Here is a 127160-nt window from a genome sequence, read left to right as displayed (position 1 = left end):
GGGCACTCTTGACGTGAAATCATACGTCATCCTCTCCACAGCCTTAGAAAAGTTACTGCTATTTTTCCCATGACTGAGATACAAAGAAGCAAGGTAATTTGTCCCAGGTTACCTACCTAGAGGCCTTCTCTGGTGGCTCAGCGGGTAAAGAATCTGCCTTTAGTGCATTAGACGCAGGAGACGCCAGTTCCATTCCTTGGTCAGGAAGATCCCCTGGAGAAGGAAATGGCAACCCACTGCAATATTCTTGCCTGGGAAATCCCTTGGACAGAGGAACCTGGGGTCCTTAAAGAGACATGACTAAGAGACTGGACACACACACCTGTGCTGGGTTTTGAAATGGAGAGATCTATTACAGGCACCCTTGATTTTTAAGAAGCAATGATGTCATTGGGGTTGGGGGGAGAAGTTAAGGGGGGGTTTTTTGCTTTCAAATTTTAAATTTGAGTCTAAATTTTAAAATCAGGAAATTTGGGGATTTCCTTGATGGTCCAGTAGTTAAGACTCTGCCTTCCAAAACAGTGGGCACAGCTCCATCCTTGGTTTGGAAACTAAGGCCTCACAGGCTGTGGGGTGCAGCCAAAAATTAAGAAAATAAATAAGTAAAATCAGGAAACTTTATAAAAATTCAGACTTTGGGCATGTGCTAGAAAGTTGGAAGAACTTGCAATTTTTGGATTATGGTGGGTTCTAGCAGCCATCATCTGGAATGGAATATGCGCTTCAATTTCCCACACTCCCACCATTCCTTTGTACCCCACCTCACTGACCATGAGGATATGGTAGACAGTTGAGTGTGTAGTCCTCAACTAGATAATCTCATGACGCCCAGTCACGTCCAACTCTTTGGGACCCAACCTGTAGGCTATAGCCCTCCAGGCTTTTCTGTCCACGGGGATTCTCCAGGCAAGAATTCAAGTGGGTCACCATGCCCTTCTCCAGGGGATCTTCCCAGCCCAGGGATTGAACCCAAGTCTCCCACATTGAGGGTGAATTATTTACCATCTAAGCCACCAGGGAAGCCCCATGACCTACTAGACAATCTAAAATTCATTGGCTATTTAAAAAATTATTCAAGATTTCTAAAAAATATTAATACTCTGAAACAAAGAATCCCACATAAATATTTACAGTAGTCATTGATCATGGTCTTGTTGCCTAGAATCCCAAACTCTCATAAAAGCCAAAATGGCCATACTCATGGTCTCCTCCCCGTACCAGCTTAGGTACTGTCACGCGACCTACTTTATCCATGTCTCTGAATCTGGAATCTGAGTCAAAGGACATTTTTGAAATAACACCAGGCTCTGTAAAGTGGCTTTTGGTGCCCATAAATAGCAGTGCCAGAGGTGAGAAGCGGGGCGGCCCAGTAGCAGTGTCGGTGGTGTCCTCCACAGGCTGTTTGGGCGGTGTTGCCTGTTCTCCTGCCAGCTACCCAGCGGCCCTGCCTGTGTGATGAGCCTGCGTTTCCAACCTTCCTGTCTCTTTGGTGTTCGATGTAATGGCCTTCCAAGACATTTCCCTTCTGCTTAAGTTAACCAGAGTTGGTTTCAGTTTTATCTACGAGAGCTCTGACACAGTGCCATTGGGTTGATCCAAACTCTGCTTCCCTTTCATTAACTGAATTATGAAAAGTAGGCACAGATACTTCTGTGGTGGTCTAGTGGTTAGGACTCCATGCTTTTCATGCAGGGGGCACAGATTTGATCCCTGGTTGGGGAAGTAAGATCCCTCACACTGCACAGTGGGGCCTAAAAAAATAATAATAAATAATGATAATGATAATAACAATAATAAGGTGGGCACAAGTATTTATACAACTTTTTAAAATTAATTAATTTTATTTTGGCTGTTCTGGGCTGTGTTGCTGCACAGGTTCTTCTCTGGTGGCAACTGGGGGCTACTCAGTTGCCATATTTGGGCTTTTCATTTCGGTGGCTTCTCTTGTTGCAGAGCATGGGCTCTAGAACACAGGCTCAAGAGCTGGGCTTAATTGCTTTGAGGATATGGGATCTTCTTGGACCAGGGATTGAATCCGTGTCTCCTGCATTGACAGGTGTATTCTTTACCACTAACCCATCAGGGATGCCCTACAACTTTTATCTTAGAGAATTTTAAAGTGTTCTGTAATTTTTCTTCCACTTGTAGAGATTCTATTTCAATATTAATCTCTTTAAAAGATAGGATTTTTCACCTTTATCCATTATATTAACAAAGATTGTGTATAAAAAAGTTGACCTCAATGCTAGTGAGGATGCAATAAAATGAGCCCCTTATCTGGTGGTGCAATTTGGATATTCTCCCAGGGATGGAATTTATCAGTGCGTTAATTTATTTAACAGAAGCTATAAAATACACACATCTCTTTGCCCAAAGTAATTCCACTTCCGGGAAGCAATTTATCCTAAGGAAATTGGAAATGAGTAAGATTTTTTTCCACTGAGATATTTATCACCAACTTTGGATTTTAAAGTTATGTTTATTATGAAACTGCTTACAATACAATGTTAAATAAATAAGAATGGTACAAAACTGCATATATATATATAATCTCAAGTAGGTAAAAACAGAGGGAAAACACATAAGATAATTTATTAAAATTACCCCCTAGAGATTAGTTATGGGCAATTTTAATTGCCTTCTTTACACATTGCTATAATTTAAATTTCCTGTAAAGGACATGATTTTGTCTTATTCAGGGAAAAGAAATAAAAATAAACAGTATTGTAATCAGAAAAATAATAATGTTTTATCTGTCACAGTGGGCTTCCCTGGTGGCTCAGTGGTAAAGAATCAACCTGCCAATGAAGGGGATAAGGGTTTGATTCCTGGATCAGGAAGATCCCCTGGGGAAGGAAGTGGCAACCCACTCCAGTATTCTTGCCTGGGAAATCCCATAGACAGAGGAGCCTGATGATCTACAGTCCATGGGGTCTCAAAAGAGTTGGACACAACTTAAGGACTAAAACAACAATAATTTATCACTGTGCCTCATTTGTAATAGTTACATAACAAATGTTTGAGAAAAATCTAAAGGTAGGAATAAAGAAGGGAGGGAGAAAGGAAGGTCATACTATTTCACAAAATGAATTAAGGGATAGTGTCTCCTCTGTCATTTGCTTAGTTGATGGTACATATAGAAACTGGAATGCAACTCTAAATTGCTTTATTAAGTAATGCTGCATTTGAGTATTTCCCAACTGTAATAAGTGGCAAAACAGTAATACCGTTCTCACTGGATGAGTAGTAGGGAGTTTTTTTTCTCGTGTTCCACAACATCAGCGATAAGTCTGTTCAGAGAAGTTGGATGAGCACAGGGTGTTGGTGTTTAAGACAAAGAGGCAACTTCTTGCCTCTGATTGGCCTTCGCCTGGCGGCTGGCCAGCCCTCCTTGGGGCACCCAAAAGTCCACAAGTTTGGAGTAGTCTTTGTTCTCCCCATCAGTCAACATCCTAATAGCATCGTATTTGCTGAAACTGACAACACTTGCACCTTGGAAATAAAGCTATGGGACAAACCTAGACAACATATTAAAAAAAAAAAAAGACACATCACTTTTCCCCCCAAAGGTCTGTATGGTCAAAGCTATGGTTTTTCCAGTAGTCATGTAAGGATGTGAGAACTGGACAGTAAAAAAACCTGGGCCCGAATTGATGCTTTCAAAGTGTGGTGCTGGAAAAGACTTTGGAGAGTCCCTTGGACAGCAAGGAGATCAAACCAATCAATCCTAAAGGAGATCAACCCTGAATATTCTTTGGAAGGACTGATGCTAAAGCTGAAGCGCCAATACTTTGGCCACCTGATGCAAATAGCTGACTCATTGGAAAAGACCTTGATGCTGGGAAAGATTGAAGGCAAGAGGAAAAAGAGGCAGCAGAGGATGAGATGGTTAGATAGCATCACTGACTCAATGGACATGAATTTGAGCAAACTCAGGGAGATAGTGAAGGACAGAGGAGCCTGGTGTGGTGCCATCCATGGGTTCTCAAAGGGTTGGACACAACTTAGAGTCTGAACAGCAACAAATAGTGCAAAGAGAAAGTGGGCAGGGTTGAGTTTAAATTGATTAAGAAATTGAAATTGCATTTGTGCATTCCCCAAATTGTTTGGTGTGTGCACATAAAATGGTGGTCCTTGGAATGCTTCTCTGGTGGCTCAGATGATAAAGAAACTGCCTGCAGTGCAAAAGACCTGGATTTGATTCCTGGGTGGGAAAGATTCCCTGGAGAAGAGAATGGCAATCCAGTCCGGTATGCTTGAGTGGAGAATTCCACAGATAGAGGAGTTCTGTGTCCGTGAAGAGTCGGTCATGACTGAGCAACTTTAACTTTCTTTACTGGGGGTCCTTCCTGAGACCAGATGAACTGGGATTCTTGTTCTTTGTTTCACAGATTTAAAATTTCCTGATTCTGGATTATCTTTAAAATCAAAGGGGAAAAGTGAATGAAAATGACCAACTCATTCTACTGGAAGAAAAACTCATCTCATAGATTGTGTGTTTAAAAGCATGTGCTTTAGAAATTATTATATTTTTTAGAACATTTGTTCTTAAAACTCTTGGGTTTGCAGTTGTTTATACCAATGGTTCTCAAAATATGGAAGTGACCCTTGAAATCTTTTCAGACAGTCAAAACTATCCAGTCTCTTCAGCAAGGTCAAAACTGTTTTCATGAAAACATAAATCCATGATTTGACATTTTTGTCCTCAATCTCTCATGAGTTTGTAGTAAAGTTTTCCAGAGCTGCATGGATGCTGTCTCCACAGCTAGAGTGCAGACACAGATGTAGAATCCAGTCATGTCCTATGAAGCCAGATGCTGAAAGAGATTTGTAATAATATAAAATAGGGCCAGTTTTCTTACTAATTTGCATTATGTTTGGTGAAAATACCATTATATTGTAATGAAAGTGAGTTGTTTGGTTTAACATGGGATCAGTTTATTATTTTTATTACATTGATAAATATTTTAAATGTGTCTATATTATTTTCTAGTGTAGTAAAAGGAGAAGGCAATGGCAACCCACTCCAGTACTCTTGCCTGGAAAATTCCATGGATGGAGGAGCCTGGCGGGCTTCAGTCCATGGGGTCACTAAGAGTCGGACAGGACTGAGCAACTTCACTTTCACTTTTTTACTTTCATGCTTTGGAGAAGGAAATGGCAACCCACTCCAGTGTTCTTGCTTGGAGAATCCCAGGGACGGGGGAGCCTGGTGGGCTGCTGTCTCTGGGATCGCACAGAGTCGGACACGACTGAAGCGACTTAGCAGCAGCAGCAGTATAGTAAAAAATGAATAGATGTAACTCACATAAATAAAAGCTCTCTAGAGTCCTCAATAATTTTGAAACTTGTTTTAAGACTATATAGATGTACACTTAAAACTAACACAACATTGTAAATCAACTATACTTCAATAAAAAAGAAATGAAAAAGAAGAAGATTGTATAGAGTCCAGAGACTGAAAAGTTTGCAAACCAATGATCTGTGACATCAAGGAGTTATTAATAATAAGGGGCTTGTTATTATCTGAATAGGGACTTCCCAGGTGGCTCAGTTCAGTTCAGTTCAGTCACTCAGTCATGTCCAACTCTTTGTGACCCCATGAATCACAGCACATCAAGCCTCCCTGTCCATCACCAACTCCCGGAGTTCACTCAAACTCACGTCCATTGAGTCGGTGATACCATCCAGCCATCTCATCCTCTGTCGTCCCCTTCTCCTCCTGCCCCCAATCCCTCCCAGCATCAGAGTCTTTTCCAATGAGTCAACTCTTCGCATGAGGTGGCCAAAGTATTGGGGTTTCAGCTTTAGCATCAGTCCTTCCAATGAACACCCAGGACTGGTCTCCTTTAGGATGGACTGGTTGGATTTCCTTGCAGTCCAAGGCACTCTCAAGAGTCTTCTCCAACACCACAGTTCAAAAGCATCAATTCTTCAGCGCTCACCTTTCTTCACAGTCCAACTCTCACATCCATACATGACCACTGGAAAATCCCAGGTGGCTCAGGGGTAAAGAATCTGCCTACTGATGCATGAGACACAGGAGACACAGATTCGATCCCTAGGTCAGGAAGATCCCCTGGATTAGGAAATAGCAAGCCACTCCAGTATACTTGCCTGGAAAATTGCATGGACAGAGGAGCCTGGCAGGCTACAGTCCATGGGGTCTCAAAGCCTTGGCAGGACTGAGAACACACACCACCACCCAAGCTCTGAATAACCTATTTTCCCTTCAAACCTCATTGAGGAAATATATCATAACTATGGCAACTAGCCTGTGTCAGTAAACGCAGGAAACAACTGCTTCAAAAATGGAAACTGCAGGCATGTTTGGCTTTTTCCACTCCTGGGATTTATTTTGGTGCTTTCTTCCTGTTAGTTACTTAGGCTTCAGAGAATTCTATGCCCATTATGTTCTCATATCCAGTATACTGGATACTCAATGAGGTTTCAGAATTCCTGGAAACTTGTCTTCTCCTACAAACTGCCCTAATTTTTCTGAGCCTAAATTTTTCTGCAGAACATGGGAATGATGGCCACATTACAAAGGTAGCTGTGAAGCTCTTAATATAGTTATGAAACTGATAAATATGAGAATATTTTGGAAACTACAATGAGCTTTACAGATAGAAGGCTTACTACAATTTAACATTTTGACATCCAGACATTTGATGAAAATGTAAATTCTCTCTTCAACTGGTATTATTTAATCCCTTGGATTTCTGTACATAATATGTTGATAAATGTGGATAAATAGTAGTAGTGTTTGGAGCAATAGACTTTTTTCTAAAGACCTTTGTTTGCAGGCTGACTTACATACAGACATAAAGGATGTGTTTGGAGGGACAGACAGGTAGAGGGAGAGCAGGAGAGAGGTGGTGTTAATAGAAGAGCACCTGACCCCCTACCCTTACTGTCACAATGTGTCCTGTGACAGTGGCATCTCCCCTGGGGCTGCTTCATGTAATAGAAATCCTTCTGTGGCAAGCTTTGACTATTATTTAACAGCTATTCATAGATTCAAGCAGAAAAGCACACAAGATAGCATTGTATTTGTTATTTAAATTTAAAATGTCTGGGCAATGCAAGAAGAATATCTTCTGTTTATAGAAAAATGTGCCCAACTGAAGTTTTCATTGGAGAGAATAAAAGCTTCCTAAAATACAACTCTTAATCTATTGCTGTGTGAGCAAAGACATGACCTTTTCCAAAGACAAATAGTAAAAATAGCAGATCTCTAAAGATACCTGTGCAACTGGGCTTAACCTTAGTCTCATAATGTAGATACATGCTAATGTCTTTGTCTGCTCAGGCTGCTGCAACAAAAGGCCATAGACAGGGTGGCTTAAACTACAGAATTTTTCTCATGTTTCTGAACACTGGCAAGTCCCTATTAAGGTGCTGGCCAACTGCGTTTCTGGTGAGAGCTCTCTTCCTGTCTTGTAGACACCAACCTTCTCTCTGTGTCCTCACATGGAGGCCCAGGGGAGAAACAGATCTCTCTCTCTTTTCATCTTATTATAAGGCCACAAATTCTTCAGGGTTAGGACTCTACCCTTCTGACTATTTAATCTTGAAAAGAAAGTGAAAGTGTTAGTTACTCAGTTCTGTCCAACTCTTTGAGACTCCATGGGCTGTAGCCTGCCAGCTTCCTCTGTCCATGGAATTCTCCAGGCAAGAATATTAGGGTGGGTAACCCAGGTCTCCTGCATTTACCATCTGAGCCATCAGGAAAGCCCTTATTTAACCTTCAGTTCAGTTCAGTTCAGTTCACTTGCTCAGTTGTGTCCGACTCTTTGTTGACCCCATGGACTGCAGCACACCAGGTCTCCCTGTCCATCACCAACTCCCGGGGTTTACCCAAACTCATGTCATTTAATCACTCCCTAAATGTCTTGGGACACTCCCTCATGTCCTTAATCACTCCCTAAAAGTCTTGTCTTTAAATATAGTCATATTGAGTCACATTTATGGGTACCCAATTCATCTCTAGCAACATATTTCCCATAGAAGTAGGTATTTGATACAAAATAGACCTTGAATGAAACCGCGTAGTTTCACACAAGTCTCCTAGGAACTACAGGATTCTTCTACCCCAGAGCACGAAATACTCGTGACTCTCACGTTATGCACTCACTTATTCAGTTACTCTGAATAAATGTCAGACTTTGTCATCATAGGTCACTCTGTCGTAATGCGTTATGTTTTTAGACTCAAATAGATACAAACACAGTCTGCCCTGCAAAAAGGAGGGCAGACTAATCGCTAAGAGGTTATATTTATTCCCTGTCTTTGACTTCGTCATTTTTTTTAAATCATAAAGATTTTGTTATCATTTTTTTTTGAGGTGGAAAATACAGTATATTTTCTTGAGCAAGCAGAATTTTCAAGTTTGAGAATCCGAAGTTACCACAGATATCATCTAGCCCAACTTCCTTGCTTCACAGAGGAGGAAACTGAGGTCTTGAAAGCAGCAATGACTTGTCAAGGTCACTGTAGACTGCACCACAAGTTTAGTCTTGAATCTGTTCCATTACGGTCAGGAAACATGGTTAGCTCACCACTAGCCAGTGTTAGATTTTACTTTTACTGATTGTACATTACTTTCCCAGGCATGATTTAATTGGTTGGTTCTCTTAAACCTGTGAAACTAAAAGGCTGTATGTGAGGCCAAAAGGTGAAGGATTGTGTTTCTAGAAAGGGTACACAGAAAGGAGTGGAGGTGAGAAGACTGAAAATCTGCAAAGCACACGAGAGTAAGGGTCAGAAATAAAGTGGAACTCAAGTCCCATATAGACGCAAGTGGATATCTTTTCTGCATGATGGAAGATAAATGAATTTGTGAAATTGGGTGTGAAGTGGCAAGATAGTCGAGGACAAAACATGGATGCCTTTAGTCGGACAAATTTTACATCAAAAGCGAGTTGGTTAAGGGACTTCCATGATGGTCCAGTGGCTAAGACTGTGCTTCCACTGCAAGGACTGGAGGTTTGATCCCTGACTGGGGAAACTGAGATCCTACATGCTGTGTGGTAGCATGACCAAAAAATATAAATAAATAAATTAAAAAATTAAAAACCAGTTGATTTATCTAAGCCTCAGTTTATTGATGGGTAAATATAGTAGAATTCTTAGGAAGACTAAATAAAACCATATTTAGCTTCTTCCTGTGTAAGGCAGGAAGGGATGGAAGGAGGTTTTAGAGTCTGGACTACAAAACAGTGGTGCTGTTGTTAACTTAAAGCAATAAAATAGCCATTTATTTATTTATTTATTACCACAGATGGATCTATTTGGGAACAGGAAAGGCGAGGAAGCTATACTTTTATAGAGGAGACTAGGACATTGGGAAAGCCTGTTGTAAAAATGAGTCCTTTGGAGGAAACTGGCAGGTCAAAGTCTAGTAGCTTTTCATTGGCTGAGTTGTGGCAGTCTCTCATTAGTGGAGCTGTTACTAGGTAAGAAGAAAATCTTCCTCCTGTTGGTGGTAGTGAAGTAGTCACTTCCTGCCAGAGGTGCAAGGTACATCTCTTTTTGTTGGAATCTGTATTGATGGCAAGTGGTAAATGTGTGAGGGCTCCCCCTGCTGGTCCCCAAATCTATTTTCATGAGTTTCCCTTTATTAATTTTCACACTGTTTTTGCTAGGAAAAAAAATCAAGCAATTATATAGGCTCTGTGAGATGGTGATGTGTTGGCAATGAATGCAGAGCTGCTGCTGCTGCTGCTGCTGCTGCTGCATCGCTTCAGTCGTGTCCGACTTTGTGCAACCCCATGGACTGCAGCCTACCAGGCTCCTCTGCCCATGGCATTTTCCAGGCAAGAGTACTGGAGTGGGTTGCCACTGGCTTCTCCAAACACAGAGCAGCCAAGTGGAAATGCCTAGCAATCCTGAGACCTTAAGGTATAGATTTGGATATTAGTTGCTGAATGGTGATCAGAAAATGAATGAAAGCCTAAAGGCTTAATGGGAAAGGCCTGCACATCATGGATGTCCATGTGTGCTAGGCTGAAGAAGGAAGAGGAGCCAGAAAAGGGCAATCTTAGAAGAGAGCCAGTTATAACTGAGTGTGGGAAATGTTGTAAAACTGCTGACTTTTCCTGGCCCATTTGCTTACATCCTCTCACTTGATCCACACAACTCAACAAAGTAGGTCATATCATCACCTTTATTTTCCTGGTGAGAAAATGGAGTGATACAGCCATGATGAAAGCTGGCATTCTGAACCGCAGGGAGCAGAAGATCTCATTAAGTAAGGGGAGGTGGACAGGGCCAAATGCGGCAGGGATGGCAAGAACAAAGTCTGAAGGAAGGCAATTGGATTTTCCCATTTACAAGTTACTGGTCGTAAAGAGTATGCTTTCAGAAGAGGGGTAGCATATCAACCAGGTTATAGGAAAGTGAAAAGAAAGTGTTGGGAAAGAAATGGGAAGGCAACTGTGCACCAGTTACCCCAAAGGAAGGCAAGGACTAGACTGGTAGTCAGGGAGTCCCCAGAGCCTAGCACTGATAGCTTCTTCGTCCAGTCAGGGAAGCAAAGGGAAAGACCAGGTATCAAAAGGCAGAAAGAAGACTGTGCAATATGAAAAGAAGTAATGAAGACAGCTTTATTACTTCTTGGGCTTCCCAGGTGGTGCTACTGGTAAAGGACCTGCCTGCCAGAAGACTCAAGAGATGTGGGTTTGATCCCTGAGTCAGGAAGATCCCCTGGAGGAGAGCAGCAACCCACTCTAGTATTCCTGCCTGGATAATCCCATGGACAGAAGAGCCTGGCGGGCTATAGTCCATGGGGTTGCAAAGAGTCAGACACGACTGAAGCAACTTAGCATGCATTCAGTGAAGACAGCAAGGTCTTAAAGGATGGGATCAATAATGCAGGGAGAGAGGAACTATCTTACCAAATAAAATAATTCAATGGAAATCTACCTCACGGTAATTACTGACCCCAGACTATTCAATTTTGAGTTAAGTTTTGAGTGTGAGACTTTTTACTCTTGGTTCAGCGTTTTCCTCTGAACTTGGATCATTAGAACCATGAACACAGGCCATATCTGCCAAAGGCAAGGTCATTTACGGCAATGATTAAGAGAGAAAGTGCTTTGGAGTCAGACATGGGTTTAAATCTTAGTACTGCCACTTTGCAGCTGTGTGACCTTTGAGCCAGTGGATTAACTTCTCTGAATGTTAGTTTACTCATCTATAAAATAGGGATAATAATTTACTTCAAAGGGAGTTTATAGCTACGCACTGAGCTATTATAGTAAGTACTTAGCACAGTGATCAGCACCCTGTGGGCACTCAAAAACTAGTCACCATTACAGTTCGTGGTGAAAAATGAGTCCCTGGTTAGCAGGTCAGTCAGATAGGCAGAGTCAGATGGAGAGACTTTTCTGAGCCATCCTGCAAGTTCTTTAGCCACAAAATAGGATCAAACCAGTCAATCCTAAAGGAAATCAACCCTGAACATTCCTCAGAAGGAATAATGCTGAAGTGGAAGCTCCAATACTTTGGCCACCTGATGCGAAGAGCCACCTCATTGGAAAAGACCCTGATGCTGGGGAAAATTGAGGGCGGAGCAGAAGGGGATGACAGAGGATGAGATGGTTGGATGGTATCATTGACTCAATGGACATGAGTTTGAGCAAACTCTAGGAGATAGTAAGGACAGAGAAGCCTGGTGTGTGGCAGTCCATGAGGTCACAAAGAGACATGACTAAGAAACCGAACAACAACAAAAGTGTGTTTATGGGGCAGGGGCAGGGGGTACAGTCTGTCTATGTACTTACGGGCTATTTAGTATGCAAATAGCCAAGCTTACTTTTCTGGAAAGTGACGTGTTCTACCTGGAAGCATTTGGATACTCTTTCAGCCTTGACAAAAGTGAAAGTGAAATTGCTCAGTTGTATTTGACTCTTTTCGACCCCTTAGACTGTAGCCTACCAGGCTCCTCTGTCCATGGAACTTTGCAGGCAAGAATACTGGAGTGGGTTGCCATTTCCTTCTCCAGGGGATCTTTCTTACCGAGAGATTGAACCCATGTCTCCCACATTGCAGACAGATGCTTTACCGTCTGAGTCACCAGGGAATCCCTATATCAAAGCTAAAAAGATATACTTGCAATGCAGGCTAGACTAAGGAGACAAATGCATCTGTCAGCAGATACTTAATTAAAATCTGATTTAACTTGATTAAGATCGATATTGACTTAGCCTAAGGAAGTTGTTCGGAGAAGGCGATGGCACCCCACTCCAGTACTCTTGCCTGAAAAATCCCATGGACGGAGGAGCCTGGTAGGCTGCAGTCCATGGGGTCGCTAAGAGTCGGACACGACTGAGCGACTTCACTTTCACTTTTCGCTTTCATGCATTGGAGAAGGAAATGGCAACCCACTCCAGTGTTCTTGCTTGGAGAATCCCAGGGACAGCGGAGCTTGGTGGGCTGCCGTCTATGGGGTCACACAGAGTCGGACACGACTGAAGTGACTTAGCAGCAGCAGCAGGGAAGCTGTCGCAATAGAAATAACTTACTCTAGCATTATGTCAGTGCCTAGAAAATGACTTGAATTCTGGGAAGCTCTTGGGTGATGGGGGATGGATTCATAAGTGATTTTAAGCTTCTTCATTTTTTGCAGTTTTTCTAATTGTATGGTTTTTCTATTTTTTCAATATTTCTGCAAAGAACACCTATTACTTTTATAATAATAAAACTTTTAAAAGTTATAGAAGAAACACATGTCTTTCACTAAACACCCCTTTATGAAAAGCCAGTTTGAAAGGGCATCTGGCCACTGTATTCAAGATGGTTTGGCAGGACTTCCCTGGGGTCCAGTGGTTAGGACTTGGTGATTCCACTGATGGGGCCAGGTTCAGTCCCTGGTTGGGGAATTAAGATCCTGCATGCTGTGTGAAGTAGCCAAAAAAAAAAAAAAAAAAAGGCATTTAAAATTAAGTAGTAAAGGAAAAGATGACTTCTAAGGCTCTTCTCACTCTATCAGTCCATCATTCTTTAAATTAATAGAGTTTTATGTGATATTTAATTAACTTGAAATGTTGTTCAGTTGCTCAGTCGTGTCCGACTCTTTGTGACCCCACGGACTGCAGCATGTCAGGCTTCCCGGTCCTTCACTGTCTCCCTGAGTTTGCTCAAATTCATGTCCCTTGAGTCGATGATGTGATCCAATCATCTCATCTTCTATTGCCCCTTTCTCTTGTCCTCAGCCTTTCCCAGCATCGGTGTCTTTTCCAATGAGTTGGCTTTATACATCAGGTGGCCAGTACTGGAGTCTCAGCTTCAGCATCAGTCCTTCCAATGAACATTCAGGTTGGTTTCCTTTAGGATGGACTGGTTTGACCTCCTTGCTATCCAAGGGACTCTCAAGAGTGTTCTCCAGCACCACAGTTTGAAAGCAGCAATTCTTTGGTGTCCAGCCTTCTTTATGGTCCAACTTTCACATCCGTACATGACTACTAGGAAAACCATAGCTTGAAATGTAGAGTTGGAGTTTAGTCAAAGTGGCTACTCTTAGAGGGAAGATGATACAATATACACAATCCATCTTAGAAAACTGTTAGAATGAAAAAGAAAATGAAAGTCGCTCAGTCATGTCCGACTCTTTGTGACCCCATAGACTATACAGTCCATGAAATTCTCCAGGCCAGAATACTGGAGTGGGTAGCCTTTCCCTTCTCCAGGGGATCTTCCCAACCCAGGTATTAAACCCAGGACTCCCGCATTGCAGGCGGATTCTTTACCAGCTGAGCCACAAGGGGTAGCTCCCATGGCTCCTAACAGAGATGTTTATGCCACTTGGCAAAAAATGCACCAGATGGCACTCTAAGCAGTAAATACATTTCTCTGTGTGTATGTGTGTGTGCTCAGTCATGTCTAACTCTTTGTGACCCCATGGACTGTAGCCTGCCTGGCTTTTCTGTCCATTGGATTTTCTAGGCAAGAATACTGGAGTGGATTGCCATTTTCTACTCCTGGGGATCTTGCCAACCCAGGGATCAAATCCGAGTCTCCTGCATTGTAGGTGGATTTTTCTACTCTCTTCTAACCGCACTGGATGATTTGGAGGGGTTGTTTTGCTTTTGTTTGTTTGCTTGTTTCATGGCTTGTTGATAGAAAGGCAAATCAAGGCACACCAGAATCTTTCCAAGAGAAGAAGAGATATGGTCAGATTCCAGTGTTTGTTTTCATGTATCTCAAATAAGATGGTTTCCTGTAGAGTCATGGATGACTCAGGGTTAGGATGAGGCAAGTTACAGGTGTCCAGAACCAGTATCATCATTGGGATTAACAAGGTGAGGGGCAAGGCTGCAGATGGGATGACTCCCCAAGAGAATGGTGAGTTGGTAAACATGGGGAAGCAGCACCAGGGCAGAGGGTCCTAGGAAATCATGCTTGTTAAGCCTACCGGCGATGGGCTCAGCCCATGGTAAGTGATAAATAAATAAGAGCTGTTATCTTTGATATCAAGGAATGGCTAGGTAGTCACTAAAAATGATATTAAAGCCTATTTTATAACATGGAAGGATGTTACTATGTACTGTTGAAGGGCAAACATAGGATGCAAAAAAATCATGCAAAAATATCTCATTTTTTCTCAAATAACTAAATAGTGTATACGTATTTATAGGAAGAAGATTGAAGGGTATATACCCAAAAAACACTTTATTATAAATTGAAACCAAACACACAAAATCCCATAACAGCTTGAGACTGCATTTCATAGGCTCATAGGACCATTTCACAGGACCTCATAAAGGAGTAGACATAAATCATCTTTTTTTTTTTTTTAAACCCTGAAAAGCACCAGGAATAAAATAAACTTGTAGGTCACAGTGTACAGTAGGCTGCATTCTTCATTCTGGGTCAGAGTAATAAACTCACACCCTGAAGTGTTTGTCTCATACTGTGAAACTGGGTTTACAGCGAAATTGAAAGACACTTACAATTTAAGTCATCCAGCAGATTCTTGAGTCAGTGTAGAAATAATGGAAAATTTGCAGAAGTAGGTAGCTGTATCTTGAAAGAGCCATCAGTGTAATAAGATTTGTTAGTAATATATTTACTTCCTAAGTTTTACTTCCTGTTTTTACCAAGAAATAAAAATAAACTCTTTTGTTTCTTGTTAAAGGGACTCTTGATAGTCCCTTGGACTGCAAGGAAATCAAACTAGTCAGTTTGGAAATCAACCTTGAATTGGAAGGACTGATGCTGAAGCTGAAGCTCCAATATTTTGGCCACCTGATGTGAAGAGCCAACTCATCAGAAAAGACCCTGATGCTGGGAGAGATTGAAGGTAGGAGGAGAAGGGGATGACAGAGGATGAGATGGTTGGATGGCATCATTGATTCAATGGACATGAGTTTGAGCAAGCTCCAGGAGATGGTGAAGGACAGGAGACCCTGGTGTGCCGCAGTCCATGGGATCCAGAGAGTCAGACATGACTGGGCGACTGAACAGCAACAAAAATAAACTTGCTTGTCTCTTAATAAATTTGAAAAAAATTAGGAAACAAAAATGTCACCATTGCAAAGACTATGGGGTTGCAAGCATGGTATTTACTCTTTTGTTTCCATTAAAGCATGTTATAATTAATTCTGCAAATACATGGTGAAGAATGACACAGAAGTAGAACACACCATGGAATTAATCGTTGCATAAGAGCTAAACAATTAAGTTCTCTATTTTAAATCCCCACTTGCAATGCTCAGATTTTTTAAAATTTTCAGGGCTGGCTGACCCCATTTCCTTCTCTATTATCATAAATTTCTCTATTTACTGGCAAATTCAAAAGTGATTTCAAATCTGACAAGATTTTTTAAGTCTTGACGTAAAGATCCAGTGTTAGTACAAAACAAGAAGTATAATTTCAATTTGACTTCTGAATCCTGGGCTTAATTTTAAGTGAATATTACAAAACAAGAGAGAATTACAGAAAGAAATGTCAGGGCTCATCGAATACATGAAAGTCAGAAACACATTCTGATTAGCAAAAGTCCTTATCTAATTAGATAGCAGTTCTTAACATTAAAAGGTGCTCAAATGAAAAACAAATGTCCTTGTATTATTTCGGAGAAGGCAATGGCAACCCACTCCAGTACTCTTAAGATATAACTATACAACCAAGGAATCTGTACAGGTTGTAGACAAGAAAAAAAGACTGTAACAAGGTATCTAAACTCTCTTATTTCTTACAGTAAAAACTATTGATTGATATGCTAATAATTCTCAAAATCTTTATCTCTACAACAGTTTACTCCAAAGTTCTAAAACCATGTAACAAACTTATATGAGTTAAACCTATGTCCCTTATTTACAATTTTGCAAAAACTGGAACAGATCATCTCTCCCTAACCTTTCCCTAGTCTTGCTCCTAGAGTTTGGAATTGCTGTGAAAGGTATCAAAATCTACCAAATTTCAAAACTGCATGTCACCCTTGATATGCTATTTCCTGTGTATCTCATATCGGACTAAGAATTCATGCTATATTTAGTGTCTAAACATCTCTAGATTATTATGTCAGTCAGGGGGCTCCAGTGAGGACAACCACACTAGTTACTTCAAAAAAAAGATTTAATATAAGGAATCAGTTAAGTGGGTATTGGAGGGTTGGAAAAGGAAAGAGGGATTCCTGAGCTAACTGAGAGAGTTCAGGGGCAGCCACTACCTCTTGGACTGGAGGAACAGAGAGCACAGGTTTGGATCATCAGAATTCAGGAACTTTCGGGAAGGACCCTGAAATTCTTGAGACCCAGGCACAAAGACGGGTCATTGTCTGGTTGTTGCTAATGCTGCAGGAGCTCAGCAGAGGAGCTGCATCAAGTTGGGAGAGAGAGAGCTGGTCCTGGGACCGCTGAAGGGTGTGATTAGGTTGGTTCAGGGAGTGTGGAAGGAAGCTGGACCAATGGCTATTCCTAGAATGAAACGCTGTCCTGGGCTTAACGCGGATAGGCTCAGCAAACATGGAGGCATGAGGGAGTCTCTTTCTCCCTCATTAGCCGTGTAGTCTCCCTTGAGATTTCCCTATTGGGAGAACCCAACAGGAAGCCAATGGAGAGAAAAGAAATAGTAGTTTACAGGGTTCCGATGTCAGCGTCACAGGCTAAAACAGAAAGCACTGTGTTTGGTGCCAGGAGATAGTAGCCATCAAATGACAAAAATAAAACCGTTCAATATAATGTCCTTTCGTTTAAGGGAAAGCAATCTGTGGATTGGAGGAGGAGAGTGGTTCAGAAGCAGTGGAGTACTCTGCCTGAGGGATGTTTGGGCAGGAGTGAATTTTATAGGTTGTTAGGAGCAGCGACACAGAAATAGGGCATGATGGGTTAGGAGTGTGGAGATTTCTTCATAAGGCTGGCAGGTCATTTACGGAATAAGGAAAATGTTTTGTCATTTGTCTTAAACTGATTACTCTGGGGTTCCCATCTGATCTTATTTGCTTATTCATTTATTTGGCCTCACTGAGTCTTAGTTGCAGCATGCAGGTTCTTTTTAGTTGTGGAATGCCAACTCTTAATTGGGGCATGTGGATTCTGGTTCCCTGACCAGGGATTGAACTCAGGATTCTTGCATTAGGAGCACCGAGTCCTAGCCACTGGACCATCAGGGAAGTCCCTTTGACCTTATGTAGAACAAAGATATGAAAACAGGTTCTTGATATTTGAGGACTGGCAGGCTGGAAATATTGTGTTTTGGGTCAATCAGAGCATTTATAAGGACACAAAGGTTAAGTAAGTTTTGGTCTGTTGACCTGGCTCCCTGCGGCCTTCAGAGTTCTTCCTTTTCTCTCCAATCCCACTACTGCTCTTCTGCTTTTGGAACCATAATGTCTCAGTTGACCTAATGCAACATCCTCCTCTCTGGTCTTGCTGCTTTCTCTCTTGGCTACTTCAAATCCAGTCTCCACACAGTGGCCAAAGTGATAGCTTTATTATATAAAGGAACTTCTGATCATGACATTCCTTTACTCAAGTGCCTCCTATGGGAGCCCTTAGACAATGTGATGAGTCAAGATCTCAGAGGAAAACTCTGAGGTTGTGTGGACCACACTCCCTAGGTATGCTCTACTGAACTCTCATGAGGATCAAGCCTTTGGGTTATACCTTGTAGGAACCTCTTTTTCCTCACAGACAGTAAGGTGCTGGGCAGCTGGAGTTGACACTATCTGTCCACAGCCAGAGGAAAAGGGGGCAACAGAGGATGAGATGGTTGGATGGCATCACTGACTCAGTGGACATGAGTGTGAGCAAACTCTGGGAGAGAGTGAAGGATGGCGAAGCCTGGCATCCTGCAGTCCACAAGGTCACAAAGAGTTGGACACAACTGAGAGACAGAACAGCAAAAGCCATATGAAATGGACACTTTTAATTTTAAGCCTGCCAGTGTCTGACTCAAACATTATTTCTTGATAGAAGACATTCATGTGTGAAAGTTGTTTCATGGAACTTTTTTTTCCCCCCTGTAATTATGGCTCAGTTTGCCAGAGCGTAAACTCTAAACAGGTTTAAAAAATTATGTTTCTCATATTTCAGTGGGCTTCCCTGGTGGCTCAGCTGGTAAAGAATCCACCTGCAATGTGGGAGACCTGGGTTCGAACCCTGGGTTGGGAAGATCCCCCGGAGTCAGGAAAGGCTACCCACTCCAGTGTTCTGGCCTGGAGAATTCCATGGACGGTATAGTCCATGGGGTCGCAAAGACACAACTGAGCGACTTTCACTTTCAGATCTCATTATGACCATGTTTCACCATGAGGGACACCAGAACAGGCTCCCCCTAACTATCCTTCTTTGGCAAATGAATTACTTTAGTGAACTAAAGTCCATTGAGAACCAGCAGATGCAGGAAAAGATTTAAAAGCAAGATACAAGTTTTCTTTTTGTGAAGAAAATTTGTATCTATAAAGGAAAGGGTGGAGCCCTGGAGCCCCCTGCGCTGGAAGCTGGGAGTCTTCAACACTGGACCTCCAGGAAAGTCTCTGTTGTTCTCTTATTAATCCATCTTTTCTTAACAGCCCCTTGGAATTCTGTGGTGGTCCACTGGTTAAGACTTCCCTAGTGTTAGGACTCGGTGCTTCCACTGCCGAGGGCATGGATTCAATCCCTAGGGAAGTAACTAAGATCCCATAAGCTGAGAGGCACAGCCAAAGGAAAAACAAGGAAACTTTCCAGTTGTTAAGAGCCCCCAGCAAGAACCTAGAAGGGTAGAAGGAAAAATAAATATTTTTTTTCTCCTCTACAGTGATACTCCATTCTCACACTACAATTGATCTAGTCCTCTATCTTCACCTTTAATTCTCCTGTTGGCCCAGAAGAGGGTTTCTCTACCTCAACACTATTTGGGGAGGATAATTCTTGGCTGGGAGAACTGTCCTGTGCCAGGATGCTTAGCAGCACCCCTAGCTTCTTGAGACAAGTGGCAAGCCCCACACACCTGCTTGTGGCAACCAAAAACGTCTCCAGATAACGCCAGATGTCTCATTTTGAGTTAAATAGCAATTTCAGTCAAATGACATTATTATTTAGTATAAACATGTTCCATGCAACATTTTAGAAATTGATCTAAAATTTACATTTAACTGAACATCCTGTATTTTTGTGTGCTAGATCTGGCTGTCTTACCTGGGGAAGAAAATCATCCCTGATCTAGAGTCTCTGGTTCAGAGATTAGTGTAAGTATTTCACCACTTGCAATGAATCAGCTGCTTTTTTTATTACTTTGCTTTTAGTGCCCGCATCACTGACTCAGTGAATATGAATTTGAGCAAACTCCAGGAGACAGTGGAGAACAGAGGAGCCTGGTGTGCTGTAGTCCATGGGGGAACAAAGTTGGACACACTTGTCCACTGAACAATACAACAATACCTACATTCAAACATTTCATTTTTCACGATTATGATAAGTATCATGCCTTTAGAAACAGATTATAGGGCAGGAAAAAGGATTTTCCCTCTACCCTTCTAGATTCTATGGCTGAGAACCCCCCTGTAATAAAGGCAGAGTAACAAGAGAAAATTGAGCAAGAGTTTACTAGCATGTATATCTCATGTATTGGGAGAGAACCAGAACTCTTGGAAATGGCCAAGTCACCACCTTAAATACCATCTTCAGGCAGAAGAAGATGTTGGGGGAGCGGCAGTTATGGGAGGTGATGAAGAAAGCACAGAAAACAAGGGTAATGGTGTTAGGCAGATTTAAGTCATTCCTTTCTCCACAGATAAATTTCTAGAGATTCAGAATCACCCTTTCTCTCTGGTGGGGTTTCCCAGATGGCTCAGTGGTCAAGAATCTGCCTGCAATACAGGAGACACGGTTTGATCCCTGGGTCAGGAATATCCCTTGGAGAAGGAAATCACTACCCATTCCAATATTCTTGCTTGGAGAATTCCATGGAGAGGAACCTGGTGGGCTACAGTCCATGGGGTCGCAGAGTCAGAGAGACTTAGCAACTGAGTAGGCACGTGCACATTTTCTTCCTGGTACAGTGAAGGAGACACTTCTACAAATGGAGACTTTCATTATAAATGTAAATCTTCCTCGCAAAAGGGTAAATTCTACTGTTTTCAGGTCACCAGTCCAGGTTTGATGAATGAGACAGGGTGCTCGGGGCTGGTGCACTGGGATGACCCAGAGGGATGGGATGGGGAGAAAGGTGGGAGGGGTTTCAGGATGGGGAACACATGTACACCCATGGCTGATTCATGTCAGTGTATGTCAAAAACCACTACAATATTGTAAAGTAATTAGCCTCCAATTAAAATAAATAAATTTGAAAAAGAGTAAATTCTACTGTTTTCAGAGATTCTCTTGTGAATTTGCACTTTTAATAATAATCAATTCAAAATAATCCTTATGTCAAAAAGGCCTATTTTAGGATGACATATTCTGCTACCATTTATCAGGAGGGACAAAAAAACTTCTCTACTCTTCTAGGTTCTTCTGGCTGGCATAAAAATTTAATTGACAAGAAACAGATTAACAGGAAAAGATCAGATTTAATTTTGTACACACTGGAACTGCACATACATGAGAGGTTCAGAGAAAGAAAAGTGAATGAGGTATATATGCCATCCTGAGCTAAGGAATGGAACAGGGGCCTGGGGCTTCAAAACACAGGAAATTCATTTGCAAGATAATAAGAGGACATGTTTGGTAATTTAATATTTGCCCTGCAGTGTTAAATATTAAATAGGTCATTTAGATAAAATTTATCTTCAGTAGCAAGGATTTTTTTGGGAAAAACTCCAAACTTAAGTTCTTCTGGGTAGTTAGTTCAGTTCAGTTTGATCCCTCAGTCGTGTGCGACTCTGCAACTCCATGGACTGCAGCACGCCAGGCCTCCTTGTCCATCACTCACTCCCAGAGTTTACTCAAACTCATGTCCATTGAGTCAGTGATATCATGCAACCATCTCATCCTCTGTCATCCCCTTCTCCTCCCACCTTCAATCTTTCCCAGCATCAGGATCTTTTCAAATGAGTCAGTTCTTCCCATCAGGCGGCCAAAATATTGGAGTTTCAGCTTCAGCATCAGTCCTTCCAATGAATATTCAGGACTAATTTCCTTTAGTATGGACTGGTTGGATCTCCTTGCAGTCCAAGGGACTCTCAAGAGTCTTCTCCAACACCACAGTTCAAAAGCATCAATTCTTCAGCGCTCAGCTTTCTTTATAGTCCAATTCTCACATCCATACGTGACTACTGTAAAAACCATAGCCTTGACTAGACGGACCTTTGTTGGCAAAGTAATGTCTCTGCTTTTTAATATGCTGTCTAGGTTGGTCATAACTTTTCTTCCAAGGAGCAAGTGTCTGAATTTTACTGCTGCAGTCATCATCTGCAATGATTTTGGAGCTCAAAAAAATAAACTTTCACTGTTTTCACTGTTTCCCCGTCTATTTGCCATGAAGTGATGGGACCAGATGCCGTGATCTTAGTTTTCTGAAAGTTGAGTTTTTTTTTTTTTTTTGAAAGTTGAGTTTTAAGCCAACTTTTTCACTCTCCTCTTTCACTTTCATCAAGAGGCTTTTAGTTCCTCTTTGCTTTCTGCCATAAGGGTGGTGTCCCCTGTATATCTGAGGTTATTGATATTTCTCCCGACAATCTTGATTCCCAATTTGTGCTTCATCCAGTTCAGCATTTCTCATGATGTACTCTGAATATAAGTTAAATAAGCAGGGTGACAATATACAGTCTTGACGTACTCCTTTCCCGATTTGGAACCAGTCTGCTGTTCCATGTCTAGTTTTAACTGTTGCTTCTTGACTTGCATACAGATTTCTCAGGAGGCAGGTCAGCTGGTCTGGTATGCCCATCTCTTGAAGAATTTTCCACAGTTTGTTGAGATTCACACAGTCAAAGGCTTTGGCATAGTCAATAAAGCAGAAATAGATGTTTTTCTGGAACTCTCTTGTTTTTTGATGATCCAACAGATGTTGGCAATTTGATCTCTGGTTCCTCTGCTTTTTCTAAATCCAGCTTGAACATCTGGAAGTTCACAGTTCACGTACTGTTGATACCTGGCTTGGAGAACTTTGAGCATTACTTTACTAGTGTGTGAGATGAGTGCAATTGTGTGGTAGTTTGAGCATTCTTTGGCATTGTCTTTCTTTGGGTTTGGAATGAAAACTGACCTTTTCCAGTCCTGTGGCCACTGCTGAGCTTTCCAAATTTGCTGGCATATTGAGTGCAGCACTTTCACAGCATCATCTTTTAGGATTTGAAACAGCTCCACTAGAATTCCATCACTTCCACTAGCTTTGTTCATAGTGATGTTTCCTAAGTCCCACTTGACTTCACATTCCAGGATGTCTGGCTCTAGGTGAGTGATCACACCATTGTGATTATCTGGGTCATGAAGATCTTTTTTGTATAGTTTTTTCTGTGTATTCTTGCCACCTCTTCTTAATATCTTCTTGCTTCTGTTAGGTCCATACCATTTCCGTCCTTTATTGTGCTCATCTTTGCATGAAAAATTCCCTTGGTATCTCTAATTTTTTTGAAGAGATCTCTAGTCTTTCCCATTCTGTTATTTTCTTCTATTTTTTTGCACTGATAAGAAAGGCTTTCTTATCTCTCCTTGCTATTCTTTGGAACTCTGCATTCAAATGGGTATATCTTTCCTTTTCTCCTTTGTCTTTTGCTTCTCTTCTTTTCAGTGCTATGTGTAAGGCCTCCTCAGACAACCATTTTGCCTTTTTGCATTTCTTTTTCTTTGGGATGGTCTTGATCCCTGCCTCCTGTACAATGTCATGAACCTCTGTCCATAGTTCCTCAGACACTCTATAAGATCTAATCCCTTGAATATATTTCTCACCCACTGTATAATCATAAAGGGATTTGATTTAGGTCATAGCTGAATGGTCTAGTGGTTTTCCTACTTTCTTCAATTTAAGTCTGAATTTGGCAATAAGGAGTTCATGATCTGAGACACAGTCAGCTCTGGGTCTTGTTTTTGCTGGCTGCATAGAGCTTCTCCATCTTTGGCTGCAAAGAATAAAATCAATCTGGGTAATTAAGGGAGGGGCAATGGATTCTCTTGAACCCACTGGGTCTCTGTTGCCTTTAGTTCAAAGTAATCTTCATGTTAACATGGAACATTTGGGGAAACTTGTTTCAAACTCCTACATCTTCAAGATGCAGTCAAGAAAGAGATACAGATTCCAGTTAGAGGAGTTGTGGTCCTGATAGGAAATTAAAGAAGACTTCTCAGTTCAGTATGATGCTAAAGCTGAAACTCCAGTACTTTGGCCACCTCATGCGAAGAGTTGACTCATTGGAAAAGACTCTGATGCTGGGAGGGATTGGGGGCAGGAGGAGAAGGGGATGACAGAGGATGAGATGGCTGGATGGCATCGCTGACTCGATGGACGTGAGTCTGAGTGAACTCCGGGAGTTGGTGATGGACAGCGAGGCCTGGAGTGCTGCGATTCATGGGGTCACAAAGAGTCGGACACGACTGAGCGACTGATCTGATCTGATCTGATCTCAGTTCAGTTAGGGTGCACAGAGCTTGGAGAAGCCAGCAGCAACTTAGTGTGGAGGTAGTGAAAGTGAAGAGTTCTGTTAGTTAGAAGAGGTTACAATGGAAGCTAAAAAGGGTTACAGAAGATTTACACAAGAGAGTGAAAATAGCATTAATGTTTAGGTCAGTGGGAAAGACACTAAATGTCTTAAGAATAAAGAAATGCAAAACCAAACTAAGCCAAAGAGGAAGTCAGCTGCAATCTTAGTGGATATTGCAGACTTCCGTCTCCAAGTCTCCAACAGAAGTGTTAGCCAATTCTTAAAACTATTGGGGGGTTGGCTCCAAAGCCAAGGCATAGTAGTGTATAATTCTCATTATAACAACAATAAGACTAGCCCACTGCATCCATCAGTGGAGTAGAAAGAATTTCCCTGGGGAGGAAAAGAAATTCAAGAGCTCAGGTTGAATCCTAGCTCCTTAATCTTGACCAGAAAGAACCTCAATTGATCAAAGTCCCATCCGTTTGCTTGGGATGACTGAACTCTTTTCTCATGAGTGTGTGTTTTAATTCTGGGAACATTTAGCACTTTGCTGTGATTGTGTTAAGTTCAGAGAAAATGTGTGAATATTTTGTAATATATTTGGTATAATACCAAATATAACAACTTCCCTGGTGGCTCAGCTGGTAAGGAATCCGCCTGAAACGCGGGAGACCTATGTTTGATCCCTGGGTTGGGAGGATCCCCTGGAGTAGGGAACTAACCGCTACCCACTCCAATGTTTTTGCCTGGAGAATTCCACGGACCGAGGAGGCTCTGAACTGGCAGGCTACATACAGTTCATGGGGTCACAAAGAGTTGGACGTGACTGAGCAACTTGTACTTTCACTTGGTATATAAAATGTCTGGTTTTCCTAGATGGCACTGCTGCAGCTGCTGCTGCTGCTAAGTCACTTCAGTCGTGTCCGGCTCTTTGGGACCAGACGGTAGCCCACCAAGCTCCGCCGTACCTGGGATTCTCCAAGCAAGAACACTGAAGTGGGTTGCCATTTCCTTCTCCAATGGCGCTAGTGGTAAAGAATCCACCTGCCGATGTAGGAGGAGTAAGAGAACTCCATGGGTTTGCTCTCTGGGTCGGGAAGATGCCCTGGAGAAGGAAATGGTAACCTGCTCCAATATTCTTGCCTGGAAAATTCCACTGATGGAGGAGCCTGGCAAACTACAGTCCATGGGTCTGCAGAGAGTCAGCCATGACTGAGTAACTGACTATTCACACACACACACACACACACACACACACAATGTCAACAGTGCTTAAGAAATTTGGCATGTTAGCCTATTTGACCACGTGGCCTGGTGATTCCATGAAAAATGTATTGTTGCTGTTCAGTTGTTCAGTTGTGTCTGACTGTGACTGCACACCAGGTTTCCCTCTCTTTCATCGTCTCTCAGAGCTTTGCTCAAACTCATGTTCATTGAGTCTGTATTGCCATCCAACCATCTCATCCTCTATCGTCCCCTTCTCCTCCTGCCTTCAGTCTTTCCCAGCATCAGGGTCTTTTCCAATGAGTTGGCCCTTGTCATCAGGTGGCCAAAGTTTTGGAACTTCAACTTTAACATCAGTCCTTGCAATAAATATTCAAGGTTGGTTTACTTTAGGATTGATTGGTTTGATCTCCTTGCAGTCCAAGGGAGTCTCAAGGGTCTTCTCCAATACCATAGCTCAAAAGCATCAGATGTATAATACAGATGTTAGACTCATTATTTTTAAATGGAATATTATAAATCAATTTGACTAAATTTGAAAAAAGAATGTTTAAGATAATTTAATATTTGTTTTATTAGAGTGAGTTTAGTTTATTAGATTTACAAGGTTGTTTAGCTGTGAAAGTATTACTTGTTATGCTCAGAATTACAGTACTTATAAAGGAAAATCAAATATGGTAGTACTATAAGTATAATTTAAACCTTTCAAGGTAATTGAATTGACTAGAATGTAAATGGGACTAATTTTTCCAAAATTCAGTTTCTTTTTGAGTTGCTCAAACTTTACTCAGAGATGCCCTTGAAAGTCATTATGAGTATATTTATGTATATAAAATAATATAGCTCACAAATTGGCTTTATTATTTTATATTAAAACATCAAGGAATATTAAATGAACTTATCTGTGAATAAAGATAGCAATAATCCATTAGTTTTAAAGTTGATTTTTCACAAAGACATATATGGTTCTAACAAGTGAGTTTGTTTGCACTTAGCCTTTCTTAATAGCCACTGTAAACCAGATTTCAATAGGAAATGTCCCAAACACAGTACCCCATTTTGAGCCCTGAGTCCTTCCTGCCCCTGTGAGAACTTTCCTTCCCTCTTCAGCTCTGCTTCCTTCTTTTCACATGTCACCATTGGCAGAGTAGGTATGACTCAGAAACCGGTTCCTCGGGGTTGTAACATTAGATGACGCAGGACTTGGGTCATTCATTACATGGTAAACCAATGCCCTTGTTTCACTGGGCTGGGCTCTCTGGAAGGTGTGCTGCTGCCTGGGCTGCTGGAAGAACACTCACCGGCGTGGGAAGAAACGACCTGCCACTGACCAACCTGGGCTTCTAGAGACCTTTCTCTGGACTGGGAAGGACTTGGATATTAACTGGAAATACCTCAAGAAGATTCAAGAAGCTGTAGAGGTGAAGTAAACCCGTGAAGGACCAGTATGGGAATCCTATACTCTGAGGTACGTAAGTTCTCTGGAAATGAGATTTCCAGGGTGTTAAAACTGGCTCCTGCTTTTCAAATGGAACTTCCTATCCCTGTTAATATGTCTCCTTTTCTTCTGTCTAACTTTCTGTAAGAGCTTTAAGTCGAAACAAGGTCCTGTGTGCTAGTCTTTTTGACATGTTTAATATTTTAAAGGCAATATTATTTTGCAGCTCTAAAACTTTAGCTAGACAGAGCCATAGTGTGAACAAGTCATGATGTCCAGATGTTTATAGGGGTAATTTAGATTCATAAAATGAAGTTTATGAAGATGGAGTTAATGGAGTTGTTGTTTTCTGATGTTAAATATCCAGGGGATAAGTAAAACTTGTCCTCAGCTGAATTTTCTAAACAGACAAAAGATAGCCTGGTTCTTTTATGGAACCATTTATATAATACAGAGTAACACCTTTCTTCTTGCTATTTGAAAGGAAATTCAAATATTAGCAATTACTAATAAAGCCTGTACCTATATAGAAGGAAATTCAAATATTAGCATTACTAATAAAGCCTGTACCTATATAGAAGACAGATAAAAACAGAATGCATTTCGATATTTTTCTTTTCATATCTGATGGATACAGAAATACTTTTTCCTATATTGAGAGTAACCAGTTAAAATCAAATAGATTTTTACTAATGTTTTAAAGAACAAGAGAATGATGTTTAAACAAGAGTCCACGAAAGCAAATGATGTTATTATTCACGGTTTGCTCCCTCTCCTCTCTGACACAAATAGCCTGTCTGTCTGCATTTCATTGCAGACGCTCAGTAGAACCTCTTTGGGTCATTCGTCTATTACTAAAAGCCGTTTCTCAGTGTTGGCAGTTTTGTCTAATGCCAGTTGTGGGTGTGTGTTTCTGTAGTCAACTTGTTCTTTAATTAGTTTATATTTCTAAGTATGTCTTGACCAGCAACTTTAAGCTGGTGAAAAACTCTCATAGATGAAAGTGTCAACACGTATAATATTCTAAAATGCTACTCTGGCTTTTCTTAAACCCTAGATTGCCTAAGTGCCGGGGAGAGGAACTTGTTGAAAATGCAGTTTTAAGGGCCCCCCACCCCAGAGAGTCTATTTCACTCAGTTTAGGGTAGGGTCCAGAAACCTGCTTTGTAGAGGAGCCTCTCAAGTGATCCTGATGTAGGTGATCAGCTTACCACCTCTTGGGAGAGAAACCCTGCTTTAGGCTAGTGCTTTTCAAATTTTAATGTGCATACAGGTCACTCAAACATCTTGTGCAAATATAGATTATTATTCTGTAGGTCTGGCTGGGCCTAAGATAATGCTGCTGGGCCAGGACCACAGCTGTGAGAAGCCAGACTATAGTTTTAGCCGTTCCCTTCTCCAAGGGATCTTCCCAACCCAGGGATCGAGCCCAGGTCTCCTGCATTGCAGGCGAATTCTTTACTAACTGAACCAACAGGGAAGACCAGACTGTAGTTTAGGCCCCAGGAATAATTACTTACAGAAATCTCTGTGTGAGCAGTGTAATTGTTAATGGTCTGCTGATGTGGCAGGTGGTTGAGTCAAGGCAAGGCAAGACACAATGAGTTATTTAGCAGTATCAATAAGAATATCCTCAGAAGCAGACTGAATGGTTCACTTTTCAGATATATTGAGGACAAAGCAATGTGGAATTTACTGTGATATTTGAAAGCAAATACAACCACATGCATACACACACATCATATGCTTACACACATCCCTAAAAGACTTTAACTTACCCAGAAACTCATAGGTCATTATTCAAAGCTCATAATTAATATTGAATCATGGGTAGTATTGACTGAAAAACATATGCCCAACCTAAAAGTTGAGAGTTACGTTTTATTCAGCAGACACTCTGAGGATCTTAAGCCCAGAAGGCAACATCTCAAGTAACCCTGAGAAAACTGCTCCAAGGAGGTGAAGGGGAAGCCAGGATACATAGGAGCTTTGCAAGCAAGGGCAGGAGTAGGAACAAAAGATTACTGTTAACAAAAAAAAGCTAGATATCTCAAGTTAAAAATTTAGTGCTTTTCCATGTATGGAAAGACGCCAGAGTCTGGGCTCACTGAAATCATTTCTTTGATATGCATCTCAGCTATCTGGGGCCTATATCCTGGTTTCCACTTCCTGAGTGTTCTCAGGGCTCACTGTAGGGAGTGGCCGCAGTCTGCTGGCTTCTAGATGGCAGGTTGTTCTTTGTTTTCTTCCTTAGTTCCCTCAGGGCTCACCGGGTCACCTTTGATGGTCAGAGGTGGCTGCAGTCTTTGATGACTTTGACATCCTTTATTTACTGATATGACATCCTTTGTTTACTGATATGGGATAAAAGGTATTTCCATGCAACTCAGTATCAAATGATACTACTCTGGATAACTCAAAGAGGTACTTACAACCTGGGCTCACACAGCATCTTAACAAAAGAACAACAAGTTTGTAGATCAGAGGCAAGGTGGAAGGAAAAGAACTTTGAGTTCCTAAGGCAGAAAATTGAGGGAAGGCAAATACTTAAGATAGCTAAGGGAAGATGAGAGCTAGTTTCTGTGGATTGCTTTGTTGCCTTCTCTGGGCGGACAAAGGTAATTTTGTGTTTGCTGGTAGAGAAGGAAGGGAGACACCTTCACAAATTTATATCCTGTTTTAATTAAATAGGAGGGTAGAGAACAATCTTTGTATCTACTTTTTCTCAATTGCTTTTACCTCAAAATAACTGTTACATTAATAAGTGAAAATTGGGGTGCATATTCTGCTACTCTTTAGAGTCGTGCATTGCTAATAGTTATGCTATTTTATATTAATATCTATTTATATTAATACCTAGCATATGTATATTTATTGAGATATAACTGACGTAACATTATATTAGTTTCAGGTGTATAAAGTTATGATTCAATATTTGCATATATTGCAAAATGATCACCACAATAAGTCCAGTTAACATCCATCACCATATGTAGTTAGAATTAAAAAAAAAATTTTTTTTGGCCATGTGGCATGTGGAATCTTAGCTCCCTGATCAGGGTTTGAACCCACACCCCTGCACTGCAAGCTTGGAGTCTTTACCACTGGATCACCAGGGAAGTTCCTAGAAAAATTTTTTGATGATAACTTTTAGGATCCACTCCCCTAGTTGCTTTCAAGCAAGAACTGTACTGTTATTAACTATAGTTACCAAGCTTACATTGCATCCCAATGACTTACTCATTTTATAACTAGAAATTTGCACCTTTTGACTTCCTTTACCCATTCCCCCCACCTTCCACTTCCTTCCCTCTGTCTCAGGCAACCACCATCTATTCTCAATATTCATGTGTGCATGTGTGTGAGTGTGTGCTTGTTTGTTGTTTTTCATTGTTGTTATTTGATTCCGCGGAGAGTCAGACATGACTGAGCCACTAATCACAGCACAAAAGTTAGAGCATCTGGTATTTATCTTTTTCCGTGTGACATACTTCACTTAGTATAATGTCCTGAAGGTCCATCTTTGTTATGAGCCCCTGTTAAGTTGCTTCAGTCATGTCTGACTCTTTGCAACCCCATGGACTATAGCCTGCCAGACACCTCTGTCCATGGGATTCTCCAGGCAAGAATACTCGAGTCGGTTGCCATTTCCTCCTCCATCTATGTTGTTACAAATGGTAAAAGAAATTTTCTCCTTTTTATGTCTGAATAATATTCCATTGTAGATATAGATGTACCACATTTTCTTTATCCATGTATTCACTGATGGACATTTAAATTGTTTCTAATATATTTTTAAGAAAGAAGAAGAAACTAACACAACATTGTAAATCAATTATACTCCAATAATTTTTTTTTTTTTTAAATAGGAGGGAATGAGGGGGCATCCCAGAGTCATTCCTAATGCCTACAGTAGGGGATATGCTCAGAGCTCAGTGAGAGAACCTAGCTTGGAGTGATCACCCCCAGTTACACAAGCTGAACTTTTAAACATGGCTGATTCATTTAAACTCTTATCACACATATCTGTTCATACTATTTACAATAATAACATGTACTTTGGACTTATTATGTGTCTGGCTGTGCCTACCAATGCAGGACACATAAGAGATTCAAGTTCCTTCCCTGGGTTGGGAAGATCCCCTGGAGGAGGGCATGGCAACCCACTCCAGTATTCTTGCCTGGAGAATCCCATGGACAGAGGAGCCTGGCGGGCTACAGTCCACACAGTTGTACAGAGTTGGATACGACTGAAGCGGCTTAGCACGCATGCACACATGAGGCAAAGACAGTTTCAGGAACCTGTTCAGAGTTATGCAACTAAAGAATACTTACTGGCTAGAGACCTGTGTATACTCAGGGAAATCCTGCTTACCTGCTGGTGAATCTGCTAAACTCTTTCCCTAAAGCTCTCTAAACAGGCATGTCACCCTCCATAAAGAGGCTGGTCTTAACCACTCTGCTCCCCACGAAGACACACTATGGCCCTTTCCCTTAGTTAGAATAGGGTACTAAATCCAGGTGCCAGTGAGGTACACCTTACTCTCAGCTGTAGAGAAGTGTTGCACTGGGAAGTATTGTTGCAAAACAAAAGTTAGAAAGCAGGAATATGTATAAAAACTTAAAGAGCTCAAGGATTTGTGCTTAGGAGACCTATAGAATCTTCTCTAAGCTCTTATACTTGTCAGCTGGGGAATCAGGCCCTAAGAGGAATGTCTAGAGGATCATATGATAAATGATGTAGCCCTTTAAACTTTAGGAAAGTTGAATGTTAAAATTACCTATGAACAGAGGTGCTTACACACACACACACACACACTTGGTATTAATGTTTTAGAAATGAATCTATTTTTCAGATAGGAAGATGATGCCATAGAAAAAGAGCATATGTTTTAGAGAAAAGTGGGATCATGTTGAAATAAACAGTGTCTAGAGAAAGCAATTTCAGCTGAACAGGGCTTTTTGGGGAGAGCTGGTACTCCTGAGGAGGAGAGCTCAGTGGGGAGAGAAAGAGAGATGTAATGAGTGGAAAGGCCATTGGAATGGAAATCCAGAAGACCTGGAATTTAGTCCCCATTGTGCCAGAAACTCTTGGCCCTTACAGGAAATCATTTAACCTCTCCAGGTCACAGTTTTGATACCACATAAAACAAGAGGGCTGGGTGAGATCCAGTTCAGCATGAAACACTGTGTCATTCCAGATGAGGGAAAAGGAGAAGCAAAGGCAGTTGAAAAAAAAAAAATCCTCCCTCCTAATTTTACAAGCGGTATCTTCTTTGTTTGTATATTGCTCCCTTTGCAAAATGTTGGCATTATGTATTTAAAAAGAGCACCAAAGAGCATCCAGTTGATGTCTTGATTCCTTCCTTGTATATTTTAAGTATTTTACAAATGATAAGAAGGCACTAAATCACTTTTCAAAGAGGAAATGATAACTTCAGTGTATGAGCGGAAACCAGAACTAAGTGCTAATAAATATTTATTCATGCATTCAGTCATCTATTTGTTTAATCAACAATATTTACTGATCACATACTACATTCCAGGCACGTGCTAGTTCCTGGTACATAGTGATAAAAAAAAATCAAAGTGGATCTGGACCTCTTGGAGCTACCAGTGTGAAATGAATATACAAACTGAAAAAAAGAGTATTATATGTAGTGAAAAGAGGAAGCAAGGAAGCAACAGGATAAAGAAAGAGTATCTAAGAGGGGTGTATATATGGAATTAGATTTGACCTGAAAGGCTTCTCTGAGATAGTGACATTCGAGCTAAACTCCGGGGAAAATGAATCAGTCTTAGAATCTAGTCTTGGGGATAGGGTCCTGGACAGAAGATGTATGTGTGGAGAATGTGAAGCATGGGAAGTTGGGCCAATTGGAATAACTGAGCAGCACATGCAAGGCATGCAGGTGAGAGCAGTTCATCCAGGTGCAGGCAATAAGAAGTTTTATTGTCTATTCAGAATTTGTGCTTTCTTGTGCTCAAGTTGTGTCTGACCCTTTGTGACCCTATGGACTGTAGCCCATCAGACTTCTCTATCCATAGCATTTTCCAGGCAAGAATACTGGAGTGGGTTGCCATTTTTCTTTTCCAGGGGATCTTTCTGACCCGGGGACTGAACCCACATCTCTTGTATCTCTTGCATTGGCAGGCAGATTCTTCACCACTGTGCCACCAGGGAAGCCTGGAATTTAGAGATTAATGAATCTGACTCAGGATTGATTTGCTTTTTGTCATCACTGCTCCAGTGATTCTAAATAATGTCAGTTTAACGTGGTCCTCCCCACCCTTGGGCAGTCATTGTTTGGCAGAAAGTCCCGGGTACAGGAAGCAAGAAGTGTGACACTGACCTCTGGTGGTCTTGACCTGTAGCAGCTTGAAGCAGAGTTTTAGCTCCTGGCAGAGACTGATGTCGGGCCATGGCAGTGAGAGTGTCAAATCCTGGCCACCAGACCACCAGGGGCCAGGGATCGACGACAAGGCCCTGGCCCCACAGCTGTGTGGAAATGAATTTCCACGTAGAGATGGAAAGTTGTGAAGCAAGTACAGTGTTTATTAGGAGGAAAAAGAGTCCGTATGGAAAGACACACAGGCAGGCTCAGAGAGAGAGCGTGCTGTCCTTGGGGTGGTTTGAATTACTTTTATGGGACGTTTCTTCTGGGTTTCCTTTGGCCATTCACCTTGCTTTGCTGGGTTCTGATATATTTGGTGCATCCCAGGAGCCTCCTAAGTATGCATATGTGTCTCTCAGCCAAGATGGATTCTAGCAAAGAGGCCTATGGGAAGTTGACATCACTTACTATGAGGTGATGCTGCCTCCCCCTCTGACCTTCAAAGAGTCTTTCTGCACAGGTGTCATCTGGAAGGTCTCCTTGTCTTCGAGAATGAGGAATATGTGATCTTTTATCTCTTACCTGGGTAGGGCTCAGCTCCTCTCTTCCTCCAGCTATTTTGGAGTATCTGTCCACAGGGAAGAAACTCCAGTTGTTCAGATTGGGGCCCATCTATCTCCTGCCTCAACACTACTTCCTCCTCAAAGCTCTGCACTTGCTTCTTTTGTGCTCTGAGCTGGTGTGGAGATACAGGGCTTCTGAGGTGCTAAATCTAGCAGTTAGAACCCATGCTTCCTTTGCCCCTTCTCCTCAAACAAGCCTTTGCCTTCTCCTGGTCCTCATCACTGACTGCAGGGCTTCTCAGTCTCAAGTGTGGTCATGATGCTTCTTTAACTTTCTGGCAGTGAAGACAACATCACGTTCTCAAGAGGATCTTTGTTGGAGAAAGAACAGAAAATAGATAAATGTGTGCCTTACCTTGATTTCCCCTTCACTGCTACTACTCCTTATAACCCAACCATTGCTGAGACTATCCTTCATGTAACATAAAGGATGGTGGACTTAAAGACAACAAACAAACAAACAAACAAAACAACAACAACAACAAATATACCTTGTGCCTTTTTTTAAATTTGTCTGAAAGAAAGAATTTATTAGGAAATTTAAGTCACAGTATGTAAAGAAAGAAGTCATCAGAAGGAAAGGCTTGAGATTTATTGTACAAATAAAATTAAACCTTCCTGATTGTTCCCTAAGATTTCCTGAATTGAAGAGGAAGAAAATGCTTTCTCGACTTTTCTGGGAAGACATTTTGTTAATATACAAGGCTCTTTACGTGAACCGTGTTGCATCAAAAGCCACTCATCCTTCTCAGAAGTTGTTAGGGAACATTTTAATTCCCCCACACACCTTTTTGCCATGCCATGGAGCATGCAGGATCTTAGTTCCCCAGCCAGGGATCAAACCTGTGTGCTCTGCATTGGGAGCACAGAGTCTTAACTGCTGGACCACCAGGGAAGTCCCAGGGAACATTTTAAATGAGTGGATCTTCAGCATGCAGATGGTTAATAAGCAACTTATCAAGGCAGAGTTCCACATCATCTTTCTTTAGACTGACAGTTAAGGAAGATCCTCTACACTTAAAGGGAAGCAATACTGAGAATGGGAGTGGTGGGAGAAACTTTGCTTTTAGAGAATCTATAATGGTGCAGGCAGCTCAGATTCTTCCATATTACTAAAAATGTAAACCCGTGGACTGTAACCCACCAGGCTCCTCTGTCCATGGAATTCTCCAGGCAAGAATACTGGAATGGATTTGCCATTCCCCTCTCCAAGGGATCTTCCCAACCCAGGGATTGAATCTGGGTCTCCTGTACTGGCAGGCGGATTCTTTACCCTCTAAGCCACCAAGGAAACCTGAAAAGGTGAGATACAAAGTGGACGGAGGTGGGCTTCTAGCACCCAGCTCTTGACTATTTTTAAGGCCAGACACGTACACTTCCTCTTCTTCTGGCTGGTCTGCGAATTAGATGGGCATGAGGAAGATACACAGGAGAAAATCAATCAAAAGTTTGAGGACATGTTTACATGGGAGAGACCCAGGAAGACTGAGTAGCTCGCCAAAATGGCTGAAACCCTCACGTTAAATACCATCTTAAGCTAAATATGAAGAGGATGTCGGGGTAGTGATTTGAGACTTCAAAGGGGAGGAAGGCAATTCATGTAAAGATGAAAAAGCAGAGAACTTCCCTGGTGGGCAGGTGGCTAAAACTCCATGCTCCCAATGCAGGGGACTCAGACTTGATCCCTGGTTGGGGAACTAGATCCACATGCCACAGCTAAGACCCGGTGCAGCCAAAAAACCAAAAATGAACCTTTTTCTTTAAGAAGATGAAAAAGCAAACATTTGGTAGATGGATGTTTGCTGGGCCTGCAGAAACAGTGGGACACAAAGTGGACCCTGGTCTTCAGGCTTTGGTGAGTTTTCCCCATACTCCTTGCAGAGATCTCTGGTGATAGCTCTATTCTAGAACGGGCCTTTTTAATTTTTTTTAATTATAGTTGATTTAGAATGTTGTGCCAATCTCTGCTATATAGCAAAGTGATTCAGTTTTACATATACATACATTCTTATTTTTAAATATTTTGTTTATTAGGGTTTATCCCAGGAGACTGGATATAGTTGTTTATCCATTCTAAATGTAATAGTTTACATCTACCAACCCCAAACTCCCAGTCCATCCCTCTCCCTCTCCTCAGCCCCTTGGCAACCACAAGTCTGATCTCAACCAACAGTGTATGAGTCTATTGCTATTTCATAGATAGGTTCATTTGTGCTGTATTTTAGATTCCACATGTAAGTGGTATCACATGGTATTTGTCTTTCTCGTTCTGACTTACTTCACTTAGTACAATGATCTCTAGTTGCATCCATATTGCTGCAAATGGCATTAGATTCTATTTCTATATAGGTCATTACCGGGCACTGAGTAGAGCTCCTTGTGCTATACAATGGGCCCTTTCTAGTTATCTATTTTATATATAGTAGTGTGTATATGTCAATTTCAATTCCCCGGTTTACCCCTCCTCCAATAATTAGCAATGGGGCTTCCCAGCAGTAAAGAATCCACTTGCAATTCAGGAGACGCAGGAGACTTGGGTTCCATCCCTGGGTCAGGAAGATCCGCTGGAGTAGGGAATGGCAACCCACTCCAGTATTCTTGCCTAGAGAATCCCATGGACAGCAGGTCGCAAACAGTTGGACACGACTGAAGTAACTTAGCATGCACAATAATTAATTATGTTGAGCATCTTTTCTTGTTCCTACCGACCATCTATATGTCTTCTTTGCAGAAATGCCTAACATCAGTTGGTAAAGAACCCACCTACAATGCAGGAGACCCCGGTTTGATTCCTGGGTTGGGAAGATGCCCTGGAGAAGGGACAGACTACCCACTCCAGTATTCTTGGGCTTTCCTTGTGGCTCAGCTGGTAAAGAATCTGCCTGCAATGCAGGAGATCTGGGTTCAATCTCTGGGTTGGGAAGATTCCCTGGAGAAGGGAAAGGCTACCCACTCCAGTATTCTGGCCTGGAGAATTCCGTGGTCTGTACAGTTTATTGTGTTGCAAAGAGTCAGATAGAGCTGAGTGACTTTCATACACATGGCAAAGAATCGTAATAGGCCCTTTTATCTAAATTCTTCTGGTAGCTAAGTGGGAGGTAAAAAGAAAGACTTTCTGAGTCTTCAGTTTCTTAAAAATAACCAGCCTAAATTAATCCTCATGCCAAAGAGACACATTTTGGGGTATCAAATTTTGCTCCCCTACATCATTAACCCATTCATCTATTTAAACATAATTGCTATTTATTGAGTAACTGTGTCTATATTTATTTATGATAAAAACATGTTAGCATAAAGCATGAAGGTCAAACCTTAGATTTTCTGGCAAAAAATTCAGCTAATATAAAGTTCTGTTCAAATTTCCTTAGCACCAAATTGTCATTCTCTTTGGTAAGGTTAATGCTTTGACTTCTGTTTTCTATCCCATCATTACTCTCTCAGTAATTATTTATCTGATAACCATCTCTGCTCCTCTTCATTGGCTCCTATGTTTTTAAAAAATAATTGTAAGGGTATAGTTTATACTAATTGAGGGTTTATTATGAGTCAGATCTGAGCTATGTGCTTTATCTATACGGTCACACTTAACCCTTTTTGTAACCTAATAAAGAAGATGTGATTATTAAATGAAGACACAAAGTGAACACAAATTGCTTAAGTGTCCAAACAGCACGGTTGTTAAATGGCAGAGTTGAGATCAGAGCCTAGAAACTCTGCCTCCAGTGCCTGTATTTATAACCACTTGAAACCACCATCCTGTCTGTAAGGGGGGTAGAACTTTGGCCGGACCCTGCTGCTCCCCTCTGGGTACCCACTGGCTCCCTCTTAGCTTTCACTACCAAACTTACAACCCACTCCAGTATTCTTTTCTGGGAAATTCCACAGAGTGTGATCAGAGAGGAATTTGTGGCAAGTCTGGTGTGTGATTCAGTCGTGTCCGACTCTTTGGGACCCCATGGACTGTAGCCTACCAGGCTTCTCTGTCCCTGGGATTTTCCAGGCAGTAGTACCGCAGTGGTCTGCCATTTCCTTCTCCAGGGGATCTTCCTGACCCACGGATCGAACCCAGGTCTCCCGCATTGTAGACAGACGCTTTACCGTCTGAGCCACCAGGGAAGTCCAAGCCTGTATGAAATTGACCTCTGAATGGTTATTAATGATTAGATCCAACAATCTTTTCTTGCACTTGACTTTCTTAATTCTATCTTCCTTCTTGAAACTTTTAAACTTTTCTTTTTTTTTTAGCAGATATTGCTAAATACAGAAACTGTGTGTCTAGGATATAAGAAGCCTAGGAATGATGGAAAAATAAGGTCAGGTTAATACTGTAAATAATGTTGCTCAAATGGGATTGAGAAAACACGCCAAGGCACTGGGCAACTCTTGCAGGAAAACCGTCCACTTTTCCTTTCCTCCTCATATTTAACTCTCAATGAAATTTTGAACAGCCTAAGTAGAGGGAGCTTTGTGTGGAGTCCTGTGTGAATTGTGGGCTCTTAAAATATTTGATCTGGAAAGCCAGATTACTACATGAAAGACTCCACCTTTTTAAATATTTTCAACAAAAATTTTAGAAAAAGAAAAATTAACAATTCGTATAGGATGTCTAACCAAACCAGGAAGACACTTTACTTTTTAACAGAAAAATTAACTCTAGAACCACCTGTTTTTAAGTTTTGGAGACCATCATTTCCCAAAAGCTAGTCCGTGAGTAGTAGTGATCAGAGGCAAAGTTTCACAGGTCTATGGTTAAATTTTTAAAAATGAAATGGTTTTTTCCAAACAGCTTAATCTAGCTAATATGACAGACTGTTTTTTCCTTCTGATTACAGACTGATGTCTGTTGTCAGTGCTTTTATGACTCCGAACTGCTCCCTAGTGGAGATAGCATGCATAACAGCATGGAATTTTCTCATTTGCTTGTACAAGTCATCCACCAAATCATTGTGTGATGTCTAAATAAAAGTTGAGAGTGAAAGTGTAGTCGCTCAGTCGTATTCGACTCTTTGAAATCCTATTGGCTGTATGTAGCCGCCAGGCTCCTCCGTCCTTGGGATTTTCCAGGCAAGAATACTGGAGTGTGTTGCCATTTCCTTCTCCAGGGGATCTTCCGGACCCAGGGATGGAACTCACGCCTCCTGAATTGCGGGCAGGCTCTTTACTGTCAGTTCAGTCGCTCAGTTGTGTCCGACTTTTTGCGACCCCATGAATTGCAGCACGCCAGGCCTCCCTGTCCATCACCAACTCCCGGAGTTCACTCAAACTCATGTCCATCGAGTTGGTGATGCCATCCAGCCATCTCATCCTCTGTTGTCCCCTTCTCCTCCTGCCCCCAATCCCTCCCAGCATCAGGGTCTTTTCCAATGAGTTAACTCTTCACATTAGGTGGCCAAAGTATTGGAGTTTCAGCTTTAGCATCAGTCCTTCCAAAGAACACCCAGGACTGATCTCCTTTGGAATGGACTGGTTGGATCTCCTTGCAGTCCAAGGGACTCTCAAGAGTCTTCTCCAACACCATAGTTCAAAAGCATCAATTCTTTGGCGCTCAGTTTTCTTCACAGTCCAACTCTCACATCCATACATGACCAGTGGAAAAACCATAACCTTGACTAGACAGACCTTTGTTGGCAAAGTAATGTCTCTGCTTTTGAATATGCTATCTAGGTTGGTCATAACGTTCCTTCCAAGGAGTAAGCATCTTTTAATTTCATGGCTGAAATCACCATCTGCAGTGATTTTGGAGCCCAAAAAAATAAAGTCTGACACTGCTTCCCCTGTTCCCCCATCTATTTGCCATGAAGTGATGGGACCAGATGCCATGATCTTCGTTTTCTGAATGCTGAATTTTAAGCCAACTTTTCCACTCTCCTCTTTCACTTTCATCAAGAGGCTTTTTAGTTCCTCTTCACTTTCTGCCATAAAGATGGTGTCATCTGCACATCTGAGGTTATTGATATTTCTCCCAGCAATCTTGATTCCAGCTTGTGCTTCTTCCAGCCCAGCATTTCTCATGATGTACTCTGCATAGAAGTTAAATAAGCAGGGTGACAATATACAGCCTTGATGTATTCCTTTTCTTATTTGGAACCAGTCTGTTGTTCCATGTCCAGTTCTAACTGTTGCTTCCTGACCTGCATACAGATTTCTCAAGAGGCAGGTCAGGTGGTCTGGTATTCCCATCTCTTTCAGAATTTTCCACAGTTTATTGTGATCCACACAGTCAAAGGCTTTGGCATAGTCAATAAAGCAGAAATAGATGTTTTTCTGGAACTCTCTTGCTTTTTCCATGATCCAGCGGATGTTGGCAATTTGATCTCTGGTTCCTCTGCCTTTTCTAAAACCAACTTGAACATCTGGAAGTTCACGGTTCATATATTGCTGAAGCCTGGCTTGGAGAATTTTGAGCATTACTTTACTAGCGTGTGTGATGAGTGCAATTGTGCGGTAGTTTGAGCATTCATAACAATTTAATTTTATAATTAAAAGAAGCTTTGCCTCATTTGCATTTGGGCCATGTCTTTTTCTGGCTTCTCTTGCAACCTCTCTGCCCACTATTTCTTTTCCTCTTGGCCGATACTACTGATTAATTTAATTAATACTTGTTTTAGTCACTAAATTATGTCCAGCTCTCCGCAACTCCATGGACTGCAGTCCACCAGGCTCCTCTGTCTATGGGATTCTCTAGGTAAGAATACTGGAGTGGGTTGCCATTTCCTCCTCCAGGGGATCTTCTTGACCCAGGGATCGAACCTGTGTCTCTTATGTCTCCTGCATTGACACGTGGGTTCTTTACCACTAATGTCACCCGGGAAACCCAGAAGTGATAATAATAACTTCCATCAACTAAGTATGATTCATGTGCTAGGTATTTTTAGTGTTTTTTAAATACTGTCTAATTAAAATAAATCTGAAAATTAATGTTTTTCTACTCTGTTCCCAGTGCTGCCCAACACTGCATGAAACTGATCTCTGAATGGTCATTAATGATCAAATTCAGCAATCTTTTCTGGGGCTGTGGTGGTGAATGGAATTAAGTAGTCTCTATTCAAGTGGAATTTCTAGCCTGAGCTTCAGTGCTTCCCCTCAGTCACCATGGCCTCAACACCTCCTGATTCACACTGGTGTGAAACACACAATTATAAGTAAGAAAAGAGGTATAATCATGCCAGTTGCTGTAAAGGAATGCTGCAGTCAGCAAAGACTTAGATAATATGAAAATAATTTATGACATGAAGGATAAGCTAGAAGTTAGCCAGGTAAGGAGAGAGGTGAAAAGTGTTTTGTTTAGCTTGTTTATTTTGTAGAAGGGGTAGTAAGGGCAGAGGCCCTGATGGGAAAATTAAACATGGGCTTCCCTGGTGACCCAGTGATAAAGAATCCATCTGCCAGTGTAGGAGATGTGGGTTCGATCCCTGGGAAGACCCTCTGGTGAAGGAAATGGCAATCCACCCCAGTATTCTTGGCTGGGAAATCTCATGGACAGAAGAGCTTGGCAGGTTACAGTCCATGGGGTTGCAAAAGAGTCTGACATGACTTAGCGACTAAACAACAACAAATTGAAAAAAAGAGAGAAGTTCAGAGGGAGAGCAAAGAGGGAAAATTAGGCAAGATTAGGTAGGCTCAGAACCTCCCACTGTGTTTTGCAAAGTTCCTTATAATGCTTTATAAAATAAAAAGCATCTAATTGCAACTAATTATATAATTCATTATTTGCATATTATTTGTCTGAAATAGGTCTTTCCCACTGTGCAGAGCTCCTTGGTGGGGTGTGCTGGAAGGGTGGTCATATGTCTTTAACTCATTGTTTGGTGCTGCCCTGAACTCCTCCCATAGGCTGATTTCATTTTAAGTAAAATCCTGCTTTCCTGACAGACATTAATCCATGAACCCAACACATGATTTCCTTACTGAGTTGGTAATATTGTAGCCATTCTTTCACTCGCTGGTCTTGGATGAACATGCCTGTGTGCCAAGCAATTTAGGAAATCATAACAGGTTCCTTGTGTCCTTATGCTTGTCCTAGACTTAAGACTAGGCATAATGGAGACCCAAGATCTCATCTACAAAGCAGAGGACAAGTGTTCCAAAACACTGAATTTCAAGGTATCAGGTGATTTTTTTTTTTTGGCTGTAGTTTAATTATTCCTGTTTCAAAGCCTGCTTTTGTTTTCCTCTCCTCAGCCCATCTGCCAGGCGGCCTATCAGAATGACCTGGGTCAAGTGTGGCGGTGGGTGAGGGAAGACGGCAGCTATATCAACATCCAAGACGGCTTTAATGGAGACACCCCTTTGATCTGTGCTTGCAGGCGGGGGCACATGAGAATTGTTTCCTTCCTTCTGAGAAGGAATGCTGATGTGAATCTCAAAAACCAGGTGAGGCTGTGACCGCGGTGATGCCTTTCCCTTGGCCCAGTGGAAGCAGTGGGCGTCATTTGCTTGTTGTTCGCAGTTCTTAATACAAACAAAACTTTTTTTGGCCTTACTTTAGAGAGACTGACACTTATTGAGGCCATGTTATTGGCCTAAAAAGCAAAATAAAGCCTAATTCCATGGGTAGGTATAGTTCCATGAGCAGGCGTATTTTGTTGGTTTTATAGCGATTATGTCCTTGCATTTATGGAAAAAAACAAAACAAAACAAAACAGGAATGGTTCACTCATTTGTCTGCAAAGAGTATCTTCCTTTCTTTTCCTCCTTCTCCTCCTCCCCAGGCTTCTCTTTGCCCTTCTTCTTTCCCTGCTCATCTTCCTCACTATTACAAAAGTAATTGGCAAGAGTCCCTGGAAAACAAGTATTGACCTGGTGCTGCTATTTCATTAGTTAGACTTTTGTCTACTATGTCAATGTTCTGATCTCCAGAAGATTCTATAATTTGCTTATGGAATAAAAGAATTTCAGTAAGACATTTGCAAAGAATAAATATGAAGCTACCTGAAACCAGACAGGAGATGCTGTGAACATCCTTTCAGAACCCGATGGGAATGTCCAATTCTGGCATCACAGTAAAGCTGACATTTAAAGCACACTGAATAAATATTAAAAGTCACTCTTTGTAATAATTGTGAATGCCCAGTACCAACTCGAGTACATTCAATGGCAGAAAATAGCCCATAAGGCCCCACCTGCCCCTTTCAAGTCACTTCAAACTCCGCATTTGGAGTAATATATTATCAGAAAATGGATCACTGCTGGACTTTCTTATTTGTGCTTCCTATTCTCTGTGTTGTTGGGTTTAAAAGCAAGTCACGGCTGGGCTAACAGATAGGCAGTTTAGTGGAGTGTGACATGATTGCCCCAGCACCCAGCTGAGGAACCAGGTGGGTGGCCTTGTGGTGAGAGCGGGCAGCCAAGACAGATGTGTCTGGGTTCATGCCCTCTCAGGAGACTTGGTGGTTAGGAAGCTGAGAGAGGGAGATGTTTGTCAACACCAAGACGGGCTGAGGAGGCAGCTTAGCTCTGTTTGGCAGAGAACCTGAGTCAGCCTGCTCATGGAGATGATGGAAAGGACTTCAGTGGATACTTAAGTAGAGATTTTATGGGAAGTGGTATTTGGTCTGCAATTTAAAAAATATTTTTAATGTTTTTTTAAAAGGTTTAATCTGTTACATTTTCCCCTATTATTAATTCTTATACATTAATAATTTGAACTGATGCTTTCTCATTTCTTGGGTCTAGGAACTGCCTTCAGGAAGTTCTCCTAACCTAGGAGTTAGGAGTAAGGACTCCTAACCGGAGTCCTTAAAAACAAACAAACAAAAAGCTCTGGTGTGTACCGTTGATGATTAAAGAGGGGTGGTGGTGGTAGCTTAGTTGCTAAGTCGTGTCTGACTCTTGTGATCCCATGGACTGTGGCTTGCCAGGCTTCTCTGTCCTTGGGGATTCTCCAGACAAGAATGCAAGAGTGGGTTGCCATGCCCTCCTCCAGGGAATCTTCCTGACTCAGGGATCAAACCCAAGTCTCAAACCTGCACTTCCCGCATTGTAGTTGAATTCTTTATTGCTGAGCCACCAGGGAAGCCCAGATTAAGGACTAACTATAGATTTTCATACTAAATTCAGTCCTTTGTTTATATCTCAATGTATTTTTCCCCCAAACTGAGTGTGATAATCCATCTTTTGATAATTCGTAAAATGTACATTTTATTTACTGTCTTCTTCTGTGGCCCAACTTTTCCTTTCGACTGTACTGTGTTCAACATTCTGGTCAATGGAAAGCAGGGTTTACTCATTAGATGTACTCTTCAGAAAAGGGTGCCATGGGTATCACAAAAATGAAAATCACAGACTAAATTGTTTGATATTATAATTTAAAAATCTGACTTTTGAAAAAGTGTTTCATTAATAAAGAGTCCTTTTATGGATTTTTTAGAAACAGAGAACCTGCTTGCATTATGCCGTGAAGAAAAGATTTACCTTCTTTGATTATCTACTCATTGTCCTCTTAATGCCTGTCCTGCTTATTGGGTATTTCCTCATGGTGAGTACAATACTCATGAGATAAGTGAGTAAGAGATCGTCAGCATGAGTCATTTTTGCTACACTGGTGAGATGTAAATAAATGGTAACAAAAATAAGCTCTTGGTTTGTATTCTATAAATCGCATTACCAACATATATGCAATACTATGATTGAAGTAAAGCAAGAAGAAAGGAACCCAGGTCAATCAATCAATGATAAAATAATCTGTGCAATGTTTATTTGGAAAAATAAATTAATTTTGATTACGAATCTTCTGAAGGAAAAGCAAAAATTATAAATATTAAAAAAATCCCCTCCCTACTGTTTATTTTCTCTCTCTCTCTCTCTCTTTTTTTTTTATAAGGAGAGTGTAAGTCTGTACATGTCTTTCTGAGTTTCTGACTTTTAGGACCCACCCTGGTGTGAATTAAAAAACAGATCCCAGGAGATATGCACCAGAAGCTGAAAAACATAAGAGATCTTTATGGAGAATTTGAAGCCCACCTTTCCCCTTGGTAGATTTATTCATGCTTGCAGGAATCTTTGGAGTGCAGTAATCTGCTTGCATAAAGAAAGATGCAGTTGGTATATGAATATAGTCATATTATGAATAGAAAATTAAGCTTGAGTTTTTTTTCCCCAAATAGAGTGACAGGTTTGCACTGACTCATTCAGTTTTTCCCATCTGGTTCTTCTTTTGGCAAGCTCCACGTTTGAGAGATGACTCAACATATATGCAATTTATTTCAGTTAAGTGACCAACTCCCTTCCCTTCTGGCTAATAGACTATGGGTGTTAGTTATTCTTGTCAACATAAGCTCCAGAACAAACTCTGCCACTAGGCAATGTGATTATCTCCTTGAGTAATTAAATGTTATAAATTTTGAAGAACTATAATTAAATATGGCAACATTGATTCTGATGCTTGGATTTATGAGAGAGACGGAAAACTATAATTCACTGACAAACATATAATCTGTTTATACTCTCAAAAAGTTCTTAAAAATGTATATTTAGTCCACAGCATTTGAATGTTTGTAGTTTTGGTGTGTGTGTGTGTGGGGCGGAATCTGCCTTCACTTCCAAGCCTTTTCAGAGATTTTGAGGAAAAAGTCTCAACCATGATTGGTCAGGCTGTTTCAGAATTTGTTGACACACAAACTTGCTCTCTAAAACAGTACAGTGTTTAAAGCTGGAGCCTGGGCAAAAAAGATGAATTACAGTGAATGAGTCAACTCTGATTGTACATGTATTATATTAATTCATGGGAACTGAAGTTGTAGATATAATGGTCATCTGAGTTAAATTCACCCATTCCAGTCCATTTCAGTTCACCGATTCCTAGAATGTCGACGTTCACTCTTGCCATCTCCTGTTTGACCACTTCCAATTTGCCTTGATTCATGGACCTTACATTCCAGGTTCCTGTGCAATATTGCTCTTGGCAGCATCAGACCTTGCTTCTATTACCAGTCACATCCACAACTGGATATTGTGTTTGCTTTGGCTCCATCCCTTCATTCTTTCTGGAGTTATTTCTTCACTGATCTCCAGTAGCATATTGGACACCTACCAACCTGGGGAGTTCCCCTTTCAGTATCCTATCATTTTGCCTTTTCATACTGTTCATGGGGTTCTCAAGGCAAGAAAACTGCAGTGGTTTGCCATTCCCTTCTCCAGTGGACCACATTCTGTCAGACCTCTCCACCATGACTCTCCTGTCTTGGGTGGCCCACATGGCATGGCTTAGTTTCATTGAGTTAGACAAGGCTGTGGTCCATGTGATCAGATTGGCTAGTTTTCTGTGATTATGGTTTCAGTATGTCTGCCTTCTGATGCATATTGAAAAGCAGAGATATTACTTTGCTAACAAAGGTCCTTCTAGTCAAGGCTATGGTTTTTCCAGTGGTCATGTTGGGATGTGAGAGTTGGACTGTAAAGAAAGCTGAGCACTGAAGAATTGATGTTTTGAACTGTGGTGTTGGAGAAGACTCATGAGAGTCCCTTGGACTGCAAGGAGATCCAACCAGTCCATCCTAAAGGAGATCAGTCCTGGGTGTTCATTGGAAGGACTGATGCTGAAGCTGAAACTCCAATACTTTGGCTACCTCATACGAAGAGTTGATTCATTGGAAAAGACCCTGATGCTGGGAGGGATTGGGGGCAGGGGGAGAAGCGGACTACAGAGGATGAGATGGCTGGATGGCATCACTGACTCGATGGACATGAGTTTGAGTGAACTCCGGGAGTTGGTGATGGACAGGGAGGCCTGGCGTGCTGCAATTCATGGGGTCGCAAAGAATTGGACATGACTGAGCGACTGAACTGAAGTTGTAAATTTGTGATGCATAAGGAATAAATGACATGAGAGGAAATAATCTGGGAAGGGATCAGAAAGGACTGTATTACATCAGAGGACAGGAGGAGAAAGGCAGATATTGAGGTGGGAGGGAACTGCAAAGAGAAGACAGCTGGATTAAATCAGATCAGATCAGTCCAGTGTTTCTCATGATGTACTCTGCATATAAGTTAACTAAACAGGGTGACAATATACAGCCTTGATGTACTCCTTTTCCTATTTGGAACCAGTCTGTTGTTCCATGTCCAGTTCTAACTGTTGCTTTCTGACCTGCATACAGATTTCTCAAGAGGCAGGTCAGCTGGTCTGGTATTCCCATCTCTTTCAGAATTTTCCACAGTTTATTATGATCCACACAGTCAAAGGCTTTGGCATAGTCAATAAAGCAGAAATAGATGTTTTTCTTGAACTCTCTTGCTTTTTCCATGATCCAGCGGATGTTGGCAATTTGATCTCTGGTTCCTCTGCCTTTTCTAAAACCAGCTTGAACATCAGGAAGTTCACGGTTCACATATTGCTGAAGCCTGGCTTGGAGAATTTTGAGCATCACTTTACTCCTGTGTGAGATGAGTGCAATTGTGCGGTAGTTTGAGCACTCTTTGGCATTGCCTTTCTTTGGGATTGGAATGAAAACTGACCTCTTCCAGTCCTGTGGCCACTGCCGAGTTTTCCAAATTTGCTGGCATATTGAGTGCAGCATCTTCACAGCATCATCTTTCAGGATTTGGAATAGCTCAACTGGAATTCCATCACCTCCACTAGCTTTGTTCATAGTGATGCTTTCTAAGGCCCACTTGACTTCACATTCCGGGATGTCTGGCTCTAGGTCAGTTATCACACCATCATGATTATCTGGGTCGTGAAGATCTTTTTTGTACAGTTCTTCTGTGTATTCTTGCCATCTCTTCTTAATATCTTCTGCTTCTGTTAGGTCCATACCATTTCTGTCCTTTATCGAGCTCATCTTTGCATGAAATGTTCCTTTGGTATCTCTGATTTTCTTGAAGAGATCCCTAGTCTTTCCCATTCTGTTGTTTTCCTCTATTTCTTTGCATTGATCATTGAAGAAGGCTTTCTTATCTCTTCTTGCTATTCTTTGGAACTCTGAATTCAGATGTTTATATCTTTCCTTTTCTCCTTTGCTTTTCATTTCTCTTCTTTTCACAGCTATTTGTAAGCCCTCCCCAGACAGCCAATTTGCTTTTTTGCATTTCTTTTCCACAGGAATGGTCTTGATCCCTGTCTCCTGTACAATGTCATGAACCTCATTCCATAGTTCATCAGGCACTCTATCGATCAGATCTAGGCCCTTACATCTATTTCTCACTTCCACTGTATAATCATAAGGGATTTGATTTAGGTCATACCTGAATGGTCTAGTGGTTTTCCCTACTTTCTTCAATTTAAGTCTGAATTTGGCAATAAGGAGTTCATGGTCTGAGCCACAGTCAGCTCTAAGGAGCTTCCTAAATGATAAAGGTGCTTAACTCCAGGACATACCCACTTGAATAGGGACAGCCATGCTCCCTACACAGTGGAATGGTGGGGGATGCTCAAAGTGTCCTGTGATCAGAATCTCAGAGGACTAGGCAGAAAAAGTGGATTTCCGAGGACCCTAGTTAATTTCATTCATGTTTTCAATCATTCACCACATACTTATTTTTTTTAAATTTTATTTTATTTTTAAACTTTACAAATTGTATTAGTTTTGCCAAATATCAAAATGAATCCACCACAGGTATACATGTGTTCCCCATCCTGAACCCTTTATGTGCCAGACACTGTGCTGGGTATTAGGAATACAATGATGCACCAAACAGGTTTGGTCCTTGTCCTCATGAGAGTTAGATGGTAGTGAAGAATGAGTCACTCAATCAAACAGTGAAAGAAACTTACAAAATTCTCATGAGGTAGTTGGTACACAGAGGTGGTCAATGGAGAGGGATGTTGCCTGGACAGGTAGGTCAGAAAAAGCCTGCTGGAGGACAGGGCATAGGGTGAGATATTTACCAGGCAAAGAAGAAAGAGAGGAGGCTTCTAGGCAGAAGAAACATTCAGTGCAACTCTTCTATGGCACAGGGCAGCCTGTGGGGATGAAAGACTGCTGCTGCTGCTGCTTCTGCTAAGTCGCTGCAGTCGTGTCCGACTCTGTGCGACCCCATAGACGGCAGCCCATCAGGCTGCCCCGTCCCTGGTATTCTCCAGGCAAGAACACTGGAGTGGGTTGCCATTTCCTTCTCCAGTGCATGAAAGTGAAAAGTGAAAGTGAAGTCGCTCAGTCATGTCTGACTCTTAGCGACCCCATGGACTGCAGCCTACCAGGCTCCTCTGTCCTTGGGATTTTCCAGGCAAGAGTACTGGAGTGGAGTGCCATTGCCTTCTCCGGATGAAAGACTAACAGAGGCCAATGTGGCTGGAGCAAGGTGAGCCAGGGGGTGTGGTTGAGATGGCTGAGGCCATAAGCGGAGGGTGGAATATATGGGGATTGCCACAGGCTGAAGATTTTGCTTTTGTCCCCAGAGCAACGGGATGTTATAGAAAGGTTTTGAGTGAGGAAAGGAAAGACAGGTCACTGGACTCCAGCCTCAGTAGCATTTGGCAGGTCTGGGATGGCGCCCTAGATTTTGCATTTCTAGGTCCCCGGATGCTGATGCTGCTACTCCAGGATTACACTCTGACAACTATGGCTTTCCCTAGTTGTTATGGGAGGGCAGGGGGGAGGTGGGGAGAATTTAAGAATGATGCATAGATGCAGGGGGATGTTGGGATTAAAATAAAGCCTATTGATGGGAATATTCCAGGTATAAGATGGAGACAATGTTTGTAAATAACCCTCTCTTGTTCTTCTTGTGCTTGCTGTTGTAACAGGTGTCAAAGACGAAGCAGAATGAGGCTCTTGTACGAATGCTGCTTAATGCTGGTGTTGACGTTAATGCCATAGACTGTGTAAGCTTACATTTTTAGTCACTTTGAAATAACATTCAAAATGGTATTTATGGGTAGTATACTTGTCTCAAAAGAGTCAGACATGACTTAGCAACTGAACAACAATACTTGTCATCTATAAAGTTGCTTGTTTTTTATTTTGTGAAACACTTGAACAGTTAGTTGCTCCTTCCTCCTTTCTTGCCTTTCTTCTTCCCTCCCTCCTTTGCCTCACTCCCTCCTGCCCTCTTTTTTCTTCTTCATTTTTACTATGTCAGGCAACCTTGAGATTGCCACTGATCTCATGGGATTAATACTTTTATTGAATATAGGACATTTTTAAGAGAACTGCTCCACCAGTAGTGGGAAGGTAATAAAAATGGAGGCTCTGATTACAAAAGTGCATTCTCAGTAGTTAAGCTGGAACCCCAATGCCTGTGCGTAAACCTTGCCGGTTGTTACGTATGCGAGTTGTGGCAAGTTTTAAACTTACCTGACTCTTGGGTTTCCTTATCTGTAAGATGGGGACATCACTAGTTCCTACAAGGCTCATCATGTGATGCACTGAGCAGAGTAACTGGCACACAGTAAGTGCTCAATGAATCCTAACAGCTGTTGCAGCCAAAACCCCAACCCACTGGTGAGAAGGTCCCCAACTGCAAACCAAGGAAAAATAAGGGCAAAGGTCAAAGAGAAATCCAAATGACAGTAAAAACAGTGATAACAGAAGCAGTGTAAGCTACTTTCCTCCTGTTTAAATATAAGATTTTGTTTTCACCTTTTGCTCCATACCCGTGTACTCATCTTCTCTTACATGATAATATAGGGATCAGAATTACTGGCATGAAATTTTGCTTATATTAGTAAAATGAAACTTTGATTCCCAGTTCTTTATTGAAAGGGCACGCAAGTTGAAATTTGATCCTAAGAAAACCAATATTCTTAGGTTTTCTTTACGATCCATGCTGTGTACATCCATGCTGTGTATTTTATGCTGTGTACATCTGTGTGTGTGCATGTTTATTACCATTTTTGTGTGATGAAAAAATGTCCCTACCCATGTTTGCATTATTGTAATTTTAGTTTTGGTTATATCGGTATTGTTTAAATGGAGGTAACACACTCTCTGTGTGTGTGTGTGTGAGAGAAAGAGACAGAGACAGAGAGAGAGAGAGACAGAGAGAGAGACAGAGAGAGAGAGATACAGGAGGAGAATGCCCAAGAGAATACATTTGTGAAATTAATGTTTTCCCTTTTATTTAGGGTAGAATTTTTGGATTAATTTGGATAGACTGTGCATCATCATTTTCTTAGATAACTTTAAAATGTATTAAGTAAGATATTTAAAAAACCTAAAAGGTTTGTTGCAGGTATTGCTTGGTTTTCTTATTTAAATTCAAAAGGTATATTTATTTATTTTTTCTTTTTTTTTTAACAGTTTTTGCTTTAAGTATTGTCTAGCCATTTGTGGTTAGAGACTGTATGTTTAAATGGAGGTAACACACTCTGTGTGTGTGTGTGTGTGTGTGAGAGAGAGAGAGAGAGAGAGAGAGAGAGAGAGATACAGGAGGAGAATGCCCAAGAGAATACATTTGTGAAATTAATGTTTTCCCTTTTATTTAAGGTAGAATTTTTGGATTAATTTAGATAGACTGTGCATCATCATTTTCTTAGATAACTTTAAAATGTATTAAGTAAGATGTTTAAAAAACCTAAAAGGTTTGTTGCAGGTATTGCTTGGTCTTCTTATTTAAATTCAAAAGTTGTATTTCTTTTTTTCTCTTTTTTTAATAGTGTTTGCTTTAAGTATTGTCTAACCATTTGTGGTTAGAGACTGTATTGGATGACTTCTGATGTCTTGTCTAATTCAAGATTCTGCTTATTTAGTGTTATTTGTACAACTAAAATATGTAAAACACGTGTAATGTCTTGAAAGATCATTTCATCCAGAGCTTCTTAGTTTCTAACTTAGTAGTTGATGATTTTCAACTTGCTACACCAAGGATGCATATAAATGAGTCAACAGAGAATGTATCTATTTTAAAAAATGTGTTCGTAATAATAATTGCAAACTTAATTTCCCTTAAAAAAGGTTTACAACTTTGCCTATGACTGAAATTTCCCTAGGACATTTTTCTCACTATCTATGTCTCTCTCCATCTCTGATAGAAAAATCACATTTCTGCATACACACAAGCACATACATGCAGACACACTCTTTCCCCACTATTTTTCAAAAACCATCTAAACATTAAGGTCCATTTTCCAAATCTAAATAATGTAGTATATTGCATTTTTAGGTAATTAGATCCTATTTATTTCACATGGAAAAACTCAGATCCAGATCTTCATTTAACATGTTATCATTTAATAAAAAATAAGTGTTTGCAGCATTATTTCCTATGATCTTAGAGGAATTTCTGGGGAATAAGATCCAGAGTCAATTTTATTAGTCTTGACAGTCAAGCATACTATTTCTTCACTTCTTGAATATTATTATTCAAAATCATAGTTATTTGGCTGCTTTTTAAAAGACAAAATTTGGGGCACGAATATCTCAGCTATAAATTTCCTTTGACTGTCAGTTAGTGTTTTAAATTAGACCCACGCAGCGGCAGCAGCAGTAGATCTGCTATTGTATAGCATAATATAAGCTATAATATAATATAATAATATAAGCTTATAACATAATATAAGCTACAACAAAGCAAGGATGAGCAATGACCATGTGGACCAGCACTGATCTCGTAGGTATGCTATAACATCTGAGCACCAGCAACCTTCTTCAGACTGGAGGCATTTTGATTATGAACCATAAAGGATGATATTTGTAAAAACTTGTGAACTCTTTAAGAGAAAAGATGGTAACATAATCAAGGTGGTGATTGTCCAGAATTGTAGAAAGAAACCCTGGGATAGTTCAGCATCAGCCTTTTATAAGCGGAATTTGTTTAGTCTGCAACAGAAAACAAGAAGGGACGATATGGATGACTTACAGGATGTTGATAATATACACACTGAGGCAGAACAGGCTTTTTGAGCACAAGAAATGCAATTGCACGTGGATGGTTTGCAGACTGTTGGTTTGGCTTAGCGGTGTAAGACAAAATATGAAAAGTACTTGCTGAAGAAGCCACATGTACGGTGTGTAAGGTTCCGATGGAGCCGTTGTATTGTTGGTCTTTTGTGTTTCAGTATGGCTGCACTGCACTACACTATGCCTGTGAAATGAAAAACCAAACGCTCATTCCTCTGCTCCTTGAAGCCCGTGCAAACCCCACGATAAAGAATAAGGTAAGGATCTGTGGACCACGGTCTGAGGTCCTTCCAGCAGCATCACCTTCTAACGTTGGCCTTGTGTTGACATAAATAAATTGCCCCTGAAGTTGTTAATAGCAAATTATTAAGGAATCAAGTTATCCCATTAAAGTTAGAACCCAGTGACATTCAAAGCCCTTGCCAAGCCTGAGTCAATCACACTAAACTATTTACTAGATCCTTTGCATTGACATTTGACTTTCTTGGAGATAACTACAGTTTCTTTTTCTTCTCAGGATGGTGAGACTTCCCTGGATATTGCACAGAGATTAAAATTTTCCCAGATTGAATTAATGCTAAGGAAAGCATCATAATCTTTGCGATCTCATATGAAGAAGTAGTAAAAGGCCTGGATTGTGTCTCAATCTTGGACTATGGGTCTGCAGACCATTCACTCTGGGGACACCCGTGGTACGGGGATAAGGTTGGTTGCCATGGGTAACATTTTCGAAGAGCTTTGTATTTCCAATGTTTTTTGCTCAGTGGAGTTCATTGTGGTCACAATCCTTCTGGGGGAAACACTAAAGATGTTGGACTCTCCACATCAGTCAAAAAAAGGTGATGTTTCAAAGTCAATCTCTCCTGAAGGAAAGGATCAGTGTTCTCTCTTTTCAGTTGCACTGCTCTTATAAAGAGGCTGTCCCGTCCATATCCTGCCCCAAAAGACAAACTGTTCCTCTGAGGCTCCTTTGAGTAATAAGACGAAGAATCAAGCAGATATATTCGTACAGAATGGTATATGTATGTGTGTAGGTTTAGAGATTAATATGTAAATATTCCATCTTCAACAAAATCATGTATCAGTTGTCAACAACAAATATTGGCAAATGCTTCAAGTCAGCTTTTTTTTTTTCCCTTACAAAGAGCCACTGTATCAGCATCTCGAGATGTTTTGCTATCAGTTTACAAATTAGAGCCATCTTGATTTCAAACATGATTATATGACTATCAAGTTGTTTGTTCAAAAATATTTTTATGATTCTCTTGTGAATGCAGGGCAGTTACTAATCTTGTTAGTGCATTTTTTATTGATAAAATTAAAATATTGTAAATTATTTGAATAAATAATTCTTTACAAGAAAGAACTACGTGATGAGGTGGCGTCTGGATTAAACTTCTAGAGGAGAGAGAGTGAACATTGAAAGATCTGTCTCAAGTTCTTTGTCAGTGAGACAGAACAGAAATAAGCATATTTAAAAATGATTGAATTTTTACAAAGCAAGACTGCATCTTGATTATTTTTAGCCATGGACTACACAGTATGTAGTAACAAATGCAGTCTAAGAATGAAAGATTTACCATCTCCAAACAGAACAAAGGTCTAATAAAAAAATAAAATCCAGGAAAATTCATTGAACTCTGCACAGTACCTTAAGCACATACTTTTTGAGGGAAGTAGTTGTGTGTAGATATAGATTCTGAAGACCTTAAATGTCTCTTACTACATTATCTAAGATCCATTCACGTTGAACTGAGTTATAAGGTGACTCTGAAGATTTAAAAAAAAAAAAAAAAGTGAAACTTCCAACAAATTGCCAGTATGCCTTCAGTTTGGTGTCAGTGTTCTGCAAAATCACCATACCATGTAATTCATAACTGTTGTCTTTGTGTGAAAATTGAACAATTTTCTAAAGAAATAAATCCAGATTTATAAACGAGTTACTTTGCCAACAAAGGTCTGTCTAGTCAAGGCTATGGTTTTTCCAGTGATCATGTATGGATGTGAGAGTTGGACTATAAAGAAAGCTGAGTGCAGAAGAATTGATGCTTTTGAACTGTGGTGTTGGAGAAGACTCCTGAGAGTCCCTTGAACTGCAAGGAGATCCAACAAGTCCATCCTAAAGGAAATCAGTCCTGAATATTCATTGGAAGGACTGATGTTGAAGGTGAAACTCCTACTTTGGCCACCTCATGTGAAGAACTGACTCACTTGAAAAGACTCTGATGCTGGGAAAGATTGAGGGCAGGAGGAGAAGGGGACAACAGAGGATGAGATGGTTGGATGGCATCACTGACTCAATGGACATGAGTTTGAGTAAACTCCAGGAATTGGCAATGGACAGGGAAGCCTGGTGTGCTGCAGTCCATGCGGTCACAAAGAATCGGACACGAATGAGCAACTGAACTGAACTGAATTGGGTATGATTGTCTAATAACAGTACCTTTGTTAAGATCAAAGCACAATGTTGTATTATGTTCATGATATTTTTAAAACTTTATTCCTGGTGTTTAATTTTTGAAGGCAGAAAACTGGGCTAGACATTTGTAGCCAGTAGGTCTCCTAGCAACAACCTGTAAATTATCAAAGAAGCTTGAGCTAGAACCTAGGTACTGAAACACACACACATGCTTTATTGGAAAAACTCGTAAATATCCTAGAAGATATCTTCTTTGACTCTCAGCTATGAATCTTGGCCTTTTCATCTATACTGTACATTGATTTTTCTTTTTTGGTTAAAGCAACTTGGCTTCCTGAGATAGTGTTATGTCTCTGTAGCAATAAGGTAAAAACATCTAGCTTATTTTTTCAAATTCAGCAACCATCTGGAGATTCAAGACCTCTGACTCCAATTCATCATTTTACTTTATTGCTCCAAAAATATGGCTCATAGACAAGAATAAAAGTTTTAGGGAAGTTTATTTGAATGACTTAAAGAATGACTAGATAATTCCTAGCTGTCAGCTAACACCTACCTTTCAAGATGGCAGAATACATAATAGTACATGAAAACTGTGTTCACCCAATGAGTAGTTCAATTAACTGAAAAAATTAAATGTCAGTTTTAGCCTCAAAAATGCAAAAAATCTGAAGGAATGAATACAATCTTAACCCTAATCTCTGCCCTCCCTTTTACTAATATGGTGGGTTTCCAATGCTGAAAATCTTTAATATCTTTCCTTCTTGGCCCCATCATTCTTGAGGTTTTTTCTAAGACTAGTTAGTATCAGGTGCTTCACAAGCTCACACTGATAGTTCCCTGGGAAAGGCTGGTATCTTCCTGTTTCATCAGATGTATGATTTCATTGTACATACGGTGAGGAGCATCCAGACCCCAGATGAAATCCACGTGAGCCCATTCAGGAATGTTCTTATGGTAGATGAGATTGGTCACCTCGGAGAGCAGTGTTCTCACATCATCCGGATTTGAAAGCCAGTCCTGACCCCCAGTCCAGATTGCTGTAGGGACTGTCATGTCTCTAACTTTGTACCTTACAGGAGTTGGCTAGAGAAAATAAATAGTTTTTAACTGTATAACATTTGGACATCCAAACTCATAATTTACTTTTCTAATAAACTCAGTAAATGTGCTCTGTGTTGTGATGAAAGGTGCATGGGCACTGGAGCCGTACAAAACTGCATTGAGAGTTTCTACGCCAACTCCTGCTCAACCTCATTTAACCTCGTTTTCTTCATCTGCAAAATGTGGATGATGCCTGGAATAATTTACCAAGTTAAATGAGAAAACATCTCAATTGCCTAGCGCCTTTGGCATTGCATGTTCAATTCTTTCCCTTCCTATTAGTAAATGTTTAATATACAAATTGCCTTTAAAAGATAATACTCCTGTTTTTTTCAAAGATAATTTCACAACATTTCATGAGGTCAGATTGAAAAGATTCTACAGAGAAAGGCAAGAGGATGGAATCTACTGAGAAGGACTTGGCTGTTCACAGGGGTTTTCTGTCCTGTGTCTCAAGAAACATGGGGAAGCCAATGGCACTGAAACTTAGGGAGTTTGAACCTAGAAGTGGTAAGAATTAGATCCTTGCTCTAGTCGCCCATCACCCAGAGAAAGGATATCTAGGATTCCTAGTTCTTGAGATCTTCTCTTATTCAAACAGAACTACCAGATCAGTTTGGCTGGCTGAGAGCCCTTGATGTTAATAAATACCAAGAACTCTCAACAGAAATGTCCAGGCCCACTTCTTAGAAAATCCACCCTGGACCCAGGACTCCAATCCTGGGAGTCTTTATTTCTCTTTGTGGCTTTTAAGAATTTGAAGGAATAGCATCTGATACTGTGAGTTATCATAAGACATATGTATATGGTCTTCATCCAAGTTTGTGGTCAGATCCACTTTAATAGAGTAACTAAATGTGGAAAGGACTTCCCTGGTGGCTCACACGGTAAAGTGTCTGTCTACAATGTGGGAGACCTGGGTTCGATCCCTGGGTCAGGAAGATCCCCTGGAGAAGGGAATGGCAATCCACTCCAGGACTATTGCCTGGAAAATCCCATGGACAGAGGAGCCTGGTAGGCTACAGTCCATGGGGTCGAAAAGAGTCGGACACGACTGAGCGACTTCACTTTCACTTTAGATATGGAAGGTTGGGATAGTCTATGGAACCTATGTTTTTCTCATCTAACAGGTGAAAAGATTGGCCTGAATATCAGGACTGGCTCTAAGGCTGTGTGCCTCTATGATATCTTTTTGTGTAATAATGCTTTTGGGTATGTGTGTTTTTCTTTCCGTGACATTTTTGTCACCCCTTTTGCATGCCTCACTTTCTAATTCATGACCTTAAATATTGATTAATTAAATCCACCGTGGAACTGGTATGCTTTCTCTAAAGCTATCTTTTAGGAAACAAGAAGGGTCTAAAAATACATAGCTGATACTCGTGATTGAGAGTTTGCTCTTCAGTGGCACTGCAGTGGTCTCTCCAGTTTCCTAGACTTTTATATCTTGACTGTTACAGAAAAGTGGATGCTAAGTATGATGTGAGACTCTCAAAGATCCACCTGTGTGTGTATTCTGCTCCTTCCAGCTTTATGTTTGTGTGGTCAATATCTGTTTACATTCATATACAAGCTAACCAATAAACTTCAGTGAAGATTTTATGCTCAGAAAAGTTTGATGCCCATTACTTTTACTTTAAATTTTAGTCCATAGCATTGATCACACACACATTTTCTTGGGTAATATGTTTTCATATTTTTCACTTGCAGATTACAGATTCAGTAAAAGTGTAACCAGGGAGAATTCTTACAAGTTATCTCATCCAATAATTTTCATTTTAAAGAGAAACAGATTGAGGCCTGAAGAATCAAAGCAGTCTGGCCATCATTACACAACTTTGTAGGGCAGAGGCATAACTAATGCAGTAATTCTCACTTGTTATTAATACTCCTTTTACTGTACCATGAACCAACCTCACTCCTGCCACCTTCATTTTTTTTTTTTCTGTTGTCATTGTTGTTTTTTAAATCTTAAAGATCTTTCTAGCAGCCACCAGACTACACCCTTCCCTTCACTGTCTACCCAGTCTTGCTCCTAGGAGGCCCAGTCCCTTGCTCACAGAGGCAGCATCATCAGAAAAGTTCTCCTAAGCATTATAACAGTTTTTTTATTTTAACTTCTAAAAGTCTCTTGTCAAAGCTTTAAACTTTCTCATATCCTTAAATGAAGTTGAACCAGAACTAATTACTTTCTACTTGAATTCTTTTGTAAGAATTTATTTTATGCCATGCACATAGGTGACTGACAATGTCGTGTTAATTTCTGCTGTACAGCAAAATGATTCAGATATATATTCTTTTTCATTTTCTTTTCAATTATATGCACCAGATATTGAATAGAGTTCTCTGTGCTATACAGTAGGACCCTGCTGTTTATCCATCCTATATATAATAGTTTGCATTTGCTAATCCCAAACTTCAAGTCAGTCCGTCTCCTAACCCCTCCGCCCTGGCAACCACAAGTCTGCTGTTCTATTCGTCTGTAAGTCTCTTTTGTAGATAAGTTCATCTGTGTCGTATTTTAGATGCCACATATAAGTGATAACATGCGGTATTTTCCTTTCTTTCTCTGACATACTTCACTTAGTATGATAATCTCTGGGTCCATCCATATTGTTGCAAATGGCATTATTTCACTCTTTTTTATGGCTGAGTAGTATTCTATTCTACTTGATTTCTTATACTTTATTTCCATTTCTAGAATAAACTGCCAGTATAACTTTTCTCTCATGCATTTCAAAAGGATATATTTTCAGCAGATGGTATTTGATTTTCTTACCTGATTGCCTTTTTCCAGATTTTTGGTCTCACTACCCCAGTCAAATGCCCGGAGTTCCCCAGAATTCGCTGCCTAAAAGGAAACAACAATTTAGATGGCATTCAAATGTGTTAAGGGATAAAGGTGGGAAAAGGGTTGAAAACATGCTGCCAAGTCTGCAGTTATGAGGGAAGCAGAGGACAAAGCCTGAAGCCGCTTTCCATTCAACTTCAGGATAATCTTCAGGAGAGTGTAAAGACAAGAATAAGGTCCTTCAGGAATAAAAATGTGCTACAGAACTTGACCACCATATTATACAACCCCAGAAAGTGTATCCCCATCATAGTCTATGTAGGTGGGTATCCTGCACACACCTACAGTGGGAGAGTACCCCCTACAGTTGTGCAATGTAGTGACTCTGGATGAAGATGACCAACACTTAATCCAGTTTAGAATTCTTTAATTTGAATGATAAAATGCCTCTCCCCACTCTTCTCTCTCTCTCTCTCTCTTGCTCTCACACACATCTACCAAAATATAACAATGACCTTTGAAGAACAATTCGACTAGGTTCTAAATTAGAAAAATGGCACTACCAATATTTATGATTTATTAATGTCATCATCACTATTACAACTTTTTGTTGAGTTAAAAGTCTCTCATTTTCAAAAACAAAGTAGTATTTTTAGTACATATGTATATACATTAGTCACTCAGTCATGTCTGACTCTTTTGCAGCCCCTTGGACTTTAAAGTCCACCAGGCTCCTCTTCCATGGAGTTCCCAGGCAAGAATACTGGAGTGGGTGGCCATTCCCTTCTCCGGGGGCATTTTTAATAGGTGAGAATCTAAGGTTAGTGAGGTTCTAACTCTCTGTACTGTGTGCATTGTCATTCCCACAGCCGATTGGGGTCACTCTATAGTATCATCTATAATGAGCAATATTAGTTTTGTTGCTTCTTCACATGTGAAAGAATAACGAGCAGTCACATTGTTCCTTGAACTGATGGCAGAACAAACTCACCACACTGTGCCTAGAGATGGTTTCCATGACTGTTCATCAGGACATTCCTTCCTCGGCTCCAGGTGCAATCTTCAGCACAGAGGACTTCCGTGGAAGCCTCTCTGGGGAATTAGACCTGCATTTGCATTTTTATTTCTACTTGACCATGCCATCCTGCTGGAAAAGCCTATCTCCGGTCTTATCTTTGAGGTGGCTAGAGACTGAGAAGGTCTCACCTGAACCGTCTGAATTCACATTTTGAGGAGTCTACTAAAGATGTCCTAGGGCCAGTCCTTTCCTCCCATATCTTGAAAAGTTTCAGTTTTCTAGATCAAACTCACAGTTGAAATAGTGTTGACAGAATCACATGTCATCTTGGAATAACTCCTGGGCTGTCCGAAGAGCACTGACTTTTCCAGACAAACTGCACAAACACCTTCAACAAAGAGTACAAACTCAGCGCCCTTACCTGGCTCCAGTGCAGGATGTTTTGCACAGACGTTCCTGAAGGAGTATGAGCGACATACACATTTGCTCGGCTCTGTAACAAAGCATGAGTAGTTTGTGGGACATGAATGGAAGTCTTCATTCCAATGCCAAAGAAAGGCAATGCCAAAGAATGCTCAAACTACTGCACAATTGCGCTCATCTCACACGCTAGTAAAGTAATGCTCAAAATTCTCCAAGCCAGGCTTCAGCAATGTGTGAACTGCGAACTTCCAGATGTTCAAGCTGGTTTTAGAAAAGGCAGAGGAACCAGAGATCAAATTGCCAACATCCGCTGGATCATCGAAAAAGCAAAAGAGTTCCAGAAAAACATCTATTTCTGCTTTGTTGACTATGCCAAAGCCTTTGACTGTGTGGATCACAATAAACTGTGGAAAATTCTGAAAGAGATGGGAATACCAGACCACCTGACCTGCCTCTTGAGAAACCTGTATGCAGGTCAGGAAGCAACAGTTAGAACTGGACATGGAACAACAGACTGGTTCCAAATAGGAAAAGGAGTACGTCAAGGCTGTATATTGTCACCCTGTTTATTTAACTTCTATGCAGAGTACATCATGAGAAACGCTGGGCTGGAAGAAGCACAAGCTGGAATCAAGATTGCCGGGAGAAATATCAATAACCTCAGATATGCAGATGATGCCACCCTTATGACAGAAAGTGAAGAGGAACTAAAAAGCCTCTTGATGAAAGTGAAAGAGGAGAGTGAAAAAGTTGGCTTAAAGCTCAATGTTCAGAAAATGAAGATCATGGCATCTGGTCCCATCACTTCATGGCAAATAGATGGGGAAACAGTGGAAACAGTGGAAACAGTGTCAGACTTAATTTTTTGGGCTCCAAAATCACTGCAGATGGTGACTGTAGCCATGAAATTAAAAGACGCTTACTCCTTGGAAGGAAAGTTATGACCAACCTAGATAGCGTATTGAAAAGCAGAGACATTACTTTGCCAACAAAGGTCCGTCTAGTCAAGGCTATGGTTTTTCCAGTGGTCATGTACAGATGCGACAGTTGGACTATGAAGAAAGCTGAGCGCCGAAGAATTGGTGCTTTTGAAATGTGGTGTTGGAGAAGACTCTTGAGAGTCCCTTGGATTGCAAGGAGATCCAACCAGTGCATTCTAAAGGAGATCAGCCCTGGGATTTCTTTGGAAGGACTTGATGCTAAAGCTGAAACTCCAGTACTTTGGCTACCTCATGCAAAGAGTTGACTCATTGGAAAAGACTCTGATGCTGGGAGGGATTGGGGGCAGGAGGAGAAGGGGATGACAGAGGATGAGATGGCTGGGGCATCACCGACTCAATGGACGTGAGTTTGAGTGAACTCTGGGAGATGGTGATGGACAGGGAGGCCTGGCGTGCTGCTATTCATGGGGTTGCAAAGTGTCGGACACGACTGAGTGACTGAACTGAACTGAAGAGCAAATCTTCAGGGTGTCAAACGCAGAAATGGGAACATCATTAAAGTCCCAGCATTTATCCATGAAATAGAAAACTACACATGCACATAATTAAAAAATGCCCCTAAACCTATCCCAAGCACCTGAATTTTTCATCTGAGAAAAGCTTCTCATTAGACATCTGACTTCATCTTTTAGAAAGCTTTCCTAAAGTAATTAACTGAGACTGCATTCAAATCTCATTTCTGCTGTTTATTTTTTAGGAGAAATTGAGAGCATAGCTTAATCCACTAAATGTGAGGTTATTAATCTGCAAAGTGGGAATATTGATAATACCTGTTTCATAGGGTTGTTATAGGGAATAATAGCCTGGCATGCAGTGAAATGCTTATCAAATGATAGCTGTTCATCATATTTTTGATTAAAAAAAAGGCAAAAAAATCTTCAGGAATTAAAACCATGTTCCTCCAGCTGTTGACAGATAGCCCTCCACTGTCTGGTGTCCTTGGGGAACTGTCCCCTCTGCAGAGAGCTGCACTGCCCATCTCCCCATGACTGGTGCTGTCTGTGGGGGTTATAAAGACCCAGCCCTCTCATGCTAACTTGGGACAATTCTGAAGGATCATCCATCTTTACAGATCCCTAGAGGGTCAACTGAGGTTCCCACTGAGGCTACATCCCAGCTGGACTTTTTTGATCTACCAAGTCCTGTTGCCTTCCCTTTCCTATGTGTTATCCCAAGGCCATAGCCTGAATCATTCTGCACACGAATCTCTATCTCAGAGTACGCTTCCTGGGGAACCCACTGTCATGCTTGCCAAATGGAAGCTATGCCTTGTGTGTGCTAAGTTGCTTCAGTTGTGTCTGACTCTTTGCAATCCTATGGGCCATAAACTGCCAGGCTTCTCTGTTTATGGGATTCTCCAAGCATGAATACTGGAGTGGGTTGCCATGCCCTCCTCCAGGGGATCTTCCCAACCCAGGGACCAAACCTGTGTCTCTTACATCTCCTGCATTGGCAGGCAAGTTCTTTACCACTAACACCACCTGGGAAGAACTGGCAAGCTATCTTAGCCAAACTGAAACTCCCAGACAGCCTATCACAGGACTTAAACTACAAACTGGAAAGGTCTGAGTAAAAAGAAGACATGGATGGCGCACAGCAGTTTTCTCTTTCGACTTATGGGTTCTAATCACATATTTTTGCGGATGTTAATTCACTGTAGGAAAGCTGTTTTCAGACCTTTTCAATCTTGAATCTATGGAGTTAATGCGTAGTCATGCTGTTATGTTAAACTTGACTCAGCCCATGCTGAAGTATTTTCTGCACAGTATTATGATTTGAAGAAAACTGAGTTTCTTGGAGCATCACTTCCCTAAATCTTCCCTGGCATTAGCTCACCATCAAGGAAAGAGACTAATAATTGTTTGCTTTGTTCTGGGACACTGAGAATTGACGAGGCTGCCACTTACCATGTTCATATTCTTTGGATTAAATCCTCCCAGGAGTAACATGATGTTGCTACAAATCTGATCCATAATCACCTGGCTGCAAAGGTACACAACAAACTGTCTAAGAAATCGGGTCTGGTAGAGAAATTCTCTTTTGCCAAACAATCCCTGTAAAAACATGAAATGAAATAGTCATTATAGTAAAAAAGAAGTGTCTCTAGTGTAAAAGCATATTTCCTAGCCAATGGACTGGAAAACTCTTGTGCATAGGCAAGGAATTTTCTGAGGAGTCACATACCTTGATCATCATATCTGGCAGCAGCAAAAATTTGGTCCCAGGGCTTTTTGCATATTTAATAGTAGCTATGGGTGCTAAAGCAAAATACATTTTTATTTTCTGAGCCAGCTCTGGCATGGTGGAAAATGCAATAAAGCCTGCAAAAAAGAAATATGTCAACATGGATATTGAATATCCTAGAGCGAATAAAATGCTTATTTTACTTCTATCAAGATGTTTCAGTAATTGTTTTGTTCTTTAGTAGCTAAGTAATTGGTGAAGGCAATGGCACCCCCCTTCAGTACTCTTGCCTGGAAAATCCCACGGATGGAGGAGCCTGGAAGGCTGAAGTCCATGGAGTCGCTGAGGGTCGGACACGACTGAGCGACTTCACTTTCACTTTTCACTTCCATGCATTGGAGGAGGAAATGGCAACCCACTCCAGTGTTCTTGCCTGGAGAATCCCAGGGACGGGGGAGCCTGGTGGGCTGCTGTCTATGGGGTCGCACAGAGTCGGACACAACTGAAGCGACTTAGCAGCAGCAGCTAAGTAATTATGTGTGTTCTAACTCTCTTGAGAAATTATAAGCTCCTTGACAGGCAAAAACAACAGCCGCAACCGCATCTCTGAGCTTCCTCTGACGTATAGGATACTTGCTGCCCATTACTAGGTTTTCAGTGAATTATTAAATTATTGAATCCAATAATATGGATTTTGAGAAAATATGTATTTTGAGAGGTAACTATATGTTAGACACTTTGCAGGAGAGTTTCATGGATCTTACTTAATTCTCAGATGCTTGTGAGGTATTTTTCATAAATCTTTATAGTGAGAGACATCAAGGCTGAGAGACATTTTCTTGTTTATTGATAAAAAGTATGTTCTCTAACATAATGGGTATTGAGATAACAGAGTTTTGCTGGTTTTCTTGGATCTCCAGCTTTTCTGGAGCCCAAATTGGAACACAGTAGCTCAGGTGGGAAAGAATCCACCTGCAATGCAGGAGACCCTGGTTTGATTCCTGGATTGGGAAGATTTGCTGGAGAAGGGATAGGTTACCCACTCCAGTATTCTTGGGCTTCCCTATGGCTCAGCTGCTAAAGAATCTGCCTGCAATGTGGGAGACCTGGTTTCAGTCCCTGGGTTGGGAGGATCTCCTAGAGAAGGGAACAGCTACCCACTCCAATATTTTGGCCCAGAGAATTCCATGGATTGTATAGTCCATGGGGTTGCAAAGAGTCAGACATGACTGAGCAACTTTCACACACACTAGTAGAAAAGTCGTCCAGTGAACTGGATTCCAGTTCTTATTTCTGCCCATAGACTAGGTATGGGATATTGGTAAAGTCAATCTGTGCCTCAGTTTCCATACTTATAAAATAGAGACTAATACCCCAGATTGCAAAGGGACAATCTTTCTAGAGCCTTTGGGAGGAAAATACTAATGTAGACAGCCAGGGCATGGCCATTATATTTGAAATACTATGTGTCTATTTCAAAAGCACCTGCATACTCTCTGTCCAAGCTGATATTTGCATGTTGTGGGGCAGGAGGGTGGGCAGGGAGAAACCAGAATCTCATGGCCCTGAAGAAGCCAGATCTGAGAGAAGTGTGTGATGCCTGGCATGGCTGTGCTCATATACGCTCACATTTCTCCTGAATATACAAACCTGATTTTTTTTGGAACCTACCCATGGTGGTGCCCTGTGAATAGCCGACATAATAAATCTTTTCTTGGCCCGTTTTCTGCAAAATAAAGTTTATGACTGCAGGAAGGTCAAACCTAGCCATCTCATCATAGCTACAAGGGGAAAAGACAAAGTTATATGAAAAATTATAACCAGAAACAAACAAAAGCAGCCCCCCAGGGTTTACAAACACCCTTGAGTTGTCAGACCTATCCATCAGCTTGTTACTGTGTTCCTCACAACACTCAGGATGGACTTGTTTCAAACCCATGATACGGGGTGCCTCTGGGAGCATGGGCTGTTAGCAAACTGCTGTTTTCTCTAGGAATTATCAAAGAGAAATAGCCATCTTAATCAACATTCAGTGAGCACAAGCTCCACCTCCTGGTGGGGGTGTCCTTGTTATTCGACTAGCAGAATAGAACAGGGCCAACCAGATTGTTTGTTTTTGAGGCCATGCCAGGTGACCTGCAGGATCTTAGTTCCCCACCAGGGATTAGACCCATACTGCCTGCAGTGGAAGCATGAAGTCTGAATGATTGGACTGCCAGAGAATTCCTATGCAGATTCTTTATATGAAATGTATTAAAGATGCTGCAGGGTCCCTTCTCTGGTGAAATGGATAAACAGCAAGTTGAATATCAAAAGATCATTCAAATAAAAACATTAAAAAAACTTTTGTAAGAGTGTGAGAGAGATAGTAACCAAGTTGATGGCCCCTAAGGCTTATTCATTCCCCGTATATCTTTAACACTGCCTGTCCTCATCATCTTCTGGGGGTGGGAGTCCTCACTTAGGGAAGAGTCAGTCCCAGGATATCCATCTACAAGGAAATGGACCTACATTTCTCCCATTCCAGTCTCCATCACCTGACACTAACCAGCATTCTTATCCCACTGGCCATACCAACCTTCTACTTGAGGAACTCAATTTACTGCCCCCAGAGAATCACTAGTCAACTATGACAATTAGGGGACATAGTGTTGGGATATTGATGGGCCAACCAAAGTAAATTATCCTAATACCAGGAGCTCTAATTCTTTACTCAGTTCTCCCAAAGATATCCATGTTCACCTCCACTCTCAAGATTTACATATACCTGAAAGCCCAGAACTCATCTTGGTCTATGGAGAGGGTCTTGTGCTTCCGAGACCAAGTGTTTCCTCTGCTGTTTCCCAGCCACACGTCAAAACCAGCATCTGCCAGAATGAAGCCCAGGCTGTTGTTGGGCAGGTTGGAAATCCAGTTGCTAGCATCTCCCAACAGGCCATGCTGCAGTAACACCACAGGTCTGGGACCTACAGAAAAGTGAATTTCAACAGCGTGTAATGTTCTGCACCTGCCTTATCCCTTAATGTGTTTGAAGGTTTAAAGTTAGACAGACCTGTGTTCAAACCTCGATTCAGCTGCTTGCTAACTTGATTACCTTGGGCAGTTACTTAACCTTTCTGTGCCCTGATTTCCTCATGAAGAAAATAGTATTTTTGTTATGATTAAGTAAAATAGTGCACAAGAAGCAGATGGCAGAATGTCTGGCACAGAGAAGAATCAATAACGTTTGCCTTCTATTGTTGCTTTTGTGTAGTTACCATTATCGTTAGACTTGTCTGGGGTCAGAGGATATTGGAAGTGCCCCAGGAAGAACGTACAGAATTAATTTAATTATATATAATTATAACTATCATATACAAATAAGAAAATAATGTTATTATATTTTAATAAGCTATATTATAAAATTATATATAAATATATGTGTATATTAATATCATAATATCAATAATGTATACTATGGGCTGTAAAGAGTCAGACACAACTTAGTGACTGAGCAATAAAATTAATATACAATTTAAAATTAGGATTCTAAAGTATATATAATTATTGACATACTATTAATATACACAGATATAAATATATACAAATATATTTAATATATTATATGTTTACTATATTAATAATATATAAACATACACTTGTGTAATTATAAATAGGATATTTACACACACACACACACACATATATATACACACGCACACCATACACTTAATGGCTTAATTATTATAGATCTTTGAAATCAAGAGGACTGGCAAGCCAGCTTGAAGGAGTTCCAACTGTTAAACATGTGAAAGTTTTAACATCAGAATAAATAATGATGATATAAATTACATCCCATTGCATAAATTAAAAATGTATGAGTTAATATTGACACCAAGAAAAAAATAAACAAGTAATTATGGGAGGAAAAAACTCTTAGTTACAGCATCTGTGTGAAAGTGTCATTCATTTGTGTCTGACCTTTGTGACTCTCTGGACTGTAGCCTGCCAGGCTCATCTGTCCATGGAATACTCCAGGCAAGAATACTGGAGTGGGTTGCCATTCCTTTCTCCAGGGATCTTCCTGACCCAGGGATCGAGCCCAGGTTTCCCGCATTGCAGGCAGATTCTTTACTGTGTGAGCCACCAGGGAATATGGAAACTTGGATGGTGTTTAAATTCATCCATGGATGCTAAAATTAGTGGGTAAAAGTTTGAATAGGTGTAGGATATTTACATATCTTGAAAATATCTCCTCACAAATTATTTATGAATTCCAGAGTGAAGAATATGAACTTTATGGTAGAAAAACAGCAGACACCACCTTAGCAAAGTGATCATTGCTAAATATTGCCAAAATGGAAATGCCTGACCTCTTAAAAGTTAGTAGCTCTTGTCATTCAGTAAACAGTTCTTATCAGTGAACTGAGTCCATACTCAGTCCATACTCAGAGCCTCCATATAAGACAAAGGCCTTTCTATAGCAAACTCATTCAGCATCTGGGCAATCTTCATGAATGCTGTTTGCCTCATTTTGTCCTTCTGGAGAGAGAACTCGAGGGCTGCTACTGCAAGGCCAGGAAAAAGGAACTCAGAGTTAGTTTAGGTTTTCCTTTATGTCTGGTCCTTGAGTTCATCCTCTTAACCCTCAAGGAGATGACCTTAACATGAGGTGATCAAATCAAGGCGAATCAGTGCTCCTCTTTGGAGCCCTAAGGACATTTCCCCTAATTGGGGCCAGCTTGGTCCTCCTTAGCAGTACGCTTTGTACTTATGGTTCACCTAGTGAATGAATTGGCTTAGAAATGATTTATTTCATTTCAAATTTCCCCTTGAGTCATGGGCTTTCATTTAAATTATAGCTAGCAGGTGAGTGTGTAAGGGCTGCTTAAAGATCTATAGTTTCTGAAGATGGCCCAGCCTATTTCACCTCTTGATGTAAATATTTGAAGCTAACAACGATTACTTGAGAAAATAAAATTTAAAAAAGGCTTTTGTCACAAACTTATAGACATCTTTCAGTTGTTTCAGTATGAATTTTATCGGCCCTCTTTTTGAAGAGACGGCGAGAAATCCTTTTCCATCACTGCTGGGAGATTTCTTCCTTGAAGAGGCCAATGGGAGCTGCAGGAACAACATCAGCCACTAGAGGGGAGTATTCTGCACCCGGTAGCTCAGTTGGTAAGGAATCCGCCTGCAATGCGGGAGACCTGGATTCGATCTCTGGGTTGGGAAGATCCCCTGGAGAAGGAAACGGCCGCCTACCCCAGTATTCTGGCCTGGAGAATTCCATGGACTGTGTAGTCCATGGAGTCTCAAAGAGTCGGACATGACCGAGTGACTTTCACTCACCTTGAACTCCAATTGCCTGGGCAATGAAGAAACAGTCTGAATAAACAGTATTGAAGAAAACAAACTCCATCCATGAATAGGTGCTGCAGGTAACCCCCTAAGCTTGTGAAAGGCCGCAGTCTCCTGACTGCTTGGAAGAACTGTGGCTTGCTTTCCCTCTAGGATTCATGGGGCTTAGTGAAAAAGTTCTTTCTATCTCCAGGCCATTCATTTATTTATAAAACATTCATTCATTCATTCCACATATATTTGGCACCTGCCATGTGCTTGGCACTATTTTAGGCACTGGTTATACCCTTGAACAAAACTGATAAAGTTTCTTGCTGAGTTTACATCCTGGTTGGGAGAGACAGTTAATAAACAAACGAGAAAATATCTATCATATCAATGGTGTTAAGGGCTATAAGGAAAAGTAATCAGGATAAAGGGCCAGATATCCATAGTTGGGAAGGGTTTGTTCTTTTGAACAGACTGGTTAGGGAAGAACATGGCAGAAGACCTGAAAGAGAGGCCAGAGCAAACTGCATGGATATCTGATGAAACTGTGTTCCAGAGAGAGAACTGGAAGTTCAAAAGCGCTGACATAAGGGCATGTTGGACATATATAAAGCATAGCTATTTAGCTGGTGTGAAAAAAAGCTGCACATTCCCCCCAACAGTGCAAAAGAGTGCCCTTTTCTCCACACCCTCTCCAGTAGAAAACCATAATTTAAAAAGACACGTGTATCCCAAAGTTCATTGAAGTACTATTTACAATAGCCAGGATGTGGAAGCAACCTAAATGTCCATCAAGAGAGAAATGGATAGAGATGGTGTGGTATATATACACAATAGAATATTAATCATAAAAAGAAACAAAATTGGGTCATTAGTTGAGATGTGGATGGACCTAGAGTCTGTCATGCAGTGTGAAGTAAGTCAGAGAAAATCAAATATCATATATTAATATATATATGTGGGCTTCCCTTGTGGCTCAGCTGGTAAAGAATCTGCAATATAGGAGACCTGGGTTCAGTCTCTGTGTTGGAAAGATCCCCTGGAGAAGGGAAAGGCTACCCACTCCAGTATTCTGGCCTGGAGAATTCCATGGACTGTATAGTCCATGGGGTCACAAAGAGTCAGACACGACTGAGAGATTTTCACTTCACAATGTATATATGTGGAATCTAGAAAGATGGTACAGATATATCTATTTGCAGGTCAAGAATAGGGACACAGACCTAGAGAATTGATATGTGGACATGGGGAAGGGGGAAGGAGAGGGTGGGGTGAATTTTGAGATGAGGCTTGATATATATACACTGTGCTGTGTGCTGTTCTGAGTTGCTCAGTCGTGTTCGACTCTGTGCAACCCCATGGACTTAGCTCACCAGGTTCCCACCATGTGTAAACAGATAGCTAGTGGGAACCTGCTTTATAGTACAGGGAGCTCAGCTTGGTGCTCCTTGATGACCTAGGAGGGGTGGGATTGGGGTAGGGAGGAAGGGAAGTCCGAGAGGGTGGGGATGTATGTATACATCTAGCTGATTCACTTCCTTGTACAGCAGAAAGTAACAACATTATAAAATAATTATACTCCAAAGAAAAAAATAAAATGAAGATATATTATTTGAAAAAGCTGTACAAATGTAAATTAGAGTAAAATAGAACCCTGAAGCTTCTTTATACCAAAGCCAAATAGCATTCATTCAGCATTTTCTGGTCCTAGTTAAGACAGGAATCTTAATTTGAGTGCAGGTTTTGCAACATACTAGCAAGTACTAGTAGAGATTCTCTGGGTAATTTAACCTCTGTGAGTGGCAGTTTCTTCAGATTATTATGAAAGCTAAATGGGATTAATGTAAAGGAATTTAGCATTGTACCTGGTACATGGAAAGAAGACAGTAAGAAATTACATTATCTGTACTCATGACTGATAACATAGTGGCTGCTGTAAACGTAGCTCTCGCCTTTTAAAAGGAATAGAGCCAAATGTAGCTGAAGGATGGGTATACTTTAATTAGTAATGAAGGTGAACTTCTTAAAAGCCAACAGTGGCTGAAAATCATTGTTTAAAAAAAGGGATTGTAAGAGCAATGGAAACATGTACCAAAACCTTAAAATACACATATAGTGCTCAATTCTTTAAAAGACTTTACTGAAAAGCTAAGCAACATCTTAAATATTTACAGGATATTTATAAGACTATCTGGATGGGGAATATAGTGTGCTAGGGTAGATATCAGATGCCATGTTGTAGTTTATATTCTTTGTGAGCAAGGTTTGCTGTGATCTATTTTCATGGGAAATAGATGGGGAAACAGTGGAAACAGTGTCAGACTTTATTTTTCTGGGCTCCAAAATCACTACAGATGGTGACTGCAGCCATGAAACTAAAAGATGCTTACTCCTTGGAAGGAAAGTTATGACCAACCTAGATAGCGTATTCAAAAGCACAGACATTACTTTGCCAACAAAGGTTCGTCTAGTCAAGGCTATGGTTTTTCCTGTGGTCATGTATGGATGTGAGTGTTGGATTGTGAAGAAGGCTGAGCACCGAAGAATTGATGCTTTTGAACTGTGGTGTTGGAGAAGACTCTTGAGAGTCCCTTGGACTGCAAGGAGATCCAACCAGTCCATTCTGAAGGAGATCAGCCCTGGGATTTCTTTGGAGGGAATGATGCTAAAGCTGAAACTCCAGTACTTTGGCCACCTCATGCAAAGAGTTGACTCATTGGAAAAGACTCTGATGCTGGGAGGGATTGGGGGCAGGAGGAGAAGGGGACGACAGAGGATGAGATGGCTGGATGGCATCACTGACTCGATGGACGTGAGTCTCAGTGAACTCTGGGAGTTGGTGATGGACAGGGGGGCCTGGCGTGCTGTGATTCATGGGGTCACAAAGAGTCGGACACGACTGAGTGACTGATCTGATCTGATCTGATTTAAGAGATCATCAGGAGATATTCTAGAATATTTATATAGGAGGGATTGGGGGGAATGAATTAATTACTAGAAGGGATAAAAAATAAACTTTTCTTGAAGGTGTTTTTTGAAAAGCAAATTCTGTGTTTAGAGACTTCCCTGGTGGTCCAGTGGTTAAGAATTCTCCTTTCAATGCACGGGATGTGGTTTCAATCCCTGGTCAGGGAACTAAGATCCCACATGCTGAGGGGCAATTAAACCTGTGTGCTGCAAGTAGAGAAAGCCTGTGTGCTCAGCACAGCCAAAAAAACCACAAAAAACCATACCTCACTGTTTATTTGAGATAATTGGGAGTGGGGCAGTGGTGATGGGAATTAAGAAGGAGCTGAAGCCACTTTTTGGCTGGAATAATGGGCCCAGTCTGTACCAAAAATCCATGTTTCTTTCTACATACTCAAATCACAAGGAATTCTTTACTGTAGGGAAGACTGCGACGTTGGGATAATATAGGGGAAATCATACCTGTCTTCTTAAGTTGCACGAGGCCTTGAGGAATCCTGTTAACAGAAAGGATATATCCATCTTCTGTTAAGACTTCATACTCCTCACAAGGATAACGTTTATGTTGGATTATTTCACTCTACAGAAAAAGCAAAAAAAAATTTTTTTTTAGTTCAGTTCTGTATGGTTATGTTCTCAATGATTATAAAGTAAAAAGTAGATTTCTTGAGCATGGAAGAAATAGACAAGAAATTCCTTGCTTCTCACTAGCTAATTAGATTATTGTTTTTTTAAAAAAGTAAACCTTTTCCAGTTCTCATTTTCTTTATCTTTAATGTGGAGATTGAACTAGAAGGATAGTTTTTAAAGTGTAGCCCTGAGCCAAGAGCATAGCATCACTTAGACAATTGGTAGAAACACAAAATGATCAGTTTCCACTCAAACCTATTGAATTGGAAAACTCTGAGGATAGGGTGCAGCAATTTGGGTCTTAACAAGTCTCTTAGGAAATTCTGATGCACTCTAACATTTGAGAACCACTGGACAAGAACATTTATTCCAAAACCTGAGCATGTGTCAGAAACATTCAGGGCACTTAAATATTACTGACTCACTTCAGGTTAGGAATCAGGTAATTCCAATGCATTTGTAGAATATAAAGCTGCCAAATCTCCTAAGTATCCTCAGTTTCTGCCCATTGTCATTACTTAGAGGAGGAGGGAATTATTCCTATTAGCTGCTGGTTTTAAAGGAACAGGAGAGGAGAAAGCCAGGTGCAAAGTGGCCAGTGTAGTATACAGGATAAAAGGGCATAGTAGTTAAGGGAAAGGCTGTGGGGTCCCACCACTTGAGTTTTTAAATCCTGACTCTTGGACTAATATATAAACTGTGTGATCTTAGGAAATTTAGTTAACCTGCCCCTATTGCTCAGTTTATTTGTTCACAAATTAGCTACACCAATAGTTTATTCAGGAGATGCAGATTTGATCCCTGAGTCAGGAAGATATCCCCTAGTGGAGGAAATGGCAATCCACTCCATTTTCTTGCTGGGACAATCCCATGGACAGAGGAAGGCTACAGCCTGTGGGATCTCAAAGACAACTGAGCACCCAGACGTGCACGTACAATAGTTTGCATTCTGTGGGATTATTGCAAAGAATGTAAAAAGATAATTCACATGTGACACCAACAAGATTGACTGGTTCATAGTAGGGACTTAAAGAGCATTAGCTGCTACTGTAATTAAAAATCATCCCTACCCCTTCAAGTAACTCCTATTCATCTTTCAGAATTCAGGTTAAGAAATCTTTCTTCAGAAAAACGTTCTTAAATTCTCTATTTTACATTTTCTTTTTTGATGTCACTGCTCTTGTGGTTAATAATTGAGTGTCTGTCTTCTCTGCTGGATTGTTAACTCCATGAACTCAGGGCTTTGATATGCTTAGATTTAACTTTGGTGCTTAGCCCAGTATTGAGGCCTAACAGGTGCTCAATTAACACTAGCTGGAAGAATACTTGAGTGAGGCAAGTTGTATACCAAAATATAGGATAAATTATATCCATATGAATTTGTTGTGTGTATATGCTCAGACACTTAGTCATGTCCCATTATTTACAACCCCATGAACTGTAGCCTGCCAGGCTCTTCTGTCCACGACATTTTCCAGGCAAGAATACTGGAGTGGGTAGCCATTTCCTTCTCCAGGGGATCTTTCCAATACAGGAATTGAACCCGTGTTACTGTGTCTTCTGCATTGGCAGGCATATTCTTTATCACTGAGCCAGATCTTTAGGAGACATCCTTCTGGCCCTTAGAAGTTCCTATACAGATTCTTCTGGGTTGTTGAGTGAAGAGAATCTCTTTAGTTGTAGATATAGCTAATCTCCCTGGGCCTCACCTACTGGGTGTGCCTAGCACCTACACAACGCTCGGGCTTCAGGAGCCCGAAGACTAAAATCCATTCAATTGGACTTGACATGGAGAATTGTACATGGAGAGGCAAATTAAGATAGAAAATTCTTATAATCTCTCATATAAATTAAATGAAGTAGAATAGAAATGCTTCAGAGTACTAATTTATGTGGCTTCTCCGATGGCTCATGGTAAAGAATCCACCTGCAATGTAGGAATCGAGAGTTTGATCCCTAGGTGGGGAAGATCCCCCGGAGAAGGAAATGGCAACCCATTCCCAGTATTTGCATGTGTGTAGATTCAGAATATTTCAATAGCCTATTTAGAGTTTTAGAATTCATTCAAGGAAGTTTCTGTAAAAAGCATCTTAAATCTGTATAAAGGTATATTAAGTCTATGATAAAGCTGTGGAGCATGAACATTACAGAGAGTGACCTTACTCATCTGGAGGCAGCCTCTTCTTCCCTGGGAAGATTTGTTGCAGAGTGGTTACAATCATGAGTTGTGTGTTCAGGCAGGCCTAGATTTGAATTCTAGTTCTACCACCTACCAGGGATGGGGCTGATTTGAGTTGCTTAACTTCTTTCATCTCAGTTCTTTGATTGCGAAAATGAGGATGGTCATATCTATAGCATAGGACAGTGAAGATGAAATAATATCTTTTCAGCTTTCATCACAATGTCTGCTGTGGGATAAGTATTACTATACCATGAATGTTATTAAAATTCAGCTAAGAATGTGAGCAGAAGCCAAAAAAAATTTTGTGGGATGCCTAGAGAGGTCACATCATTCATGAATTTTACCGACAGGAAGACCTCTCTATCATTCATAAGGGTCCTTTTATTGCCAGTCAACAGAGTTACCAGTTCAAACTAGGATTAAATAGATTAGAATGGCACAAAATGTTACTAAAAAGGGCTGTCCTGAGAGTAAGAAAGGAGGTCTAACATCTTTCTAATATTGGAAAAAGTAGAAGAGGAATATAATTAGCACAGATGATATGGAAATAATCATAGCTCTGAGCTTGACCCAAGACACTGCAATGATTTAACAGTTCATAGGATGAACCTAAGAATTCAAGAAAAAGTTAAATTACATTTGAAGCTCAAAGGGATTTAATTATTTGCCTGAATGTACCAAAACTGTTCGAGGTGAGCCCATATCCACTCACACCCAGCTTAGTGTTCTTTTCAGGACAATATGTTAATTTACAACTATGCTCTACTAGCAAAAATCACCACCACATATAAATATGATACATAGTGCAGATAATATACAGTTGTAAGCAATAAGCACGTAAGGTACTTCCTGTCCCCCAAACATGGAAAATCCCGACTTACAATATTCATGAATGCTTCTGGGTCCACAGTGGTAGTTCGCATATGTCCTGAATTCACATTTCTCTGGAACAAATGGGCCACCAGGATCAGAAGCCACATCTCGTTTCTGTATGAAACAATCCATTCTCTTGACAAGATTTTTGGCATGGTTCAACACCTGCATTTATCTCTTCCTGGTCATATAACAACTGATTCTAAAGTCAGAAGAACCTCTAGGTTTAAAAACTTTTTCACATGTTTGCCAGCTATAATTTCTTCTCCAAATTCCAAAGCATATTAAATAAGCTTGGTTGATAGGAATGAAGGAACATAAAGTAGAATGGAAACACCATCCAGAGCGTCCCAATACTATCTGGCTCCTCCCATTCCATCACATGAATTGGTGTGTAGAAAGAACTTTCTCTGATGCAACCTGCAATTAAGTGCATCTGATACAACCCATAAAAATCTCTGTTCACCATCAGGTAATATGAACCTGGTTGTGCTTAGCCACTCAGCCGTGTCTGACTCTTTTTGACCCCATGGACTGTAGCCCGCCAAGCTCCTCTGTCCATGGGGATTCTCCAGGCAAGAATACTGGAGTGGGTTGTCATGCCCTCCTCCAGGGGATCTTCCCAACCCAGGGACTGAACCCGGGTCTCCTGCATTGCAGGCAGATTCTTTACCACTGAGCCATCAGGGAAGCCCAATATGAACATAGGAAGGAAGCATCATTTTCTTTTTACCTAGTTCTTCAAAAAATTTTTTTATTGGAATAAACTTGATTTATAGTGTGTTAGTTTTAGATGTACAGCAAAGTGTATCTGTTATACATATACGTATATCCCCTCTTTTTTAGATTTTTTCCCCCATATTAGTCATCACAGAGTATTGAGTAGAATTCCCTGTGTTATACAGCAGGCCCTTATTATCTATTTTATATTTATGTATAGTAATGTGTATATGTTAATACCAATATTCCGATTTCTCTCCCTTTACCCCTTTGTAACCATAGGTTTATTTTCTACATCTGTAAGTCTATTTCTGTTTCATAGATAAGACAAGTGTATGATATCACTTATATATGGAAACTGAAACAAAGGTACAAACGAACTTTTTCCTATTTCTTATCTTACCTTTATTTTGTTAAGTAGAAAGATATGAAGTCTGCAGAAAACTTTACAGTCACATTCTAGGGCTTTAGTGATCACTGTCCTTTGGTTGAAGGTTAATGTAGTGATAAGCATTTTTACTTAAAATGTGGAAAAAATTTTAAGATATTTTCTATTTTCAGTGATGAGTAAAAACATTGATTGGAAGACTGAATCCTCCATGTTTAGGTCATTTCTAACTAGCTCAGCTAAATAGATGATGAGTTTTATTTGGGGTTGTAATCACTAGTTAGTAGCTGAGAGATTAATTTGACGGATATCTGGTAATTAAATCATCTGCAATAACTAAAGTGAGTTGCAGCCTAGTTATTCTCATGAACTAAATGTCCCAGTTCAACCAACTGTTTGAGCAATGCCTTAACCAACTAATATTTAAGCAAAGCAGGAGAATAGTCTTACTGTCATTGTAAGTAAAGAATGTGTTGGAATTTAAGAAAAAATACTATTTAAAGTAAAATATTTGTTTGCTTTTACATCAAAGCTTCAGAACTGAGGTACCAGCAGCCACACTAAATGAGAGACTTTTGGAATGTGGTTGGTGAAGGAACTAAAGCTAAAACAGGAATGGTGAGTCTGTGAGTAAATACCCACCCACACTTTCAGCCTCACCCACCGGGCTGCCTGGCTCAGACGTGAGGAGGTGAGCTTGCAGCTCTTATTTGGACCAGTCTCAACATCTCCGCCACTAAAGATCTGATGTGTGCTAAGAGTAAGCTTTGACCTAATTTAAGAGAGCAAATAGATGGGGAAATAGTGGAAACAGTGAGAGACTTTATTTTTTGGGTTCCAAAATCACTGCAGATGGTGATTGCAGCCATGAAATTAAAAGACACTTACTCCTTGGAAGGAAAGTTATGACAAACCTAGACAGCATATTAAAAAGCAGAGACATTACTTTGCCAAAAAAGGTCCATCTAGTTAAGGCTATGGTTTTTCCTGTGGTCATGTATGGATGTGAGAGTTGGACTATAAAGAAAGCTGAGTGCCAAAGAATTGATGCTTTTGAACTGTGGTGTTGGAGAAGACTCTTGAGAGTCCCTTGGACTGCAAGGAGATCCAACCAGTCCATCCTAAAGGAGATCAGTGCTAAATGTTCATTGGAAGGACTTGATGCTGAAGCTGAAACTCCAATACTTTGGCTACCTGATGTGAAGAACTGACTCATTTGAAAAGACCCTGATGTTGGGAAAGGCTGAACCCTGGAGGAGAAGGAGACGACAGAGGATGAGATGGTTGGATGGCATCACCGACTCAACGGACATGAGTTTGGGTGAGCTCCGGGAGTTGGTAATGGACAGGGAGGCCTGGCGTGCTGTGGTCCATGGGGTTGCAAAGAGTTGGACACAACTGAGTGACTGAACTGAACTGAAGAGAGAAGAGGAGTGGGTGCCCAATGCTGCAGAGCCCAAGTCCTTGGTGCCCATTCAGCTCACGCTGAAGTTCTGCAAAATAAAATTTTGGAAAAGAACTTGGGTTCCCACTGTCGACACTTTAGGATTTTAAAATGTCATTCAGCCAGATTTATACACACTGTGTGCATGCTAAGTCGCTTCAGTTGTATCCGACTCTGCTACCGTATGGACTGTAGCTCGCCAGGCTCCTCTGTCCATGGGATTCTCCAGGCAAGAATATTGGAGTGGGTAACCATGCCCTCCTCCTGGGGATCTCCCCACCCCAAGGATTGAACTCTTGTCTCCTGTATTGCAGGCAGATTTTTTACTGAGGCACTGGGGAAGCCCCATATACACACTGCTGCTGCTGCTAAGTCGCTGCAGTCGTGTCTGACTCTGTGTGACCCCAGACACGGCAGCCCATCAGGCTCCCACGTCCCTGGGATTCTCCAGGCAAGAACACTGGAGTGGATTGCCGTTTCCTTCTCCAATGTGTGAAAGTGAAAAGTGAAAGTGAAGTCGCTCAGTCCTGTCTGACTCTTAACGACCCCGTGGACTGCAGCCCACCAGGCTCCTCTGTCCATGGGATTTTCCAGGCAAGAGTACTGGAATGGGGTGCCATCGCCTTCTGCATATACACAGTACTGTATGTGAAGTAGGAAAACAACAAGGACCTACTGTCTAGCACAGAATGCCTCATTCACTATCTTGTAATTATCTATAATGGAAAAGAATCTGGAAAAGAATAGAAAAATCTGAATCCACTTTGCTGAATGTCCATTCGGACAGTCCACTTTACTGTACACTCGAAACTAACACAGTAAATTAGTTTTCAAAAAGTTATACAGTCAGAAGGAAAGAAACTCTCATTCAGCCCTGTCATTTTCATTTGGGAAAATATGTTAAAAAGCCTTGCCCAACATTACCTAGCTAGACTGTGGCAAGGCCAGAAATAAAATTCAGGTGTTTTAATTCATCATTGAGGATTATTAATACATGGGAAGAAAATGTAACATTTCAATGTTCCACATTCAAGGGCAAAGTTGCTGCTGTTGCTGCTAAGTCGCTTCAGTCGTGTCCGACTCTGTGTGACCCCATAGACAGCAGCCCACCAGGCTCCCCCGTCCCTGGGATTCTCCAGGCAAGAACACTGGAGTGGGTTGCCATTTCCTTCTGCAAGGCGTGAAAGTGAAAAGTGAAAGTGAAGTCGCTCAGTCATGTCCGGCTCTTAGCGACCCCACGGACCGCAGCCTACCAGGCTCCTCCACCCATGGGATTTTCCAGGCACGAGCACTGGAGTGGGTTGCCATTGCTTTCTCTGGGACAAAATTGCATCTACTATCAAAAGCAATTATATCAAACTCTATGAATTGTCTCTTTAAAAGTTCTCTCTAGATTTAAAACTCAAAATGACTCCCAATAACTTCATTATAAATTTGGGACCAATCTCCCATTGTTCCAGTATATTCAGGGAAGATCAACTCTCACATAATTTACATGTGAATACTGTATGAAAGACTTGATACCAAAAACTGATTAGTTTTGGAAGAAAACCCTATGTTTTTGGTAGTGGGACCACTTTCCCCCAACACTACCTCTTTTTCAGCCTTTAGAAACTGTTCTCCCCTTTGGCTTACCCTGTGGCTTAGATGGTAAAGAGTCTGCCTACAATGAGGGGGACCTGGTTTTGATCCCTGGGTCGGGAAGATCCCCTGGAGAAGGAAATGCAACCCACTCCGGTACTCTTGCATGGAAAATCCCATGGATGGAGGAGCCCAGTAGGCTACAGTCCATGGGGCTGCAAAGAGTCAGACATGACTGAGGGACTTCACTTCACCTCACTTCACTTCAATGTAGAGAAAATAGAGTTCAATTCAGCTTATCAAATTCTTGGGTGACTTTATGAACTCACAACTGTCATTTTGGAAGCAAGAAAGTGACAGGCAAAGTCCAGCTCAAAGAGCTACATCTTGAACAAATGTGAAATAATTATAGTTCTTCTCCACTGCAGAATTTTAAGAATGCCCTTAAACACCTGAGCAACCCACCGCTCATGGAAAGCATCAGCAGCATCACAAAATGAGCCAGTGTGACCTTGCGCTTGGAACTGTTTATTTTGAGAGGTTTATCTTTAGAGGTTTCTATCAAGGAACTCTGATCTTTTTAAATATATATATATATTTACAATCTCAACACATAAAGAAGGATGATTTGAAGTACCCTGACACCTTGAAACTAAGAAAATACATCTCCCCTAGTGTATATAACCCATAAATCAATTAAATATCAAAATTATATGAAAAGCAACAGGTCAAATAGGAGACAGGTTAAGGAAAAACTAAGAAAAAAGCGAATAGAAGGTGATTATCTATAGATGTTCTATGTGTAAAAATTATGAAAATGATCAGTGAAAAGTGAAAGTGAAGTTGCTCAGTTGTGACTCTTAGTGACCCCATGGATCACCAAAATTTTATTTTGCAAAATAAATAAATGTTACATTGATCAGTTAAACAAAACAGAACCCCCTTACACCCCACAAACACACACACACATGCCAGTAACATAAGAGTGTAAAAAACACACCACCAGGAGTGAATGTCTTTCTTCTATTTGCGTTGCAGTTTAAAGGGCTCTCAAGCGCTGCTTTCCCCCAAAGTTAAATAGAGTTTTATTAAAAAATTCATTCAGGTTCTATAATCCAAAACCCCACGTCCAGTGAAGGTTATACCATGAAATGTGCCTGAAGGCCCAAGTCAGTGCTCTTGTTAGGATCACACTATGATCAAATGACCAAAGCTCTTGTACAAACAGAGGCCCTATTCCTTCTCTCAAAGTGAGTTACCTCACAAGAGACTCTGGGCCACCTGGCAAATGCTCTTTTGGTTTATCTGCCCTCCCATTTGTCAGACATACCTGAAAATGTATAATTCTCATTTTGAGATCAATCACTGTCTCTCAGCTGCATTAATCCCAGGTGGCACAATGGTAAAGAATCCACCTGCCAATGCAGGAGACACAAGAGACGAGGGTTTGATTCCTGGGTTGGGAAGATCCCCCCTGGAGAAGGGCATGGCAACCCACTCCAGTGTTCTTGCCTGGAGAATCCCATGGACAGAGGAGTTCCTGGGTCATAAAGAGTCGGACATGACTGAGCATGCACAAGATCCAAGTATCACTTAGCTGCATTAATCAATATGTGATGATTCTTTTCTTTTAAATTGTTTTATTTTAAAATAAAGCTATTAAACTCTAAACTTAGTTGTAGTTAATTTTTTAAAAATTTAGGGGGACTTCCCTGTTGGTCCAGTGGCTGACTCCACACTCCAAATGCAGGGAGGCTGGGTTTGAGCCCTGGTCAGGGAACTAGATCCTGCATGCTATAAATGAAGATCCCACATGCCTCAAAGAAGATAGAAGATTTTGAGGGCTGCAGCGAAGACCTGGCACCACCAATAAATAAACATCTAAAAAAATTTTTTTTTAATTTTGGGGAAAATATTTTAAACATTATTTAAACAGCAGAATGTACTTATATTGATATTTATGCACAAGGAAAATTAGAAGGTTTAAAAATAACCATGGTACTATATTGAGGTTGTTGGTATTATAGAAGGTATAATCTGTTTAGGTGAGTTCATAAATATTCATACCCTAAACTTATCACCTGATGAAGTTCCAGAGAATTTGAGAATATACAGTACTAGTCTGTTAACATCATGTTTCTTGGAATTTATCCCTTTCTTCTAGGTTATCCAATTTGTTGACATGTAATTGTTCATATGGTTTCATTGGATCCTTTGTATTTCTGTGGTACCAGCTAGAGTGTTGCCTTTTTAAATTTCTAGATTTATTTATCTCTCCTTTTTTTTTAGCCTGGCTAAAAGTTGGTCAATTTTGATTTCCTACTCAAAAAATTAATTCATTGCTTTATCAATCTTTTCTATTGTTTTCTTGTTAGTTTTGTTATAAAGTGTCTTCGAGAAGGTCATTTTGAATAAAAATTTTGAGTTGACCTACTAGCTTCATGAACTTGGATGCCTCCAAATTTGTCCCCAGGTTTGAGAATTTCTCTTTCTTTTCCAGGACTCCAGTGATGTGTACACGGTTTCTGTTTCAGCTCCAAAATTTCTGTTTGCTTTTTTAATGTTTTCTATCTCCTTGTTGAAGTTCTCATTTTATTCTTGTTTTCTCTCTTTCTTTATTCTCTTTTTGGCTGTGCTGAGTCTTCACTGCAGTGCAAGGGGTTCTCTAGCTGTGATGTGGGCTCAGTTGCCTTGCAACATGCAAGATCTTAGTTCCTTGGTGAGGGATCAAATCTGAGTCCCCTGCATTGGAAGGTAGATTCTTAAACACTGGAGCATCTGGGAGGTCCCATATTGTTTTCTCAATACCATCCAATTATTTATTTGTGTTTTACTTTGGCTGAGCATCCTTAGAACAATTATTTATAATTTTTGTTGGGCAATTCCTGGGTCTCCATTTCTTTGGGGAAGTTACTGGAGGTTTAGTGTATTCCTCATTCTTCACGATCCCTAAAGCCTTGTATTGGTGTCTGTATTTGGAGACAGTCATCTCTTCCAGACTTCATGATCTGATTTTGGTAAAGGATGACTTTGACCTGTGAGTGGTGGCATGCTGAAGTGTGCCGTGACCTCAGAGCTAGTTGTGTAGGGCACCAAGTGCAGGAGTGTGTGGCAGCTCTGGGTCTAGTGAGGAATGATGTCTCTTGGGCTCCGGTTACTAGGACCCATAGCATTGACAACTGTGTGATCCTTGGTGAGTGCTGCAGTGTTGCACTCCTCTGTGACTACAGGGGCTTTCGGGGCCCTCAAAAGGTCCAGTGCCTGAAGTGCCTGCAGGGCCAGCCGTTACGGACTGAGACAGGCAACAGTGGTGTCTGGAGGTGAGGCTGAGCACACAGTCGGCTGCGGGGGCCGGCTGTGGGGATCGGCTGCGGGGGCCTGTGTCGTGGCTGGGACTGATCGCAGACACCCAGGTAGAGCTGGGAGCTAGGGAGGCAGCAAGAGCCGGCCCCATCAGGGGCACACAGTGCTTCTCCCCTGGAGCTGTGGCCCTCTGTGCTCTGATTTGATATTTGTAAGGTAAACCAGAGTTTCTTCATCAACCAGTGAAACGATGAGATATCTGATATAGAAAGCAACAATTGTATTCCCCACAGACTGGTCCAAGTGTAAATCCCAACTCCATCCTGTCCTGGTCCTGTGATATTTTTTATTTTTTCGGCCACACCATTCATCCACTTGTCATGTGGGACAAACGTGTTCCCTGAACAGGGATTGAAGCTTCACCTCCTTCAGTGAAAGCTTGGAATCTTAACCAATGAACCACCAGGGAAATCACATGGCCCTGTGATTTTTGTTAAACCTCTCAGCCTCTCAGAGTCTCAGTAGAAGTGAGATGCTAGCAGGACAAATGGGGAAATGTATGCAAATGGAATAAGCATGAAGTGTCTGCTTAGAGAACTGTCTTTCCTTTCTCTTTTTCTTTTCCTTGAAGGATTCTGTGATATGGACTCAAGCTTCGTGGCTTGTTTTCAAATTAATTTCTAAATCAGAATTAAGGCATAGGTTGTTAGAGCCAAAATTACACATTTCTGAAATCATTTAGTTCAATCTTATCACTTTAATTTAAAAATTATACAATATTTGTGGTGAAACCTAAAACACTACGAAACACATAGGATGAGATGTATATCCTGCTTTTCTTCCTGGAATTAATTCCTACTGATTGTTTGATGTGTATATTTTAAGACACTTTTTATAAGTTTACCTATATGCATAATTATGTTGATAATTATACATACACATGACATTATTTACATGAATAAATAAATTTATTTACATACATGTGTATATTTACATGTTTATATACAGCTCTGGGAGTCTCTGTCATATAAAAGGTTTTTTCACTTCAATATTTTAAATTATCTCATTCAATGTAAACATTGCATAAAGCTACAGTGTATGGTTGGATGGCATCACCAACTAGATGGACATGAATTTGAGCAAGCTCCGGGAATTGGTGATGGACAGGGAAGCCTGGCATGCTGCAGTCAATGGGGTCGCAAAGAGGTGGACATGACCGAGCGACTGAACTGACTGACACTGTATGTATCAAGATAGAGTGTTGTGCCAAATATTCCTTGTTGATAGCTTACAGCTTGTTTGTAAAGTTTTGTTATTATAAATAGTACCATGCAATTACCCTTGTTATATGTATGTGTATATATATATCTATAGTGAGCACATATGAGAGTATTTTTATAGAAAAGATTTATAGATGTAAATACTGGGTCAGAGTATACCATCTACATTTCCATAGCTACTGTTTAGTTGCCTTCAAGAGACCAAATTAATGTAAGTTCTCCTAACAGGGCATGAACATGCTTGTTTCTTCACATCTTCCTTCATTCATTCTGCACTTCGTAAATCTTTTAAATTTTGCCAGTATGATGGGATCAAGACATCTCATTGTAATTTTAGTTTGCAATTTTTTCTTTCTTTCTTTTTTTTGGCAACATTACACAGTTTATGGGATCTTGGTTCCCTGACCAGGGATTGAGCCCAGACCCTTTGCACTGAAAGAACCGAGTCCTAATCACTGGGCCACCACCAGGGAATTCCTCCATTGGCTTAAGTTATAATGAAATTGAGACCTTTTTTTTCCTATCATCATGGTAGAGTTAATGCATCTATAATTAAGGAGAGAAAATTTAGTATGGATATAAAATTTTTGAACACAATTAATATACTTGTTCTTTTTTTGGGTGAAAATAATAAATGCTATCTTTTTTGTCCATAATACAGTATCATGTGTATAAATTAAAAAGTTTTTTATTGGAGTATAGTTGACTTACAGTGTTATGTTAGTTTCAGGTGTACAGCAACATGAATCAGTTACACATATACAAATAGCCATTCTTTTTTTTTTATATTCTTTTTCCATATAGGCCATTACAGCATATTGAGTAGAGTTCTCTGTGCTATTACTTGTTATCTATTTTATATATAGTAGTATGTATATATCGGAGAAGGCAATGGCACCCCACTCCAGTACTCTTGCCTGGAAAATCCCATGGACAGAGGAGCCTGGTAGGCTGCAGTCCATGAGGTCGCTAAGAGTCAGACACGACTGAGGGACTTCACTTTGACTTTTCACTTTCATGCACTGGAGAAGGAAATGGCAACCCCCTCCAGTATTCTTGCCTGGAGAATCCCAGGGACGGGGGAGCCTGGTGGGCTGCCATCTATGGGGTCACACAGAGTCGGACATGACTGAAGTGACTTAGCAGCAGCAGTAGTATGTATATATATATCAATTCCAATCTTCCATGAAAATGAGACTTTTAAAATGTTTTGGCTATTTGATTTTCTTTTATGAATTGCTTTTGCAAATTATTAGCTTGTTTTCTCTGTGTTTTTCAATTTGGGCTTTTAATTTTCTATGGATATTTGTCATCAGTTTGCTATATATATTACATATATTTTCTCTTTAAAATTTTTCAATTGCAGTGCCTTTCTTTAGTTATTACTTCTTTTTTTTCTAATTTTATTTTATTTTTAAACTTTACATAATTATATTAGTTTTGCCAAATATCAAAATGAATCCGCCACAGGTATACATGCGTTCCCCATTCCGAACCCTCCTCCCTCCTCCCCCCCCATACCATCCCTCTGGGCCGTCCCAGTGCACCAGCCCCAAGCATCCAGCATCATGCATCGAACCTGGACTGGCAACTCGTTTCCTACATGATATTTTACATGTTTCATTGCCATTCTCCCAAATCTTCCCACCCTCTCCCTCTCCCACAGAGTCCATAAGACTGTTCTATACATCAGTGTCTCTTTTGCTGTCTCGTACACAGGGTTATTGTTACCATCTTTCTAAATTCCATATATATGCGTTAGTATACTGTATTTATGTTTTTCCTTCTGGCTTACTTCACTCTGTATAATAGGCTCCAGTTTCATCCACCTCATTAGAACTGATTCAAATGTATTCTTTTTAATGGCTGAGTAATACTCCATTGTGTATATGTACCACAGCTTTCTTATCCATTCATCTGCTGATGGACATCTAGGTTGCTTCCATGTCCTGGCTATTATAAACAGTGCTGCGATGAACATTGGGGTACACGTGTCTCTTTCCCTTCTGGTTTCCTCAGTGTGTATGCCCAGCAGTGGGGTTGCTGGATCATAAGGCAGTTCTATTTCCAGTTTTTTAAGGAATCTCCACACTGTTCTCCATAGTGGCTGTACTAGTTTGCATTCCCACCAACAGGGTAAGAGGGTTCCCTTTTCTCCACACCCTCTCCAGCATTTATTATTTGTAGACTTTTGGATCACAGCCATTCTGACTGGTGTGAAATGGTACCTCATAGTGGTTTTGATTTGCATTTCTCTGATAATGAGTGATGTTGAGCATCTTTTCATGTGTTTGTTAGCCATCTGTATGTCTTCTTTGGAGAAATGTCTATTTAGTTCTTTGGCCCATTTTTTGATTGGGTCGTTTATTTTTCTGGAGTTGAGCTGTAGGAGTTGCTTGTATATTTTTGAGATTAGTTGTTTGTCGGTTGCTTCATTTGCTATTATTTTCTCCCATTCTGAAGTCTGTCTTTTCACCTTGCTAATAGTTTCCTTTGATGTGCAGAAGCTTTTAAGGTTAATTAGGTCCCATTTGTTTATTTTTGCTTTTATTTCCAATATTCTGGGAGGTGGGTCATAGAGGATCCTGCTGTGATGTATGTCGGAGAGTGTTTTGCCTATGTTCTCCTCTAGGAGTTTTAAACTCAAAATGGATTAAAGATCTAAACGTAAGACCAGAAACTATAAAACTCCTAGAGGAGAACATAGGCAAAACACTTTCTTTAGTTATTAATTCATCATGCAGAAGTGCTAAGATATTACGAGTTAAGTCTCTTGAGGTTTTCACCTTGGGTTTCTGGATTTTCTGAATCTTAAGACAGTTTTTCTTTACTGAGGTTATACAAATACATTTCATATGCTTTTCAATATTTTCACAATATTTTTTTCTTAGAACTCTGAACCATTTGAAATTTATTTTTCAGTATAAGTAGGTATTTAATGTGTATTATTTTTTCTTTCTAAATAGCTATTTAATTTAACCAGTATCAACGATCATATAGTCTTTTCTGATTCCACTACTATGAAGCCACCTTTACTCTTTCAGCTTATATCACAAAATCCTGAATCTTCTAAGCTTAACATGATTTTCCTAGAGCAATTCTTCTCAGAGGGGAGTGATTTCATCTCCCAAGGAAGCTTCCGGCAATGTCTAGAGACATTTTTGGATGTCACTACTATAGGAGTCTTACTCTAGGGGTAGAGGCCAGGGATGCTGATAAGCATCTGACAGTGCACAGGATGGATCCTCAAAGAACATCCCAACCCCAACTGTCAATAATGCTGAGGTTGAGAAATCTTGGCCTATGGAGTCATCACAGTGTCATTTAGTTGCTAAGTCACATCAGACTTAGCAACTCCACAGACTGTAGCCTATCAGGCTCCTCTTTCCATTGGATCTCCCAGGTAAGAATGCTGTGGGTTGCCATATCCTTTTCCAGGGCGGGGATCTTCTTGATTCAGAGATTAAATCTGCATCTTCTGCATTGGCAAGCAGATTCTTTACCACTGAGCCACTTGGGAGGCTCACAGAGTCATCACAGTATATGAATATAAGCCTGAAAAAAGTCCTGTTTAGAAAAGGTATGTGAACACATTTTTAAAATCAGCATTTAAAACTATTGTTTTTTTGTATCTGTTGACAAATCCTCTGAGAGTTGTTTTGCAAATGAGCTTGTCATCACGATTTAGTACCTGTTTTGCAGGCAAGAAAAACAAAAGACCTTTCCTCATTGTCATTTCTATGCAATGTTCCCTATTCTGATAACTAAAATATTTTATACTCACCAACTGTAGAACACCATGTTTTATCCTCTGGATGACAGATACATATATTAACTGTGTGTTCAAAGCACTGGCTTTTACTGGATCAGATGGGGACCAAGTTTTCAAACCTGATGTCACCTCTTATATGCAAGAAAACCAGACAGAGAATCATCTGATTGATGAGGCTGGTTTCAGTTCCCACCCTAAACCAACTGAAGCAAGGTATCTGGGCTTGGGGTGCAGGCATCAGTATTTTTATCATATGAACCAGACGGTTCTGAGGAAGACCGGGGTTTGGAGGTCGCTGCCTTGCAGAGCTCACAGACATCCTGCCTGCAGGAGGAGAAGCTCTAATCTCTGTGCAGCAAATTGTTCCAGCCTTGTTCCTTCCCCAGAGATGAATTTGGTTCCAGATAGTGAAATAAGAAGGGGGGCTTCCAGGGCTAAAGATTTTCCTTGTACTCACCAGCATAAAAAATGTAGTAAAATGATGATTCATAATGACACAATTTCTTTGAGTTTTTAAAATGTGTAAGGAGAAATCATAGGGGTTGAAGAAACAAAAATAACAGCTAATGATAGTTTACTAGCTTCCTTTCATCTCAAGGTTGATTTAAACATTAATTATCATAAAACTGGACTACACTTAAAAGATATAGTAAAGCCTAGGGAACAAGAGCAGGAGGATTTGGTCTGAATGATGCTAGGTAGAAAACACCATGGAGCACCTCAGTCTACCCACTGGGACATCTTGCAAATAGTCTGATTAACTAAACTTTCCATGATTTATTGAGATGGTTGGCATTTATGGCCACCCAGTCCCAGAGATAAAAGAGCTCTCAAAACAGCAATGACGGGGCTGAATTTCAAAAATTGCTTCAACAACAGTGAAAGAATTTTCTTAAGTACATTTAACAATTAGGGGAAAGTTATCTTGAATTCTTTAAATCTTGGCATTCCCAATTTTTCAGCTTTTAGTAGATTTATTATATTAATTATCAAAATGATTTCCTGAAGAACATGTAAAAAAACCAGAAAATTTGCAATGAATTGACAAAAAATTCTGGTATATCTTTCCAACAGGGAATATAGGGCTTATTCTTAATCACATTAATACAGAATAAATGAAATATATCAAAACAAACAATAACAAATCCAGAAACTTTATGAAAACAATTTTAAAACAATGCCCTTAAAGACATAGAAGAAAAGCAGTTTTTTTCCCTGCTCTTTAAAATCTATGCTATACCTAATGAAGAATGGTATAATTGAGGATCATGAAAGACTCTAGCTGTCATTAGTTGCTTTAAAAAATTTTTTCCAGGGCCATTGAAGGGGTAAGTGTGAGAATGTGTAGACTTAGTTATGACGCCTAGAAGCACCAACTGAAGCCTCGGTCACAGGGGCACCTTGCAGAGAGTCCCACCTGGAAGGGACGGTCAATGGTAGTGGAATCCAACAGACCTGTGTTTAAATTCCAACTCTGCCTCTCATCAGCTGTGGACCCCTGGACAATTTTCTGATTTTCTTTTTTCTTACCTATAAATTGATAACAGTAATAACACCTTTCTTGCATCACTGTTGTAAAGTTTAAGCAAAATATGTGTGTGAGGTGAACAGCATGATGCCTGGCACTCAGAGGCTACCTAATAATTTGTTATTTATTGTTCTTAACCTTATTTCTAGGATTATGTTCAATTTGCCAGGCTTGAGGTGGAGAAGACTGGAAATTAGGTTGATTACTTGGCAATTCTCTACCTCATATTTTAATATATACATAGACCCTGGAATGGGCAACCCCAACAACAACCTATGGTCTTTAGCTGGCAGAGTTTGCTGTATGGACTGGCCAGGCTGCTCTGGGCATCATGGGCTTTGCCATGACAGCACCTAGCAAGCAGGGAATCTGGAAGTTCTCCATCTAATAACCCGTGTGGACAGCCAAAGTAGAAATTTACTTTAAGGTTACATAATTTGGTTGTCTGTAGCAATTAAAATATCAAGTTTATTATTAGCTGTGTGTGTACCTTGCACAAACCTTTTCTGAAACAGGCAAAGACTTTTAAAAGACCTTCCACATTTTGCCCTACTGGGGATTGTCCACCTGCTACACCTTTCTGGAACCTGAAAACACTGACTCTGAACGTGTTTATGCATGTTGTGCTTCAGTCGTGTCTGACTCTTTGTGACCCTGTGGACTGTGGCTTGCCAGGCTCCTCTGTCCATGGAATTCTCCAGGCAAGAGTACTGGAGTGGGTTGCCATGCCTTCCTCCAGGGGATCTTCCCAACCCAGCGATCAAAACTGCATCCCTTGAGCCCCCTGCATTGGCAGATGGGTTCTTTACCACGAGTACCACCTAGGAAGCCCAGAAGTTTTTATAAATTCATCTAAATACCCTTAAAAAATTTCCTTACTTATTTTTTCACCTTTAAGAAGTCACTCCAGTTCCAGAGCATCTTTTTCTGCCCTCTTCTTTCTCCAAGAGATAGCCAAATGAGGAGAAAGACAAGCATATTCTCTTGCTTCTAATATAAAATATGAAATAAAAAAGCTTTTCTTTCTCTTTCTTCCCAAAAGGTTATCACTTATTTTCCTCTTTTATTTACCTAAATGTGCAATTCATTCTCTTTAAAATAAATTTTTTTCCCAATATAAATTTTTATAACTCTCTGATGGGAAATCTGGCAATAAGTATTAAAAATTTAAGTATTCTTAATTCAGAAATTTATTTCTAGGAGCCATCAGTAGTGAACAAAAATATTTTCAAGGAGAGAGTGAAAAGTTGGAAACAGCAAAAATAGCCACATGAGTGAAATGGTTACAGAAATTCTACTTTATCCTTACCACCCAATACTATTTTGTTATTACAAAAATATTATAAATGTTTTATCATAGCTAATGCAAAAGTGTTTATATTTTAATGGGGATAATGAAGGCTATTACACAGTATTTATTGGCTATTTTTTAAGTTATAAGCAGACGTGAGGAGAAATGGGACCAGAGAAAAATCTATCAAAATATTAAAAAGGAATTTTCTCTGGGGAGGGGGTTCAGTTACTGGTTATTTATTTATTTATATATTTTTGTTAGCTTTTCTTTATGTTTAAAAAAATGTCTGTCATTAACAGATTTTTCTTTTGCAATGATACAAGAACACAGTTATTTTTTTCAAACTTGAGAAAACATTCCCAAGCCTATTTTAATCTAACAGAAAGGCAGTGTCATTTAGGAGCAAGAAGAACTATAGCTGTGACCTACCTCAGTACAAAGTCCATTCGCTGAAGGTTCAGGAATGCTGTATCCTCAGCTCAGACACTACAGTATCAAGGGAGGTTGAAGTAGGAGAGGAAGCAGGATGCCGACCACGCAAAGCTTCTTCCCCTATAATCGGCCATCGTTTCAGAAACCAGCTTCACTGCCTCAGGGCTAAATTCTTCTGCAGTTGCGTTCATCTGTGGCTACCCTTTTCTCTGACGCCCTGGTGGAATTCATTAGGCAGTGTTTCCCAAGTGCAGATGTACAAGACTGGGCTATGGAAGATTTTAGCTGATACATGTGCATGGTTTTAAATAATGTTATATCACTTCATATGAGAATTAGTCTCTGTATTAGTTTCCTATTGCTGCTGTAACAAATTACCACAAACCTGTCCTGTGCTTCGTTGCTCGGTTGTGTCTGACTCTTTTAGACCCCATGGACTGTAGCCTGCCAGGCTCCTCTGTCCACGGGGTTTCTCGAGGCAAGAATACTGGAGTGAGTTGCCATGCCCTCCTCCAGGGGATCTTCCCCACCCAGGGATTGAACCCAGGAATCTTGCATTGCAGGGAGATTTTTTCCATCTGAGCCACCAGGGAAGCTCATGATATAAGTTTATTCTCTTATAGTTCTGAAGGCTAGAAATCTAAGTTGGAGGGGTTGATCAGGTTATATTCTTTCTGGAGACTTCCCTGCCTTTTTCTGCTTCTAGAGGCTTCCTGCATTCCTTGGCTCCTGGTGTATCACACCAATTCTGGTTGTTCCATTGTCATAGATCCTTTTTTTGACTTTGATCTTCTTGCCTCCCTCTTATAAGGACCCTTGTGATTACATTGGGCCTATGCAGATAACCTAGAATAAACTCTCCACCTCAAGTATCCTAACTTAAGCACATCTCTAAATTTTCTCTTGCCATATAAAGTAATATATTCACAGGTTTCTGGGATTAGGACATGGACATCTTTCAGCTGGGTGGGGGGAGGGCATTATTCACATTATTCATCCTACCATAGTCTCTCTATATAATTTCTTTCAATCTTTTGAGTGCATCAAGAAGAAAGTCTAACTTTGGTTTATGTCTCTTTTTCTAACACTTGTTAACTTCTCTTTCAAATGAAGAGGCCATATTGAACAAAAGCAAGGCAGTTCTGAAACTCCAGTGTCCTGAATAGTAATCAATTTTATTCTCAATCATTTCCTTTTCATTGTTGCTATGTTTATGCATGTGCACTCTGACTCTATGTGATCCCGTGGACCGTAGCCTACCAAGCTCTTCTGTCCACAGGATTTTCCCAGAAGTACTGGAGTGGGTTGTCATGCTCTCCTCCAGGGGATCTTCCTGACCCAGGGATTGAACCCAAATCTCCTGCCATCTCCTGCATTGCAGGCGTCTTCTTTACTGCTGACCCACCAGGGAAGGCCCTATTATGATTCTGGTTATCCTCAAATTTTAGCAAATAATATTTTTCCCTCTCATTTACAGTAATTGTAGGAAGTTTAGTTTTAAAAGTTATTTAATTGAATAGGCAAAGTGATTTTGAGGCTTTTAAATAGGTAGTACAAAAGGTGGCATACAGATGGGGCGAACATTATGAATAACTACAGTTTAGGAAATACTGCCGTAGTAGAACCCACCCTAATTAAAATTAGGGAAGAATCAGGGAATCCAGGGATGGTTCTGCCTCTCACTTAGTTTTGCATGATGCCTCCCCGGAACAGACAAAATTTCCTTTCTGTCTCTTTTGACTGTTGGTTCTGTAGCTGCTTGAGGATGAGCCAACAAGACAGAGAAAAAGACCTTCCTTTTCATTCTTGGCATTGACAAATTGCCAGCGATCTATGGGGTAACATGCCCTGAGTGTTGGATTAGTGCCTATCACCTTGCAAATCTTGCTGAAGGGGAAAGAAAAGTCCTTGAATGCTGGTGGTCTTATTCTAGTAAATGACTGTAGATCAGGGCAGCGTAAGGAGGAAAAGGTCAGATCCATAGGAAAAGCAGCGATACAAAGCTGCAACATTCAGACAGGAGATGATCCTTTCAGTTTGAAGGTAGAGAGGAACCGGTGAGAAGGGAATAAATGGAGAATGTGGAGGATCAAGGGACTCTTCATGATGAAGACATTTTCCTTTTTTCTTTTTTTCAATTTTATTTTATTTTTAAACTTTACATAATTGTATTAGTTTTGCCAAATATCTTCAGAGACTTCACCAGGCCTTTCCTCAGGAGGCATTTGAGGAGGGAGGCTTCATCATTGCCATCACTTGGGGTTTTTCCTTGACACCATTCTCGGTGTGAGAAAGATTTCCTGAGTCCCTTGCCAACTTGCTAATAATGTGCTGATATAAAACTAGAGTTTAATTTTCTCTCTGTTAAAATCATAAGATATCTTAAATTATGAGTCTTATGTTAATAAAGTTTATAAAAGGATTTTCTTTACCTTTTATGTAATGTGCCCATGAATCATAGATTCTGTCTTTTCAATATGTCTTGTATTTCACACTGCTTTGCTCAAATCTTTGATTATTTAGAAAACTAAGTCTTTTCAACAAAAGAATAATTTTTTAAAACTTGTAATTTTCTATATTTGCCTTTCCAAACTTTAAATAATTGGAAATACAGATATGCATTGCACCAACCTCCCCACCCCAAAAATCTATTTAAAGAAGTTATTTAGTAGTGAACAATTTTATAACATTTTCATTTCCCACCATACACATGTATCAGTTTTATGGTATGAATAGTATTGTTTCACTATTTCATTATTAAACTGTTGTTAACATATAAACATAAGCAGTTTCCACATAGCCTTGTGATAAGTCCTGTGGAGTATGAGATTAGTAATTTTCCCTTCCCTCCATTCCAGTGCTGATGTGTTGGCTTTTGTTTTCAATGTGCAGAGCTTCTGCATCCCATTCTGTTGGCAGCATGCTTTGGCTACCTGGGACCAGATGTTCATCACCTGTAACAGAGTTTCCAGAAATCCTTTCTTGGAAGAGGGGGAAATGGCAGGGCATGGAAGGTACTTTTTTGTTGTGGCTGTTAGGTGCTAACTTTGATGAAGCTTATGGAGGGCACATAGGATTCCAAATAAATTAACTTTCTCAGTTCAGCTGAGAACTGGTTTGGTTAGGAGAACAGTTGGCACACAAAAAATCCCTGGTGCTTTTATGTATACTTTACATGTGTGTGCTGTGCATGCTAAGCAGCTTCAGTCATGTTTGACTCTTTGCAACTCCATGGACTGTACCCTGCCAGGCTACTCCGTCCATGGGATTCTCCAGGCAAGAATACTGGAGTGGGTTGCCATGCCTTCCTCCAGGGGAGCTTCCTGACCCAGGGATCAAACCTGTGTCTCCGGTACCTCCTGCATTAGCAGGTGGATGCTTTACCACTAGCGCCACCTGGAAAGCCCCATACTTTATATAATGCTTTTAATGATTGTACCTCACAATCTGCACTCATCTCACACGCTAGTAAAGTAATGCTCAAAATTCTCCAAGCCAGGCTTCAGCAATACATGAACCGTGAAATTCCTGATGTTCAAGCTGGTTTTAGAAAAAGCAGAGCAACCAGAGATCAAATTGCCAACATCTGCTAGATCATCAAAAAAGCAAGAGAGTTCCAGAAAAACATCTATTTCTGCTTTATTGACTATGCCAAAGCCTTTGACTGTGTGGATCACAATAAACTGTGGAAAATTCTGAAGTTATGACCAACCTAGACAGCATATTAAAAGACAAAGGTCCATCTAGTCAAGGCTATGGTTTTTCCAGTAGTCATGTATGGATGTGAGAGTTGGACTATAAAGAAAGCTGAGCACTGAAGAATTGCTGCTTTTGAACTGTGGTGTTGGAGAAGACTCTTGAGAGTCCCTTGGACTGCAAGGAGATCCAACCAGTCCATCCTAAAGGAGATCAATCTTTGGTGTTCATTGGAGGGACTGATGTTGAAGCCGAAACTCCAATACTTTGGCCACCTGATGTGAAGAGCTGACTCATTTGAAAAGACCCTGATGCTGGGAAAGATTGAGGGCAGAAGCAGAAGGGGACAACAGAGAATGAGATGGTTGGATGGCATCACTGACTCAATGGACATGGGTTTGGGTGAACTCCGGGAGTTGGTGATGGACAGGGAGGCCTGGTGTGCTGTGGTTCATGGGGTCGCAGAGTCGGACCCGACTGAGCCAATGAACTGAACTGAACCATACTATTTTCATCATTATTATTTGTATTTGGGTTGGCTCTGTGGGAGATGTAATGAGACTGATGAGATTTTTGTTTGTTTTATTTTAAAAGTGACTGAAGTTTTGATGGGACTGAAGTGGCAACCCACTCCAGTATTCTTGCCTAGAGAATCCTGTGGACAGAGGAGCCTGGTGGGCTGCTGTCCATGGGGTCGCACAGAGTTGGACACGACTGAAGTGACTTAGCATGCATGCATGCATTGGAGAAGGAAATGGCAACCCACTCCAGTATTCTTGCCTGGGAAATCCCAGGGACAGAGGATCCTGATGGGCTACTGTCTATGGGGTCGCTCAGAGTCAGACACAACTGAAGCGACTTAGCAGCAGCAGCAGCAGCAAAGTCCTCTTACATGTTGAAATTGGCTAGGAAAAGTATTTCTTAACCTATCAAGAATACCAACAATCTGTTTGCATTCTACCCCAAAGCACTTAAATCACACAGAACTCTAAAATGTAATGAGAATCACATCAATGTTTTGTAATCATGGGCAGAGAATTGTGTAGTTAAGTCAGCGGAAGCTTTTAGAGCACTGACATTTCCCCTTAGGTCCCTATACATGTTAGTGATGGTGTCAGCATAAAATTCAGCTTTGGTTGAGTTGTTGTTTAGTCGCTAAGTTGTGTCTGACTCTTTGCGACCCCTTGAACAGTAGCCCACCATGTTCCTCTGTCCATGGGATTTCCCAGGCAAGAGTACTGGAGTCGGTTGCCATTTATTTCTGCAGGGGATCTTCCTGACCCAGGGATTGAAGCTGCATCTCCTGCACTGGGAGGTGGATTCTATACTGCTGAGCCACCAGAGACAAGGAATTAACTTAAATTATAATTCTATATTTTCTTTGAACCAATAATTCTGGTTCAAAGATACTTTATCTTGTAGGTACAAATTATATTTGTATAAAGTTTAAACTGATATTTGTACAATATTTTCTACAATACTTAATGTAATTACAAAAAATCCTAATTCATCATAATCTCTATTAATGATGAATTTCCATGTAACCTTTAATAATGTTCCATGTGAACTGATGGAGAATGATTTCTAAGAGATAGTAAGTGATCAAAGCAAGACATGGTAAAGACTGTACAATATGGTACCAAAAGGAGAAAAAACTAAATGGGTATCTGTGGATTCATTTGAATAAGCAGAGCATAATCTGTAGAAAGACACACAAAAATATTGGTAAGAGTTAGGTGTCTTTGGAGGAAATAGTGCATGATAAGGAGTTGGGAGAAAGAGGAAAACTTACTTTTTATTCCCTATTTTTATCTTTCAGATTTTGTGCCTATGTATGGTAGAATAGAGTATCTTCCCCAATTCTTCATTCTTGTATAATAGCATTTTATATCCACACTTTTTGGCATGTGGTTTGCAGTTTCTTCCTGTAGGTGAAGCAGACTATTCTGCATCATTGAGGTAAGGCTTGGTCTTGTGATCTGAATTAGCTGAAGGCATGTGAACCAGCAGAGGTTTAAATATTCTAGCATGATCTTGTTCACCATCTTGTGTTCTTGGGATCTGTCACATGAAGAACATAATCCTGAGGGCTGCTAGTTCCAGAATGAAGAAAAGGTATGGCGCAGACCAGGACCCAACTTACAGCTTTGAGCCAAGCCCAGGTGATCTGTGTAAAATGGAGCCACACCAGCCAAACTGTGGACTTGTGAGCATAAAAAAATAAACGTTTGCTGTGTAAGCCACTGAGTTGTTTATTGCGCAGGATTGTTGTAGCAGTAGCTGAATAGGGCAAATCCTATCGAAGCTCTCTTCACTGACCCTCACTTAACCAGATTCCTATATTAACCAACGCCCTTTTTTCTCTATGTAAACATATTAACTGATGGCCATTGCCTCTTAAATATTCATAATTAGCAGCCTAATCTATTACAGTCACATCCTTCCACTCCTTCCAGTTGAGTCATATGCTTACTAAGAGACCGATATCTGTTCTCAGTCTTACCTATTTGTTCTATCAGTTGAGTTATTGATAACTCATAGTTTATGATAACTCATAATTTAATTAAATGTGGCTAAAATAGGATGTGGGCTTCCAAGGAAGTATTAGTGGTAAAGAACCTGTCTATCAATGCAGGAGATGTAAGAGACACAGGTTCAATTCCTGGGTTGGGAAGATCCCCTGGAGGAGGGCATGGCAACCCACTCCAGTATTCTTTCCCGGAGAATCCCCATGGATAGAGGAGCCTAGTAGGCTACGGTCCATAAGGTTGCAAAGAGTCAGACATGACTAAAACAACTTAGTATGTATGCACGCAAAACAGAACGTATTGCCTATACGAAAACTACCATGTGATCTTTGAATGAGCTCAATAAAAGTCACTAAAAACTGTGATAAAATTAGTTTAATCTTGGTAAATAAATACTATAAAGACGTAAAAGGATTTTATTTAAACTTGCTTCCCAAATTTTAAAAAATTGTCATCCCTTTTAAAGACACTAAAACTAAAAATGATCAATTATAGATTATTTATTGGAGAATGATTATATAGTATTCAGCATCCAAAGACCTTGACTCTGCATGCAAATATTTGTGAACTACTACACTTATCTGTTTTAAATTAAACTGCTGAAAGTACGTATTGTGCATTATTTATTAAATTTATGATTCCTTGAGGCTCATAGACAGTTTTCCATTAATTACATCTTCATGGAAGGAAAGGTCCTTTCCAGGTTCGCACCTGGAATTCATTCCTGAATGAATTCATTCAGGAATATAGAACTGACACTAAAACTTCCTGCTACTCTTGGAACTCTGTACTGAGTCCTAGACTCAGTGTCTGGCATCAGTTAGAGACTGAAATAAAGCACGACTTTAGAATCCCTAGTGCCTCTCTTCTGGTCCTCAGTCAGGCTTTCAGAAAGCTGCTTTAAATGCTAAAGGGTATGAATGCAATAGTATAAATTCCACTTTGATAATGAAGGCATAATGGCTGATCAGTTTAGTTTATCTTTAAAGCAAAACAAGAAATAATGAGCTCTCAAATGCTATCACTTAAGACTACTGTCTATGAGTTCTAGTACACTATTTTCAAAAAGCTTTATTCACTTTAACCTTGTTTTAAAGACAGTAGTCTACAGTGAAAAATTTTAACAACTAGAAATTCAGTTTATCCTAGTCATCTTCAATCTTGTCTCTGCAACCCCCTCCCAATCCCCCAGCTTGTAACAGTAAAACTCCAGGAATAGTTTGATGTGGTTCGTTTTCCATTCTGCTGTTCTTTTCAAGCTTGATGTGGATCAGGCTTATTTCATGGCTTGTCTACTAGATGACCATGTGACTATTGCTCGGACTGTGATTTTGAGAAAGCCACAGATTACAGCCATCTGAAATATTTTCCCAAATAACCTCCTGACAAGATTTTTCTAGGCCAGCACTCCTATGCTTACATTCAATCCTTTGAAAAGACAGGATGGGGAGTGGGTATTATTTGCATGAAGCCACTATATATATTTGAAATAAGAAAGACAAAGGCCTCCTTTAATTCTTCCCTGAAGTGTACAGTTAGCAGAGAAGAGTTTGCTAGAGCTTCTTAGATGAAAAGCATGGACTTGGCTCTGACTGAAAGGAAGAGATTCTGAGAGTTCAGATGTGGACATTTGCTTGAGAAAGAGCAGCACAGTTGGAATAATTCCTAGCTGGGATGCCATGATAAGAGAACACCTCAGCAAAAGCAACAAGGTGAAGGAGGCTGGTGTACATCTCACTGCTATTTAAGTAGACTAGTATTTCCCCAAAGCCTCTTATGGGCTTGGAAGCAACTCCTATCTGAAAAGTAGGTATATTGCAGTTAGGGATATGACTTCATCAAATCTATGATTTTGCTGTATACTCGTTTAGCAGCATCGAGGCCCCAGATGAAATCAAAGTGGTTCCAATCCGGCAATAGTTTGAAGTAACGGAGATTCCTGATTTGGGGGAGTATCCTGGCCACATCTCGGGGTGTGATAAGAATATCATTTCCACCTGCCCAAATAGCAGTAGGTACTTTCATGGCAGTCAGGTCATATAGTGGAGGATGACTCTACGGAAGACAGAGAAAGGACATTTCATGAGAGGAAGCTCCTCAGAGCAACAACTGACTTCAAATAAGTAGAGAGACTACTAGATGAGTATTTACAATGACCATAGGAAGACAGCATGCAATGGTCCCCATATTCAAGGAGTGTGAAGGAACAAGGCAAAATGGCTAAATAAATATTTGCATATAAACTGTGGAAAATTCTGAAAGAGATGGGAATACCAGACCACCTGATCTGCCTCTTGAGAAATTTGTATGCAGATCAGGAAGCAACAGTTAGAACTGGACATGGAACAACAGACTGGTTCCAAATAGGAAAAATAGTATGTCAAGGCTGTATATTGTCACCCTGTTTATTTAACTTATATGCAGTGTACATCATGAGAAATGCTGGACTGGAAGAAACACAAACTGGAATCAAGATTGCTGGGAGAAATATCAATAACCTCAGATATGCAGATGACACCACCCTTATGGCAGAAAGTGAAGAGGAACTCAAAAGCCTCTTGATGAAGGTGAAAGTGGAGAGTGAAAAAGTTGGCTTAAAGCTCAACATTCAGAAAATGAAGATCATGGCATCCGGTCCCATCACTTCATGGGGAATAGATGTGGAAACAGTGGAAACAGTGTCAGACTTTATTTTTCTGGGCTCCAAAATCACTACAGATGGTGACTGTAGCCATGAAATTAAAAGAGGCTTACTCCTTGGAAGGAAAGTTATGACCAATCTAGATAGCATATTCAAAAGCAGAGACATTACTTAGCCAACAGAGGTTCGTCTAGTCAAGGCTATGGTTTTTCCTGTGGTCATGTATGGATGTGAGAGTTGGACTGTGAAGAAGGCTGAGCGCCGAAGAATTGATGCTTTTGAACTGTGGCGTTGGAGAAGACTCTTGAGAGTCCCTTGGACTGCAAGGAGATCCAACCAGTCCATTCTGAAGGACATCAGCCCTGGGATTTCTTTGGAAGGAATGATCCTGAAGCTGAAACTCCAGTACTTTGGCCACCTCATGCGAAGAGTTGACTCACTGGAAAAGACTCTGATGCTGGGAGGGATTGGGGGCAGGAGGAGAAGGGGACGACAGAGGATGAGATGGCTGGATGGCATCACTGACTCGATGGACGTGAGTCTGAGTGAACTCTGGGAGTTGGTGATGGACAGGGAGGCCTGGCGTGCTGCGATGCCTGGGTCGCAAAGAGTCGGACACGACTGAGTGACTGATCTGATCTGATCTGATACAAAGGAGGGTATGTTAAATGCTACAAAACATTCCCCAAATATGATGGAAATGAAGACAAAGAAGAAATTATTTTCCACTGAGGTTTCATGTAAAGAGCAGTCATTTGAAGGGCTTCCCTGGTGCTTCAGATGGTAAAACGTCTGCCTGAAATGCAGGAGATCGGGATTTGATCCACGGGTCAGGAAGATCCCCTGGAGAAGAGCCTGGCTACGCACTCCAGTATTCTTGCCTAGAGAATCCCATGGACAGGGGAGACTAGTGGGCTACCATCCAAGGGGTTGCAAAGAGTTGGACACATCCGAGCAACTAACACTGTCATTTTCATTGAGGAAAGGTTGTATTTTAAAGATAAGGATGAAGGTGGGCAGGCAGATAGAGCATGTGTGCTGTGGTCAGGAATGGCAAGCTGCCCAGTGTACCCCAAAAGGAAACTATGTAAGGGAATACAGTAAGATATAAGACTGGAGACAGTCAAGGTCTAAATGCCAGGTTAAGGCAGTTGGGCATCCTTCAGAAGTTTTAGAGACAAGGCAGGGTCATTTCTCATAGCTCTGCCTAGTTTGTGGGATGACTTGAAGAAATTTGTTGGGAAGGGGTCCCGAAAAAATACAGGCAGGCAGTTTGGATTATCCTCAGAGCAGGATAACTGAAGCTGTTGTTCAGTCGCTAAATCATGTCTGATTCTGTGATGACATGGACTATAGCCCATCAGGCTCCTCTGTCCATGAGATTTCCCAGGCGAGATTACTGGAGTGGGTTGCCATTTCCTTCTCCGGGGATCTTCCTGACCCAGGGATCGAATCCACATCTCGGGCACTGGCAGTCCTATTCTTTGCCACTGAACCACCAGCGAAGCCCTCAGTTGAAGCTGTAGAGATGGCTAAACTATTCAAACACAAAGGGGAGAGATATGGGAAGAATTGTGGAGAATTCTGATAATTGAGAGCAGTGAGGGTTAGAGAGTAGCTAGTGAGAGGATAAAGAGAGCAATCAAAAAGGGAGGGAAAAAAAACAGAGTGTTACATTATGGAAATCCAAGTCTGGGTGGTAAGTTGCAAGGAGTCTATGGTAACTAACACTACAAGTGAGAACAGGCAATTATGTTTGGCAATTAAAAGCCACAAATGATCCCATGGACTGAGGCCTGCCAGGCTCCTCCATCCACGGGGTTTTCCAGGCAAGAATACTGGAATGAGTTGCCATTTCCTTCTCCAGGGGATCTTCCCCATCCAGGGATTGAACCCAGATGTTCCACATTGCAGGGAGACTCTTTATAGTCTGAGCCACCAGGGAAGGTACCTTAAATAGAACAGCTATAATAAAAGGATGAAGACTCAAACTACCTTTTCCAGTGTTCAGGAGTGAGTGGAGAAGTAGAGATACTTAACATATTTAGATATTAAAAAATGTTGATAAAAACAGAATGATGGAAGCATGGATTGATAGAATTGAAGGCTTGAGGGAAGGGTTTCTGTTTGTTTTTTTGTATGAAACAGGAGTTCATTTAAGATAGTAAGAGAAGCCAGTAAGAATAGATGAGAAGAGATGGGATTGAGGACACAAGACAGGATAACTTGGATAAGAGGACCATCATATTCTGAGAGTGAAAGGAAAGACAGAATCAAAAAGACAGAGAGATTTTAAGGTGGATTAGAGGGAAGTTAAGAAATTTCATTCATAGAACAAATGATTATCAAGGGACTATTGAGTGCCAGCTACTCTACCAGCTGGCACAATACTGAACAAAACAGAAGAAAATTCCTACCCTCATAAGGCTTATATAAGTTAATCTTTTTATTCTCAAGAAAACATAAAATGGACACAGAGGTTGTGTTGGGGAACTTATGAAGAGGACGCACTGTTGAGAACGGAATAAAAATTGACTTCCAGTCCAGGTTCGATGCACGATACTGGATGCTTGGGGCTGGTGCACTGGGACGACCCAGAGGAATGGTATGGGGAGGGAGAAGGGAGGAGGGTTCAGGATGGGGAACACATGTATACCTGTGGTGGATTCATTTCGATATTTGGCAAAACTAATACAATATTGTAAAGTTTAAAAATAAAATAAAATAAAAACTGACTTCCAATGATACAAAATTGCAAGCAAATAAAATAGAATTGGCCTGGAGTAGGGTAGGCCCAGCTAGCTTAACTGTAAATTCTGAGAACATTTACACTCTCAATTTTCACATCATATACTTCAATATTAAATCTTTTGGGTCAGTTTTGCCTCAATAAAGCTGAAAAAAGAGAACTTGATAATAATGGTTTTGTGTGTATGTGATTTTTTGGTCTTATTTTCTTGTAAATATAAACAATATATAAATATAACATGTTCATGAAAAACAATGAAAGAGAACAAAAGTGTGTGAAATCCAAAATAAGAGCCTCCTTTTACTCCTTTATGTGCATCCACTTCACCTTTTCTTTCTTCCTTTTCTTGAGAGTTATCACTTTAACATGTGCTGTTTATTTTTTGGCCTTTTTCTAAGCATTTGCAAATATATGCATCTGTGAATTTATATTGTCTGAGAAACAGGAGAAAACTTTTGTGGGTAATGAAAATGTTCAATATTTTGCTTGTGATATGGTTACATGAATGGATATATTCGTTGAAACACTGAGTTGAGCATATAAAATCAGTGACTTATACTGTATGTAAATCACATCTTAATCATGCTAATAAAAAATAATATAATTATATACCACACTCATTGTCTTAGAAGCTAGCAGATTCATTTCCCTAACAATTCAATCTGTTACTGAGAAATTGAGGGCTTCCCTGGTGGCTCAGCAGTAAAGGATCTGCATGACAATACAGGAGACATGGGTTCGATCCCTGGGTGGAAAAGATCCCGAGAGAAGGAAGTGGCAACCCACTCCAATATTCTTGCCTGGGAAATTCCATGGGCAGAGGAGCCTGGCAGGCTAATGTCCATGGCATTACAAAACAGTTGGACATGACCTATTGACTAAACAACAACTGAGAAATTGACTGGTCTGATCGACTCATTTGAGGCCCAGAAACAATTTAATTGACCTATGTTTGTACCCATAGCTTTAAGTATGCCAGTTTGGGAAAATAAAGGAAAAATTTAATTTAACATTTTTAGTTCATACTGAGAAGCCCAGCTTCTGACTTAGAAAAAAAAATGGAAGCTTGGCAACAGCGTTGATTAAAAGTGTCAGATGGCTAAATGAATACATAAATTTTGGTATGGAAAGTTAGAGGGAAAAAGATGCCTTAAGACTCCACTCCTCACAAGTGGATAATTCTCTTAACTTCTATGTGCAATTTTATTTTTTTCTGTTGGTATCAAGAAGTATGTATTCAGTTACTATATAAATTTTATCATACAATTTTAATTATTATGCAGCCATTAAAATTATATTAAAAATGTCTCTTGCAACATTAGTTATGTTTTGCTATGACTATAAGTAAAAAACAAGATTGAAAGTTGTGGAAAAGCAGTGATGTTGTGATTGGAAGAAATGTAACAAAATATTGATCTATCTAGTTATCTCTGGGTGGAGGGATTATAAACAGTTTAATTTCCTTAGTATATACTTCTTTTATTTTTAGATTTTTTGAAATAAATAAATATTTAAAATACACTATGAGAAATCTCTGTATACCAATGTGAATGTGACCAAGTGCCAGCTAGGATTCTTTTTACTGTCAAATAATTTATCATTATAATTTTTCAAAGCCAGCCTTCTAGGGTTGCTCTGAGTAACTCACCTGATTGTAGTGACGCCTGTTTTCAGCTTCACTTCCCCAGTCATAAGCTCTGAATTCATCAGAATGATAAAGCTGGAATGAAATGTTTTATAGAAAAGTAGTGTTCAGAATAAGAATTACGATTGTTAATAGCAAATCTTAGAAAAATATACTGTATGCTGTGAAGAAAATAAGGCTTCTGCATCACCGGAGGATATAAATAAATTTTGTCAGTGTGCAAAATAAGATCAAGAGAAAGGGAGGCCATGAATTCCTTGGTTTGAAGGAAAAGCTAGTGAGAACCCGAGACTCACTGAGGGAAATCAAACGGCAGGTATTTCTCTCTGGGGAAGGCTCAGTTCTTCTGAGGTTCTCCAAGTTTGTTTAGTTTCAGCTCAGAGCCTACTTTACAAGCTCGTATTGAAAATGGGATTCATTTATGTGACTGACTTGGTCTGCACATACCTTGTTCTTTCTCTTAAAATCCGGGGAAATGCAACTATAAAGATGCATAAAAAGGTTAAATGGAAGCTAGCTGCCAAGCTTCTTAGAACAGACATGCTAACTCTGTCCTTTCAAATATAAAGAAAATAAGGGGAATGGTTTTCCGTGACAAAGACACTACCTGTTTTAAATGAAGGATGTTCTGTATTGATGATCCAGTGGGAGCATGGGACATATACACATCCATTCGGCTCTGAAGATAAAACAAAACAAAACATATTAAAGCAATGACCACCCAATGAAAAAACTGTGCCTTTAAGAAGCAGAGAATAATTATGCTAAGAATGAATAAACAAATATTGCAGTAGAATGGCAAGGCAGAATCCATTCCATTCCATTCCACGCTGTTTTATATGTTTCAAGTGGTGCATTTTATTTGAGGCTAACGTGATCCAACAAGACAGGGCACAAAGAATAAGTTTAAAGCCTCTTTCCTAGGATTTTATTTTATTTTTTAATGCATTGTATTATAAAATCAAGCTGACTATAGTAAGTGGTGGCTAATTCCAAACATGTGAAACTGCTACCTATTGTTGGACAACTATTAGCTTAAATTTGACCAGAGATGAAAGGATGAAGCTGCCTATTCTCTTCTCCAGTCTTCACACTGAATATCTAATCTTCTAGGCAGAGAAAATCTCTGCCTTTAAAATGAATTAAGAACACTGCATTAATTTATGTAATATGATAGATGCATCAAAATGAAACAAAGGGAACTTCCTTGGTGGCTAAGTGGTAAAGAACCCACCTGCCAATGCAGAAGACACAGGTTTGATCCCAGATCTGGGAAGATTCCACATATCGTGGAGCAACTAAGCCCATGGGCCACAACTATTGAGCCTGTGCTCTAGAGCCCAGGAACCACACTGCTAAAGCCAGCATGCCTGGAACCCGTTCTCCAGAACAAGAGAAGCCACTGCAGTGCAAAGCCCACGCACCTCAACTAGAGAGTAACCCCCACTCCCTGCAACCAGAGAAAGCCGGCACAGCAACAAAGACCCAGCACAGCCAAAAATAAATGAATAAAAAACAAAAAGAAGAACCAAAGGAAAGCTGGAATTTCTAAAAGCATCAAACGGCCCTCGAATCATTATACATACCATATTCATGTTTTTCTTGTTGGATCCTGCCCATAAAGACATAAATTCTCTACATATCACCCATAATATTTTATTGTTGCAGATTTTGACAGAAGGTGACTTCCCTATACTTTCTTCTAAAAAGAAACCTTTGGTACCAAACAACTTCTGTAAAAAATAAAAAATAATTATTCTTTCAAGAATCATTTTCAGACTTCTTGACATTCCCTTCACCCCGGAATGAGAATTCTTAGGAATCTATTTATATTCATTTATTTTTTTCCTGTTTTGCTCAAGGAGACCAAGTTATTTTGGAAAAGTAACTATTTATAAATCAATCTTTACCTAGGGAATATCATCAAACGTAATTTACAAGGAGATGGTAGCAATGATCTTCAGCCCCAGATTAGCTAATTTATCCATTATGAAAGCTCCCCTGACATCAGTCCAATCAGGGATTACCTATATTTCTCATTAACTGGCAAAAGAAGTAGAACAGTTTCTCCTTTAAGGTCAAACATTGCCTTGATTAGGAAAGAAAAGCAGGGTTTTACCCATGTACACATCACCTTTCTGATAGTGTACCAGAGTGCATCACTTTCATGCTAAAAAGTAGAGGAAAGTGTACTGAAGGGAGGGTGCCATTGGATAGAAGAAAATGATGTCATGGGCGACAGCTTGATTAAAACTTCTAGAGTTTATAAAAGCAAGCTTGGGTGGGGATCTCCGATGGAATGACTGGAGCTTCTGGGGCAACAGATATTATGGAGGGGTAGGAGTAGAGAATGGGACTTAAATTGGCAGAAAGTTTAATAGGGAATTAGAAACTGAGATAAATTAGGGGAAATACCTACCTCAGATCTGACCTATGTAGGCAAAGCAATACATATGCAAAACAGGTAAACTTAGTGATACATGTGTCTATCTCTGGATTTACTTTAACTAGTTTGCCTGCTTGGAGAAGGCAATGGCAACCCACTCCAGTACTCTTGCCTGGAAAATCCCATGGATGGAGGAGCCTGGCAGGCTGCAGTCCATGGGGTCGCTAAGAGTGGGGCATGACTGAGCGACTTCACTTTCATTTTTCACTTTCATGCATTGGAGAGGGAAATGGCAACCCACTCCAGTGTTCTTGCCTGGAGAATCCCAGGGACGGGGGAGCCTGGTGGGCTGCTGTCTATGGGGTCGCACAGCATCGGACACAACTGACGTGATTTAGCAGCAGCAGTTTGCCTGCTTAACTCTGCCCCAATGTAGAAAACATCCCAAATTAATGGATGCCAACACATTTTGAAATAGAACTATCAATCACACAAAAGGGAAGTTACATTGTGGTTTAGTCGCTAAGTCGTGTCCGACTCTTGCAACCCCATGGACTGTAGCCCGCCAGGCTCCTCTGTCCATGGCATTTTCCAGGCAAGAATACTGGAGTGGATTGCCATTTCCTTCTCCAGGGGATTTTCCCAACCCAGGAATCTAACCTAGGTCTCCTGCATTGCAGGCAGATTCTTTACCAACTGAGCTATGAGGGAAGCATTGTACTCAGTCATTCAGTTGTGTCCCACTCTTTGCAAATCCATAGATTGTAGCTCTCTAGGCTCCCCTGTCCATGGAATTTTCCCAGCAAGAATACTGGAGTGAACTGCCATTTCCTCCTTCAGGGGATCTTCCTGACCCAGGGATTGAACCCATATCTCTGCATCTCCTGCATTGGCAGGTGGATTCTTTATCACTGAGCCACCTGGGAATCCCTGTTTATTGTTGCCGTTGTTCAGTTGCCCAGTCGTGTCTGACTCTTTGAGACCCCATGGACTGCAGTACACTAGGCCTCCCTGTCCCTCACCATCTCCCGAAGTTTGCTCAAATTCATATCCATTGCATCGGTTCATGTCCATTCAGCCATTTCATTCTCTGACACCCTCTTCTCCTTCTTCTCTCAATCTTTCCCAGTATCAGGGACTTCTCCAGTGAGTTGACTGTTCACATCAGATGACCAGAATACTGGAACTTCAGCTTTAGCATCAGTATTTCCAACAAATATTCAGGGTTGACTTCCCTTAAGATTGACTGGTTTGATCTCCTTGGTGTCCAAGGGACTTTCAGGAGTCTTCTCCAGCACCACAGTTCAAAGGTATCAATTCTTTGGCTCTCTGACAGTTCAGCTGTCACAACTGCACATGACCATTGGGAAGACCATAGCTTGACTATACGGATCTTTGTTGGAAGAGTGATGTCTCTGTTTTTCAACACATGTGTAGGTTTGTCACAACTTTCCTGCCAAGAAGCAATCACTTTCTGATTTCAGGGCTGCAGTCACCATCTGTAGTGATTTTAGAGCCCAAGAAGGGGAAATCTGTCACTACTTCCACCTTCCCCCTTCTGTTTGCCATGAAGTGATGGGACTGGATGCCATGATCTTAGGTTTTTTAATATTAGTTTCAAGCCATCTTTGTCACTCTCCCTCTTCACTCTCATCAAGAGGCTCTTTAGTTCTTCTTCACTTTCTGCTATTAGAGTGGCAGTATTTGAATATCTGAGGTTGTTGATATTTTTCCTGTATATCTTGATTCTAGCCCGGCATTTCTTATGATATGCTCAGTGTATAGGTTAAACAGAGTGACAACAGACAGCCTTGTCATACTGCTTTCTCAATCTTGAATCAATCAGCTGTTCTATACAGGGTTCCAACTTTTGCTTCTCAACCCACAGACAGGTTTCTCAGAAGACAGGTAAGATGGTTTGGTATTCCCATCTCGTTAAGAGCTTTCCACAGTTTGTTATGACCACAGAGTCAAAGGCTTTAGCATAGTTGATAAAACAGACATAGACCTTTTTTCTGGAATTCCCTTGCTTTCTCTATGATCCAGCAAATGCTGGCAATTTGATTTCTGGTTTCTTTTCTTTTCTAAACCCAGCTTGGACATTTGAAAGTTCTTGGCTCACATAATGCTGAAGCCTAGCATGCAATATTTTAAGCATGACCTTACTAGCATGGGAAATAAGTACAATTTTCCAATGGTTAGCACATTCTTTAGTACTACTCTTCTTGGGGATCGAAATGAGGACTGACCTTTTCCAGTCCTGTGGCCACTGCTGGGTCATCCAGATTTGCTGACATATTGAATGCAACACCTTGATGGCATTATCCTTTAAGGTTTTGATTAGTTCTATTGGAATTCCATTGCATCCATTAGCTTTATTAACATCAGTGATTCCTAAGGCCCACTTAACTTCGCACTCCAGAATGTCTGGCTCTGGGTGAATGACCACATCATTGTACTAACCCAGTTCATTAAGATCTTTGTTGTACAGTTCTTCCATGTTTTATTTCTATCTCTTCTTAATTTCTTCAATGTCTGCTAGGTCTCTACTGCTTCTCTCCTTTACTGTACCCATCTTTGGGTGAAATGTTCCCTTGATATCTCCAATTTCCTGAAGAGATCTCTAGTCTTTCCCCACAAAATATGATCCACTGGAGGAGGGAATGTCAAATCACTCCAGTATACTTGCAGTGAGAACCTCATGAACTGTATAAAAGAACAAAAAGATATGATACTGAAAACAGTATTGCATAGGAACCTGGAGTGTTAGAGCAATGAATTAACGAAAATTGGACGTGGTCAAGCAGGAGATGGTAAGAATAAACATAAACATCTTAAGAATCAGTGAACTAAAATGAACGGGAATGGGTGAATTTAATTCAAATGACCATGACATCTACTATTATGGGCAAGAATCCCACAGAAGAAATGGAGTAGTCCTCATAATCAACAAGAGTCCAAAATGCAGTACTTGGGTGCAACCACAAAAGTGATAGAATGATCTTGGTTCGTTTCCAAGGCAAACCATTCAACATCACAGTAATTCAAATCTATGCCTCTATCACCTGAAGACGGTAGAGAAGCTGAAGTTGATCAGCTGAAGCTGAAGACCTAGCAGACCTCCTAGAACTAAGTTTATTAAACAATACCAAAAACCTACTATCAAATCAATCATGAGGTCTCATGAAAGTTCTTCCTTGTGTTAACTCACAAATCCTTTTTTTTTTCCCCATTCCTACCTCTCCACCACAAACCAGGATCTCATCTTAAAAATGAATTATTGATATCCTGACTTGTCTCTTTGATCTCATTTTGGCCACAACTTATTTTATCCTTCAATTCACATTTAAGGGGCAATCTTGATAAAATACTAGTCAGTGAGCTTTTTAGAGAAACAAAAAGCAAACAGAGAAAAACTTTTAATGGATAAAATCTTAAATTCACAATTGACCATCAAACCAGTTTTCCAACCAATGGAAAATAACCAATAAATAGTTGAATGAATAATTCAGCTGTAAAACCTTTAGGCTTTGGCATTTTCCCTTTAGTAAATTGAAGCAAGCTCCCATATGGAAAGGGGTATATTATTCCAACTTATCTAACATCAAAGTCAAGGACATCAGTGATCAAATCGAAAAATGTCTTCCATTTGAGCACTGTGAATTCATTGACATGCCCAGTGGAACAAGAACAGAAAAAGGAAACTGCCATAGCAGTCAGCTCAGCTAGAAATTCTGAGTTATACTCAGGTCTGTTAATAACTGAGTATAGTGAGTTATATATGAGAGCTGTAGATGCTGTGACGTAGACACACACACACACACACACACACACACACACACACAGCACCTGCCCCCAGAGTCTGGGATCTACAGATTTCAAAATGTCCTACTTTTGTTTCATAGATTTTCAAATAATAAGGGTCTATCCTCCAAAAGGAGATCCTCATATACACTGTGGCAAAAGGAAGAACTTACCTTGATTGCAGAACTTGGAAGTTGGAAAAATCTGGTAAAAATGCCCGTGGGATATTTGAAAGAGACCACAGGACCCAAGGCAAAGTTCATTTTGATTCTTTGTGCCAGTTCAGGCATGGTGGCAAAGGCTACAAACCCTAAGAAAACATGAGATAAGACAACCGCATTAAATTTAGGAGTAGTGATGTAATGTTTCTACTAACAAAAGTGAAGCTCTCCTTTTTCATTTTATTCTTCTACTGCAGCAATCGGGGGGGATGAATGGGGCAACTCTTCTGAGTTATTCTGCAAAGTTAATCTATTTTCAACCCTGTCTACTCTCAAATCTCCATTTCTTTCTTATTCTGGACATTTAACTTGGTTGGGGAAAGTTAGGGATAAATTGCTGAAGCAACTCCTGCCAAGTACACTGAGCATGCCCTCAACCCCCACCAAGCGGGGGCTAAGTGCTGGCAGTATTCTCACTCTACTCCAACTTGGAGATGACAGAGTCACGGAACCTCTAGAAATAAATGATCGGTTTGTAGGAGGTAAATCAACCAGCTCTTTATGCATCACCATATAGCTATTCTGGAGGAGGAAATGGCAACCCACTCCAGTATTCTTGCTGGGAAGATCTCATGGACAGAGGAGCCTGGCAGGCTGTAGTTTGTGGGGTTACAAAGAGTTGGACGTGACTGAGCACACACACACACACAGCTATTCCATGGTTTTTCTTTCTCAGAGTGGAACGAGATTGCATTGCTCCCAGTGCTTCATTGCATACTTACCAAACCTCCAGAATCTTCTCTGCTTCCAAAAGGTCCACCATGGTCCCAGGAAGGACCAAGTGTCTGCATTTATAAAGCAATAGCACTGCATTTGTATCTAGCAATATGAGGGTGAAGGTGGTGGGGCTCAGGCCCACACAGGAAAGTCTATGTGGAGGTTCTTTTTGTTTTGATTCCCTGTTGTGCTTTCCTGGGCCCCCCTCCATTGTGTGTGTGTGTGTGTGTGTGTGTGTGTGTGTTTACGCACGCGCAAAACCATAGCAGAAGTTTTTTTTTTTTTCTGAATTTCTTGTTGAAATATTGAAACTGTCTTAACCAGAAAAGGAGCTGGCTGGGCACTGATACAAAAACTGAAACAGGCATAATAGCTCTCCCCAGAAGATGTCTAGAAATGTGCAGAGGTAATTTTTTGATGGTCATACTGGCTGAAGAGTCCTACTCCACGCTGTATTTAATGGGCTGGGCCTGACTTGTTAGAAGTCCTGTGAAGAATCGTTCCTTCCCACATAACAGAAATTTCTCTGCTCAGGATGCAAATCATGCTCACTGAAAAATGTCATGCTTGAAATGCAATGCAGAGCCTTGATAATCAAATTGACTATTTTCCCTGCCAATCAGGTAATGAGAGCATATCTGAGTCTTACCTACTTTTCTAGTCACACTCAAATCATCTTTCTCCATACAATCTCTCCACAGCACCCGAGAACCCCATCAGTGAAGTCAAGATTACCTGGTGTGAATTTTGGGTGCCATCTCTAATGTGTTAAGAGACCTTGAAGGAGCCAATTAATTTCTTTGAACTTCTGTTTTTTCTATGAGATGGGAATAATAGTGGTAGGCTTGTTCTAAAGCTTAGAGAGGGATATTGTAGTAAAGGTCCTGAATGAAAAGCCCTAAACATAGAAAATGCTTCTGTTAGCAATTATGGTATGATTATTTTCCTGTTAGTGGCAGGTTTTTTTTTTTTGTTGTTGGGGGATAGGGTCCTCTTACTAGTTCTTTGATACTCCTTTAGTATATTCTCTCTAATGCTCATATGCTGCAAGCTAAGTTGCTTCAGTTGTGTCTGATTCTTTGCAACCCTATGGACAGTAGCCGGCCAGGATCCTCCGTCCATGGGTCTCCGGGCAGGACTATTGGAGTGGGTTGTAATGCCCTTCTCCAGGGGATCTTCCCGATCCAAGGATCAAACCCAGGTCTCTCATGTCTCCTGCACTGGCAGGTGGGTTCTTTACCTCTAGCGCCCCCTGGGAAACAATGCTCACAGCCTCACAGCTCTCCTAAATTTGTAAGCTGCCTATCAGTATAAATAGGCTTCCCTGGTGGCTCAGCTGGTGAAGAATCCTGCAATGCGGAAGACCTGGGTGTGATCCCTGGGTCGGGAAGATCCCCAGAAGAAGGGCAAAAGGCTACCCACTCCAGTATTCTGGCCTGGAGAACGGTATAGTCCATGTATAGGCATGTATACTCCACTGTGTAGTCCATGGAGTCACAAAGAGTCACACATGACTGAGCAACTTTCATTTTTACTCTATCAGTATAAAACACTGGTAAATACATGTTTGTTCTTGATGATAATAGTGGTAATGTTGGATTATTTATTATCTCTCACACAGTTTCACCCAAACTAAGAGTACATTTTCCTTTAACCCAGTCTCTTAAAATTAGAAATTTTAGTGGAAGATTGATAACAAATTCATATTTTTAGTAGTATAGGGTTTTTAAATTTTTATTTGGAGCTAGATTATTGATTTCTTTTTTGAAAAAATTTGGGAAACCATTAAGAAGTATACATTCAAAGTACATTTCTTGGACTTTTAAAAAACTTTCTATACAGTGCTTACAGTTAACTGTATGCTAAGTCACTTCAGTCGTGTCCGACTCTTTGTGACCCTATGGACTGTAGCCCTCCAGGCTCTTCTGTTCATGGGATTTTCCAGGCAAGAATACTGGAGTGGGTTGCCATTTTCTCCTCCAGGGGCTCTTCCTGAGCTAGGGATCAAACCCGTGTCTTTTATGTCTCCTGCATTGGCAGGCGGGTTCTTTACCCCTTGTGCCACCCATGAATCATACACTGAATGTATATGCCCAATTTACTTATTATAGTAAGTTTTTGCATTCTGATTCACAAAGAAAACATTACTATATCTTTTAACATTTGTTCAAATATGAATATAATCCCTCTCTTTTATTTTTTAATAGTCCATGTGGGTTGTGAGGAAGGTATGATTGATGTATATTTAACATTCTTCAAGGATATTTCATGCCATTTGGCTTTACTTTTTCAGCCTGGAGGAGATCTGGAGACTCAGTCTTCGGAAATATTTCTTTGGAATTCCTGGCAAATTACATCACCATTACAACTGTGCTGCAGTGACTGGAAATGGATGAAAGATTCTTCCTACAAACTCACAGTCTCTGGAATTCAGGTTTACAGCCACTAGAATTACATTCCCACCACAGGACATATAATTAAGGACACTGTAAATGTAGAACAGTGACTCTTCCTGATTCCAAGGTGAACCCTTGCATGGCTCTGACCCTTGTAAAAATGTTGACCCTTGTAAACATACCTATTGTAGTACCAAGCGAATATCCAACGAAATACAACTTCTGCTGACCAGTTTTATTTACAATGAAGTCTATTATTCCAGGGAGATCATATTTGGCCATTTCATGAAAGCTAAAGAATAAAACAGAACCTTATAAATATTTGCAGCTAAGTTCAAAACAGAGCACTTGCTCATTTATTTTTTATACACAGAATTTTGTGCTGTCCACTTACTTGGTTTGTGTTTCATTATTTATCCCGTTACATGTAGGCTATTGTGGTTTTTGTTTGCTACACTTATATGTGTTACTTTCTAATAGCAGGAATGATTTCAAGGCTTGTGTATACTACAGTTTCTGAAATTCAGTCTTGACATTCTTCCTCTTCACTCCCTTCTCTTGCATTTCTTTTGCTGCCCTTTACCTAATCTTGTTTGCACACCTCTCTCTCAGTCTCTCCCAGGGAACTTCAAGATGCTTAGGGCCATTTAACACCCAGATTTCAAAATGGAAGTAATTGTAAATCATGATTGTATCATGTACTAGCTGAGTAGTTTTCCGTAAGTTACTTAAATGCTCTGAGCTTAAGTGTCATCATCTGTAAAATAAGCATGGCAGTGCTATATGGCAGGGGAGCTTTGGGGGCTGGATAGTATTAAAGGAATGACTCTAGCAGCAATTAGACATTCAATCGGACATTGCTATTATTATTTCTGTCCATATATGGTTATATTCAATATATAGCAAAATCCTATAGTACTGGTTCAGCCAACATTAATACAAATGTTGAGAGAACAAAAAATGCCTATATAATATATGGTTGAGTTAGGTACTTCACAAACTAAGGACCTGCTTATTAAAAGAACATGAGAGGAAATATAGATTGATACTTTCCAGTATAAGAGAATCATTGTGATGCCTTACAGTAAACAAGCTGCAAGTTCCCAACCAAGGACCAGCTACATGAAGTATTTCGTGATGCTTGCCCCTGGGCAAAAGCTTTCACCATAACAATCTGGCCTATTCTTCCTTTCCTTCCAACTTGTCAGTAGGTACAGAAATAAGGTATGGAATATTTCATTAATATGGTTCTGTTCTAGCAGCAGGCTTCAAACAACCAGGGAGTTTAAGCCTGAGAAAGGATACTGCAGGCATCAGCCTGTTCTCTGATGACAGCAGAAAACACTTTCATTAAAGCAAGCAGTCAGCGTGTCAAAAGATTCTTTCCTATTGCCTAATAACAAGGTTGTAAAGATCTCATATTAGAGTTTTCCTGAAAATGGTATTCTATACATTCTCAACCACAGTTCCTGTAGGTATAATATAGTACTGATATACATCATCTTTACAAAACTAATTGACAGTCCAAGAGAAAAAAAAATTGTAATAGCATCACTAGGATAAAAATATAAGCTTCGTGAAGGTGGAGGCTGGTTTACTCTTGAATGCTCAGGGACTAGAACAGTACATAGAATATGCACTCAGTAAATATTGGCTGCATGAGTGCATACTTTGTTCCAGAAATTTTCTAAGCTGTCGTTCGAGACATACTTTGTATTGGATAGGAACGTATGTTAAAATGACCTTGTTGAAATGATAATTCACTTGTCTAAGAATCAGTGTAAATCAGAGCGTCCTGCTGTTTCTTTCCTTTGAGCTGTTAGTAGAGACTGCAAGGAGCTGTGTGACTCCAAGTATCATACATTATTATTAATACCGTCCACACTATTATATTTAAAGGACTTGTCTCAAATTGTGTTCATGGTCTTTCTTAGATATAGTTTACCTAAAGGCCCAGAATTTCTCTTCGTTCACTGAGAGTGTTTTGTGTCTTCTTGACCAAGTGTTCCCCCGACTGTTCCCCATCCATACATCATAACCAGCATCAGCTAGAAGGAATCCAAGGCTGCCGTTGGCAAAATTCTCAAGCCAGGAGGTATTGTCTGAAAACAGGGCATGCTGTAGATATACAACTGGTCGGGCACCTAGAGGGAGGCAAGAAGGCAGAGAGAGAAATTTATAACAACTAAAGCGTCTCAGAAACATAAGAATCACACGCGCACACACACACACACACACACCCCCACTGGAAAAAACCAAAACCAAAAAAGACACATAATAAATATATTTTAATTCCCAATCTTGTCCAAATTCTATCCTCCCTTCTTTTTTTTTTTTTTTAAACGAGAGGGAGAGAGAAAGTGAACATCAGGCTTCAAGGCCCAGGAGGTGCATATGTGTTAATCTCCTTCCAACCCATCTGGGAGGAAACACAGCTAAATGGGAAATGTCTATTTCCAAAGGTCTCCGGTAATACTGAGCAGGAGCACCCACCGGGTTAGAAACTTTGCTGCTGCTGCTGCTAAGTCACGTCAGTCGTGTCTGACTCTGTGCGACACCATAGACGGCAGCCCACCAGGCTTCCCCGTCCCTGGGATTCTCCAGGCAAGAACACTGGAGTGGGTTGCCATTTCCTTTTCCAATGCATGAAAGTGAAAAGTGAAAGTGAAGTTGCTCAGTCGTGTTCAACTCTTAGTGACCCCATGGACTGCAGCCTACCAGGCTCTCCATCCATGGGATTTTCCAGGCAAGAGTACTGGAGTGGGGTGCCATTGCCTTTTCCTCTATCCTCCCTTCTTAAGCAAAGTCTTTCCTATAAATGTTTGTCCTTTTATACTTCATAGTGGCTCCCCCCAACTCTTCATCATGCTTGGTGTTGCAAGATTTAGCAAAAACAAAAATAAAGATAAACAAAAAGACCCAAGATGCCCTGTTAAATTTACATTTCATATTAATAATGAACAAGCTTTTTAATATCAGAGAAGGCAATGGCACCCCACTCCAGTACTCTTGCCTGGAAAATCCCATAGATGAAGGAGCCTGGTAGGCTGCAGTCCATAGGGTTGCTAAGAGTTGGACACGACTGAGCGACTTCCCTTTCACTTTTCACTTTCATGCATTGGAGAAGGAAATGGCAACCCACTCCAGTGTTCTTGCCTAGAGAATCCCAGGGACGGGGGAGCCTGGTGGGCTGCCACCTATGGGGTCGCACAGAGTCGGACATGACTGAAGCGACTTAGCAGCAGCAGCTTTTTAATATAGGAGAAGGCAATGGCAACCCACTCCAGTACTCTTGCCTGGAAAATCCCATGGACGGAGGAGCCTGGTAGGCTGCAGTCCATGTGGTCACTAGGAGTTGAACACGACTGAGCGACTTCACTTTCACTTTTCACTTTCATGCATTGGAGGAGGAAATGGCAACCCACTCCAGTGTTCTTGCCTGGAGAATCCCAGGGACGGGGGAACCTGGTAGGCTACCATCTATGGGGTCGCATAGAGTTGGACACGACTGAAGTGACTTAGCATCAGCAGCAGCAGCTTTTTAATATAAGTATATCATAAAATGAGGCATATGAAAAACTCATTTGCTCTTTATCTGAAATTCAACTTTAACTGGGCATCTCATATTTTATATAGTAATCCTACCCATGTCACACTCCCATTTTTTCATTTTGAAACTCTTGAATTCTTAAGCAACATGATTTTAGCTGCCTCTGAATGTGGATGGGAGATGAGATAATGCAGAGCGATCACAGTAAATGATTTGGTAAATAAAGACCACTGAGCCTTTGCAGATACTTTGCTTACTCTTCTCTCTCCCTTCTCGGAAGATTTGTGGTTACATTTCCCTCATAGTTCAAAAGGATACATAGCAGTACTGTTTGCAATAGCCAGGACATGGAAGGAACCTAAATGTTCGTCAATAGAGGAATGGATAAAGAAGATGTGGTACATGTATATAACGGAATACATCTCAGCCATGAAAAGGAATGAAATTGGGTCATTTGTAGAGATGTGGATGGACCTACAGAGTGGCATACAGAGTGAAGTAAGTCAGAAAAAGTAAAACAAATATCTTATATTAGCACATATATATGGAATCTAGAAAAGTGGTATAGATGATCTTATTTACAAAGCAGAAATAGAGACACAGATGTAGAGAACAAATACATGGATATCTAGGGAGAAAGGGGGTTGTGTGGGAGAAATTGGGAGATTGGGATTGACGCATATACACAATCTCTTTCCAAAAATGAGGAAATCCACTTTATGGGAATACAGCAATTTCTCACGTGAAATATAAGCAATGAGTTGACATAAGGTAGGCTCCACCTCCACATTGACTCCCTAAGAAGCAAGTCTGGCAGCAGTCAACTAGATCAGTCTTGCCATTTGTAATTTTCAGTTCTTCCCTGCCTTCAGAGAATTGGAATACAATGAGACTTCCTGTTAACTGTATAAAAACGAATCCAAAATTCAAACCAATTTTGATAAATCAGTCACTATCTTAATGAACAGCCAGTAACTTCTCCTGTACTAAATTTTAGTCATGTGCAATTCTCCTTCTCAAGATAGACATGTCTTGTACCTGTGATCTTGGTGTCTTTTCGCCCATGGGGAATCCGATTGACGCTGAGTATGTACCCGTCTTGAGTGGTTACTTCATACTCCTCACTGGGGTAGCCATTATAGGTGATGATTTCACTCTGCTCAGTAAAAATAGAAGCATTAGCTACACATTTTCTCTAAAGGTTATCAAAAGGAGCCAGAACAGAGCAGCTAGTGTGTGCTTATTAGGGTAAATTATTTGAAATCTGCAGCCCCAGGTAACAGTGAGATTAATTTACTACATAAAGTCATAATTAAAAAAATAAGTAGACTATTAGAAAGTGTCTGCTAGTGGTGAATGCTTTGGGGGATTTGGAGATAATATCTACCTTTGACCCGTTCTTCTGACAAAACTATATTCTCACGTCAGTTGTCTCTTTTAAAGTACATATAGACATATTTTAATTGAAATGTAGTTAATTTACAAATTTGTGTTAGTTTCTGGTGTATAGCAAACCAATTCAGTTTTATACACATATACACAATATATATGTATTATATATATTCTTTTTCATATTCTTTTCCATTACGGTTTATTATAGGATATTGAATATAGTTCCCTGTGCTAGGCAGGAGACGATAGGACCTTGTTGTTTATCCATTCTATACATAATAGTTTGCACTTGCTAATCCCAAACCCTCCCCGTCCCCCTTCCTTTGTAACCACAAATCTGTTCTCTGTGAGTCTGCTCCCGTTTCGTTAGTTAGTTCAGTCACTCAGTTGTGTCCAACTCTTGATAAGTTCATTTGTATCATATTTCAGATTTCATATGTCAGTGACTTCATATGCTATTTGTCTTTCTCTTTCTGACTTACATGGTATGATAATCTCTAGGCCCATCAATATAACTGCAAATGGCATTATTCTTTTTACAGCTGAGTAAAGTTCCATTGTGTATACACAGAATGTAGGTATTACATCTTTCTGAAGTTTTTATTTTATACTGGGGTATAGTTGATTAACAATGTCGTTTTAGTTTTAGGGCTACAGCAAAGTGACTCACACACACACACACATATATATAAAACAATTGATGTTTATATATACAAATGTCAACTGTGAGACTGCACTTGGTTCAAAGGAATAAAACCACGGTCCAGTAGAGGGCAGTCACATATATCGTCCAGAGGGCTTAAAATCTGTGTTTGCTCAGTTGCCAGTCATGTCTAACTCTTTGAGACCCCATGGACTGTAGCTCTCCTGGCTCCTCTGCCCATGGAATTCTCCAGGCAAGAATACTGGAGTGGGCAGTCATTCCCTTCTCCAGGGATCTTCCCTACCCAGGGATCAAACTCAGGTCTCCTACACTGCAGGCATTCTTTACTGTCTGAGCCACCAGAAAATCTCTAAAAATCACTTATGTTTAGTCTATATCAGAGATTTTCTGCTATAACAGGAACTTCAATAATCTTACAACCTATTAATTTGCTTTACTTGATGTTCTTTGGAATTCTCCATCACTTACAGTACTCATCCACACTTCAGGATTTGCTTCTTTTTCCAAATTGAAGAATCCAGCAGCATTTAGAGTTCCACAAATCAAATAGGCTGTTGTTAGAAACAGCCACATGGTGGGAATGCCTGATAGAAAACATTTAATAACCACAAGTTGTTATATGTCAAAAGTGATTAATGAAATGAAATAGTCCCCCCGTGAAAACTTGAATAACATCCTGAGAAAGCTGAGACAGTGTAGAAGGGAGTAAATACAGTGAGCCAACTCTGAACACGATTAATCTATTTTTTCACATAGAAACTGCCCTGACATAGTTCAGTTCCAGATGGTGAAAAATTGAAAGCATTCCCTCTAAAGTCAGGGACAAGACAAGGGTGCCCACTTTCACCATTACTATTCAACATAGTTTTGGAAGTTTTGGCCACAGCAATCAGAGCAGAAAAAGAAATAAAAGGAATCCAAATTGGAAAAGAAGAAGTAAAACTCTCACTATTTGCAGATGACATGATCCTCTACATAGAAAACCCTAAAGACTCCACCAGAAAATTACTAGAACTAATCAATGATTATAGTAAAGTTGCAGGATATAAAATCAACACACAGAAATCCCTTGCATTCCTATACACTAATAATGAGAAAACAGAAAGAGAAATTAAGGAAACAATTCCATTCACCATTGCAATGGAAAGAATAAAATACTTAGGAATATATCTACCTAGAGAAACTAAAGACCTATACATAGAAAACTATAAAACACTGGTGAAAGAAATCAAAGAGGACACTAATAGATGGAGAAATATACCATGTTCATGGATTGGAAGAATCAATATAGTGAAAATGAGTATACTACCCAAAGCAATTTATAGATTCAGTGCAATCCCTATCAAGCTACCAACGGTATTCTTCACAGAGCTAGAACAAATAATTTCACAATTTGTATGGAAATACAAAAAACCTCGAATAGCCAAAGCGATCTTGAGAAAGAAGAATGGAACTGGAGGAATCAACCTACCTGACTTCAGGCTCTACTACAAAGCCACAGTCATCAAGACAGTATGGTACTGGCACAAAGACAGAAATATAGATCAATGGAACAAAATAGGAAGCCCAGAGATAAAGCCACACACATATGGACACCTTATCTTTGACAAAGGAGGCAAGAATATACAATGGATTAAAGACAATCTCTTTAACAAGTGGTGCTGGGAAAACTGGTCAACCACTTGTAAAAGAATGAAACTAGAACACTTTCTAACACCATACACAAAAATAAACTCAAAATGGATTAAAGATCTAAATGTAAGACCAGAAACTATAAAACTCCTAGAGGAGAACATAGGCAAAACACTCTCCGACATACATCACAGCAGGATCTTCTATGACCCACCTCCCAGAATATTGGAAATAAAAGCAAAAATAAACAAATGGGACCTAATTAAACTTAAAAGCTTCTGCACAACAAAGGAAACTATTAGCAAGGTGAAAAGGCAGCCTTCAGAATGGGAGAAAATAATAGCAAATGAAGCAACTGACAAACAACTAATCTCAAAAATATACAAGCAACTCCTACAGCTCAACTCCAGAAAAATAAATGACCCAATCAAAAAATGGGCCAAAGAACTAAATAGACATTTCTCCAAAGAAGACATACAGATGGCTAACAAACACATGAAAAGATGCTCAACATCACTCATTATCAGAGAAATGCAAATCAAAACCACTATGAGGTACCATTTCACACCAGTCAGAATGGCTGCGATCCAAAAGTCTACAAGCAATAAATGCTGGAGAGGGTGTGGAGAAAAGGGAACCCTCTTACACTGTTGGTGGGAATGCAAACTAGTACAGCCACCATGGAGAACAGTGTGGAGATTCCTTAAAAAACTGGAAATAGAACTGCCTTATGATCCAGCAATCCCACTGCTGGGCATACACACTGAGGAAATCAGAAGGGAAAGAGACACGTGTACCCCAATGTTCATCGCAGCACTGTTTATAATAGCCAAGACATGGAAGCAACCTAGATGCCCATCAGCAGATGAATGGATAAGAAAGCTGTGGTACATATACACAATGGAGTATTACTCAGCCATTAAAAAGAATACCTTTGAATCAGTTTTAATGAGGTGGATGAAACTGGAGCCTATTATACAGAGTGAAGTAAGCCAGAAAGAAACACACCAATACAGTATACTAACGCATATATATGCAATTTAGAAAGATGCTAACAATAACCCTGTGTACGAGACAGCAAAAGAGACATTGATGTATAGAATAGTCTTATGGACTCTGTTGCAGAGGGAGAGGGTGGGAAGATTTGGGAGAATGGCATTGAAACATGTATAATATCATGTATGAAACGAGTTGCCAGTCCAGGTTCAATGCACCATACTGGATGCTTGGGGCTAGTGCACTGGAACTACCCAGAGGGATGGTATGGGGAGAGAGGAGGGAGGCGGGTTCAGGATGGGGGACACATGTATACCTGTGGTGGATTCATTTTGATATTTGGCAAAACTAATACAATTTGTAAAGTTTAAAAAAAAAAAAAACAATGAACTGGTGAAGGCTAATGTTTTCTCTTATTTTAATACAGGATTTTCACTTAATTTAAATCTTTGCTTAACTGTGAGTTGCCAGGATATATAAAGAGTCAGAGGACAAGTTTCCACACCATAGAGAAGCTAAAAATGGAGTTATCCTTTAAGCTCCTCTAACATCCCACAAAATAAACAAGAGCAATGAACAATGAAGCTTCAAACAAACAGGTTTATGGTGAGTTTCAAGTGATGTGAAAACAGGTTTATGGTGAGTTTAAAATGATGTAACTATCTCTCTTGTAAACAACCAAAGGCAAATTTTGCACATTTGAATGTTCAGTGTCTCTTCTTTAGCACAGTTTAAAAGCATGCCTCCTCAAAGCAGTTTGACCAACATCACAATGCAGAGTACTTATCAAAGGGGAGCTGCAGTTCAGTGGTCTGAATTTGAAGTCCAGCCTCACCATGAACAAGATTTCTGACCTTGGGCAAGTTATTCAGTAGCTTTGTCTCTTGTTTTTCCTGCTGGTGATATTAGGATAATAAAACAACCTACCTTATGGGATTGTAGGGAGGATCAGTGACAAGCATTAGTCGTAGTGTAAGCTCTTTCACTATTTTTTTTTTTTTTAATCTAAGAACGAGCAAGAGTAACATCAGAGAAACTTTATGGTAATAATTTAATGACAGACTTCTAGAGAAATTCAGAGTTTACTTTTGAAGTTCAGTAGCTTTCCATAAACTTGTTATCTGGCTGCAGTTGATTTTATAGCTACAAATGTTATGTAATTAAAGCCATTTTTGAAATTAATAATAGCTAATGTGTATTGAGGGCTCAGCTTGTGCCAGGCCCTGTTCTAAATGTTTCATGTATGTTATTTAGATATTGAAGAAATGCCATGGAAATAGCTACTGTTATTATCCTCATTTTATCAAGGAAACTAGCGAAAGCTTAGAGAGATTAAAGATCTGTCCAAGGTTACAGCGCCAAGAGGACAGGAACACAGGAAGCCTCGGTGCAGAGCCCCATCCCTGGCTCCCACTCCCCACCTGCCTCCCGGGTGTTCTGAGTCTTGATCTTACCTAGTTAAGAGAGCTTCCCCTGTTCCTCAGGACTCCTTATCGATGAGGGACTTCTGAACTTTTGCTTGTGACAGTGAGATATGATGATTGCAGCTAGAAGCTAGCAAAATGAGAGACAGGAAGCCCGAGGAAATGAAGAAATCCTGGACAGTGACACACAACCAAGGTTAACCTGTTTGACTGAATCCTCATTTCCATTGAATGTCTGTCACCCTTGGAAGGGTTCAGCAACATTTTCAAAACAAGGCAGCCAACGTGGAAGTGTGTACTCAGGATCCTAAGGCAAAATCAGAGTTAGCAGTCATCTACCTTCTCAGTACCAGAGTTCACTAGGAGGGTCAACTGAAGCAGTGTTCGTGAAAGTGCTGACAGCCACCCGGTACCATGCAACGTGCAGGAAAATGACTGATTGCAACAGGTGACAAGTTGAGGCCTTCCTGATTCGCTTCTTTTTGTATTTTTTAAAATTTGTTTTTTAATTGGAGTATATTGCTTTGCAATGTTGTGTTGGTTTCTGCTGTACAACAATGTGAATCAGCTATATCCCCTTCCCTCTTGAGCCTCTGTCCCCCCGCCACCGTACCCCCACCCTACCACTCTAGGTCATCACAGAGCACTGAGCTGACCTCCCTGGGTAATACCTTCCCACTAGCCGTCTACTTCACATATAGTAGTGTATATATGCCAATGCTACTCTCTCAATTTGTCCCACCCTCTCCTTCCTCCCCTGTGTCACAAGTCCATTCTCATATTTGCATCTGCATTCCTTTCCTGCAGATATGTTCATCAGTACCATTCTTCTAGATTCCATACGTATATGTTAATATACAGATTTGCGTTTCTCTTTCTGACTTACTTCCCTCTGTATGACAGGCTCTAGGTTCACCTTTGGAAAAGGCAATGGCACCCCACTCCAGTACTCTTGCCTGGAAAATCCCATGGACGGAGGAGCCTGGTAGGCTGCAGTCCATGGGGTCGCTAAGAGTTGAACATGACTGGGCGACTTCACTTTCACTTTTCACTTTCATGCATTGGAGGAGGAAATGGCAACCCACTCCAGTGTTCTTGCCTGGAGAATCCCAGGGACAGTGGGGCCTGGTGGGCTTCTGTCTATGGGGTCGCCCAGAGTCGAACACGACTGAAGCGACTTAGCAGCAGCAGCAGGTTCACCTTTGAGGCCAGAGAGTGTTTGGACATATCAATGTAGCAGAGGAAATGAACCCTTATGCCAAAGGGATTTGACCAGCTGTTAACTTTGGCATAGAGACCTGAGGAGAATGAAGACAATTTAGCTCTAAACCCCACCTAAAATACTGGATGACAGAGGCAGAAGTGCCTTCATTTCCTACTTCATTTTGAATGCTGGCAAAGCCCTAGCAGTAATTGAACCTCTTTCTTTTTCCAGTGGGAAGAATGGTAAGTTGCTGCCCAGGATAAAGTAGTTCCAGTTCTATTAGTCTGGACTCATTCCCAAATCCTTTCAAAAACACGAATGTTCATATTTGTCCAGATCCTAAGATCTGTTCCATTTGAGCCAATTAAACAAATGTAGAGTGAAAGGAAACACTCAGCTTGTTGGAGTAGGTGGAAAGCTTAAGTCCCAGTCCACACTCATTCAGTCTCTTTGATGAAAAAGACAACCATACTTTGCCTTCAGTGACAGTGGGCAAAGGTGTGTGTGGCAGTGGCAGAGGTGTGTAGATTTGTCTGGATCCTCTCATGGGTTGAGATTTTAAAAACAATCCTTTTAACAAAATTTCAATGAACTCATTGGAGAATTCTAGGAAGCACAAATGTTGCTATGACTTCTTGTGGAAATAGCATAAATATAGTTAAACTTCTCAGGTCTTTATGGATTGTAGATTAGCTTAAATCCCAGAAGGATTTCAACATCATTGCCTTCTCATAATCTTACTCAGCTTTGAGGTTTATTTAAAGAATCTAGAGACTTCCAACCGATTTTCTTGTAAAGGCACAAAGTCGTCTTTTTCCAGTAAATTCATAGGAATAAACAATCTTGCTTTATACTAACCTGGAATAAGTCCACTGTATCTGTAAAGTGCATTGCACACTAATAAAATAAAAAATTATTACTCAATAGTTTTTCTTCCATTCAGACTCCAAACTATCCTTAAGTTTGGTGACCACTATGGCACAATCTGATGTCTTTGACACAATCTACATTCTCTCATTTCTCCATATATTTAAAAAAATTTAGAAATGCATAATTATTCACATTTTTCTATCATATTTCATAGGGGACACTTACCTTTATTCTTTTCTCTATACCAGTGCTGTCCAGTAGAAATGTAATGTGAACTACATATACAATTTACATTTTCTTACAGCCACAAGTTTTAAAGTATAAAGAACAAATGACAAATAAAAAAAATTAAAAAAAGAACAGATGACATCAAATTTTTATTTATAATTCATTTTATAATCATTTTATAAAATTTAATTTTATTTCTATTTCTTTTAAGCCATTAGATCCAAAATATTATCATTTCAACATGTAATCAATATCATTATTGAGAAATTTTCCATTCTTTTTTTTTTTTGCACTAAGTCTTTAAGTTTGAATATTATGTTATAGTGTAGCACATCTCCATTAGTATTACCTCATTTAAAGGGCTGAACAGTCACATCTGGGGCTTCCCTGGTGGCTCAGAGGTTAAAGTGTCTGCCTCAAATGCTGGAGACCCAGGTTTGATCCCTGGGTCAGGAAGATCCCCTGGAGAAGGAAATGGTAACCGACTCCAGTATTCTTGCCTGGAGAATCCCATGGACAGAGAAGCCTGGTGGGCTACAGTCCATGGGGTCGCAAAGAGTTGGACACGACGGAGTGACTTCACTTCCTTCCTTCCTTCTTTACAGTCACATCTGACTAGTGGTATTTATTGGAGATTGCAGCTCTGTACTCTCAGGCTTATGTTTCTTTTTTCTTGTTTTTCCTTTTATTTTGTTGAAACTTTTCAACCAGATTCTTTATTTTTCATATCGTACTCACCCCAAATACATAACTTTGTATCTTACATGTGCTGTGCTAAGTCACTTCAGTCGTGTCCGACTCTTTGTGATCCCATGGACTGTATGTAGCCTGCCAGGCTCCTCTGTCCATGGAGTTCTCCAGGCAAGAATACTAGAGTGGGTTGCTATGCTCTCCTTATATTTGACATGAATTGAGTATCTGCCTATCAAACCTCCTACTATTTGAATCATCAGCTGTATCTTCTCAAGTGCTTGGCCTCTGCTCTCCAAATGAGCTTTGAGCCTTACTGTCCAGCAAAAAAGATGTGAGCATAAATACTTAGCTACAGTCCTTTATCAAAAGTGTGATATCCAACAGTGTTCTCTTGTGGTCACTACATCTGGAAGAATGGTTTGTTACACTGACTCTATCTACTCCAATAATAAATGCAAACTACTATTTAAAAGTTTTTTTTTTTTTTTTAAGATTTAACATTTCCTAAGACAAAATTTCACCAAAATAATATTATTTAAACTTATTTACAGATTTGACAGCTTCCTGGACTTAACTCTTCTGAGAGTATTGATTGAATAAATAGCAACAGGTATCAGTTCATTTCAGTTGCTCAGTCGTGTCCAATTCTTTG

The 127160-nt window shown here is 40.4% G+C and overlaps 3 protein-coding genes across 5 annotated transcripts; 1 reads left to right on the top strand and 2 right to left on the bottom strand.

The window, feature by feature from the left end:
* Nucleotides 1–26478: 26478 nt before the first annotated feature.
* On the top strand, nt 26479–53779 carry ANKRD22 (ankyrin repeat domain 22). 3 transcript variants are annotated; one of them, XM_059881787.1, is made up of 7 exons: nt 26479–26703; nt 41813–42004; nt 44001–44108; nt 44737–44838; nt 49317–49394; nt 52569–52667; nt 52928–53779. In XM_059881787.1, the coding sequence occupies exons 1-7, from the start codon at nt 26683–26685 to the stop codon at nt 53003–53005; spliced, it is 678 nt and encodes a 225-aa protein (XP_059737770.1). In that variant the 5' UTR covers nt 26479–26682; the 3' UTR covers nt 53006–53779.
* A 1533-nt stretch (nt 53780–55312) lies between these two features.
* On the bottom strand, nt 55313–75485 carry LIPM (lipase family member M). The gene is given in 9 exon segments (NM_001206597.1): nt 55313–55915; nt 58713–58784; nt 60164–60235; nt 63074–63220; nt 63351–63487; nt 65022–65131; nt 66118–66316; nt 72108–72225; nt 75339–75485. Coding segments are annotated over 9 exon segments (1272 nt in total). The 3' UTR covers nt 55313–55645.
* Nucleotides 75486–98717: 23232 nt separating this feature from the next.
* Nucleotides 98718–120122, bottom strand: LIPN (lipase family member N). The gene is made up of 9 exons (XM_010819763.4): nt 119930–120122; nt 118444–118561; nt 115801–115999; nt 114038–114147; nt 110695–110831; nt 105918–106064; nt 104939–105010; nt 104335–104406; nt 98718–99351 (listed from the first exon to the last, which is right to left on the bottom strand). The coding sequence occupies exons 1-9, from the start codon at nt 120032–120034 to the stop codon at nt 99118–99120; spliced, it is 1194 nt and encodes a 397-aa protein (XP_010818065.1). The 5' UTR covers nt 120035–120122; the 3' UTR covers nt 98718–99117.
* Nucleotides 120123–127160: the final 7038 nt, after the last annotated feature.

Source organism: Bos taurus, chromosome 26, assembly GCF_002263795.3.
Source record: "Bos taurus isolate L1 Dominette 01449 registration number 42190680 breed Hereford chromosome 26, ARS-UCD2.0, whole genome shotgun sequence".
Lineage (NCBI taxonomy): Eukaryota > Metazoa > Chordata > Mammalia > Artiodactyla > Bovidae > Bos > Bos taurus.
This window is presented reverse-complemented; position numbering and strand designations above follow the sequence as displayed.

Coding starts and splice junctions, on each gene's coding strand:
- ANKRD22 (XM_059881787.1), top strand. CDS start 26,683: ATGGGAATCCTATACTCTGAG. Junction 26,704..41,812: donor TGGGAATCCTATACTCTGAG/GTACGTAAGTTC, acceptor TCCTCTCCTCAG/CCCATCTGCCAGGCGGCCTA. Junction 42,005..44,000: donor ATGTGAATCTCAAAAACCAG/GTGAGGCTGTGA, acceptor TGGATTTTTTAG/AAACAGAGAACCTGCTTGCA.
- LIPN (XM_010819763.4), bottom strand. CDS start 120,034: ATGTGGCTGTTTCTAACAACAGCCTATTTGATTTGTGGAACTCTAAAT. Junction 118,562..119,929: donor CTGAAGTGTGGATGAGTACT/GTAAGTGATGGA, acceptor TTTACTGAGCAG/AGTGAAATCATCACCTATAA. Junction 105,011..105,917: donor ACAAGAAAAACATGAATATG/GTATGTATAATG, acceptor TTTTATCTTCAG/AGCCGAATGGATGTGTATAT.